This window comes from Anolis carolinensis, chromosome 3 (genome assembly GCF_035594765.1).
Source record: "Anolis carolinensis isolate JA03-04 chromosome 3, rAnoCar3.1.pri, whole genome shotgun sequence".
Classification (NCBI taxonomy): Eukaryota; Metazoa; Chordata; class Lepidosauria; order Squamata; family Dactyloidae; genus Anolis; species Anolis carolinensis.
Window position 1 is genome coordinate 200,171,837 of NC_085843.1, and position 136,758 is coordinate 200,308,594.

Consider the following 136,758-nt stretch of genomic DNA (forward strand, 5'->3'; position numbering starts at 1 on the left):
CCAGCCTTATCCCGGACTTTCCTCTCCCCGCGACTCGTGGAATGGTTTTAAGAGATCCCTAGCCCCTTTCTGTGAACTGGGGATGGGGGGATCGCTCTCTCGCGGGGGAGACATGGACCTCCAAGTACCCTCACCCTCTCTGCAGCTGCCAGGGGGTGCCCGGACGGGTGCCCTCCACGTTTCATTCATACTTTCATGATTTTATGAAGGAGAAGAACACTCTTCCCCAGACCTACCCCTGGACTTATGAAATCCTATACTTCCAAAGACTGCAACCCACATGTGCCTCTTCCCCATGCCATCTCTACGAATTCCTCCCATCACAGATGAACTCTTTTTCCTCATGTATCCATGAATTTGCATATTCTATGTACCTGGACACCCTCATGACCCACTGTTGTATGAATTTCTAATCGTTGGGCTAACTTCATGAATTGTGAAATCATGCTGCTTGAACTCCACTCCTATGACTTTCCATATTGGGTTCCCCAGATGTTGTAAACCTCATTCTTATCAAATGTTTTCAATTGTTTATATCATCCATGGTTCCCCTTTGTGCAATGTAACCCCCCCTCTATGGATTCTCCCTTTCCTCCTTGAAATCTACCTATCTGCCTATATGTATTTATACTCTTTGGGATCCCCGGAAAATATGTGTTTTTCCCAGCTGGGTTTATGTTCCAACTTTATTTTAATTTTCATTCTATCCCATATAATTGTCAAATCATGAAATCAAATGGGAAATATTATGACCCCAACGTGAACCCTAGCCCCCATGAGCCAGACTTCCCTTCCCAAAAACAAAAGGATAATCTGCCACAGTTTAATCCAATCTCATTCCGATCGCATGGACAATATAGGGCTTGAGTCACCAAATTCCTAAAGGTGACTCGCCCCCAAGGCAAACATTGTCATATCCCAGGCCAGGACGCCTCAGGAAGGCACCCCTGTGGAGCCCGTCAATGACGGCTCATCACCACCCTTCTTTACTTCCCGTCTGACACCCCAAAGACATATCTAAAATCTGTGAACGTGACAGGACCCTGGACATCCTTGATGGGTGCCATTAATTCCTTTAGAAATCGGCCGGGCCAGGATTAATCTGATATTTCCTGTCCGGTCACTTCATTGTTTTAATAGCTCCCGCCTCCTCCTCTCTGATTGGCCCGAGTGGGTACAAAAAGCGGCTCCCCATTGGGCCAGCAGAGCAAGGCGGGAAACGAAAGCCCGCCTCGTTCAACCTCCCAGCCTATCCGCGATCAGATGGGCGGGGGGAGCGGGGCGGGAAATTCAAAGGGCTGTCAGACCGAAACATTGTATAAATATGGCTTTATTTGAAACATATGTTACGCTAGTAGATTGAATGATCGCTACTAGTGTCCATTCAGCTGAATCGCTCAATAAAGACTCCTTGGCGGATTTTCCTTCACCCTTGGCGGACCTTCTTCATTTCAGGCTTCAGGTTGTATTGCGGCTTATATTCTCCTTTTGGCTTCGCCAAGGTCCGTTCCCTCAGGACCGGATCGGGTCTCTCCTTAAGGGCCCGATCCCCTAAAACGCGGTCGACAACAGTTGGACTGGATGGCCCATGAGGTCTCTTCCAACTCTATGATTCTATGACTCTATAACCACTACCACTGCATTCTTCCTTTCAAGGAAGTAAGCAGAGGTCATCTTCCGGGGCATGGGACCCTTCGCACCGAACCATTATTACAAATTGATGATGATGATGATGTCATATAGTTATATGCTACAAAATTCTTTATATTTGTCAGGGTGATTGCATTACGCTCATTCAAAAGTTATCGATATGGGTATGGATAATCCAATTATCTAGTTTAACAGAATGATTAACAGAAGTGAAATTGGGAACAACGTATTATAAATTGAGCAATATAGTTTAAAGTCTTACAGACATTTCTTTCTCTGGTTTGTTCTAGAAAAATAATTTCAGGCTGCTATTTCAAACTGATGGAAGATGAGCAAAGTTATTGAAGCTAAGTAATTTCTTGAAAAATTGTATGTCTTACCTATGAAATACTTTTTATTGGGCATTTTCCCCCTAACTTGTGGCCAAATTCTTTTTGTCAGACTCATGTTTAAGTGGAATAATAGTGTCTAGTATGACCTATTATTTTTCACTGATATTCTACATTGGCTACTTAGTTATGTATGCATAACTTATTAACACTTCCTAGTGAAATCTCCCCATCTTCACCTTAACAGCCAAAAGCCAGATTGGACAAAAGAAGCCCATTTAGCTACGAATCAGAGCACAAGAAAGATAACATTTCCAACTGCATCTCACCAATGAACAAGGCTGCTGGTTGTTAAGGTGGGCTGGGGGTGAATTTACATAGTTTTACAGTAAGACAATATAGTCAAATGGAATACAGAGAGCTGCAGATCCTTTACCACAGTACTGAATACCAGTCATCATAGTCATTGTCATTGTCATTGTCATTGTCACCGTCGTCGTCATCGTCATCTCTTCTGCTGAGCATAATAGACAAGGAATCTAAATTTTTCTTTTTGAAAAATAACTCAGATCTGAAAGCAAGAAAAAAACTGTTTATAGTGTCCATCCTGTGTACATTGTTCTTTCTTCCAGTTCACTTTAACAGCATACTGATTTATCCCCCCACCCCACCCCGCCACAGCATTGCACTGCTGATCCTGAAGCACAAACGTCTGATCTGACACAATGAGAGAGAGATAAAAGGAAAATAATAGCAGCAATTAAGCCCAATAGGGCTGAGCTTTTGAATGATATTATTGATAAAGACTGACATAATCACTCAAAGGCTCCCAGGTTCTTCAGTCCCCAGCTGCAGAGATGGGGGAATTCATCAGTTTCAGATTCCCCTATATTCATTTGGAAGGGGCAAAAACCACTGCAAGTTCATTCTGTCAGATTTGTGAAGCAGTCTACACATTTTGGTAAGTTCTTATTTAAATCAAACTAAACAAAATTCTCAGCCATCTGCACTGGCCAAATTGAATATGCACAGCTAATCCTACCATGGAGAAGACCAAATTATACATGCCTGCCATGTAGCTATCAAAGATAAGGAGTCTGTCAGAAAAAAGAGGTGGCAATCCTAATTCAACACCACAAACATGGTTGAGTACACAGGGATTCAAAGACAGACTTTCACAGGCACTCAAAGCCCTCTGCTTGGGCAAGTGAATCTGACACCGCATGGAAAATTAACAGGAGACCCAGCTGTGCCACTGAATAGTTCCAGAGTATACAACAACCTTATGATTTTGTTATGCATTTGATTTTCATCTCAAATACTGAGAGCACATCACGAACACGTCTAGTTTCTTGCAATTAATTGTTTTTTCCCCCTATAATGACAATATGTTTGCATTATATTATGGTTGTAATTTACAGTGGGGCAACTTTGTACGTTTTGAATTGCAACTGTAAATTTTAAGTTACTGTCGTAGTTATATGTCTATGACTTCCCTAACTGATAGAGAGGGATAATGACAAGTGCCTTTGCTTCAGGTTGTACCTCACTCTGCATTGTGGGTGTTCATATAATGCTGAAGTAGATGAGAGGAGATGGTGTTTTGTACTATAAAAAGAGGAAAGAAACAAAATTACTTTAAAATTGTAACTATGGTAAACTATGAATGCTCTCAGGAGAAGGCTTGGTACTATCACTATGTGCTGCTTTGAGAGCTTTGAAAATAGGATAGGATATAAATATATAAATAAATTAGTGCAACTAATTATCTTAAAATAATGTTTTGAAATGGAGAAATAAAAGTGGAATGATAGTGCCATAATACACAATGGGCAACCAGAATGTGTGATGTGATTTGCAATGCACGGGTCACAAGGCATAATGTTGCTGTATGAGCAGCTCTTCTCCCATTTCTGTCAGAAGAATATGTCTGTTGCTCAGTCTATGGCAAACAATCCACTCCATGACTGCTAGTGACCAATGCATATCTTACTAAGAGAATGCCAGCCATTTTGTATTGCAATCATGCATGTTCATTTTTGTCCATTTGTTAGATCAATTTTGTAATTCATTAATGAAAAATTATCATACAACTCATTGAATGTAAAATTCAACACTGTCCCCTTGGTGTATAATCTCAAGAGTAAGGACCTCATCATATTTATTTTTTGTAGTATCCTAGGACGTTGCCAGGACACCGCGAGGACAGAGCTCATCTTAAGATGCAGGGCTACTTCGGCAGGGCTTCTTCCTGGCTCCATCCTGGAAGCATTCTAGGATGGAGCATAGAAAACACAAGAGGCTTCCCATGTTCTCACAAGTCAAGCGATGCTTTCCCCTGTGTGATGGGGAAAGTGGCAATGCGGGGTGCGAGATGACAATTTCTCCCACTTCCCAGTGGTTTTGCCACACTGCCCAGTGAATTCCCTCACTGTTGCCTCCATTTGAGACCTCCATGTAAAATCTTTGTAAAATCATAACCTAATTTGATGTTTAATAGACTTTTCCTTGATCCCTCCTTATTATCCAACATATTCACTTATCCAACGTTCTGCCAGCCTGTTTATGTTGGATAAGTGAGACTCTACTGTATAAGTTTGATCTATAGTTTTGGAATTGCACTGCAATACCGCTATGTTATTGGTGTAATTACTAGGAAGGAACTCTAGAGTGAGCCTGGTTGGATTTTATAATCTTCAAAATGAGGCTTTCTCTTATTCCAAGAGTTTCACAGGTTTATCTTGGTGAAAACATGGGAAAAAGCCTTCTGAAGAATTGTTCTTAGCCTATGGAACTCTCAACTTAGGGAGACTTGATTGACCCCCTTCCTGTTCTCTGTTCCCTGGTAGGCAAACACCTTCCCATTGAAACAGGCTTTCAGCCTTTGGACCCATCATTACCTCTCCATTCCTCTATATTCTCATTAGCTTTCATAGTGCCAACATTCAGTAGGTGGGATTCTCTTACTTTCCCTCTCTTCTCCCTTGCTACTGGGGAGTGGACAACCCCTCTGTTGCAGCAGCTCTATTGGTTGTCAGTTTGTTTCTGGGCACAATTCAAAGTGGCCTCAGTTCCAGGTTATTTTGCTGACTGCATCTCATTGTAGAAGCCTGCCTGATCCCTGAGATCCTCAGGAGAGGCCCTCCTCTTGGTCCCACTTCCATCGCAAGCTCATTTGATGGGAATGAGAGAACGAGCCTTCTCTCTCTTAGTGGCCGCCCCATGACTCTGAAACTCCCTGCCCAGGGAAGCCAGAATGGCCCCCGTCCGGGGGTCCTTCTAATGGCAGGCTAAAACCGTTTTATTAAGCCAGGTTTTTAAAGAAAAGGGGTTTTAAGATCAGGCAATGCTGTGGTTTTGAGCTTTGAATATGTTTTATGGATTTTAACTATGAGTTTTTTAATACCATTGATGTTTAATTATGTTTGAATATTTGTAAATTTATAGATTTTAAATTGTATTGAAATGTTATTAATGTAGGTTGCCTTCAGTCTACTTGGGGAGAGAAAAAGTGGCATATAAATAAACAAAATACTAATACTAATAATAATTCCTGGGTGATTAATTTTCATTTATGTTATATCTTTGCATGGCTTTTAATTACAAAATTACATTACCAAACGTATGGTCTGGACTACTACCCTACATGAATGATGTCCATATAATGTTACAGGCATGAATGTCCATTACTTCTATCCAGAAACAAACAATACGCTGGTAATAGGTTGTTTATCTTAAGAGTTTGTATATGCCACATCACTTATCTTTATTATGTGGAAGAGAATGGCTTCAAAGGTTTAACAGAACATTTCTTTCTAATATTACTGTAATATTTGTGAGGGGCAGGGGTGATATTTTTCCTGCAATCCAATAATAATAATAATAATAATAACAACAACAACAACAATAACACCACCAACAACAACAATAACAACAGCAGCAGCAACAACAACAACAGCAACAACAACAACAACAACAACAACAATCTTATTTATATCCTGTCCCTTCTCCCCAAAAAGACATGGGGCATATTACAACAGAAGAACACAATATAGAATCAAATCACACATTAAACATTTTATTTTCCAGTCTCCCTTTTCTCTTTCTGACCTCTTCACTTATATCAACCCATATGTTTGCTTTACATGGCAATAAGGTTAGAATTTTCAATAGCACTTTTGTTAATAATCTTTAACTGTATTTATTTTGATACCCCACCTTTTTCTCAAAGCTGGCTCTCAAGGCATCTTTGAAAATTAAAAAAAAACAACTAAAACATATACATGTTTAAAATCCCAATTAATTGTTTATATAACTAAAAGCATTTGAAACATCTATTAAAAAGCCAAAATTAGATTTTCAATGCCAATTTATAATTTTCTGCAGATGCAAACAATTTTTATTAGACAATCAAGATTTCTTTGCATAATTCTTTATAATATTTGAAGTGTAGATATTTTAACCGTCTGGCGGGAGGCAGGGAGGATATGGGATGTTCATTGTACTGGGTTGCCAAATAAGAAATGCTAGGCAGCAGCTACTGTAGTAATGCTCTTTCAAACCTCTCATTCCCACTGAATTTCTCCTCTTGCATTACAGTCAGTTAACTCAGATTAGCACACATACATAATATACCCTTTCTCCCAAACTTAGTAAACTCAAAACAAACTCCCACACACAGAACAAAGTATGCCATGGCACTCCTAAGGCAACTAAATATTCCAGAATGCCTTATAGAGTGCTTGCTTTCAAAATTTCCTTTGCACTTTGTTTACTATATATTCCAATAGTGTAATATTAAACAAAAACAGTATGTCCTGTGCCAAAATGATTGATTACTACACCATGGCAAGGTCACCTCCTAGGAACAGGCTGAGTGCAGTAAGGGCTGTCTGACTCATACAGTTAACACTATATCCGCATTGTATGAATGTCACCAGCAATCCAGTGATTTATTGCTTGGAAGGCTCTGTTCAATTTTTTCTGCCTGACCAAATTGCACATTTTCTAGAAAAAGAAGCAAAAATATTTCAGCACATGGATTACCCCCAAGTCCTCATTTCTCCCACTAGGTTCAATAATTCTTTTCAAAGATGCTGATCATCAAAACCCTCAATTTTTTCCTTCTGTTTTTCCCATTGCTCATCTCTGCCAAATATTTGGAAAAAAATTAATTGTTACACTAATGAAACAGTGCAGCTGGAGAGACGCTAGAAACAGCTATGGGAAAAGTGTAAGGGTAACACTTCATTGGGGTTACTAAATTTGAATGAATTTACTCTGAATATATGAAACACAGGCCTCTTAATAATTACTGAGGAAAATGCAATTAGCATTATAGGCATAATTCTTATAAAGACCCTACTTATATGTGCCTTAAATTGTTTGAAAATATGTATTTGGTACAGTGCCCTTTAGACAGCTGTTACCTCTAGACAAAGATAAAATCAATTTAGGCTTGGGAGAGGGAACCCAATTTATTTCTTCTTTTAATCCACAAAAGATAATAAAAAAATGAGTTACACTCCCATATATTAATGAAAGTGATGATCATGAATTTGTGCAGAAGCAGGTTGCATTTATGTAGGCTTTCTTCTTACTAAATGTATTTAGGATTCCAGTATGAACGCTTGTGTTCTCTAGTATCTTGTCCTTAATTTGGACAAAGGAAATACTGAGCATCTCTTATCTGGAACCCCAAAATCTGAAATTATTCACATTTGTGCCTGAGGTTGTGATAAATTTGTTTCTGTTAGTTCAATGTTTCAGGCACCAAACAATTTAAAATATTGTATAAAAATACTTTCAGACTACAGGCAGCCCCCAAGTTACAAACAAGGTAGGTTCTGTAGGTCTGTTCTTAAACTGAATTTGTAAGTCAGAACAAATACGTTTTCAGTGTATCTTTAGCCATGTGTGTGAGCTTTGGTTAAGCCAGGGTAACATTTCTACTTATTCTAGTGAAGAGTTAACATCCCTTTGGTGTTTATTTTGCTGTCTGTGCCCCTGTTCAGAAGTTTTCACTGCACTTTCTGTCCCTGTAATCATTGGATTTTGAAAAAAAAAAAAGGCTTATTGTGAAAACAAGGGTTGATAAGAAAGCTTCAGTGGAGACACCTTTTCCCCATGATAACTCTTTCAGGAGAATTTCCCTTCCTAGGAGCAGATTTCTCTCACTTCCTGTTGTCTCACCCCTGTTTGTAACTATGAGTCATTTGTAAGTCAGATATTTATAATTCAGGGACTGTCTGTATTTGTATAAGGTATATAAGAAACAGAAATTATTTCTTTGTTCTGATCTGGGTCCCATTTCTAAGACATTGCATCATGTACTTAGATGCAGATATGGGTTTTCCAACCCCCTCCCCATTAAATACAAACCACTTTTAGTCCCAAGCATTTCAGATAAGAGATTCTCAGCCTGTAAAAGCAAGAACACTAAAACACAGTTTAAAATATGTGTCATTTTATTTCTGCATTTTTATATTCAATTTACAGTTCTGGATATAGCTAGTTGGAGTTTCCTGCCAACTGATATGGTTAAGATGACAGATAGTCATTTAACCAAAAGGATCTCTTCAAACCAGAGGCAAGGTTAATGAAGTGGAAAATGAGATTCACTTGTAGGCAAGTGTAAAGTGATATATACTTTTTGATGCAGGGATCTTGATATCAGAACAATAGAGCATTTATTGATACCAAGATAATCCCCCAGCCACCACACAAAGTCAGATCTAGATTGTATCTGTAGAACAAGAATGGGCAAACTAAGGTCCAGGGGCTGGATGCAGCCCCCTCAGCACTTACCTTAGGCCCTCCTCATTTTCCCTGTCCTTTTGGCATAAGGACATTGTAGCACTCTGGCGCACTATCAGCCATCATGTGTCTCCTCCTCCTCCCAGCATAAAGATGGTGCAAGTGGCCCCATCCATATGCCAGGATGATGACTCGAGGCAGGCATGCGGTGGCTGAGGCGGTCCAACCGCCAGGCGAGTTAAGTACCTGTGGTACCATCATCCCGGGGGCACCGCCGAGGCCCCAGGAGGATGGTGCCACCCCTTGCCTCCTCCTCCTCCTTTCTGGGCCTTCCCACAAAGGGTGGGGCTGCATGGGGGCGGGGCCATGTGGCACGGGGCGGGGCCAGGCTGTGCGGGGGGCAGGGCCAGGCCGCGTGGCGGGAAGGCCCAGCCAGGCCACAGCGGGAAGGCCCAGCCAGCCTGCGCTGCCTGGCCCCGCCTCCCACACCGCATAGCCCCGCCTCCTGTGCCACGCGGCCCTGCCTCCTGCACTGTGCGGCCCCACCTCCCGCGCCACACGGCCCCACCCCCATGCCACGGGGGGACACTAAAATTACCTTTGCCTACTACAATAAATTACCTAAGGATGGCTCTAGTGGTGGCTGAAAGCCCCCGGAGCACTTTCAGCTGCTGCCTGTCTCACCCTCCTCCTAGCATAATGCTGAGGATCAGAGTAGGAGAATGGGGGGGAGGATCAAGGGGGGAGGATTGGGGTAGTCACTGCATGTCCCACCTTCCTCTTGGCATAAAGATGGAGCAAGCAGCCCTGTCCTTATGCTGGGAGGACAACCTGAGGATGACCCCGGCTCCTGCCCTGCCCCCTCCCGGTCCTGCCCTCTCCACAGCAAGTACCTGGGCCCTTTCCCTCCTGGTCCAGCCCTCCTGGCTGGGCCCACAATGCGGCCCCAAGGCAAAAAGGTTTGCCCATTCCTGCTGTAGAAGTATGCCATATACCATTTGAAAGAGACCCATGGTTTTCTTGAAGTACATGAGGTTCTGGACCATTTCTGAGAAGGTAGTATCAGCATGGAATCTGAAGTCTCTGGGCATATCAAGCTCCCCTTGAGACTCAGTCAGATAGCTCTGAAAGAGATATTATTGATCTTCATGGTGCACCAAGAGAATTTCCATTTACTCCCAGACACCCATCTTCAGATCTGAACGCTCAATTACAAACAGACTACGAGATGGCGCACCTGGAATAGAATCATACAATGAACATATCTCAGCAGCCTGGATATCACCTACTACTGCACAGGAAGCTCCAGTGGAGAAATATGAAATAAAAATACCACCTTCAATAATTTGGAAAAAGTCCCAGCATCTTTTATAGGTAACAACCTATCAGAAAAAGTAGGGAGAAATCATGCAGGCCCTGGGGACATTCATTGAGAAATACAAGAAGCTATATTTGTGGAGCAAGTGAGCTTGTAGATTGAGGGATGGAAAATATTAATGAGAGAAGCTTTACATAGTAAGCGATAGTGTGTTACAATAGGCCAAAAAAGGGAAACAGGAAGCAGATGGCCATAAGTTAAGAAAACAGGATGCCAACTAGAAAGAGACTAGAGATAACATCATACGCTGCTTTAGAGACAGAAAAGGATTGGATATGGTTAGCAAGGAGGACATTGGTCAGCAAAGACCTTTTGAAACAAAAAAATCCAGTGTTACAAGAGGCTGCAGCTGAATTTCACCTAAGTGATGTTTTTGAGCATTCCTTTTTTCCTAATAGAAACTATGGTATCATGAATGTTATCATCACCTTATTTTCTGAAAGTTCTGTGTAATTACTTGAAAAATCTGATTGGATTGTTAGAATTGGAAGTATTTATTGCGGTATTTAACTTCTTATAAAAGAAGGCAATACTGATATACCATATTTTCCCCATAGATCTACAGACTATGAACTATTGAAGTTGGAACTGGAGGAAAATATTGATTTCCTTCGACCTCTCAAATTCAACAGTTACAAATATACAGATAAACAATGTCCGGGTAAGTAAGTCACTAACTTTAGTGTGTACTCTTCCAAAACAATTTATTTGATATTATTGCTTTCTCATTTTATATTCAATAGAATTTCCTCAAAATTTGAAAAATTATAGTTAATATGTAACTAGTTACAATTATAACACCAATCCTTAAAATAGTTTGTTCTGTCACAGATATAATTAGTTTTCAGCCTATGGAGCCCCCAGTGGTGTAATGGGTTAAACCCTTGTGCCAGCAGGACTGATGACCAAAAGGTTGGCAGTTCAAATCCGAGGAGAGCATGTGAGCTCCCTCTGTCACCTCCAGCTCCCCATGCACGGACATGAGAGAAGGCTCCCACAGGATGGTAAAACATTCAACATCTGGGCGTGCCCTGGGCAATGTCCTTGCTGACAGCCAATTCTCTTACACCAGAAGCGACTTGCAGTTTCTCAAGTCGCTCCTGACACGAAAAAATGCCCAATGTTGATAAGTGTTGTCAGGTCTACTTCAATCTATGGTAAACGCATGAATGAAGGTCTCCAAATCACCCGACATCAACAGCCCTGCTAAGATCTTGCACATGCAGTCTCGAGGCCGTAGCTTCCTTGTTTGAACCTCTCCATCTGGGATGCAGTCTTCTCTGCTACCTTATCAAGCAGTATTGTCTTTTTTAGTGTGTAATGTCTTCTCATGATATGACCAAAGTATGGCATTCTCAGTTTAATCATCTTGGTTTCTAGGCAGAATTCAGGCTTGATTTGCTCTAGAACCCATTTATTTGTCTTTTTAAGGTAAAAGGTAAAGGTTTACCCTGACGTTAAGTCCAGTCGTGACCGACTCTGGGGGTTGGTGCTCATCTCCATTTCTAAGTCTATGGACGGCATTGTCCATAGACATCTCCAAGGTCATGTGGCCGGCATGACTGCATGGAGCGCCGTTACCTTCCCGCCAGAGCTGTACCTATTGATCTACTCACATTCCTATGTTTTTGAACTGCTAGGTTGGCAGGAGCTGGAGCTAACAGCGGCCGCTCCCGCCGCTCCCGGGGTTTGAACCTGGGACCTTCTGGTCTCCAGCTCAGTGCTTTAATGCCACCGGGGCTCCATTTGTCTTTTTAGCAGTCTGTAACAGCTGTCGAACTCTTCTCCTGCACCACATTTCAAATTAGTTAATTATCTTTTTATCTAGTTACTGTCAAAAGGTAAAGGTTTTCCCTGACATTAAGTCTAGTTGTGTCTGACTCTGGGGGTTGGTGCTCATCTCCATTTCTAAGCCCAAAAGCCAGCATTGTCTATAGAAACCTCCAAGTCATATGGCTGGCATAACTGCATGGAGTGCCATTATCTTCCTGCCGGAGCGGTACCTATTGATCTACTCACATTTGCATGTTTTCAATCTGCTAGGTTGGCAGAAGCTGGGGCTAAAAGCGGGAGATCATCCCACTCTCTGGATTTGAACTGGCGACCTTTCGGTCAGCAAGTTCAACAGCTCAGTGGTTTAACCCACTGCGCCATTGGGGGCTCCATGGGCTAGTTACTGTATCTTGTATCTATCCATATATATATATATATATATATATATATATATATATATAGAGAGAGAGAGAGAGAGAGAGAGAGAGAGAGAGAGAGAGAGAGAGGTTCCTATTTAGCCAATTACTCTATCCCCTTAATCATTTCTTGTGTGTAAACTTCGGCCTGATGTTGGTATGGGATTCTCCTCATTTTTTAGCAATAGAAAACAGTCAAATGCAAGTTGACAATTTACACAATCATATAAACCTCTGGAAGTTGCTGGACTACAACACCCAACATTCCTTGCCCTTTACTGTGCTAATTAAAATAGTTGACAATTGTAGTCCAACAACATATGGAAAGCTACATTTTTTTTACCCATGATGTAAATAATGCCTACTGATTATAAGGCGGTGTGAGAGACAAGTTATCTGTTGGATGTATGAATTGTACATCAGCAAAACCCATTATATATGGTGCTCTCACATTCTGATTGGAGCCCAGGGTCCTTCCACACAAGCTTATAACCCAAAATATCAAGGCAGAAAATCCCAAAATATCTGTTTAAAACTGGGTTATATGAGTCCATACTGCCCTATATCCCGGTTCAAAGCAGAAAATGTGGGATTTTATTCAACTGTGTTGAAGGGGTCCCTGATGAGTATCCAATAAAAACATACACATGCTGTATAAGAAAGGAAACTGAATTACTTGTAAAAACTCACGTATGCCTCCCCCATAAACCACATGTTTTGCATTGAAGATTTCAAGACGTTTAATGTCAATCAGTATTGTATTGTTTTGTCTTTTAAAAAAGACAACTCTTATCAGTCCCTGTTATGACAAGCTGATTTAATTAGCAGGCATATGTCAACCAGTGTCATATTAATGTAATAAAACAGTAAACTGGACCTTGTGCTTGATGTGAAACAAAATTATTCATTGAATATTAGAGCACTAGGCCTCCTGCTGTTCTTTTACAAATGGTTGAACTACCACGAGGTTATGGAAGTTAACATGTAAATTGCAGCCGAACCTATAATTTCTGTAGCAAATCCCAGGGGACTGCCATTCCAGTCACATGTGTGCAATTTCTCTTCTCATAGCTGTGTATAATGCACTGAAAAAAATCCAAAAATGTAACACTTCATAAATGATTACCCAGTATTGATGTACTTTTCATTACTTAGATTGAAACACTGGCATTTGAGGTTAGAGGTGTCAATACTTGATCTCTTCTATTTGTAAGATCATGGGGTGATAGCGATAAAGAGAATGCTCTTATTTGAAACCATAATCTAAAAATTAGAAATATTACCAGTCTGACTGCAACCATAACTGAGTTGGATAAGGTGGTCAGTGAGGTGATCCAGCAGTCAAATCGAAGTAGTCTGCTGGAAGTTACTGAAGAGATAAATATAGTACAGATAAATCAAAATCAGAGCTTTATAGAACCAAGGGCCTATCCAAACTGCCCCTTAATCCAGGACCTGATACCAGATTATCTGTTTATCCCAGGTTATCTGGCAGTGGGGAGACTCATATATTCCAGTTTAAAGCAGATAATCTGGGATCAGATCCTGAGATAAAGGGCAGTGTGGAAAGGCCCCAAAGTAAAATCCCACAGAATAGTTACAGAGTCACAGAAGAGCAAAGATTTCCTCTGGCCAGGTGCAACCCAGCTGATTTCTACTCAGCTGCTATGATGATGATGTGTTCAATCTGATAAAGTGTGTTATCCTGTTTGATAACTGGCACCCTGCCTTATCTCATTTCTAATAAAGTGAATTATGGTTTCCAGGTCAAGTTTATGACTAACAATCAGCATTGATACTACTTGTTTTGGGGATTAATGGCTCTGAACAATTATGCCCAATGTGTGTAGTACCTTCAAATTGCCAACTGACTTGAGGATTTCCTATGATTTCTTAGGCAACATATATTCAGGCAAGGTATACTCAGGGATGGTTTGGCAGCTCCTTCCTCTGTAATATAGCCTACCGCACTTGGTATTCCTTGTCTGTCCCCCCCCCCATTCAAGTACTAACCAGGGCTCACCTTGTTTAGCTTCCAAAATCAGATAGTATCCAGTGCCTTCGGGTTTTTTAGTTTCTGCCAGTGTCCTTATGCAGAGGCGGTCCACTGGCAAGGCCAATTAGGCACTCGCCTGTGGCGCATTATTACCAAGGGTGCCGTTGAGGCGCCCCTGCGTGCACCGGGAGTCCTGGCCTGCCAATGCCGCTCCGCGCTGCACCAGGCTGAAGCAATCACTCCATGCGGTTGATTGGAAGGGTTGCACATGCACACAGGCCCATCGCCCAAAAAGCATGGTTGATGGCCCTGTGCGCATGTGCAGGCCTTTCAATCGTCCCGGCGGATGGATGGCTGGGCCTTCCGTGTCCATGTGCGCCAGCGTGTGCGCTCTCCAGGGGGCTGCTGCCGCCACCGACGCATGTATTTTTCAGCGATTTGTTGGGGGGGGGGGGTGTGCCAAAATTCTGGTCGCCTACTCCCGAAAATTACTTCGGGACGGTTCTGTCCTTATGTCATCATTTCTTACCCATGTTAGCAAAAATGGTGAAAATGCTTCCAAGAAAAGCTCAGTCTCCACCATCACCAATCTGCCATGCTCACCTGAGCATGTTCTGGATAGCCCGAGTACACAGAGAAAAAGGAAAAGGTTGAACCCAAAACACCTCCACCTCTGTCCCTTCTTCTATGGACAATGGCAGATGGATTATGTCTAGACTGGTGTTAACACAAGTGAATTAGAGCTCCCTAACTTCTCTTCTGCATTAGAAATAGCTATCTCCTTCTACAATACTTCAGGCAGCATATAAATTGGAGCAAATTGGGACTTCATATGTCAGCTACATAATTCCAACCATTTAGTCTAGGGCATAATAATTTACAGGTTTGTTTTTTTTGAACTAGTATCTAACAATCTAATTTCACAAACATAGTACATTATGAAAGAGCCAGCATGGTGAACTGGTTGGAATGTTGGACTAGGATTTTGTGATACCAGAGTTTAGATCCCTAAGAAGAAGGTAAGAGCAAACCTATTTTTGAATAAATCTTTCCAAGAAAGCCCTATGCTGAAGTCACCATAAATCAGAGTGGACTTCAAGGATCACAATAATAAGATTGTAATAATTTACATAGCACCTCCCTGGATTCAGGTCTAAAACATCCTGATTTTGTATTCATATAGTTTCACATGTCCTATTCTATTAAAAGCCCACTCTTCTGCATGGTCTTTCATGCATAGTCCAAAATGTAGTCATATGAAGGTCCTCTCTTATTTTTTAAATTGAGGCCCGTAAGTCTGGGTTTACGCACACAATCCAGTATGTTCTCATTTCTGAATATAATTGGTTCCCCTCCAGAACATGGTCAAGATGTTTTTGGGTTCATCTTTATTCTAGTGATGTTGAATAGGGGAGAAAATGTAGAGTGCCTTGAATTTGTTTCTAACTGAAGACCTCTTTACATTGGCTGATGGAATTGCCATGCATTGTGGTGAATCCAGCGACTGCCATCAGGGGTTTGTGGTGAACCTGGCACCTCATGCCCTGCATCACTTGGCTTACCCACAGGGCAATCCCACAAGGGGAAGTGTTGACCATCCAGCTTCCTTCTATTGCTCCAAGACAATACGGGAAGCCTCCCATGTTGCTGATGTGGTGGCATGCTCCACTTCACCACCCCTTTAAGCACAGATGACATACACTAGAAGTAGTAGTATGTCATGTAATGGAAACCAGCATGCTTCTGATTCTTCCCCCATCTGATGAGGTTGTTAAAGGAAACCTGTCACTGGTAGTGTGGTCTACATTTGTTCAAAGAAAGGTTGTTCTGCTTGGATAGTATGACTTGCCCAAGGTCACCTATTGGGTTTTCATGAATGAATGAGGATTTGAACCCTAGTTTCCAGAGACATAGACCAATGTTTAAACCACTACATCATATTACCTCTTAGAAGATGTTGCATTCGTGAAAAATCAACAAGAGGTAGAATGAAAAGGCAGATGTTTAATAGAGATCCAGGGTGTGGAAAGTAGAAAGGACAAAAAAGAACGAAGAACAATGAAAGCATCACAACAGCAAACAGAAGAGCAAAGGGAGGTTTTGAGACTTTGGGACTACAATTCCCAAAATCCATCAACTAGAATATATTTTTTTCAAAGGTTTAAGACTTCCAGGCAGCAATGAATCATGCTGGAAGCAGTCCTTAGCAGCAAGGTCCATAGGACAAAGACCAGAGTAAATAACTCTCATCATCATCATCTATGAGCCCTTTTGTTTAGAAAACTATACCATTTTGATTTCAGTTTTAACAGCAATGGCTTTATGCTATGAAACCCTAGTGTTTGTAGTCTGATACGGCACTATAGCTCTCTTGTTGAGAATTCTGTTTACTCATCTATAAGCTACAAACCCCAGGATCCCATAGGATGCAGACATTGTGATCAAAGTGACATCTTAGCATTAATGTCTGATGTTTTAGGTCCCTGTAATTCACAAGAGGGAACAATGCAGGTTCTCTGGTAGACAATAAGTAAATAAGGGCCCTAGTCAAGGTTAGAAATAACTGTCAATAATATCTACAAGAAGAAAAGCAAGATCCTGAAACTGCTGTTATTTACTGGTGTGAATGAGCACAATGGAAACCTACAAAAATGGAAGCTACAGGATTCATCCTGATCACATTTTGCTTCCATATCCAAGTATCCATCATGTGTCTGGCTCTAAAATTTGCTATGTGGCATCTGTTCAGAGCTTCTGATTTATTTCCCTTTGAAGAGGCTGAATTGCTCCCAGTTTAGCAATTATCTGTTCCTATGTCCCATACTTTGGCACAGTCAGAATTAGGATCCTCACTGCACATGTTTATCCCCTGCAGTATAACAATAATTTAACAATGACTAAAATAGCTTTCTCACTGGACCAGGCACCTTTGGGAGACTTTTCTACATCAATTTCCATCTACTGGCCCTGAAATGTAAAGGTTAAGTGTACATTTCGGCTGAAGACCACAAATGAATTTCAGATCTGATTGATTCTCGTCAGAGAACCCATAAATACGCATTCCAAATGGTAGATAGGTTAATAAGTCCACTCATTTCAACATCTGATATCGATAACGCGCCACTTTCCCCTGATCAGTATTGCTCATATTTCACCAGCAAAACTGGAGTGACGAGGAATCAACAATGCATCCCTAGTATCAATGATCACCCCCTTCCTTCCTCCTTCTCCCTGTGTGATTCTTCAATGGACCTTGAATCTTTCACCTCTGTCACTGCTTTTTTATCATTATCTAAGGTGATCGGTCAGCTCTGTGCCACCACCTGGCTCTTCGATCCTATGCCAAAAGTACTACGGAAAACTGTCATTCCCAAGCTCATTCCATTTATAGAGAGTCTCATTAACACATCTCTTCCCTCTGGCTATGTGCCACTACAATTTCAGATGGCTGTTGTTACCAAACAGACTGAAAATACTATGTTAAAATACCTCTGAGGATCTGAGTTAAATTCATAAAAGCTTAGTAATTCAGGGTTAAGTAAAATATCCCATTTTTCACACATTTTACCTTATCTCCAAAGCCTATCTATTCTACTTCACCCGGGAACAAAAGCACATCATATGCTCCATGCAACCTTACATCATATATAAAAGATGCTACACAGAATAGTTGGGGGGAAAACCACCAAGGTAAGGTATTCAATTAAAGGAGTCAAACAAAAGGCCCAAGAGTTTTATCAGGCCTAAGGGCCCCTCATAAGCCCCTTTTGGCACCCTAGCAACATATTCCACATCCCCCTCAAGGGCTAACAAAACGCATGGGAAGAACTTGGCTCTCAAATCCTACTACTGCATATTGCACATCAGCTTTTTCTTCAAGTTTCTGTTAAATTAACACTGCATCTGTCAATGGGTATGGTAAGAGCAGGATAGTGGGCTAAAATAAACAGGCAAGAGTAGAGAACATGTAGTTGCAATGGAAAAAATGCTCAGGTTTTACAGACATCAGGTTGATATTTAATTTATATAACACAACTTTTAATAGGTAGCTGTTCGGTGGGGATTCTTGCCCTCCTGCATTATAAATAACTGGTCAGCGAAAATAGTTGGCTTTGGTTTTTTGGTTTTGCTTTTGTTTTGCCCATTCTTTCTTCATAATCTGGATAAATCTATCTGGTTGATCTGGGGCAATTTCAGTGCAGACCCTTTAAATCTAAAAATGTTCTCTGCTTAACTTTCTTCATTCTTCCAAGTCCACATGGCATGTCATTTTCTTCACCTCTGCATTTGGCATTTGGCATCCTTTGCTTTGTAGTTGGAAACATTAATTTGTAAGTTTGATTTCCAAAACATGTATCTCTGAGGAAATCCCATTATTAAACAGTGTACTCAGAGGAAATACATATTTCCTGTAACATTTAGTTTGATGATGAATTCATGAAAAACATGTTGGCAGAGGAAAACTGGCAGCTGAGTAGATTGGAGCTGAATCATTACAAGCCAAAGAAAATTCAGAGAGGGTTTGGCACAAAATGGTACAGCCATTTCCAAAATAAGAGAATTTATTTCCAAAGTCCAATTTCTGAAGTTCCTCTTGATCTCTAAATATGACAATTAGGGCAGCTTAAGGTATTCTTAAGCAGATTTATGTATTATTGTGCTGATCTTCAATATGGTCATGCTACTTGCTATTCCAAAATGACTCAGAGCCTTAGTAAAGAATCGGTGGTTGGAAAAGTCACTCATATCCAACAGCTTTTTCTTCACTTGGAGGACTAAAACAAATTTAGGGACAGAGAATCTTGGTTAATGACACATAGTAGATGCTCCTACAAACTTGTAAAAGACTATTTAAGTGGAAAAGAGGAAACTTTTTGGTCATATTTCAAAAATGCCATTCCAAAGCATAAATCCACCAGTCAAAGTATATTGTTCCTAATAGTGCAGCAGGCTTTACCAAAGCAGAGCAGCTTAAACAATAGGCATCAAATCAAATGCTGGTGCAACACTTGGAACCATGAGCTAATGACCCTGAAGCAAGAATAATATTAAATTAGCCATACAGAGACACAGAAGTTGTTCAATGACTTCCAGCTTGTTTTCTAAATGTCATCTCAGCATACATCTCTTGCTGCAATTGAATATTGAGTGGCATCCTTCTGTCATGTCAATGTCTGCAATTGTATTTCAGGTCCTGGAAGTTTGCTTTCAAGATTATTGATCATGTAATCTTGCTCTGCGACCTGGAACATGTCTGCCAACAGTGTTTCTTTGTGTTACTCTGGTTGAAGTTGAAGAGGTAGGTTACTGCCATCAGCTCAGGGGAAAGTCACATTATATAGCTAAGTACAATGTTTTAAAAAGTCTTCAGTTTAGCCATTTGCCAACTGTGACATATTTACATACAGGGTTAAAATATGTTCCCCCTCTTGGAATAGGAAATAAAACACCAAAGCAAATGAAGAATTATTATCAAACTCATCAGAAACTATCTCCATTTTCATATAACTTTATTGCATGAGGCAGACAAACTGACATTGCAGCATGATGCCATCTGGTCTGCCAGTCTCTCCCCCCCACCCCATTTCTCCTGCCTCTAGTGATTAAAGGATGAAACTCACCAATAGCTTCCTGACACTTACCTTGATACAATAAGCGCTGATCATTGACCAAAATAAAATGTTCTGTTCTACCTTGGTATGATGGGTATCTTCCATTTCAGTGCCAGCATGTCGGCAGTGAAATGACATAGGGACTGGAATTCTCCTCCTCTCCCTATTCCCCCTTGCTATTCCCAAACTGGCCTTTTCCTCTTTTATTTTGTAGTTTACATTTATGAGGGCTATCCAGAAAGTACATTACGTTTTGGAATTAAAAATGAACTAAGTATAGGAGAAAACCTTTACCATATGCAGTTGAAAGCCACACCCAAATACCACTTCTCACGTAGTCGCCATTCAAATGTAGGCACTTACCATAGTGATGAAGGAGCTTTGTTTTTGTTTTTAAAACATTTTTATTGGGTTTTACATTCATAATTCATAATTCATAACAACACTACTTCCCTTTTTTCCAATATTTTTTCCCTCCCTACCACCCACACCCTCCCTCCTCAACTACAGTATGTTTATATTAATCTTGTAGATCCAGCCACAGGTAAAGTTTTTTTCTTTTTTTCTTTAATGTAATCATTGGCTCCTCCATTTTTCACCCAGTTGAAGTAGTCTTTCCATCTGTTTGTAATGTCCTTTTGTTTATTCATTCTTGTTACTTGGTTAGTCATAATTCCTGTAATATCTAACAACACTTGATCATACAAATAATCATTCCAATTATTTAACGTCCATTTCAATTTGTCTCTCCATCCTCTAGCAATCACAGCATGTGCTGCTCTTATTGTTACTTTCAATAACTCTTGGCACTCAGTTTTTATACTTGGATGATCCAGCACTCCCCAAAGTAACAAATCATTATTAATTTGTATTGTTATCTGTAATAAGTCCTGGATTTTCTCTTGTATCATTAGCCAAATTTTTTTTAATTCAGAACACTCCCACCACATATGTGAATAAGTGCCCTTTTCTTTATTACAATGCCAGCACTTTGAATTCTTCCCTTTTATCATATAAGACAGTTGTTCAGGAGTTCTATACCATCTTAATACCATCTTTTTTTCTAATTCATTATATTTTTCTGTTTTTATTTTATGTTCCTAATTATTTCGTCTGCTTCTTGTGTGCTTAATATTTTAACCCCATTCCATTTGTTACGTATTGCTCGGATCATAAATTCCTTATCTTCTACCATTAAATTGTATATTTTTGCCACTGTTCCTTTACTTGTTTTTTCTCTTGCATTTAGCAATTTATCTACCTTCAGTTCTTCAGTGGGCTGTGCACCCTCTTTTTTTACTTTTTCCCAGATCCCTCTTAATTTTAACCAATATTCTTTCCCCCCTTTTTCCAAAAGGTCTAGCCAGTTAATTATCCCTCCATCTTGTTTCCACATATCTTTTACCCTCCTTAATCCTTTTTCTTCTAAGGTATTTACCAACCTTTCAGGGAGTCCCATGCTCTTAATTGGGGTCTTTCCAGAAATTTTATTTGCCCATAATTTTTGCCATTTTTGCCAACATTCAAACTCAATCTTTCTTGGACCTGATAGTTTTTCTTTTATTTCTTTAATATCTCTAGTATATAGCCCATATTTTCCCCGCCCTTCATTTATTTCGTTCTCTACTTTTATCCATTTATCTTCTCCCTTTAAACTTATTTCTAGTAAAGATCTTAGTTGGAAGGCCTCATAATAGTTTTGTAGGTTTGGAAATCCCCATCCAAGTAATCTTCTTGGGGTATATTGAATCTTTTTCATTATTCTGTTTCTCTTTTTTCCATATAACCATTCTCTCAAGGTATTATCCCATTCTTTTATTTGTCTATAGTCTATTTTTATTGATAGGGTTTGGAACAGGTAAAGTAATTTGGGTATTATGCACATTTTTAGTGCTAATATTTTTCGTGGGATACTTAATTGTTTATCTCCCCAGGCTTTTAATTTTTCCTGGATTTTTTTCCATATTGCCCCATAATTGGCTGCTTTTAACTTAGTTATTTCTTTTGTAATGGTTATACCTAAATATTTTATTTTATTTCTTATTATTTTTATGTCTCCCATTTTTGTCTGCAGCTCCTTCTGCTCCTTTTTCCCCATATTGTATATCATCATTTCTGATTTGCTCATATTCACTTTCAATCCTGAATACCTTTCAAAATCTTTTAATATTATTTGTATTTCATGAATAGCTTCTGCTGGGTTTTCCATTATTAGTAAAATATCGTCCGCATAAAGATTTATCTTCACCTCTTCGTTCCTAATTTGATATCCCTTTATCCTGCCGTTGTTTCTTATTCTATCTGCTAGAGGTTCCATTGCTAATGCAAATAGGAGCGGAGACAGAGGACAACCTTGTTTTACACCTCTTTCTGTTTTGAAATATTTTGTTAAGCCTTCATTTACTCTTATTCTTGCTCTTGAATTACTATATAACTCTTTTACTATTTTAATAAATGAAATGTCAAATCCGTAATTACCCATTAGTTGTAACAGATATTTGTGGTTTAGTGAATCAAAGGCTTTATAAATGTCTAACTTTAATAGTGCAAACTTTCTTTTTTTGTTATGATTAAGGATGTTTAATACATTTCTTATAGGGTGCGCAATATTCCTGCCTTTTATAAAACCATATTGATCTTCCTTTACTATTTTGGATATAATCTCTTCTATTCTATTTACTAATATTTTCGTGAATATTTTATAATCCTGATTTAGGAGGCTAATGGGTCTGTATGAATTGGGATCTTCTGGATCTTTCCCACTTTTTCTTACTGTTATTATCTCTGATTCTCTCCATGTGTCAGGGATTTTCCCTCCCTTCATTATGTTATTAAATAGAATCTTCAATTCTGGAATTATTATTTCTTTCATTTCTTTGTAAAATTCTGCAGTGTATCCATCCCCTCCCGGAGATTTTCTATTTTTCAGTGTGTCGATAACCTGTTCTATTTCTTGATACGATATTTCTGTTCCTAGTTTCCTATTGTCTTCTCTATCTATTATTTTCTGTTTTTTTCGTCAAATTCTCCATGTATTTGTTTTTTATACAATTCCTGATAGAAGTCTACAAATGCCTCCCTTATTTCCTTGGTCGAGTTTACTTTTTTATTATATTTATTTTTTAACTGAATGACTCTTCCTTTCTCTTTCATGTTCTTCAAATAATTAGCCAATTTTTTCGTTGTATTCGTATTTTGTCTTTGGAAATTATTTTTAATAAATATATCTTTTTTCCATAAATCCAAATTATCAATTTCTTCTAACTGTTTCTTTAAATTTTCCAACTTTGCTTTCACCTGCAATTGGTATTTATTTTGTAGTAATTTTTGTGTTTCCTCTATTTCTCTAAACACCCTTTTCCTTTCTCTATCTTGCTGTTTCTTTACTGCCACTTCTTTTGCTATACAGTAACCCCTAATTACTGCTTTTGCTGTGTCCCAGACTGTTTCTGTACTTGCTGAACCCCTATTCTCTTTGAAGTAATTTTTTATTTCTTCTGATAGTTCATTCTTAAGGTTTTCTGTCTTAATTATAAAAATTTTATATCTCCAAGTTTTTATTGCCTCCGTTTCATCAGGCTCCTCTATCCTTAACTCCACTATAATAGGTGCATGATCTGAAATCCAGATCGGTTGTGTTTCCATATTTAAAATTCTAGACCTATTAGTATTTTTTATTAATATATAATCTATCCTCGAAAAAGATTTATGACTTTGTGAGAAGTATGTTGGCTTTTGGTTTATGAGATTTGCTTCAAATATGTCCTCCATTTTCCATTTTTTTTACAAGGTCTTTGTTTTTTCTAAGGTCCATATTAAAATCCCCTCCAATTATTAGCTCCCCTTGATAAATTTCTTGTACTTTCCTAAACCACTTTCTAAAATATTTCTTTTGTCCTTTATTTGGGCCATATACATTTCCTATTGTATATTTCTTGCCATTTATTTTGCATATTAGTACTATGTACCTCCCTTCCTTATCTATTATTGTTTCTAATATTTCCAGTTTCAATGAGTTTTTCATTATAATCGCTACCCCTCTAGCTTTATTCGTACCTCTCGCTTCAGCTATCACGCTCCAACCTGGAATATTTATTGTTTGTTATCTTTCTGATGCTTGTGGGTTTCCTGTAAACAAAGCACATTGCAATACGATTTCTTTGCTAGTTGTATTATTCTTGACCGCTTGAGATCTGAAGCCAACCCGTTTGTATTTAAAAAACACATTTTTAACTTGTCACCCATTATCTATGTATATTTGTGGCTCCTCATCTGCAATGTTCCCTTCCCTTATTACTGTGGTTACCCCTCCCCCCTTCTCAAATGTTATTTTAAGGAAATGAATCTTTCCTTTCATTTGAGATTTCTTGTGGCACTGCGCCCCCTGTTCCCTCTCCTATTTGTTCTTTGTTATTACTATTCCAGGCCATACAGTTACTTCACTGTTTTTGCCCATTATATGCCTGCTTTCAACCCTCTACCCGCCATACATATTAGTTTTGTTGTACATAAGCTTAAACATAATGTCCATTCAATCCTGCATCCATCTTCCACAGAGATTCTAAGGTAGAGTCCCTACTTATTATGATGTTGTAGTCCTTGTTCATTTTAATGGTCTTGTTAATCCACTAATCTTCATCTTTGTCACCTTCCTCTGACTCACTTTCTTCTCCTTTTTTCTCTGTAGAGTCTTTTGTTTCTGATGTCAGCGGAAGGCCCAATTTATCCAGCATTGAGTGAGCTTGTTCTGGTGTTCTTGCAGTATATTTTTCCTTGTCTTTGTAAACCAGAATAGCCATTGGTAACACCTAGGAAAACTTTATCCCGTGAGCAGTCAGTCTGTCTGCATACATTTTTAAAAGAGCTTTTATCTTCAGAGATTCCGGAGACAGGTCGTGTTTTGGAATTATTTTTTTCCCTTTATATGTTAAGTCTCTGTTTGCTTTAAGGAGTTTAAACACTTCATCTCGTTTACTTTCTGTGGTGAAGGCCATTATGATATCTCTTACGCCTCCCCTTTTTGCATGGTGAAAGGTTCTGTGCACTCTTTCAATTTGAGTTTGCACTATTTCCATGTTTAAACCTTGAAGCCATAATATTATTTCCACTTGTAAATTCTCTGCAGAAATTTCTTCTGGGAAACCGGACAGTCTCAAGTTTTTTCTTCTTTGTCTATCTGATAGCTCAGCCACTTTATATCTTAAAACTGCAATTTCGTTCTGGTTTTGCTGCGTTCTTTTCTCAGTCTGTTTAAGTTTTTTTTAATTAATTTATTATCTTGTTGTATGGTCTTCATTTGTTTCAGCAGCATGTCAACTTTTGGATTCAAGGTTTCCGATAGCTCTGTAATCATTTGTTGAATATTTTGTAGTTCCCGTTTGGACGCCATTTTTGGCCATCTTCCCGGTTTGATTCTTGCTTATCTTACTTAATAAAGTCTCTTTCCCCCAATTATTTTACTGTAGAGAAAGTTTGTTGGCTGCAGGGGTCTCCCACGAATAATTATCCATTAACTGACTGCTAAATTAATACTGATCTCAGGCTCTGGACTTTATTTCATTTGTATCTCTGGAGAGCCAGGAACAGAGCTGCTTCCTCTTACCCAGGCATGTGCAGAGACCGTTCCGTGATGAAGGAGCTTTGCAACTCCTTCCCCACTAAATTCTGCTACTTGTCCTCAACCAGCTGGTCACCCTTTTCCGCAGCTGCACAGCGTCGCCAAAACGCTGCATTGCCAGCCATGCCCCCATTGTTGGATACAAGTGGTTAAGGAAGCAAGCGGCAGAATTAGTGGGGGGGAGTTGCAAAGCTCCTTCATCGCTATGGTAAGTGCCTACATTTGTATGGCAACTATGTGAGATGTGGTATTTGGGTGTGGATTTCAACTGCATATGGTAAATGTTTTCTCCTATACTTTGTTCATTTTTAATTCCAAAACGTAATGTACTTTCTGGATAACCCTTGTATATTTGACTTGTTGTAGTCTTTAGGAATGGCACAATTGCACTAAAAATAAAAAATACAGAACAGCAGTAGTGCAGGAAGGTGAGGGGTTTGAGGTTATGCAGAAGGACAACCATAGGACCTCAGATTGGTGAATTTGTGGTATTGCACTAATGAAGAGAAGTGCAATATCAAGAATGCTCAACATTGCATGTATCTGCTATTAACAATAACACAACTGTAGTGGAATAACGTGTTTGTGCAATAAAGTCCCTAATCTAAATCTATGCATTTCTGCATGGTACTTCAATTAGTGGTATAGTACAACTGAAAAAGGCATCACATGTTATATATTGGTGAGACTAATGTAAATCTGAACACACATTTGCTACCCTTGAAAGTAATCCTATAGACTTCAGGAAATGTGTGTTTAAATGACTTCTACCATACTTTAAATATTATGCCTATCTCTGTCGTAAGTCTTCTTTTAATACTGATCTTTGTATTATAATAGTTGTCAAGTGCTATAATTAAAGTTGAATTTCAACTTCCATCATTCCACTCCTTTTTTTAATTTGCTCATAATTAAAAAATCCTCAGTGCTAAAATTGTCAGTGCGTGATTTCATCCCAAAGGTAATTTTTTAAAAAGTGGAACCAAATTTAGTTCAACTATTTTTCAGTTATACAGACATTAAAAACTACCCCTTTCCAGTTGGTTTCAATTGACAGTTTTGTAATATATCTAAAAGACAATTTCAGCTTAAGTTCCAATTCTGAGGGTTTTTGTACTTAATGAGTACAAAAAGGTAAAAGCCATCCAGATGTTCATCAAATCCATTTAAATGATATAACTTTCACTGATGTGCATTTAGATACTGATCTGCAGTCTAACTGAAATCAAAATCTGCCTAAGTCATTCCTCTCCCCAGGCTAGATTTACTGAAATAGTAGTAGTAATTCAAAAGTAAATCTTGAAGGTACTTGTGATTACAACAGCTAGTAACCATACATTGCTAGTAGGATGAATGCATTTCTCCAACAACTATTTGCCGAGTCCCTGAGTTATCTTCTGGTGGGAATAAGGATGCAAAATTCTCCATTCTTAAGTGAGCTGATCTCAAGAGAAAAGGACAGCATGCAAATTTCCAGTTCACCTTCCTATCTGCTACTGTGCAGCTACCAAACCATGCACAGATGCAGTAAATTAGAACACTATAGCATAGCGGTTGAAAGTCACCAGCAGTTTTTCATTCAGTTGGTGATTCCTTAGGGGTCTCATGTAATACAGTCTCTGCTGGTCCCTCTTAACCAACGCTGCCTTATGGGTGCCCCAGGTCAGATCTTCTTTCACAGTGACACCCAGGAACTTAAAACTGGCCACCTGCTCTACTTGTCTCCATTTATGACCAAGGGCTGAATTTCTGGTCTGTTCTTCCTATAATCCACTATAAGCTCCTTGGTCTTATTGATATTAAGAATCAGATTATTGTCCCTACACCATGAGAGCAGTCGATCCACTTCATCCTGACAGGCAGACTCATCCCCTTCAGAGTCAACCCCCACCATAATTGTATCATCTGCAAATTTGATAATTTTATTGCTATGGTAGAATGTGGTACAATCATATGTGTACAAAGTGAAAAGCAGAGGACTCAACACACAGCCCTGTGGCATCCCAATGTTGAAAGTGAGAGCTGATGAACTATAGTGACCTAATCTGGGAATATCCAGACAAGAAGTCCATAATCCAGGAACAGATCTGCATCTTTTATGATCAACTTTCCATTGAAGCAAGGACACTTGACCTTGTTCTTCAGCTGATCACAGTCTATTGGTTCACATCTGATACCTTTTCCTGCCCACCAACTCACAACCATAACTTTCAGGAGAGGCTTAGAAGAAACATAGGGATTTTACAGAAAAGAAATAGGACTTATTTTTGCACAAATATCCTTGTATATAAACAGTTTGAATAACATGTCATCTGTTATTATTATTGTAAAAAGCTTGTTTAACCATTATGTTACTAATTATACAATCTGCAGTATCACATATTGCTGTGTGCATTTGTTTCTCACTTATGGTGACCCTAAATTAAAGCTGTTGTGGTTCTCCTGGCACCATTTGTTCAGGGAGGGTTTCTGTTTGTGAGCCCCTGAGTTACCTTTAGGTGGGAATAAGGATGCAAACTTATCCAGTTTAAGTGGGCTCAGCTCAAAAGAGTGTTTGACATGGCCAAGGCCATCCAGGTTTCCATGGCTAACCAGGGGTTTGAACTCTGGTCTACAGGGTCATAATCCAACATTCAAATGACTACACCATACTGGTTCTGTATTAGGTAATACATTCTGTGCTCTTCTGGTTACCCTAATACAGTAGAGTCTCGCTTATCCAACGTAAACGGGCCGGCAAAACGTCGGATAAGCGAATATGTTGGATAATAAGGAGAGATTAAGGAAAAGCCTATTAAACATCAAATTAGGTTATGATCTTACAAGTTAAGCACCAAAACATCATGTTATACAACAAATTTGACAGAAAAAGTAGTTCAATACGCAGTAATGCTATGTAGTAATTGCTGTATTTACAAATTTAGCACCAAAATATTACGATATATTGAAAACATTGACTACAAAAATGTGTTGGATAATCCAGAACGTTGGATGAGTGAGTGTTGGATAAGTGAGACTCTACTGTAACAGTATACAGATTTTGGCATTTTTCATCTGTGCTATTCATCCTTATATTGTGTCATTATTAACATTTCTATTGCAAGCTGTCTTCAGAGGACTTGCCCTAAAATTAGGGACAGAAGCAACATGCATACTGAAATTACTGCTACAGCTGTTGCTAGTGATGCTGATTTGTCTTCCATGTTATCTGAAAGCCTCTTAAAGCAGTAAAAGTATGTCAGGCAGCAAGACAGCAAATGTTTCATCAATATATTTAAGGTCCACCATTTTCCATTATTATAGCAAGACAAGAAGGTGCCTGTCTACAAGAAGAGAATGAAGCAGGAAACGATAAAGGAGTCACCCTACAAAATGGAGTGAAAGGGGGAATACAGAATGGGCAGGGAGGAATTAAAAAACCATGAAAACTTCTGCCCTTTAAGTGGAAAATACTTGAGTTACAGAAGTAAGGAGAGTGGTATGATTCCGCTTAGAACATCCAACCTGCTTCAGCCCCTGGCTATAGCCTCATGGGAAGAAGGGCAAAGAAAAGCCATGTGTGCCTCTGGCAGTGCAGTGATACAGCCAATCAGAGAAAGTATTCATAAGACCAATGGCTTCAGTAGGTAAATGTAGGACATTTTAATGCCCAGGATACCTTTTATGCCACCTGACATTATTCCATCAATCTGGGTCTTTTCTTTGCTCACTTTTTAAACTATGTGTCTCCCCCATTTTATATTGTCCCACTGCTTGACTTAGTATCTGTTATATCATTAAATTTTCTTTTCTATTCTACTAATGCTATACATTCTGCCCAGGCTATAAATGGATAAAACAGCAAAAACAATATAAAATCAAGCATCAACGTCTGAGTTGAAATGGCCTCCCCCAATTTATGGGCTACACAATAGCTGAGAGGTGAGGAGAGACAGAGTGTTTTATTTTCCCCAGAAAGCATCTTAGAAAACTCTTTAATTTTTTTGGCTCCATTTATGCTGAAAAACTATATTTGTTAACTTTGGAAAAGGGAAATAATAGCAATCAAGAGAGGAGACCTGAAAAGAGTGGAAAGAGATCACTTCCTTGAACAAGATTAGAATAGTGTTAAATAGTATTTAAATTGGGGCCACATTTGGGCTAAATTCTTCAAGAAATATTGTTGGAAATAGCGTATATCAAGGAATGAGCTGGCAACCAGAGGAATTCCCTGGAATCAGTAAAATATATTCCTTTGTAATTGAAGTTTCTAAGTAGTTTGCATCAACTCAATTCATAATTATTAGAGTAGACTAGTGTGAAGGTTACCAAAGTGCAAATAACTATGTCATTGTAACAATAACATGGGCAACCATTGTTGTCTCTATACAAGAAGAATCATAATATGTACTTCAGTATGATTTACAAAGGATACTTCATGCCATAAATACATTTTCTCTGGTGATAGAACTAAATCTATAAGCACCTTCAGACAGCACAGTGACCTGTTCTGTTACAGGGAATACAACCCTGTCCAGAACAATATGAACCATTATTTCTCCATGTAAACAAGTCATCATCAATCTTGTCAGGTCTGAATTTCAGTTTATTGGTCCTATTGATCTCAGATACCAATTTAGCACTTCAAGTGCATCAGCTGAGAAGAAAAAAATTAAGTTGGGATAATATCTGTATACTTATGACATTCTACATTATCTTATTCAGAAGTTTTTTGCATTGATAAAAATATATTAAAATAAACAAGGGAAATAATGCAACCTGCCCAAAAGTTATAACATAAATGTCAAAAGACTTTTAATTCTATTGACTGGAACAGATCAGTCTCACCCAGGTGTGTCTTAAGTTGAGATTTCTCCCTGTTGCGCCCATGTTTGCTTACATTCATTCGACAAACCATGGCCATGTTCTTTCCCTTCCACAATCCCTTGGATCTCACTTAGTGAGAAAGATGGGGCATCCATTCAATACAAATAAATAACATATTTGTTTATGATTCCTCAGCAACCCATGGGCATGATGAAGACTGCGCCCATCAAATGTAGTGCAGTAGTGTTGTTGCCAACATCAGCTAGCTGCTTAAGGAGTGGTGTGGATCTGTCATCCAGCTTGCCATGCTACTTTGACAGCCAGAAGAAATGTAAAACTGGTGATGCACTAACAGAGATTTAATTTATTTCCAGGCCTGAAAGGATGTCTGATATTGAGTCTCCGCTCAAGAGGAATTAGATATAACCATCAAATACAGTGCAAGACAATTTATCCCCTTTGCCAGCCATTCAAAAGTCCCCTTCCCTCCCCTGATTGACTCAGAAGTGGCCAAACCAGGATTTGAACTTTCCTTGACTGAGGACTCTCTGTGATGTCAGAGGTGCATTGAATATCCTTTGTGATGGGAAGAACAGAGAACTATAATTGATGACTTTGAGCCTGAAACCATTTGGAAGGTCGTCCCAGGATGAAAAGGGTGAGACTTAGGAAATGGTTTGAGGCTATGCAAAGGGTCCATGACGGGAGTATATGAGTCCACAAAAGGAGCCAGTCTTTGATGCAATGGGAAGGCTTATGTAAATATAGACAGCTGAATGGAAAGCATACAGAACAATATAAATCCAATTGAGGGGCAGTTCATATCTGATATTTCTGAAACACCTGTATATTCTCCTGGAGCTTGAGCCCAACTTAAAGAAGAATCTCTCTCTGCTTGCTTTGCCTCCCTGGGGGGATTTCCTTCCTACAGGACACCAAACCAGCTTCTCAGATGTACAAACCTCAACAGTTTCACAAACATATACATGTCACCATAAGATCTTAAAGTTTTCATGGAGTACATCAGGACATATCTATTGCAGGCTAGTGTACCCCAGGACATTTATGAGTATATGTATATCTATTTCCAATAAATCATATTAATGGATCCAGACATAAGGGAAATCTCAGAGGGTTCTCTTAAAACTCACTGGATGAGGGGTTGGGGATTATACCATTGTCTCTGGTGCATTGCCTAAAATGGCTGCTTTAGGTTGAACTGTGGTGGGCCTGAGCCAATCAGAGCAAGAAAATGGATCACATGTCTTTTTGCCAAGCTAGTATATCTCTATCTATCTATCTATCTATCTATCTATCTATCTACCGTGTTTCCCGGAAAATAAGACAGTGTCTTATATTAATTTTTGCTCCCAAAGATGCACTAGGTCTTATTTTCAGGGGATGGCTTATTTTTCCATGAAAAAGAATTCACATTTATTGTTGAACCATTTATTATATACTGTACAGTAGTTGTCATCACAAACCAGCATAACCAGACGAACTGTGAATCCTATCAAGAATTTCTTGTTACTACCAATATTTCCATGTACAACACTCTATGGTACGTACATTTACCGATGCTGCCTGCTCTGGTGTTCTCTTTGGTGGGCATGCTTCCAAACAAAAACTTTGCTAGGTCTTACTTTCGGGGGAAGCCTTATATTTAGCAATTCAGCAAAACCTCTACTATGTCTTATTTTCTGGGGATGTCTTATTTTAGGGGAAACAGGGTATCTATCTATCTATTTATCTATATCAGGGTGAGCAACTCCATTTTCCTGTGGAGTCCTGATTTCTGAGAGAGAGAGAGAGAGAGAGAGAGAGAGAGAGAGAGAGATCATGTGCTAGATGGCTCCGTGTTCCATCTCAGTGCCATGGCTGCTTAGGATCGCTTGCTTTTGGACTCAATTCCCATCTTTCTCTTTGACAATTTGATTAAATTTTCTTAGTTTAATATCTTTCAGTCCTTTTTTTAACTATTTCGCTAGGGAAGTCAGGGTGGATATGCATGGAGGGAGGTTGTGAAAGGGCATTTTTGGGAATGTTTGTTTAAATATAGGAGCCTCTGGTGGTGCAGTGGGTTAAACTGCTGAGCTGCTGAACTTGCTGACCAAAAGGTCGGCGGTTCAAATCTGGGGAGTTGGGTGAGCTTCCGCAGTTATTCCCAGCTTTTGCCAACCTAGCAGTTAAAAAACATGCAAATGTGAGTAGATCAATAGGTACTGCTCTGGCAGGAAGGTAATGACGCTCCATGCTGTCATGCTGGCCACATGACCTTGGAGTCGTCTATGGACAACGCTGGCTCTTCAGCTTAGAAATGGAGATGAGCACCAACCCCCCCCCCCCCCCCCCCGAGTCAGACATGACTAGATTTAACATCAGGGGAAAACTTTTATTTTACTTTGTTTAAATATTTTTTTACCTTAGTGGGGGTGGGTGGTTTTACTTTTCATTCACCTCTTTGATCGACTAATTTATTCCGCTTCCCTCCACTGCCCTATCTTCTGCCTTGTGTGTACTCCTGCTCCAGTTCACCTGGTGTGTGTGTGTGTGCGTGCGCGCACGCGTGCACCTTCTGGCTTGTGACTTCTGTGTATGCTCCTTCTCTCAGACAAGAAGTCTGAGCCTATTCCCTCATATAAAAAAGTAATAACTAGAAATATATAATAATTTTTTTTAAAATCCTATAAATTGTGAGATGTGTGGCTCTTTCTGACAGTTGGCAGGAATGATGCCCTGCTACGGCTCCTATACTATTGCTGAGGAGAAATTCCAGGGGATACGTTTTTGGGTTTTTTTAAAAGGAAATTTTATTTCTAGAAACTTTAACAATTTCTTAAAAATCAATGAATGATCCAAATGTTCTGAAACTTTGTAGGCTTGCAGTGGTAAATGTGTCCTCTAAGTGTTGCCATTTGCATCCTGATAGCCCTAAAATGATGGAAAGGCAAGTCTCGGAAGTTCCTCCATTGCCATCAATGGACCGGATCTTCCCGGAGCAAAAATTGATCTTCTGGCTGCCGGATCGATAAACAGTGTTTTGCCCTACCAAATTTAGGAAGTTCCCAAAAAAACTGATCAGGGGCAGTGGAAAATCAATCGCCACAATGGCATAGGGTTTTCCTGAATTGCAAACCCCTATTAGAGATATAAATGAAACACAGAAATGACATTTCCAAACTTACTGTTATTGCAGGAGCTTTCTGCTGGTACCAGCTGTCAGATATTCTCTCTATCACTAACTATTCATAAGCTTTGCTAGAAGGCATACAGGAAAAATAAACATCTCTGAGACACCACAGGTGGCAAATGGCAGAAGAACCATTTGATTGTAAACTTCTTGTGGTCTTCGTGGAAGATTGACAACTTGTAATTTCCAAGTCAGTGAGTTTTAGTCAGAATTTGATAGGAGCTGCTAAAGAAGCTGATTCCTAACCTAAAAGTTTTGACTAAAAAACCAGAGCAGAGTCACTATCCAATGACATAAAGGTGGCCAGTTTTCACTGGAGTAATCTTGCATTTAGCTTCTTTTTCATTGCCGATGGAAGAACAATAGGAAAATGAGGAGGAGTAGGCCAAGCAGGGAGACATGGTTTAATGCAGTGGAGTAGCAGTTCTTGCTGGGTATTTTCATCAGGGGACCTGAGTAGGGTATGAATTAAAAAAAAAACATTTTAAGCAACATTCGTTTGCTGTTGTATTGTTTTCCTTAGCCAGTTGTTTGTGAAGAATCCACTCATTTCTTTATCCCAGAACAATCTACTATGGGAAATTCTCAGTTGCTAATCTTTACACATTCCTGATGGTTTTCCACACTTACTCTGTCAGAATTCTGTCCTCTAATGTGGTTGAAAGTTGTCAGCGTCAGGACATTATTACAGTTATAAATACCACCAAAATACTTGAGGTAGAAGCAGTCCAATCCCTACCCAATGGAAGTGAGTTGGGGTTTTATTGAACAAGGAGGAAGAACAGAAATGGGAAATGGAGTAGATCTTTTCCTAAACTACAAGAACCTTTAGTTTATAATCCAAAAAAGAAACATTTCCCGGTTCTGTTCATTTCAATAAATCCCAGCTTCCTTCCACTGGATGGAATTGGACTACTAACCAAAATATTTAACTGTTGTATTCCCTGGTGCAATAAACCCCCAACTTATTTTCACTGGGAATACAATTGCTCCCGAAACTGAAGTGCTATGCTGGAGTTTATGACAATGCCATGCTCATGCGATCAAATCTTAGTGTTATTTCTTTTGTCTCTCTCTCCCGAAAGCAAAAAATGTGGTCAGATGCTGATTGAGAATTCTGGGAGTTTTAGTCCCAAAAGGATTATTTTTACTCTGGGAGAAGGAGTCCTCAAGAAAGGATGCTTCCATGTTGTGCTATCAGTCTCTAAGTCCATATTGGCAAAGGTTCAGTCAGTGTTGGTTCCTCTCTCCTGAAGATGATAAGGGGGTTGGGACAGCTTTTATATATTATATTATTTATTTATTTACAGCATTTATATTCCGCCCTTCTTACCCCGAAGGGGACTCAGGGTGGATCATATTACACATATAAGCAAACATTCAATGCCTTTTAACATAGAACAAAGACAAGACAAACATAGGCTCCGAGCGGGCCTCGAACTCATGACCTCCTGGTCAGAGTGATTCATTGCAGTGATTCATTGCAGCTGCTCTCCAGCCTGCGCCCTGTAATTAGCACAGTACCTGCTTTTACCAAGTTTACTTCTCACAATGCCAGCTGTATTTTCCACCCTCAAACAAGGGCCGTATCCACACTGCAGAATTATAGCAGTTTGATACTGCATTAACTGCCATAGCTTAATACTATGGAATTCTGGGGACCTCCAATTTTGGGAGATATATACCATTGTCTGTAATTTTTCTGCCATAACAAACTACAAATCCCAGAATTCCATAGCAGTTAATGTGGCGTCAAACTGGCATAATTCTGCAATAGAGATACAGCCTAGAACAATAGGCATCGGGACATTCAGAAATACTGTTTAACAATACTATTGGAACGGAAGGAACCATCATCCTGTGTCAGTGAGCAGGAACCACATCCAAACCAAGATTATAATGATTTTAACCTAATTTTAACTTATGTCAGATCGCAAAGTAAGTAAGGTGAGAAATATGTCTTTTTTTCCCCTCTCCCCGCTCCTACCACCAAATGCATAGGCCTCAAGGCTGAAACATCCATATGTTGACTTTCTCCCCCCAATAATCCTTAGAGGAGGAAAAAAGACTTTTCAATCATTAAACAGTAGGAATCCCTCATCTAGAGCTAAAGGATACGTCCTATTAAGTGGGAACATAAGCCCATTTCTAATTCAGGACAGTTCTGCTATGTATTCTCTAGGACCAATAAAAGCTGCTGATTAACCAATGAACCAATGGATCTCCATGTGCTGTACAGCTGTCACATCAGCTGTTTCCTCTGCCACAATTGGGGTATAATGTTGCTGGGTTTAAGTGCAGGAGAGGGGAATTTTCTTGTGACCATACAAATAATTCATCATAGGCTGTGTTCCTCAACACTCTTATGGCTGGGGCGGGGGGGGGGGGGAGAATATCTCATAGTTATAGATCTTAAATCTGACAGAAAATGGGTTGGCACACACAGTGAAGCTTGATAAAATATTTTAAAATAAGGCAGTATCAAAAGGGGGGAGAGGAGGGAAGAAACGCAGAAAGGAATGGGAAAAGGAAGGAAACAAGGCTTTATTCCTACAAATCATTTTAGGGACTTACTTCCTATAGTTTCAAAGTTTTATTAACATAAAAGAAATGTATCAGATCTCATTAAACAGCCCAATGCGTTCATTTCATAGGAAAACGCTCTACCCAGCTTGCTTTGCCTTGCTATTTCCCGAGCTAATTTTAAAAGCCGAGACCAGCTCATCTTTTGACAAACAGTCTGAACGAAAAGACTGCAAGCTTTGCATCGTTATGTGGTACATTGTAGTTTTTATGCATGTACGCTATGTGAACAAGAGGGTTAAAAGTTAAACAGTAGCCTGAGGCAGGCACACTTGCAAGCTGAACAGGTACAAAATAGGCTTTTGTTGCTTCCAAACTATTACTGTATGTCTTTAGCAGAAACTAACATAACAAACATCTATGTGGGGAAAGAAATGTATTTCCTTAAGGTTGCAGGTATTATGAAATGGAACTGCTTTAATGGCTGAAATGCCCATATGACCTTTAATCCAAAGTCATAAATTTGTCAGTGTCTGAAAGTGGCAAGATATCATTCTTAATGAGGCTAGGAGTCCCCCCCCCCCTTTCCTTTCTTTTCAGGTCTTTGTATTTCAGGCGTCTTAGCTCCGACTAGCAAGGAGTTCTGGAAATATTTCCCAGAGTAGGACAGTAAAGAACGGGTGCGTCTTTAAATATATAAATAAGTATAGAAATAAATGAGAAAACCCTCTGACTATAGCATTGTTACTATTTGGAATAAAGTAACGAAGAAAGCTCTCAGAGCTCGGTTTATTCCGCATTCCACAAAATGATAAATAACACAAGTCATCATGTTTATGTATAATGAATTACAATCCGGCTACGTTTACCTTAGTAACATTTTACTGGGGTTGTATTTTACTCCCAACTACCAATTATGTCATCATTCTGGCATTTACCTGGACATAATGATACACAGCAAACCCATTCTTGTAACATAATTCATAGCTTAAAAGTATTTGCAGAGCCAACCAGGATTCTGTATACACATAACGAGATGGAGATTGCTATTAAATTTTACAGATTAAAGTTTAGTAAACCTTAAAGTCTTATGCTGGTTTGCATGGTATTTATTAATCCTGAAGGGAAAGATGTTGTGCTATTTAAATGTCAGTAACACGTAACCCCTGTTAAAAACAACCCCCCTTCAACCACCCAAATGCCATTATACGCATTTGTTATATAATACCACACAAGTTCCAAGGGTAAATGTATTATTAAATGCCAAAAAAGACAATACGAGTTTATTAGTTTTCATAATGCTATCACAGAACTTCAGATTTTACCACCACACTGTATTTTATTTTATTATTTTTACTGCTAAGGACAGAGACCGAGACATGTCAATTGTACTTCACATCTGTTTTATACCTCCTCAAAAGATCTCAAAGCCTTGAGAAGAAATATCTATTGTGCCATTATCTTCCATTTATTCAATTTAATTTCAGTTTGAGGAAAGAAGCATATAGATCATTTAATAAGCTTGTAAGGTCATCACATTTATATTAAAGTGACCTCTCTTAAAGCCTATTAATAACAAGTACTATGCGAAGAGAAATTTAATATGAATGGTTAAAATGCATGGAATTCAGATTTTACTGTCCAACAGCTCAATTAAACAAATTGAATTTTTAAGCAACAAAAGGGAATTGAATCAAAGTGGGATGGAGTGGGTTCTGAAATGTGGACATCTATGAGTGATGGTCCTAGGGTCTTCCAGCAAGCCGTTGCCTTCATTTGTTGCCTCAGCAGTTACAAGGGATTGGGCAGACTGCAACACAAAAGGATAAAAATGTTCACCATTGAAACACAGGTTCTGGCTCCCAATAAATCATCTGTCACTTCATCACAGCCCAGTAGATAATGAGCAATAAAGTTTTCACACTCCGAGAAGGAGGAAGCCGACACAAGTAACCCAGCAAATGCTGTTGGCTTCCTTTCCTTGCCAAAAGCACATTGTGTAATAAATTACTTCTAGGTTTCAGGGAAAGGATGACCCTGACATCAGGAACATAAGCAATTTAATGTGCTAAATAAGCCTGCTCTAATCATGTTTACCTACATAATTTAATGACCAAAGAAATACTTCCTAGGTCCAGCTAGATGCATAAGAAAAAGAGAGAGAGAGATGGTATTTTAATGCAGATAAAAATAGGAGTTAAGAGAAATGTGTCTTCCAGTATTGTTTTAATATCTGACAATTTCAAAAGTGGTCATGAAATTTAACTGGTGCTTTTATTTTATCTTAATGCATGCCATACTGACCCAAATTCAAGGAACGCCAATTGTGAGAACTTAAACTATGGATTTTCCCATTCCAAAGGTAGCTTTTACCTGCTCTTGTCACTGCAACTGAGCAAGAACTGGTTTGGTTTAGCAGCATTTGGAAAGAGAATCACCTTTTGGAGACTGGCTCAGGAAACCAAGATTTTTATTTTATTTTATTTTATTTTTTTGTGTCAGGAGCAACTTGAGTTGCTCCTGGAGTGAGAGAATTGGCCATCTGCAAGGAGGTTGCCCAGGGGACGCCCAGATGTTTTGATGTTTTTACCATCCTTGTGGGAGGCTTCTCACATGTCCCTGCATGGAGATGGAGCTGATAGAGGGAGCTCATCCATGCTCTCCCCAGGTGGGATTCGAACCTGGCAGCCTTCAGGTCAGCAACCCAACCTTCAAGTCACAAGGCTTTAACCCACTACGCCACCGGGGACTCCAGGAAACCAGGATGACTAAATCGAGTCTGTTGTGTTTTGGCTATATCACAAGAAGACACCACTCATTAGAACGTACAATAATGCTAGGTGAGGAAGAAGGCAGTAAGAAAGGAGGAAAACCACATTACAGATAAATGGAATCAATCAAGGAAAGCATGGCCCAAAGCAAGACCTGAGCAGGGCTGCTGATGACAGGGTGACTTAGAGGTCTCATTTATAGGGTCATCCTAAATTGAAGTCAATTTGACAGCAGTTATTAACAACCATCTTTTGGATGTCTAAATATGATGACACCAGATCCTTTGGTGCCATTATGGTATTTAGCTAAGCAGAATCAGCTCTGGTTAGTGCTTGAATGGGAGACTGCCAATGAATGCCAGATGTTATAGATGATATTTCAGAGGATTAAAGTGGCAAAAATACATCTGATAGTTATTTGCCTAAGAAAACCCTATGCAATTCAGGGGGTCACAATAACAACAACAACAACAACAACAACAACAACAACAACAACAACAACAGCAACAACTTTATTTTTGTATCCCACCTCCATCTCCCCAAAGGGACTCGGGGCGGCTTACATGGGGAAAAGCCCAATCAGCATAGTTAAAATGTAACACATTAAAATTCATAAACAACATCATAAAACAATAGAAAACAAACAACAACATGAGACAGTATGAAACAGTCATCAAACAACAACCAGTGACCTGAAATTGTAAACAGTTTCTGGGCTCGGGTGGGCAGGCTAGTGCAATCAGTTGTGAGGATCGGACTAGCCATACGTCGAAAGGCAACCTTAAGGCAAACACAACATCTTTTGGGATTTCAGTGGGCTATCCTATGGATGGCAGCTCTATTCCTTTTTATTCCACATAGTGGAATAAAATCTTAGGCACTTTTAAAATAATCAACCGATTTTCTTCATCAGATATCAGGAGCTTCTTCAGACAATAGGAATCTTTCTGGGCAAAGGAAATCTCCTTCTATCCAAAGAAGGTCCTTTGGATTGCAAACCTAATACAGGCAGTCCCCTGAGGTACAAACAAATGACTTATAAATGACTCAGAGTTAAGAACTAATTTTTTTAAATGTCAGGAGTGATTTGAGAAACTACAAGTCGCTTCTGGTGTGATAGAATTGGCCGTCTGCAAGGACGTTGCTCAGAGGAAGCCCAGATGTTTTGATGCTTTTACCATCCTTGTGGGAGGCTTCTCTCATGTCCCCCGCAGGGAGCTGGAGCTGATAAAGGGAGCTCATCCACACTCTCCCCGGTTGGATTGAACTGGCAACCTTCAAGTCAACAACCCAACTTTCAAGTCATTAGTCCTGCCGGCATAAAAGTTTAACTGGCTGTGCCACTGGGGGCTCCGTAGGTGAGACAACAGAAAGTGAAATAAATCTACCTCTCAGAAGGGAAATTCACCCAGCAAGAGTTATCATGGGGAAAAGGTGTCTCTATTGAAGTTTTCTCACCAATCCTTGCTTCCACAACAAGCCATTTTTTTCAAAAACTAATTCTCACAGGAACAGAAAGAGGGGTGAAATCTTCTGATCAGGGGCACAGACAGCAAAACAAACACTTCTGGAGTGTTCACCCTTCCATATACTATCCAAAACTAAAAAACATATATTGGCTGGAGGAACATTCTGGAGGTACTTGTTCTGACTTACGTACAAATTCAACTTCAGAACAAACCTACAGAACCAATCTTGTTCTTAACTTGCGGAACTGCCTGTAATGGTTTCCACAAAAAAAGGGTGAGAGTAAAATTCCACAAAAATTGTTTTTCCACAGCATGCAATGTTAACCTGCGGTAGGCACCATGCTTCTCCTCTTGAAGACCTTTGTGAGAAATCTTATACTTAAAATATAGTCTTCCCATCATGAGTCCTATTTGATGTGGGTATATTGTGAATATTTGGCATTTGTTGATGAGATGTCACAAAGACAAGTTGTTGGGGCTGAATTCAGAATTTCTTTGTGACTCTGAAGTGTCAATCCTTTTCAGTTGACAAGGAGTTTGAAGGAGGCTCAGCATTCAAATTCACATGAAAGACACTTCAACGGGGTACTGGGGAGGGCTACGTACAAAGTCTGGTTCATATGCAAAATGTAAAGCTGAATATCAGTTGAAAAGTAATGAAGTAGCTGGAAAACACATAAAACATACTCTACATTGATTGATACCATTTTGTATCAGCGTTTGATGTGACTCACAGTAAAATAGTATCAAACATCCTTGTCATATGCAAATCAACAAATTAATGCTTGCATAATAGGTCAAGGTAGAAAAATATGCAAATAAACATTTGTATGTGATCTACTTTTGCCATTAACTTAAAAACACAATTAAACACATGCAAGTTGCAACTCTTAAGTGTTACTGAGCTGAGCATTCATAGCTGAAATTATACATCTCTATTTTGCCTGGAGATCTTTATTAAAATCCCCAAATTTTTGTTGATATCTTTTACTGGCTTTTAACTCTATCATATCCATGTTTACACAAGAGTATGCCTACTTACCTTCTGGGCCTTACTCAGGAGTAGCTGTGCAATATATATATCCTTTAGAATGCCAAATAGTTAGCAGGCTGAGAACAGAATTATAAGATTCCAGATTTGTGTCACTATAAAGGAATGAAAATTTAGGTTCATTGTCTTCGGAAGTCATATTAGTATCAATTATATGGGAAATGTTTCTAAATAGTTTTAAAAGAACAACCTGGTTTTTAAAACTATTAACATTTAATAGGTCTATATTAAGGCACACATTGCATTCTTGTTCAATATTAGAAATATATTATACTTGCTGTGGTAAAGTCATAGAATACACAAGCAGAGTTTGTGTAGCAACAGCAGTAGAAAAATATTTGCAAGCCGGGCAGTCTGGCAATATTGCTTGTTAAGGCATGCTATTTGTAAGCAAATTTATATGAAAAGTATGCAATCCCTAATACTAAACTACTCTAGCCCCGGACTGAAGGGTGATTTTACAAACGTCCTGCAGCACTCAATCATTCCTTCATTTTAATGTCTTTATTTTATGATTTTGTTGATGAAATACTACTTACTCGGTGCTCAAAATTCCTTTTAGGCTGCAGGCAGTGGCTAGTTGACATGGCAAGCCATATTTTACAGCTATATATTTCAGCTTTCTCTGTCCAAGTTGGAGGACACAGTAGCCAAGATGGTTTTTCATAGTGGAAATATATTTTCATATTTATTTATTGATTTGACTAATGTATCTATTTTTCAATTCACGTGCTTATGTTTCAATCCATTAGAGTGATTCATGGTCAAATAATATGTTATTGCAAGTACAAAGAGGAGATAAAGCCATTGTACACTATCTGAAACACCAGGAAAGGAGAATAAAAGAAATCCACCGCCTGCTTAAATATTAGATTTTTTTTAATGTCCAAAGTAAAAGAAAAATATATAGGATTTGCTTAATGATAATTATAGAAGAAAATTTAAGAGAAGACTTATCAATAGCATCACAAACTAATTTTGATATTAAAAGTAACCCATCTATAGGTCTCTCTCAGCCACTAAGCATTCAAATTGCCATCAAAATCAAAGCGCTTTAATTATATACCATAGAGGCCTGCAAGGCAAGTGATAATACAGTCTAGGGCCTCTCACCTCTAAGTCGTATCTTGGAACTCTGCCCAAATTAGTGGTGTCCAAAAGTTGTCATTACAGTAACTAGTAGCTGTTTGGAATCTTGTATTAAATGGGTTTCTGGTCTTGTTCCAGTTGTGAGTGGACGAATGCCCATATAAAAAGGAACTACCATCTGCCAGCTCTCTCCATGGAGTCATAGGTCTAAAGACGAGATATCCTATAGATCCCTGGAAGGCAATTTAAAGAACCTGGCAGCAGAATTAGACAGGATCCATCAACTGGAGGGGAGCACAACTCCTCTCTCTACTTCTGGATTTCATTAGCAACTGCCATTACATATGTCTCTGCTTCTCTAGCACAATGAGTGCAACCCAGTCATAGAGGTCAATGGCACTGTTACCATTGCTTTTAGAGATTATGATTCTTAATACAGCAAATAATTACATTTTATTCTTCAGCAGACATATGCCCCATAACTATAAAGCTCTTATTGAGGAATGATCCACATGTATTATTCTGCAGTATTGACAAGCACTGTATCAGTGCACTTGTAATTGAGCTATAGTTAGGGTTCACCTCAAGATCGCTCGGAAGACCATCATAAGGGCAACACACCAGAGCTTGGAAGTAACTTGTTACACATAATTAGTTACTTGTAATCAGTTTCTTTTCCCCAAAATAATAGACAGTCCCAAAGGACACCTGCATAGTGACCAGGGTAACATCATGTCTAAGACCCCATCTATGCAGTCACATAACTGATTATCTTGAGGAATCCAGATGAAGATTCAGGCGAATCCTTTTCAACCTGGAATAAACTTGATTATCCAGGATCATTCCAGGTTTAAAAATACCTTCAAAGGCCCAGATCTTATTGAAAAAAACAGACTTTTGCAGGTATGGAGGCAGTGGGGATTGTCTCCTGGGATCTCCATTTTGGACTCAAGCAGCCAAACCATGCGGTCATCCCTCCTCCTTAAGCTCAGGCAGCCTGGGAAAGAAGGATGGCAATGCCAGACTCCCCTCCCTTCCCCCAGTTAGCCCTTAAAAGGAAAATAAAAGCTTCCATAGGAAGCACAAAGCTTGCCTTACCTTCCTGGGAATGGAAAATGCAACTGAAGAACTTTGGTGGGTAATTCCCCTGTCTCTTCTCCAAAGCTTTTTAGTTTCCCTTTCAAGCCCCAGGAAGGTAAGGCAAGCCTCTTGGCTCCTATGGAGACTTTGTTTTGTTTTTAAAAGCTAAATGGTGGGCAAGGAAGGGAGAAGAGAAATCCTCATGCCCACCCATGCCTATCGTGAATTGGCGGGGTGGGTCATCTGGCGGCCCCCCTTCAGCTAAAATGGTGGGGTTTGGGGACACTGTCTGACCTGTACAGCAAGTGAAACCAGAATTTAAAATTCTCACATGTTAGGTCTGTGAGAAAGCAGCCTTAGATCCTCATCACATTGAGCTTGGACTCCATCCTAGGACACTCCATGGTGAACCAGGACGGAGCCCACCGTAGCCTTTTACATGAGGCAGAGCTAGCTCTGGCACAGCTCCGTCCTGGAAGGATCCCATATTCTCATTGATTAGAACAGGGCAAGCATATGGAGAAAGCTGGATGGAGATGCTTTTCCCTATATAATGGGGAAAGCGGCCATGCTAGTGATGCAGGGCAATAGTTTTCCCCACTGCACAGTGGATTCACCATGCTGCCTGGTGAATCCCCCTGCTGTCACCTGCTTTTTGGACCTCAGCGTGATGTGCTTCCTAGTGTCATTTTGATGAACAATACTGAGAGAGCCAACATAGTTTGAATATTGGACTAAGACTTTGAAAGACCATGGTTCAAATATCTGCTCAGCTATAGAAATCCTCTGGATAATCTTGGGGAAGCCACACCCTCTCGACCTCACCCTCTTAGAGAAAGCCAATGGCAAGCTATCTCTGAACAGATCTTGCCAGCAAAACTACATGACAGGTTCGCATCAGGGAAGTCATACACTGAAAATTACTTCAAGGCACACAACATGGAGAGAAAATGATGGCTTCAGAATGACACTCTGTCATGACATACCCTGTTTCCCCCTAAAATAAGACATCCCCAGAAAATAAGACCTAGTAGAGGTTTTGCTGAATTGCTAAATATAAGGCCTCCCCTGAAAGTAAGACCTAGCAAAGTTTTTTGTTTGGAAGCATGCCCGCCAAACAGAACACCAGAGCATGCAGGATCAGTAAATGTACGTACCATAGATGGTTGTACATGGAAATAATGGTAGTAAAAAGAAATTCTTGATAGGATTCACAATGTGTCTGGTTATGCTGGTTTGTGATGACAACTACTGTACAGTATATAATAAATGTTCATTTTTTTTGTTCAACAATAAATGTGAATTCTTCATGGAAAAATAAGACATCCCCTGAAAATAAGACCTAGAGCATCTTTGAGAGAAAAAAATTAATATAATTTATTTATTTATTTATTTGCAACATTTATATACCGCCCTTCTCACCCCGAAGGGGACTCAGGGCGGTTTACAAGTATATATACATACAATATATTATATTATACAACTATATTGCAATATTATTAGTAATATTGCATGTAATATAAATATACAATTACAATAGTGAATTATAATTATTATTACATTGTATTACAACATAATATTATTATTAATATTAATATTATATATATTCATGTGTGCGCGTGTGTGTGCATGTGTATACACATACACACAAACACACACACACACACACACACACACACACACACACACACACATATATATATATATATATATATATATATATATATATATATATATGTATATGTATATGTATATACACACACAAACACACACACACACACAAAGCATGTTACTGGTAGGAGGGGCCTTCAGCTGGAGCAAGGAGACAAGATGGAGACTGTCTTTGCTGGCTCCCTCTTTGCTCTGGCATCAGAGCGTCCGTTGGACACTGTCTTATTTTCGGGGAAACACGGTAGCAGTAGTCCAAGAGAATAGTTTGGAAAAGCTACTTTTTAGATTGAAATTTCAAGGATTCCACTTTCTCTCTGGGGAATTCTGGAAGCTACAGTCCAAAAAGTAACTTGGAAGTTTTAATGCAAAAAGTAACTCCATTATTGGCACATAATTTCACAATATTTAGAATTCCACTACTCCAGGGAAAAGGAACAACCACTGCTGCCATGCTGACTAGAGGAAAAGGCACAACATTTATGATAATACCAGCCACCAGTTTTGGGACACCTTTTTTCACCCACTGCCTTATTTCAGAGAGGAAAACCTCTCTGAAAAGATCTTTAATGTGCTAAAATTATAAACATTCAGTTTGGTGGAATTCTGAACAACTACATTTTCATTACAATTCAAGCCTATAAATACAAAACAAAAACAACAATTGTTCCCAGCACCCTTGAGAACAGTCTGTAGGTTTCAGCCTGTAGAGGTATCATCTAAGAGCAAGTGAAGTGACAGTTTTAAAAGAACAGGTGACTGTATTACAAGCTTACTGGGAAATCACAGCACATCTGTGCTCTGCACTGGTCAGGTTGCCTCCAGAAGAACCTGAGGTCCCGTGATCATTGTACTTCAACATGTAGATAAATTAGATAGGAGTCAGAGGAGGGCAAACATGATAAAGGGCTTAGGAAAAAGATGTTATACCAAAAAGATTACAGTCAGGAGGCTGTTTAGCCTAGAGAAAAGAAGATTAAGGGAGAACATGATAACAATCTTCAAATATTTAAAAGGCTGCTTCAGAGAAGATGAAGAGGGGGTGTTCTCAACTGTCACTTGCAACAGGGCAAGTGTCAACACAGGAGTATTTCAGCCATCGGCAACTGCCTAATACAAACCTGTCTGGCAAACAGCAGCATAGAGAAGAGTCATTCTCTTCCAGGCACAGGGCTAAGAGCCCCGCTATTGCTGCTCTTGAGCAGTTGAGTGAAGAGAGCAGCAGGGTTTGCTGCTGAGAGGAAGCAAGGAAGGGAGACAGGTCACAGGCAATATATTCTATTGCCAGCAGGAAGGGGTGAATGATAGGCCAAGGAGTCTGAGGTTAATTCTGAGATATGGAAGGATGAGCAGTGAACAGCCAGTTGTAGGCAGGAATACTGTGGATTAACCTCACTAGACTAGACTCACAAAATCACAATTCAGATCCCCAAGCACATAGTGATTGTTTTAACTGGTTTGATTTGAAGTGACCAACAGCTTAAGTCATTGTTACAGTGAGTCCTTGGTATCCACTGCGTTTTGATTCCTGGACGTCCTCCCATGGATACCAAAATCCATGGATGCTCGAATTACATTATGTACAATGATGAAGTAAAATGACATCCCTTATATAAAATAACAAAATTAAGGAGGGGTGGGAGTTGTTTTTTTTTTTTTTTTACATATTTTCAAGCTGTGGGTGATTGAATCAATTGACGCAGAGTCCATGAGTGCAGGCGGCTAACTGTATTGCTCTTTATTGTATGATTTTGAAATACCTCTTACCTTGAGAGTTTCAGAATACAGCTAGCCCTTCGTATCCACGGATTCTGCATTCATCCGTGCTTTAAAAAAAATACTCCCACCCCCCACCAAAAAACAATTCAAAAAAGCAAACCTTGATTTTGCCATTCCATATAAGAAACTCCATTTTGCTATTTTTTTCATGTCAGGAGCAACTTGAGAAACCTCAAGTTGCTTCTGGTGTGAGAGAATTGGCTACCTCCAAAACTTTGCCCAGGGTATGCTGGGATGTTTGATATTTTATCATCCTTGTGAGGCTTCTCTCATGTCCCCGCATGGGAAGCTGGAGCTGACAGATGGGAGCTCACTCCGCTCCCAGGATTTAAACCACTGATATTTTGGTCAGCAGTCCTGCCGGCCCAATAGTTTAATCCATTACACCACCAAGGGCTCTCATTTTTTCTATGCCATTATACATATGGGGTTTGAGCACCCATGGGTTTTGGTGTCTCCTGGGATCCAAACTCGGTGTATAGCAAGGACTGACTGCTACAAATATTTTAATATATACATGACAAAATAATGCCAACTCCACATAGAGATGGCCCAGGATTTCTTGCTTTCTAGAGTTAAGGAAGAGATGCCACCTACCTTCCATCTGCTGAAGTCAACATTATCCACTAAACCAGAGGCATTGGGCTAATTAAAGGACCCAGGACAGGGAAACACTTGCTACCACGAAACCCAACAATCTGCTGTCTAAATGTGCTTACTTCACTTTGGAAGGATCAGTGAGGAAACCATTTCGGGCAAGAGTAACAAACTAATTTTGTGTTACTAGCCCTGCTGGCTGGGGGACTGTGGGAACTGTAGTTCAAATTGTAACTTTTCTTATCTCCAATTAGAAGTTTGAGAAATCTAGTACGATTTTTAGTTATACAAATTTGCAGCATGCTTTCTTCCTTCAGTAGTCTTGTGGTAATGCGAGTCTATGTAAACAACACCCTCTTTATACCATGTTCTGATTATCTGCACATTAGACAGCCTCAGGCAATTTGTGTAAATTAAAGTGTACCTTGGTGGGTTCCCCCCCCCCCATCCAATCTCTCCCACGCTCTGCCATATAATACACAAATGTATGCATATATATATATATATATATATAGGCATAATAAAGTTAGCACCAAATAAGGACTTAAAGAGTCACAATATTTTATACTGATTATCAGAGCAGTCATTATTGCAACTGAGCAATGAAATAAACACCTCTCCTAATTACAGGAATTGCTTGAGAATCACCAGGCACTGACAGACATCACACTTACAATAAAGTTTGGTTTACAGCACAGTGTGTGTGGTGTGGATGAAAACAGAGAATATGAATAATGGCACAATGGTACTGTGTATATTTTAATTAGCTAAAGGTAACCAAATGAGATTTGCCATTATTATATTGAGGTCAGTTCTCCACATGGCTTCAAGCACAACACATTAAGACAGGCAAGGTGATGCCAAACTGGGGGTTTAAAACTAATCAACGTAATTAAACATAAAGTAAGAGCATGTGTTAAAAGCTACACCCATTTTACCGATCACCCTATTTGCATTAGTCTTGTACTGTAAATATTAGCACCGAAGAAGTGCTAATTAAATTGTTCCCTTACAAACAGAGCAAAACAAAATCTAATCTAATTTGATGTTTTTACAATAGCTACACCAGTTCTGATTCTGCTGAAGTACAAGTCATTGTAAAGGAACAGTCCAATTTTTCTGTGCAGTTGACTTTGTTCCATTGTGCTAACACACTGAAATGAAGTATGTGGGTAAAAAAGGCAAAAGTTGACCAAAAAGCAATAAAAGCAGTATAAATAAAGACAGAAACTGTGGTGGTAAAGGGAGAAATACGTAATAACTTCCCATGATCTCATCAGATGGGGTACATTTTGGCAACATACGCCTGTTCATCTTCTTTTTTGCAACAGAGCCTGCTGGCTCCCATCCCACAATGTAGAGTTACTTCTGGTTGGGCCCTGTTGCAAAAGGGAAGGTAAATCACCATATGCCACCACCACAGCAACACGGGAGGCTTCCCGTGTTAAATAGAGATCAACTGGGGAAAGCCGTGCTAAGTATACTTCTGTCAGTGGGATGGGGTAGTGGGAAGCCAGGTGATGCGAAGCGTGGGGCAATGGGTTCCTCATGTCCCCCGCTCGGCACTGTCGGATTTGTCACTATGTATGGCGAGTCTGGTAGCCAGTATGATGAGGTCCTTGCAATGTTACTCATCATGAGATATGTCTCCTTTACTGAAAACCCAGAGCAACACAGCAATTGCCTGATACTTCAGCCAGTGCCCTGAGACCTGGCAACTCTGCTGGAGCAGCTGTATCCAAACCATACTGAATATTTGATATATGCATGTGATTAACCACAGAAAATATTGTTTTAGCTTTCACCTTCCATCTCCACCCCACCACCAGTCTTTGAGGCTTCAGCACTTTTGTTCATCTGTTTTTAGTGCTGCTTCCTCCTTTCCCCTTGCAATCTCATATAAGCCATATCCACCTTAATCTGTTTTCCCTTCATCTTACATGGTGGTGTTTCAACTGAGCCATATTGGAGTTAGAGTCAGATTTAGTATCATATAATCCTGGGTAGAAATGAGAAATCAAACCCAGGGAGCCATGAACTCCACGCCAAATCTAGTGAGATTTTCCAAGAATGTTTCATTTTATATTGACTGCAGTGAAAGAGTTAAATGAAAAGCAGAGAATCTGGAACTCCTGAATAAATGAGCTCTGTGGCTAGCCAGGGACTTAGCCTCTCTCAGTACAGTGCTGGCAAATGCTGGCATTGAAAAGGCCCCCAAATGAGTAAAAAGTCTTCCACTCCATCATGAAGAGCTGTTCTCTGGAGTGAGTACCAATGGGGACATGTTTAAAACACTTACCATATGTGGTTAAGAAAGGCCTAATTTGTCCATTCTGAAATTTTGCCTTCCTTTTGAAAAGGATAGTTAATATAAAGTAATTTGTTTTGCAGGTGAGGCTTTATTCAGAGTGGTTAATACATCACCCTTGGTTGCCTGAACAATTAGAAATTGTCACCAAAGAAAAATGTCGCAGTTCATGTAAATAACTATTTACCTAAAGGAAATGTGAATCCACAAGAGTCAGCATACTTTAATGAGGCATGACAACAGAGAGAAAAAGCTAGCAGTATGCTGCATCTGCTAAAGCTGACATCACTTATGGTAGAAATTGGCCAAAACAACTATTATTTGTTTTGTTTTTCTTGTCAGAAATAATGCAGCTTGAAATTTTCAACAGGCAACATGCGTCCAGGCCATTTGTTACTTCTAATGGCCTAATTGTTCTCCTGGCAGAAATAAAAAATTAGGGCACTTATGTCATTTACCTAAATTTCTAATTAATGCAATGCCAATAGAGAAACTGGAGCAAAAGAAGAAGAAGAAGAAGAAGTAAAAAAAGATAGTGTGTGTGTGTGTGTGTGTGTGTAGGAGGGGAGGGAGAGATTTTGTGCTAGTTTATATGTCATTTATCTTCGTTATTGTCTTTTTTTTCTTCCATCCAGGTACATTGCTTGCTTGTTTAGATGAGTCCATTTTTGTTTTGTTTTTAAGTAGAACAAATATGTTTTCATCTATTTACTTCTACTATTTTTTTTTTCATGTCAGGAGAGACTTGAGAAACTGCAAGCCGCTTCTGGTGTGAGAAAATTGGCCATCTGCAAGGACGTTGCCCAGGGAACGCCCGGATGTTTTGATGTTTTTACCATCCTTGTGGGAGGCTTCTCTCATGCCCACGCATGGAGCTAGAGCTGATAGAGGGAGCTCATCTGTGCTCTCCCCGGGTTGGATTCAAACCTGGCAACCTTCAGGTAAGCAACCCAACCTTCAAGTCACAAGGCTTTAACCCACTACGCCACCTGGGGCTCCTACTAACTGACGTCTGATGTATTGGAACAACCTAACAGGCCCTGGATTCCAGACCTGACTAAAGGTCTATAGAAGAAAGCAAAAGACATAACCATAAATTTCCAGGGGAGCATACATATTATACACATCATAGCACTTTGATACCACTAACTACCATAGCTCCGCCCTATGGAATTATCAGGTGTATAGTTTAATGAGGTGCTTAGAATTCTCTGTCAAAGAGAACTCTAATGCTGTAGATCAGAATGTGAAGTAGCATTTCCAGAAAAAAATTCCATGGACTTCACAAATGTACAAATCCCAGGATACTATAGGAAAGAAACTGGAGCAGGTAATTTACCTCCAATATGGCTCTAATCCTGGATGTAGCATAGACCCATCGTAACTACTAACTAGTATGCATTACCAGTTAAGGACAGGTGTGAACATAAATCACAGTCCATGCAAATAATAGTGTGATAAATATTCAACTCTGTAGAATAGGACAGACAAAAAGACACACCTATTTAGGCATATAGCAATGTAGAATAGCCCAAAATCACACTGCTTTTTAAACTGCATTCAAAATGTGGTAGGATATATTCAGAAGTCTATAAAAGTGGAATATAGCCAGTCTCTGGAATAGGAAAATAAAACAAACAAAGTTCAGTAGCAATAATGCTAGAGCCAAGTGGGAAATAAGAGACATTATTATTTATTACACATCAGTGACAGTTATTAACCAGTCTTTTGGAAAGAGATGATGCCTTTATTTTGGTAAAATGTATTTAACTATCAGGATAAGAACATGGCAGGAGGAGGAAGTGCACAGTTGCATCATACCATTTCTCCATGTGCTCTGACCTCATTCGAGGTCACAATATCAATGATTTCTTTATTGGATTCAAATCCTAGATTTGTATGACTATAGCTTTCATACATTGATTGTATGGTAAAGGATTGTTCTCAACTGAAAATGCTACGAGACCAACTTCTGAACGCATTGACCCTATTCATGGAATCAATGAGACATGTCATGATTAGCTATAGGGGAATGTTGAGTTGTCTTGGTAAGTGAAGGCTACAGTTTATGAACTTGGTACTTACAAATTACAAATTAAAGAACCTAGTTTACTTGGGACCTATTTGGGCCACATCTTCATCACTGCAACACAGGCATAATGGTAAACTCTACATGTTCATCTCCAATCAGTGGCAGACTGGCCAGGGTGTCAACTTGTCTAATGGCATGTTTAAGTTGGCCCCCTTAAACATTAGACTAGGGGTCCCCAAACTACAGCCCACGGGCCACATGCGGCCTATCGAAGCCATTTATCCGGCCCCCGCAGTAGCTGCTACCTCCTTGTCCACCAAGGAAGGCGCATGTGGTGCGAAGGAGAAGGAGGGGAAGCATGCACCTTTCCCTCCTCCCTCGCTCCAAACACACCTTTCCCGCTGCCGCTGTCACCGCGGAAGGTGCGTGCGGGGTGAAAGAGGAGGGAAAAGTGCATGCCTTTCCCTCGTTCCTCGCTCCTCACACACCTTTCCTGCCCCCGCTGAGGAAGGTGCGTGTGTCCCTCACCCCGCATGCACTTTTCCTTCCACTGTTGCCGAGGAAGTTCGGCCCTTCAAGGTCTGTGGAATGGTGAACTGGCCCCTTGTTGAAAATGTTTGGTTACCCCTGCATTAGACAATATGTTAAAACATTAATGGCTTTTTAGTAGCTTGAATATATAATAGATGTTAAAACATGATTACTGTATGCAACTAAAATTTTTGTTGAATTGCTATTTTAATAGTTTCATTTTCCCACGTATGTGCTTTTTAAAAAATCATGTATTTCTTATAAAAATTAAATGACAGCCTTATAGTTGTGCTATAGTCCCTTTGCCTTCCAACAAGCAATATTTTGAGACCCAGTCTGCAACTGTCTCTAATGTTTAGATCAACAACTGGTGCTGCCACCTGAGGCAAAACTTGAATTAAAAAGGAAAGTGCAAAACAAATGTTGCCCCTTTGTCTTTTGTAAAATGGGAAAATAAAGATGCCGGTCATGTGACTCCACTCAGAGTTGAGCATTTGCATGGCTCCATTAGGATTTACATTGGCATCCCAGGGGGAAAAAGCAGATTCTATCAGCACTGAAACCATGATGGTCTCTTAGCAGTTGTTGTTGTTGTTGTTGTTGTTGTTGTTGTTGTTGTTGTTGTTGTTGTTGTTGCTGTGTGCCTTCAACTTACATCTGACTGTGGTGACCCCAAGGTGAAGCTATTGTGGGGTTCTCTTTGCAAGGTCTTTTTCACAAAGGACTTGCTATACCTTCTTCTGAAACTAAGAGAGTGTGGCTTTCCAAAAGCTACCCAACAGGTTTCCATGGCTAAGCAGGGATTCAAACCGTGGTTTCCAGAGTCATAATCCAATGCTCAACACAAGGCTGGCTCTGTATTAGCAGCTCTGCCATAGAGAAACATAAGTCATAATGCTAACCCTCCCACTGGTGTTACATCAGAGACATACCCAAACTGATATTTAGGAGTTGCATTATTTGACAACTAATTTTGTCTAATAACTGTAAAACTGATATTTCTCCTGGCATCCTTGCTATTTCTGTGATAAGGACGTAAAACATATCCATCCATTAATTCATTCCTTTACTGTATTTATATGCCACTTTTCCCCCTGTGTGAGACCCAAGGCAACTGGCAAACAATAAAATAAAATATTTATTTATTTATTTTTATTTCCAGCATTTACACCCCGCCATTCTCACCCATGGGGACTCAGGGCGGCTTACAACAGTTGGCAACATTTAATGCCAAGAACATAATAATAAAACAAAAACAGTACATATCATCAATTAAAACTATAAAAATACATCATTAAAATACATTATAACATTTAAAACATGTAATTTAGATCCATTTGTCTAAAAACCTCATGCTTCAGCCTTCAATCAGACCATGTCGACGTTATCATATTACTCATTAAAAGCTTGTGCACACATAACTTACAAGTTAGTAAATAAGTTACAGGTTAGTAATTAAATTATTATTATTATTATTATTATTATTATTATTATTATTATTATTATTTCTTTGACGGGCATATTTGAACTTGTAGGTGAGAAGGATCTCTGAAAACAGATTGATTCCAACAGTTTGATTTATTTATTGGGCAGCTTTATAGTAACTGTGTCTACTAGCACAATAACAACAACAACAACAACAACAACAACAACATAAAGAGTTTCACATGAATCGATACTTGCAATATCTGAAAGTATAATGCAAAGGGTAATTCCTATATTCTTATCCCAAATTCACATTTGTTTTGCATTATGAATGCCACAGAGAATTACTGCATACAGATTCAGCTAACAATCAGCCTTGAAGCTGATAATTCTCTGAAACATTTTAAAATACCTGTCTAATATCTGTCTTTCTTACAGAGAAGTTATTGAAGAAACTGTTGGTGACCTATACTATAAAGATACTTCAAAGTGGATCTTTGACTTGATTCAGCAAGTTAATCTGAACTACAGTAATGCCATTATAATACAGGTATCCAGTGATGCATGAAAACTGAAATTTCAAGGGGATTTTAAAAAGACTTAGTTATTCGGAACTAGAGTCTGCCCATGTCACCAATGGGATATTAAAGCAAACTCTTCTGGGAATGGTAAGTTGTAAGCAGATACTGATAATAGAAAAGTAAAAGCAATAAGAACAGATTTGGTTCATGCCAGGGTCCCATAAACTCCCTAATGAATAAAAAATGGTAGCGATCGTACTATTTTTCTATATAAAGTAGCTAAAATATGGATGTAAAAAATTGTAATAAAATATAAATAAGATTTGAAGGTTTAGTTTTTGTCAGAATTAATATTATGATGTTAAAAGCATGAGTATTGTAAATATTTTATATCTGATTAATTTAAGTTTCTAGCGGAAAGCGGGAAAAAAACCCCTCTATTCAGTTCTATATCATGACTTATCCTTAGCCCGATGCAAATGTCCAGCCAAACTGACACAACCACAAACTATGTGGCAGAAGGCATAGGGTGGTGTGATCAAGCCCTACAGGCAATGTCTTCCTGTGCATCACACTGCTTCCTCAACTCTGAGTTTTGATGTACCACCATGTCCCTTCTACTCTCAACTCATCATGGTGTCAATTCACAACCTACATAAGCCAAAATACTCTTAGGGCATATCTACATTGGTCATTTAGATTGGTGTAGATGTGGATCAGGACTGTTGAGGCTACATGCCACACAGGGCTGATCTGGGATATCCCAGGGTAAAACTCCCAAGACATGACACCCAACTTTTTCTGGTGCTTGCTCTGATGGTAGGCATAGTGACGATGAATGCTAGGAAAGGACAGGGGACAATCAAGGAGGCTTACAAAACTGAAATCTTCTGTGCATGGGTTAAACCCCCATAAGTATGGTCATAGAATCATAGAATCATAGAATAGTAGAGTTGGAAGAGACCCCATGGGCCATCCAGTCCAACACCCTGCCAAGTAGCAGGAATTTGCGTTCAAAGCACCCCTGACAGATGGCCATCCAGCCTCTGCTTAAAAGCCTCCAAAGAAGGAGCTTCCACTACAGAGTTGGTCAATGAATACAGAATTGTTGATGATGGAATGCTATCTCCAGGAAGACTGACCTTTGTCTATTTTTATGTCATTTTGGTCTCAAGCATTTCAATCATTTGTACATACTTATACTTCTTGGTGTTTGTTTCAGTTCTGCTGACTGTTTTATACTATTCTTAGGCTGTTGCACTGTTGTTGTATTGTTATATTGTTTTGCATTATTATTGCCACATGAAGGTTTATTTTTATTACCTGCATCCTTTTTTTAGACATCATTCATCAGTATATTCTATGTAATATATAGAAGTGTAGAACTGATGAGAAGAGGAAATAACATTTAACCCATTTGCTGAATCTTGCCAGTTTGTTGTGGCACATTTTCAAATAGAATTAGCCACTGATCCAAATGGATTAAATGAAGGGGGATGTTTCTCCCGATGTTCAGGGACAATGTGATGAAATTGTTCTGAGCAAATGTAGAGACTGATAAATAAAATGGCACTAAACCAACAACAATGGCTTTGTAAATATAATGGAGTGTTGTAGGCTACACCCCCCCCCCCAACAGACACACACACACACACTGAGAGAAACTATGGGGCCAATGCTTCTCTAAGGTGACTTTTGGTTATTTGTTCCAGCTCTGTGCCTTATTTCATTCACAGTCCCTTGAAGCATAAGCTCCCTGTTACCTAGCACTTCCGCACTGGAAGAACAGAAGGCGAGCCATATCATACTGTGGGGGGACTGCCTCTCCCTACCAGGGAACAGTTTGTAGCAAACAGTCTGAGATATGAAAATGTATTTAATGCCATTAATAATTTAAGAAGTGAGAGCATGTGCTCTTGGAGAGTTAAATGCTTGTCAGAGTGATAGATGCACGCTTCACCACCAATACATTTCGTATGAAGAGCAGAGGGATTTTGCAAACTTGTGTTGACCTTGGGTTGCGGTATATAGGAGGCAGATTGCAAAGGCAGGCCTGCTTATGGTGGGAGAGTGCGTCAGCCCTCAATTTACAGCCCTTTCCCCAATTAAAGGACTGTAAAAACATTAAAATTAATGCAGTCTTAACTCTAGAGCAGGCTCTACTTTCTTAATTAGTGCATAATTATTCCGTTTTTGATATCCTGGAAAATTATCACATGGAAATTATTTTTGGCACTGTAACAATAGCAAAAATCTTCCCCTCCTCCCCTCCCCCAACTCTATTAACATGTGGAAGTAATTAACACTTTATTACAGTGAAAATACTATTACTGCTAATGTTTAATGACTTTTGCCATTGCATCATAAGCAGGAAATTTAGAACACTGTAGAGCAATCATCTGCTATAAATATATTGCAAAGATTATGAACCAGCTTTGGATGATTCACGCTAACAGCATTTAAGATGAGGACCTGACATATAGTCACTTTCCAAAATGTCAGTTTGCAGAAAATATAATTGTTGGACCTAGTTCATCCCATGAAGAAATTGTTCTCCCATATAATATTTGGGAAGTCGGACCCACAAGCAGGGTGTATGAAAACTGGTTAAGCTCCTACATAAGGAATCATAGTATTGTTTTCTCATGATCATTTTTCTTAAGAATTACTACCAAAATGAAAGTTTTGGAGGAAGAAAAATAGGTTGTTAAGAAAACTATAACTATGTCTCAAATACAGAAGTGGTAAATTTTATGGGATTTATAGATTTCTGTATTTTTGTTACTCAGAGCAAATGTCTAGAGTAGATTTCCTATAAACGTCTGGAAAAATTATGCACCAGCTTTAGATGATTCACACCAACAGCAATTAAGATGCTGAGTCTACATAAGTGTCGAAAAGGTCAGTGCTCAGGAAATAGCATTTCATGTAAACTAGTGTGACAGAGCCAAATGTGCTGAAGACAAAAGGGGGAGGAGGGAAGGAAGAAGGCAGGCTTCTTGCTTAGCAGAAGTCTTCTGCTTGCCTGTGATAAATGTGCAATAGTTAACCGGAATATCAATGTTTACCAAAATGTCCAACTATCAAAATGTAAATAGAAAAAAGTATAGTTAATACGGAGCTATTCGCTCTGAAATGTCTTTATGGAAATGTTCAGGCTAACAGCAAAAAGGAATGAACTACAAAGCTCTGTACCAAATAAATCTAGAAGGAAATAGAAAACAGGATTGACCCAACTCAACCTCTATATGTAGCTGCATCACGTTTAATTTTTTTGCCTATGCACCTATTGTGAATTTGGCAGCCTGCGATGTAATGATGATAAGCATTAATCACAGCAGTCAATGAAACTCTTTTACATTTTGTTGGATGTGTTAAAATTTAATGTTATGTATATGGTTTTTTCAGTGCAGGATTTGGTGTGTGTGTGGAGGGGGGGAGTCCTGCCTTCTTCATTGTTTGATACTACGTATTACGTTTCAACTGTATTTGTTCACACCAGTACATTTGTTCATTCTTATTGTGGATTTATTTAAACATCAATACACTGAGAATTTGCAAGGAAAATATGGAGAATACATTGCTTCTTTGACCTGTTGCTGCTTCATGCATTTTATTGAAAGTGGGGCCTATTATCCAATCCTATTGTATTTGGCTACAACTACCAGCAAGCCATAGGGGGGAAATGATATTTGATAATCTTGGCAAACACTTGGAATCCTTCTGATAAATTGTACAAAATAATCATAGATTATTAGTTTCATTTAATATATAGTAAAATCTTGGAAAGAGAGCATAGATATATTCAGTCAAAGCCAAATACAGTTAACAATTTCAGACATCATATGTAAGGTTGGCCCCACAAAGGAAATCAAGAGAAAGTATATCCTTACAAGAAACCTCTCTAAACAATATTCAGTTTCCTTTCCTGGGTTGCCAGGTGTCTCTTATTAGAAGGCATGCCTCTTATTGGAAAGCTAGAAAGCTAGAAAGTTTGTCCCTTATAAGGGTGTCAAGTGTTTCTTATTATGAGGGATTCTCCTTAAAAGTCTTTTATATAGACTGAATAAGATATGCAAAAACTTCATAGAGACAGAAATGTGTGGATAAAGCAATTTATGAATAGTTTTACTAGTTTTACAAAGAAATGCATTACTAGATTAATTGAACACACATGTTATTAACTATTTCCGGATTGTTAACCCAGCATTATTTCACTCCAATGTAATAAAAAAAAGTAAATACAGTCAGCCCACCGCTTTTGCAGGTTTCACTTTCATAGATTTGCTTATGAATTGAATATTTAGTGCCACCTCTACTGCCACCGTACATAGGGATTACAAGGCTGGTGAGACTGAGAGGTACCAAAAATGTGCAATGAGGCTTGTACATCCCTGCCAAAAATATAAACATGGGAAAAATGTAAACATGTTTTTTTAAAAGAAAAAAACATTCCTCCACCCATCCAGCAGCAATACTGGGAAACAGGGAAACAAAGAGGAAAGTTTAGAATATTTATTGCTGCCTTTCACAGACCTTCTTCCTTCAGGCTGGGAAAACAGAGGGAAATGCTGCTAGGCTTTCCTCTGTTTTTCTGTTTATTTTGAAAAATAAGAAAAAGTATGCTGGCATTCAGTTTTATCTTAAAATATTTGTTTTGCCTGTCTTTTAAAAAAATCCTCATCAAGCTTTTATATTGCTTCTTTGGAAACTTCATTGAATCATAGAACTAGAAACTGATTCATGAGCCACTGAATGAAACCTCTCACTCAATGAAGGATCTCCAGGTAAAGCAAGGATTCCCAAACTTTTGAAACAGAGGGTCAGTTCACAGTACCTCAGAATGTTGGGGGACCAGACTATATATTTGTATATTAAATAGAACCAGTTCCCATGCACACTACACATACCTTATTTGTAGTGCAAAAAATTACAATATTTAAAATAAAGACCAATTTTAACCAACATAATTTTACCAATGAGCCTCTGGTGGCTCAGTGTATTAAAGCGCTGAACTGCTGAACTTGCACACCAAAAGGTCCCAGGTTCAAATCCAGGGAGCGGAGTGAGCGCCCGCTGTTAGCTCCAGCTTCTGCCAACCTAGCAGTTCGAAAACATGCAAATGTGAATAGATCAATAGTATTGCTCCAGCGGGAAGGTAACGGCGTTCCATGCAGTCATGCCGGCCACATGACCTTGGAGGTGTCTATGGACAACGCTGGCTCTTTGGCTTAGAAATGGAGATGAGCACCAATCCGCAGAGTTGGACACAACTGGACTTAACGTCAGGGGAAACCTTTACCTTTACTAATCTTACCAATATTTCAATGGGAAGTGTGGACCTGTTTTTAGCTTATGAGATCGTCAAGTTAATTAGGATTGTTGTTGTTGTGTGCCTTTAAGTCATTTCAGACTTAGCGCAACACTAATCCTAAAGTTTAGGATAGGGGCCAGATAAATGACTTTGGGGACTCCATATCATCCATAGCAAGTAGCTGTCCACTCCAGCCTCTTTTTGAAGATGTTCAGAGAAGGAGACATCACTGCTTCTCTAGGATATTAGCTCCATTGTCAAACTGCTCTTACAGTCAAGATATTATTTCTAATGCTCAATTAAAATCTATGCTCCTGTAAATGAAAACCATTGGGCCTTTGGTAGGATAACAAATCTGCCCCTTCCTCCAGGCCAATTACTTTAAAAGTATAATCGTGGCACCCTTCAGTCTTCTTTTCACTGCTGGCTCATGTTCTACTTCATCAGTAATCCCAAGATCATTTTTGCATGTACTACTGTTGAGCCATACAGTCTTGATCCCATATCTGTGCATTTACTTTTTGTGGCTTATAAGTATAATTTTGCATTTGTCTTTATTGAATTACATTTTATTAATTCCTGCCCCAAATATCTTCTTTATCAAGATCCTTTTAAATTCTGTTTTTATCGATCAACGTGTTAGCACACCTCCCAGATTTGTATCACTTGCAAACTTGGTGAGGATTTTCTTCAGTCCTTCCTTCATCATGTAAGTTATTGACAGAAATGTTGAAGAGTTGCATTATGTTCCTGTCTTTCTATCTTTCACTGTTAGACAGGCATGTAGCCAGTGGGGGGGGGGGGGGGGCTTGAGGGGCTTCAGCCCCCCCCCCTGAAATTTTCAGGGTGGTCCGCGAGAAGGCCTTACATTTATAATTTAAACTATTATGTTTATTCATATCATGATCTGATCACCATGCTCAATATATCCCATATGCATGGGGGTATTGGGATAACAATACAAAAGGTTTGCTAGAGTAGACCCTCTCCCGCTCAGACTCAGCCCCCCCCCCAAACCAAAATCCCAGCCCCTCCCGAAACAAAATCCTGGCTATGGGCCTGCTGTTAGATGTGGCAAGAACTATATGTGACCCTGAATCATTCACCTTCCTTCCAAGGTCTTCATAATCTGATATGATCTAGTATTTACATGGAGTTATTGGTGCTTCATGAATAAGAGGAAAGAGATACAGATGTGTGTGTTCTTGATGAACTTCAGCAAGGTTGTCTGCAACAGCCCAAATGCACACACCAGGGAATTGAACGACAAACTTTCCAATTCATCTTGTCACACCATCACACAGGTCCCTCTATAGTCTTTTTAGCAATGACTCCCCTATCACTAACATTTTCTTTTTACTGCAGTTGCTGGTTATGTCGACTCCTTCCTGAGCTTGCAGTGTTTCTTGCAGTGTTGCTGGTCTCCTATTTCACCAGTGTTTTCTTCAGGATTGCTTAGCTGGAGTAGTTCCAAATTCCTTGTATATGGTCTGTTCAATTAACCCAGTAAGGAAAAAAGGAAGGAAGAGGTGGAATGTAGGCCCTCATAGTAGCTTCAGGCAAAAGCAAACTGCTGTCACTTCTCTTAGCTTGTGTATTCTTCCTCCTCTTTCATTGATAACATTTTCCATCTAGAACACAAGTTGGTGTTGTTTAGCCACACAAGTCCTACTTTTAATCTGCGTAATGTTAGAGAGTATGGTGCAAGTATACTGAATACATATCACACTTTCCAACAGGTGTGTGTCCTACCATGTCAGTTGCATTTACATAGACTAGATCTGTCTTCAACTTAAGTGCATCAATTTATTTCTCATTACACAGATTAACATTATTAGGGGTTCCTACTCACCCCACATCTTGAAAAGAAGAAGCTGGTTGAATAATTCAAGAATGGCTAACAATTGCCAGTTCACAATAAACTTTAAAAATGGAAGCAAAGAAAAAAAAACCATGATGGGGGGAAACAACTGCTAAAGACCTAAGGGGCTTTTATAAAGCAGGCAATTGTTATGATTCCTTTTAATTAAACACAAATGAATTAATTGATATAAAGTACTGCTAGGCAATTATTTTGCTGACATTTAGTCTCTTTTGAGACATACTTGTTTACCCCATCTATCAACTCTAAGAGTCTATCACCCATTCCCATGTTAGCTATTTTAACCATATATTTAAAGAGTTAAAGCCAAGTTTGTTCCATCAGAAAGTTTTATATTAATTTATTATTTGTGTTAATGGTACGCATATTAGACCCAATAGTATTTACATTTTTTAATCCATCTCCTGTCCCTAGGCCATCATTGTACATGAGATATTGCATCTTAATGAATTTTTCTGGTTAAAGATATTTAAATAATTGAATAACTAAATAAGTAATGAAATGCTGATTTTCATCTCTCTATATGCAAGTTTACTGGCTGAGTTGTGCATTCTGATTTTCCAGTGACTTATTTGAGTTTATTTTCAAGATTATGCAAGAAAATACCAAATAAAAGTTGGTACAAAAGAATGTTCTGGAGTAATAAAATGGCTTCCAATAGACCAAAATGGTAAGGTAAAAATGGAGGGGCTTCTTTCAAAACATTATGGTCCTCCTGACCATCCACCATTTCCTTTAATTTAAAGATTTTCTTGAGCTATCAAGCACAGTGTAAACTAATATGAGCACAAAGCTTTAAAACAAAACAAAAAACAAGCAGCTATAATGTTACAGCACATGAAATCAATATATCTACAGAATGATACAGACTGTTCTTTCTTCTACATCAGATATCTGATCCTGCTAGGTACACAGCAGCTCCTAGACACATGAAGCTCTTATTGTAACTTCTTCATATCTTTAAAAGGTGCTAAGAGCACTCAGCACACTTAACAGAAAATAAGCACAGAGTACTTGAGAAGGAACATGTTGCATGTTTGGAGGAAATATAACACATGCAAAGTATTTTTTAAAAAAATGATTACACAAGAAATACTAAGGCCTTGCTCATCCAGCTGCCTTAGAAAAACAGCTAGAATCCTAGTCATTGTATTCAGGCTTCCTCAACTTCCAGGAAGTCACAGAAACTGAAGCTGGATATTTCGTCCGCACAAGGTTCTGGGATATCCTGAATGCTTTTACAGTTAGCTTAGGATGTCTCCACATTGTGCATAGTTCTTTGGTTCCATTTTAACTGCCATGGATTTATGGAATATGTCATCTGGTGACCCTGTTGAATGAACCAGTTTGACACCACGTTAACTGCTGTAGTTGTATGCTATAGGATCATAGGACTTGTAATTTTACATCTTTAGGCTTCTCTTCCAAAAGGTGTGCTAGGTCTCACCAAACTACAATTCTTATGATTGGGTTGCTGTCACTTTTCAGGGCTGTATGGCCATGTTCCAGAAGCATTCTTTCCAGATGTTTCACCCACATCTATGGCAGGCATCCTCAGAGGTTGTGAGATTTGTTGGAAACTAGGCAAGTGGGGTTTATATATCTGTGGAATGTCAAGAGTGGGAGAAAGAACTCTCTTCAAAGCTTGGCTGCCCTGATTGTTTCTTGGCTGGAATTCCTCTGTTTTTGAATGTTGTTTTTATTTACTATCCTGATTTTTAAAAAAATTAAATTCTGGTAGCCAGATTTTGTCCATTTTCATGGTTACCTCCTTTCAGTTGAAATTGTCCACATGCTTGTCAATTTCAGTGGCTTCTCTGTGTACTCTGACATGGTAGTTGTCGGAGTGTTCTAGCATTTCTGTGTTCTCAAATAATATACCATGTAGCTGTGGACAAGTCCACATAGGGACCACCAAACGCAGCGCCCAAACATGAATCAAGGAACATGAAAGGCACTGCAGACTAATTCAACCAGAGAAGTCAGCCATAAAAGAACACTTGATGAACCAATCTGGACACAGCATATTATTTGAGAACACAGAAATGCTAGATGACTCTAACACTACCATGTCCAACTACACAGAGAAGCCATTGAAATTCACAAGCATGTGGACAATTTCAACTGAAAGGAGGTAACCATGAAAATGGACAAAATCTGGCTGCCAGTATTTAAAAAACTCTAAAAGCAGGACAGTAAATAAAGAACAATATTCAAAAACAGGGGAAATCCAGACAAGAAACAACCAGGGTGAGCCAATCCCCTCCCAACAAAGGATTTCCCTGGGGAAGGAAGCAGTCAATCTTTGAAGCTGCAAGACTATTCAATGCTAATCAAGGTGATCAATTGCAACATTCACACTTACCTCCAATAGACAAGAGTTCTTTTTTCCACCCTGGACATTCCACAGATCTATAAATCCCACTTGCCTAGTTTCCAACAAACCCCACAACCTCCAAGGATACCTGCCATAGATGTGGGTGAAATGTCAGGAGAGAATGCTTCTGAAACATGTCCATACAGCCTGGAAAACTGGCAGCAACCCAGTGATTCCGGCCATGAAAGCCTTCGACAATACATTCCCATGATTCCATAGCACTGGGCCATGACAGTTAAAGTGGTGTTAGAGTGCATTGATTCTGCAGTGTAGACACACCCTTTGAATTCTCTACTATACTCCCTTGAACTACAGCATTAGAGCTCTTTGGTAAAGAATTCTGAATATCTCACAAGACTATGTGTGTATGAGCAACATTCAAAGTGTATGGGGAAAGGGTGATACCAAGAGCACAAACATATTTCCGCTTTCAAACCTTACTTTCAGTAGCTGCTTATTAGGAAAAAACATCTCAAACATTTAGAGTAGGAAATGCTGAGAAAGCAAAAGCAGACGGTATCATTTGAAATACCAGATAATAAAAGAAACTCTGATAAGATTAATCCTGGGCAAATGAGAATCTTTGTCGTTCAAAACCTTTTTTGTGCAGAAAATTCACACAAAAATATTTTCTGTGCAGAAAAAAAAATCCTGATCAAGAAAACAACATTTTCTTGACAACAATATTTTTGGTATGGAAAATGATGTTAACAAGAAATATTAACTCTCGTGAAGAAAATCCTGTATTGTGTGCAGAAAAGGCTGTAGTTATGGACATAAAGATGAGAACTGGATGATCAATGATTTTGGATTAAAAAATCCAAATAATTTCTCAACCATTCCTGGAATTAATTGGGGAAACACAAACAGAATTTAAATTTTGCTTTACTTCATCTCATCTGAAATGTACATCAATATGTTGTTGTTGCTGTTGCTGCACTATTTGCTGCTGTTGCTATCATCATTGTGTACCTTTCTGTCATTTCAGATTTATGGCAACCCTAAGGCAAACCTATCATGAAGTTTTCTTAGAAAGATTTGTTTGGAAGGGAGTGCCCTTGCCTTTCACATAGGCTCAGAAAGTGCGGCTTGCCCACAGTCACTCAGTCAGCTTCAGGTGGGGATTTGAATCTCAGTCTTCCAGAGTCCAAGATGAACATTCTAACCACTCCATCATGCTAGCTTTATATGACAATGCCTTCAGTCCACAAATTCAGCTTCCTGTCATAAGCAGAGAACTCAAGAGATGCAAATGTATGTGTGAATCATCCTCCCCACATGCATGTTTGAACAAGCCCGTAGGGTGCTAAGGGGAAAAAATTCCGTTATGATTAGAAATTAGGTAGATGATAATAACAATTATATTACTCAAAGGCAACGCTATAAATGGTTTTTCATCTCAGTGTATACCCATCTTGTGTATTCTGCTCTACAAGGTCTATAGGTTACATTAAAAAGAGAGACAGCCCGGAGTTTAATGAAAATGTGGGAGGGGAAAAAAATACAGGAAAATGAAGCTGTGATTGGGAAGGAATCGGTTTGAATGATGAGTGACATAATTTCTGAGTGCTTGATCATCTGGGGTTTGAGCACAGACATACGATATCCTCCCTCATGCTTGTTACTATCACTCCTGAGAATGAGAACGGCCCATCAATCAATCACACGACACTTGTATTGTACCTTTTATTCCATGTATTTCAAGGCTTCACAATACAATAAAATTTATAGCTCGTATAATTAAGAATATGCCAGATTAAACAAATGAGACTGAAGCTGGGTTTTTTGAAATCTATATCAGAGCACCATCTAATGTAGAAAAGGAATGTAAATTTCTAAGTGGAACAACAGCTAAAAGCTGAGGAAATAAAGAGTTTTAGAAAAACAGGCTCTACTAAAAGTCCCCACTATTTCTGGCCTCCAGGTATTATTCAATACGCAGGGCCAAAGAAGGTCATTTGGATTAATTGAGTGCAAAGGTTAGTTGGAAATGTGTGAGGCATGAATGTTTTGGAATAGTTTTTTTGTATAAATTAATTCTTCTTTACAATCTACATTTAGAATGGACAAGATTAAAAAGAGGCAGCACAGAAAGATTGATATCTGCAGCATCATTGTTATATGTTTTTTTCTGAATCTTATTGGAAATAAAGTTTTTTCCTCCCTAAATTTAAGGGTATATAATTTTTTGTGGGTCAAGAAGGAAAAATGTCTGGGAATGCCAAAACTGCCTAAAAAGGAAAAGCAAGAAAAGAGCCTGAAGGACAAGTTATCTTCACTTTGAAGGTCAATTATTCTGCAAAACCTCCGACTAATTTGGTAGTGACAGTCTTAAGTGATCCTCTGCAGTCCCATTTTATCTTCCTCTAAAATGCCCCAGTTTCTTTCTCCTCCTTCCACTTTCTCTCTTTGTCTTCAACTTACTTCAGTGGCTACAAAACTGTGTTCAAAGTGTAGAAGTAGTTTTGACTCAGAACCCATCTTCACAGACACCTACATCCAGGATAAGATTCTACTGAGGTGTTTCTGCATCTCCATTCTCGAACCATGGCAGGAGCAGGTGCAGAGTCCTGTCTAAGCAGATTGAATCTATTTTGGCCCTGCTGGACATGCACATTTCCTTTTTGCATCCATGTTCTCTCTGTACTTTATGCAGATGCCTTTGTTGGCATTAGCAAAGGCACCTGGCGATGACCAGGGGTTCTCCAGAGTGTGACTGCCACTATGATTACAAATGACACAAAAGATAAATGCCATCTCCTTCACCCCATGCCATGGATACAGGAAAAACAGGATGGTAGCACTGCCCTATATTAACAGCAGGTCCAATTCTGAATTAGAACCTGTCCAGCTGTGTTCACACTAACCATGACGTGCGAAGCTGCTATGGAGTATCAATGTGGGGTAAAATTAGGTTAACTAGTTTTACCTTGCATTAGAGACTCGAAGTTCCAAGACATCATCTGGATGTCCAAGAGTGACTTCTGGCCTGTTTTGAGCATTGCACCATGTGTAGATGGGTCCTAAGTTAACTCAACAGAGTGGAGAATAGAAGACAGGGCAGAATTATATCCTCAGTAGACTCAGACAAAATCAGACTTCTACAATCTTGCTTCACTTGTTTTTTTTCTTTGTTTTAAATAATTTCTTTCTTGATTGCAATCTAATGTTGCTAATGTTTTATTCTCTGAAAGGTTAAAGGATATCTTTCTACTTGTATGGTGGAGCAGGTGATTTTTTCCCCCTAGAAATTCTTTCAAGGGCTGGTCTGGAAGATCTGCAATCATCTAGAAGTTTATGAAAATGGTTGAATTTTTGCACATGGTGTGGAAATACTTAGCAACCAGGACTGGTCCAAAACTACAAATGGTACCTCTCTGAAAAGTCAAGAAAGGTGTCTTATTTATTAGCACCTGCACCAGAAAATATCTCAGGCACATTCCTTCTCTTGCTGGTAGTGTAAATATAAGAAAAGTTAACAATCTAAAAATTCCCTGCCCTTTTGTGACACCTCAAATCTGCTATCTGTGGGAGGTATCTCACTCTGGGCGGTTCCACACATACATTAAACCTACTTCAGAGTGGGTTTAAGAAACCCATTCCAAAAGGGGTTTAAATCCACACAGGAAAGGGGAAAAAATGGTTTTTAGCTACCCCATTAGCTATCCACATGCTATCCCAAATATTTCCAGGATAACATGTGGCCATCCAAAAAAAAAACCCCTCTCAAACCCCCTCAAAAATAAAAGGGAACTAACTGGGAGCCATTTCACTTATTTTCCTGCCTGAAGGAACATACCAATGATACCCCAAAACATAGGGGGTGCCAGGAGCGATTTGCTCCCACCCACCCCCTTTTTGGGGCATAATTGGTATATTCCTTCAGGCACGAGGATAAACGAAATGGCTCCTGGTGAGTTCTGTTTTTGTTTTTGGGGGGTTTGGAGGGGTGGGTGCCCTCACAGTTTTCCAGGCTGATTTAGCCCAAAAAAACATGAGACTGCTGTCTGGACTGTCCCCTCAAAAGTCCAGAACTTTTAAGGGAGCAGTCCAGACAGTGGAAAAAGTGGATTTGATCCTCGCCTTTCAGGAAGATGCCCATTGAACCCACTATCAAACTAATTCGCTACAAAGCAGGGTTTTCCTGCTTTGTGGCAAATACAATCGCTTTTCTGTGGGAAGTCATCTGGACACCCTATTTCAAGAAGCAGGAACTCTCGCTTCTAAGGTGTTGTTTGGATGCGCTCTCTGTCTCTAGGCCTTCTTTGTAGTGAAAATTCCTTCCACTCATGTAGTGATATTTTTAGATTGAAACCTGAACAGGGTGGCATAAAAGTCCAAATATCATGAAAGGTACAGTTTGTCTACAGCCATTTGCAAGTGGCCAGTATCAGTTGGCTGCTGGGAAAGAAGGTCCAGTTCTTCATTCCAAACAGTTTCTTCCAGGATAATTTACCAGGATTGAAAACTACCATTGTCTTTTTCAAGGAGCGATAGACATTAAATGCTTTCAATCACATAGCACCACCTTTCCTTTTAGACTGGGAGACAGGATTACCCTATATACCAGTGGTTCCCAACCTTTGGGCCTCCAGGTGTTTTGGACTTCAGCTCCCACAGTTCCTAACAGCTGGCAAACTGGCTGGGATTTCTGGCAGTTGAAGTCCAAAACACCTAGAGGCCCAAAGGTTGAGAACCACTGCTATATATCCATGTATATGTCTATAGAAATGTTAGTCAAAAAATCAACCCAAAAAACCTGGATTGACTTAGCCATGGCCATTGTGACTACTGTACCTTAAATCTTATCAAGAAAAGAATCATTTCCTTTTCTGAGTCAAGTGACAAAAAGCAAGACCTAAGTCCATCCCAGGTGAACCTAAAAGAAACATCAACCCCCTCTACTCCCTCCGTTATGGCATCACTTCTGACTTTTTGGAATGCCTGAGTGGAGAAAGGATGGCATTGACTAGGGGTGGCTGGCCCCATGATATGACATTGGTGCTTTCCCCTCTCTGCGGAATGAATCTTGACTTATCCACAGGTTATATCAAAATCCATAACTTTTCCCCAAAACCTGACCTCAATTTATACATAGAATTGACTTTTAAAGCTTTAAGATGTGCTTCTTCCTTTGCCCAGGTGAACTGCGGGGGCCTTACTTAGAAGCTCTGGAAATCCCAGTAACCAAAGGCACTTCAAGTTGAACAATCAAACAAAATTTTATTTTCACAAAGTCCTTGGCAGACGTGGCACACGTAATTAAGGTTGCAAATATAAACAGTCAACTTATAAAACCTTGAAGATGTTCCTTTCTTGCTTTTCCCCTTTAGTTGCTGGGTTAACTTCCATCAAAGGCGAAGAGATCCTGAGATCCTCTTTACCCTAGCCCTGAGCTGCTATCAAAAAGGTCTATAACTATCTAAGCTCAAAGCTAGTTTTTGAGGCGAAGTTGGTAGGGCTTCTTCCAGTGGCAAAGAAATCCAGAGATGTTCTTTGCCCCAGTGCTAAGCTACTAGAAAGAACAGGTCTTTCCCCTATCTATGCTTGGCACTGGTTTTAAAGGCAGGTCAGTACTTACAATGGCCTTGTCTGAGCTGGCCTGGCTTGGCCACTCAAGCACATCTAAGTTATTTTTTCTTCTGTCTAGAAGGCAGAAGAGGCTTCTCAAAATGGAGCCTTCTTTCCCCAGGAAAAGGGACGGTCTCCAGAACAAAAAGATAAATTTGCAGGCTGCCAGCAGCAAAGCTTTGCAAACAGGCTACAAACTCTGCTAATGGCTAAACTATCAGGTTGCTGCAGAATCTGCAACAGCCCTAGAAGAAATGCAAAGAGGTGCTATTCCTGCAACTATGAAAAAATGCAAACCAAGCCTCTGGGGGATGGAGCAGGTAGCTAGGAAAGCAAAAATGTGGAGATGCTGGTGGAAGGCTCAGTAGTCAAGCTGGAGCCCAGCAGTGCCCAGCAGCTCCCTCATGTTTGCAAATGGAGCTAGTATTTTCAAATCAGTGACATCCCAAAACCATGTCAAACCATGAGACTAGGACCAAAACTAGGACAGAACTTAGATTGAGTTAGTTTTGGTGACTATAATGGCTGCAGCAGATTCTTTTCTTGATCCAGACTAGGTTTGTTAGAATCTCCAGGACTATGTGTAGATATTCCACCTCAAGTTGTGTGCCTGGACAAGGAAGGATGAACAGAATAATAGTGCCTGCATTTTTAAGTATAGGAACAGCCTACAATCTTCTAAAAACTTTAGGCCTCTAAACTTCAACCAAGTACATCATCCTCAACATTAGATGACCTTGCATGTCAAATTATGGAATTAATGTTAGGCCTCATGAAATAGCTTTGCTATTCTATTAAAATTCTCCCTGTATCTCTCAGAGGATGATATATTTTCAAAAAAAGGTACATTACTAAATTCACCTACTTGGATCAGTATGTTTCTTATTACACACTTACAGTTTAACACAAGCCATCATTGTACATAGTGGCAATGCCATAGCAGCTTTGGGACTGATTTATTCATGCTGCCTTAGAAAACATGATACTGCTATTGGCTGGATTTCTACTTTGCCTTTGCTAAACTTCAGCTATGAGTATTATCTAATAATGGAAGGAGAGCATTGTGTTCTGATTTAATGTTCTTCTTTGGTGTGCTATGTTTCTTTTTCTATTTAAAAAAACAATTAGTAATCAACACAAAAGTATTTAGCAGGTCCATTTCTGATCTGCCTTGTAAATGGCAGAGGGGTGGCAGACGGTGAATTGACTATGAGTCTCCTACTATATCCTGGCTGACCTGCCCCATGTCCCTCTTGCTTGGCTGCTCTTGAGCTAGTTGGCTACAGCTTTCATGCCGTCCCAAGGGTAGGCTTCATGTAGAAAGAAATCCACCTTTATTTAACTGTTTCACTTTTGTTTCTCGACCAAGGAAGTGGCAGAATGCACATGCTGTGCATCCTCATGTACTTGTTAGGGCTCATTGAAAACCTACTGCTGCACAAAGGCTGCAAGAGGTGACCACCTCAGCAGACAGGCCAGCAGGCATTGTGAATATAAGTGGTAGTGACTCCAATGAAGATCTCTGGGGTCGTTTAAGTATAACTGAATGATCAAAAGGGGCAAGTGTGCACTGCTGCTCTGCAGTGACTATTGCATAGTGCGACTAAGTACAAACCAGCCTTGGCAAGAACAGGCTGCTCTTTGTCATGCTTTCAAAACAGGTGGGAATGCCTGGAGAGGGAAAGAGGACCTTGCCAAAAAAGAAACTTTCAGATGCTTGCTCTGTGTTATAGAAATCTATGCAGTTGACCCAACAAGTCATTGATGATGAAAATACAGTATTCCCTCATATATCGCAGGGGTTGCGTTCCAGGACCTCCTGCAATAAGTGAAAATCCATGAAGTATGGATACTATATTTATTTTAATTCCAACAGTCGATTCAGAATTCTGCCAAAATTCGGTGAAAATCAGCAATACAAACTGCTGAAACAAAATGCTGGAAGGCCAAATCAAAACCATGAAAATCTGGGAAAAGTTTATTAGGTTTGTTGATATTTTGTATTTTTCCATAGTTGTAGCAGCAGCATCTCTCGCAGCCATATTTGCTGCATTACATGGTCTGCCTCAGTTAATCACAGGCTGGTTTTCCTCTCCATTGTCCTGGATTTCAAGTCCCAGATTTCTTTATATTTTGCACTGCAAGTTGTCTCCTCCTCTCAGTAGAAGAGAGAAATTTCAAAAAATTCCTAAAAATCAGTGGGTGACTAGATTTTTCTGAAATTTTGTAGCTGTGATGCCTTAACTCGTGTTCTTTCGCTGTGGGCAAATTAAAAAAAAATACCTCATGTGTTGTTTTTTTAAATGTTACTTTTAATAATAATAATAATAATAATAATACTTTATTTATACCCTGCCACCATCTCCCCACGGGGACTCGGGGCAGCTTACATGAGGCAAAAGCCTGAACAACATAATTGAACAAAATAAACCACAACATAAACACAATTCACAGTATAAAAAGATAAAAACAGTAATACAATGTAAAACGAGGATATTATAACAGTTAATAATATCAGTCAACCACCAAGCACAGTTCTATCATCTACATAGGTGGAGAAACTGAAGCAGCAATGCAAGAATAAAATGATGAATTGAAGTGAATAGATGATAAGGACATAATAAAAAATTTCCAAAAAATCAGTGGATGAAGAAAACATTATGAAACGTGACATACTTAACAGCTGTAAATGTATCCTATAACTGTGCCAAGTTTCATCTTGATAGTCATAAAATGACAGAGAAATGAGCCTTTAAATTGTTCTTATTGGCGCCAATGGACCAAATTTTACCAAAACTAAAACGAAACTCAGGGTTCCTAATTATGAATCTGAAAGGCCCCCCTCCCAATCTCCCAGAATCTTCCCAAAAAAACGGAATGGGGGCATCCAAAATTCTAAATGATTATAGAATGGATTGCTGCCATTTTGCACACCCCTTTATGGCTGGCGTTGCACTTTAAAATGTACATACTCTAACTTACAAACAAGTTCAACTTAAAAACAAAACTACAGAACTTATCTTGTTTGTAACTTGGGGACTGACTGTATTCTCATTGGCTGTTTTCACAGATTTATAGCTGGTACTTTGTTTTCTGAGCCTCTGGGTGTTTCAACCATATGGTGTCCCTATCCTATCACAGAGGACCTTTGCATTTACCTTTCTCTGAATCTGAGAAAATATGACCTATCCATGGTTAGCCAGTGGATTTCCAATTCTTAAGTAATTAGAAATGCATACACTATTGGACCTATGAAAGTAGCAGCAAACATGACTGAATGATTGCCAAATATGACTAATTGGCTGAGGCATTTAAAAGCCAAAGATTTACAGTAATTGATTTATAAAACAGTAATCACAGGGTAAAATATACATCATTCCATGAGCATAAGCACAAACAGAAAGTATTCACTTCCTTCAGAAAAAAAGAAGTTTAAACCAACTATGGCACACACTGAAATGAAGCATAAATGCTTCATTTAGGCCACACAGGATGAGAATTCTGTGCCAACTCATATGTTTGGTCTGAACATGGAAGTACCACAGTTCATTCAATAGTTGTGCAGACTTGATATACCTGTTATCATTAAATATTAGGGTTGTGCTTTCAGAGTAAACCTTGTCCCGTTTCATGTCCTGGCTTTCGGTGGGGTCTTCAATCCATTTTTGGCGAGCCTCCTGAAATTGGGAGGACAGATATCTGTTTTGGTCTGGGGTGCTGAAAGATCTGTTTTCTATCAGCCCATTATGGTGCCGGGGGGGAGGGGATTCCCAAGCTCCCCTTTTGGTAATTTTAGGCATTTAAGGTGTTTTACTCTAGAGGAGACCAGAGAGGTGCTCAGCTACAGGAAGGCATGCACTTTAAAGAGGCTTCTTACCTGTTTCTACTTTTTACTCTAGAGGAGAGATGCTTGGCTGCAGGTAAGATGCATGTTTTTCTAATTTTCTTACAAAGGGGAGGAGAGGTGCTTGACCAGGCATGTGTGCACGCTTCCTGCATGCCACATATGCACTCTCCAAGGCAAGAAGGCAAATGCCATGTGCTCATGAAAAGCCGGCAGGGAGTTGGAATCGGTGCCTGCTTGCTTTTGTGTTGAGCTGATTTTCATACAGGGAGGGGGCTTCCCATGTTGTGCTCCCAAAGGTAACGAAAGGAATGAAAGAACGGATGAAATGGGAGAAATGAATTCCATGCACAACTCCATTAAATATGAACATAAGTGGTTCTATGAACGTTTAATTTAAATCAAACTGCTTACAAAGAAACATAATTTTGTGTCTCCATTGGGTTTGATCCATCCATTGAAACAGGTGGGAAGCATTTCATTCCATGTTTTACTCTTATTCCCACACCAATTACCCTTGTCTTTTTTTTTCCTAGAGAAAGGATTAGGTCACTTGCATTTGTCAAAACCTACCCCTAGCTAGTGAAGCATGCTAAAACCTTTTAGTCCTTTACTTCAAAACATAGGTAAAGGTAAAGATTTTCCCCTGACAATAAGTCCAGTCGTGACCGACTCTGGGGGTTGGTGCTCATCTCCATTTCTAAGCCGAAGAGCCGACGTTGTCCGTAGACACCACCAAGGTCATGTGGCCAGCATGACTGCATGGAGCGCCGTTACCTTCCCGCTGGAGCGGTACCTATTAATCTACTCACATTTGCATGTTTTTGAATTGCTAGGTTGGCAGGAGCTGAGGCTAACAGCGGGCGCTCATTCCGCTCCCGGGATTTGAACCTGGCACCTTTTGGTCTGCAAGTTCAGCTGCTCAGCGCTTTAACGCACTGTGCCACCAGGGGCGATAGGTATATAGGACGATATATAAGAATAAGTTCCTTTGAACACATTAGGACTCATACTCATATAAGCCTTTTATCCATGGATTTGATATCTATAATTTTACTTATCCATGCTCCAAAAAATATTCCCCATCCCTTGAAATTGTTTGTGATCCTCTCCAGGTCCTCCAGTGTGATTCCAGTGCTTCCAGTCCAAGTATGGTCAAATATAGAGTTCCCTATTATCCATAGTTTCAAGTATTCAAGGATGGTCTTGAAAAATATCCCCCACATATTTGGGGGCTCTACTGCATAGGATTATGGTGGTTAAAATGTCATCATGGTTTTTTTTTTTAATTTCCACCCCTTTTCCCAGGCTACCAGACTTAAGTTGAGGAAAGGAAAGTTATTGTTTTTAGCTACATGGACAGTCACCTTATGATATGCAACCAGTTAATGTTACAACATGAAAAAAAACAGTTTTGATCAAAATCTTCTACTTTTATCACTGAGTTCCTTCCTTTGGTGATATCATTTACTGAAAATGTCATAGTATATTCAGTGTAATAGCTTTACTGAGCTTTCTATTGAATATATTCTTTCGAATTCCAAATCCCATCCCCCAGACATTTGAGGAAGATGTAAGCAGATTTGAATCTATAATCGCTAGCTATGGAAGCAAACAGGAAGAATGTGGAGAATTACTTCCCTGGGATATAATTTATTCCAAGCTGTTTCACAGCAGTTTTTGAAACTGCACTCATCAGGATTTGTAATAACACACTTATTGTATCTGATGTGAGGAATCCATCCTTTGTAATGCTTCTTGACATAATTGCAGCTTTTGACACATTCAATCGCAAGATCCTTCTAAATCATCTTGAAAAATACGATGGTCTTTCAGGTTCGGTTATTCAACAGTTCAAATCTTATTATAACCATTGACAACAGTTTGTTAATATAATTTCTTTCCATTTCTCCTCTTACATTGTCATCTGGAGTCATCTGTTACAATGTCATCCAAAGTCCCACTGGGAATGGCTCCCACTTTCATGTTCTTCTTCTTTATCTACCTGCTACTGTTAGAAGCTACAAAACCCTATCTTTAAAGATATGAGTTTTCTTATCATACTTTTGCTGCCATGAGGCACTTTAATTTTCTATTCCTTGTGCCGATGTATGGGATCAATATAGTAATGCTTTATCATTGGGCTATGTAGATTTAACAAACATTTACTTTTACATCTTCTTCTGTCCCCTTCATGCATTTTCACATCAACTGATGCATTTGCTGCATATATATCATATATTTCAGAGCAAACCTACATAGATTTAAACAGTTCCATGCAATTTAAAATGTCCAGTGGAGGCAAGCACAAGGCAGAAGAAAGTGAAATCCTCCCCAGGTTTCACATGCCTTCTATTGGTTATTATTTGAGTTAATTACAATAAACCGTGAAAGTTTATTTACAGATTTTGCATCCACGGATTTGACTATACAAAAGTATTCCAAAAAACAAACCTTGATTTTGGCATTTTATGTAAGAAACACTATTTTACTACACCATTTTATATAATGAGACTTGAGCATCCATAGATTTGCATATCCATTGGGGGTCCTAGAAATAGATTCCCATGGATACAAAGTGCCCACTGTATTATTTAGATTTGTACATTGTCTTTCCACCCCATATCACCAAGACATATTTCCTATCTAGTTTCAACTTAAAGTAATAAGAAATTTTAAATGTTTCATTTGGTTGTGCCTCATAAGCAAGAGGAACAGAACTATGCATCTTCAATAAAGGTAGTCTCACACATCTGCTAGGTAGGAATACACAAAAGTCCTGGTAGATCAGATTGAATGCCTACATAGGGCACTTCCAGACAGCACTAAATCTTGGGTTTTAAACAGGGGCAAAAAAATCCCAGGACTTCAGAAGAGGTCCACATACAGACCTGTTAGGCCTGGGATTTCTGCCTCCATTGTCCAGACTTGCTGTTTGTTCCGAGATTTAGAGGCTCCCAAAATGACCACCATGGGACTTCTGCCGAAAACCTCAGTGGCTTTTTTTTTAAAGCCCCAAGATGCTGATATACTGCTATGCGGATGTCTGCAAAAGTTCCATTTTTTGTCCTGGCCAGAAGAACTGTTCCCTCCAGACGTTTCATGAAGTACCTGCCACACACACTACCCTAATGGGGTAGGACCACTATTGCCCAAGTCAGCACTGCACAATGGAACAGGAACACACACTTTCAAGCCAAGAACAGAACTTTGTCATTATTGACACTTTTTAGAGCCTGGCTGCTTGGCCATCTGTCCAGACAGATTTAGTTGTGTACTTGTGGTATGGAACACGTATTTTTAAACCCCCAGGAATGTTTCATGATGATGAGTCCTTTAATCAAAAATGGGTGGCAATTCTCAATAAATCCTCGCAGGATTTGATGCTCTTACTTATTGCATGCTCCAATGATGAAATTGCCAATGTAAGAACCCAATCTCAGGATATATTGGAGAGACTCAATTCTGAGGACCAGTTTAAAACTGATTTGGACACCCTCACATGTAAACTTAAAGAATTTTCCCAACAACTTAGATCTTTCAAACTTAAAAAGTTTGAGAGAGATTAAAATGATTACAACAATAACAGAGTTTACCAGTGGCTATACTCTAAACGCCAATATTCTAAAAAACAAGTAAGGTTTAGTGAGTATACTTCTGAAGAAGACACAGAATCTATGTCAGACAGTTCAGGACGTAGCATGGCCTCTACTAGGAGTGATAACATTCGGGTACCCAGACGTACGGGGCGTACTAGAAATAGACCCAATCGTTTTTTTCAAGAGGCTCCAAATGCCAAACGGAAGACCTAGTCGTGAATTTATCTAAAAGAGTTCTAACCCCTCAAGAGAGGGATGTTGTCAACAGAGGTCTATCATTTGTCCCTAAACCTAAGTATAATCCATTTAGGATGCGAATAGAATTAGCTAGGTTTTTTCGCACCATTAGATTAAGACATCATTTTGGAACCAAAATAAACCCTATTACCTCCTCTTTCAAACCACGGAGTAATTTTTTTTCCTACGACTGACCATATTGGCCTCAGAGTTTTTGAGAAGACAGTATCTGAAGAATTATGTTGTACATTTATAAAGCACAAAAGATCATACAGTACAAATTTTTCCAGTAGGGAATGGCACATCCTTCACAATTTAGCTAATGACAAAGACCTGGTTTGGGAGCCAGCTGATAAAGGTGGAGCCATAGTATTAATGAACTGCACTGATTATATGGATGAGATCCATAGACAATTATCTGTAAGAGAACATTATCTCAATATAGAACGGGACCCTACACACCATATCCAGTCAATTATAAGAACGGTGACATTGGAAGGGCTGGCACTTGGATATATATCAGAGGATGTATATAAATTTCTACATACACTATGGCCCAGAATCCCTGTACTATATACTCTACCCAAAATACATAAAAACATCAGACCGGTACCTGGCCGTCCTATTGTATCCGGATCGGGCTCAGTCTTAGAACCACTAGCTAAATTTGTGGACCACTATTTACAACCTTTTGTGAAACAGACTTCTTCCTATGTTAGAAATACAAAACATTTTATTAACATTATTGAATCCTTGGTGATCCCAACAGATGCAGTCCTGATGTCTGTAGATGTAATATCACTGTATACCAATATTCCGTTAGAGGAGGCACGATATATATGTGAATCAACCTTGAACAGGAGGCCTAATCACCACCCTCCCACCTTTTTTTTGTTGGATCTTCTTGATATTATTCTTGAAAAAAATTACTTTAAATTTGATGAAAAATACGATTTCCAAATACAAGGTGTAGCCATGGGCAGTCCTGTCGCGCCAGCGATAGCCAATTTATTCATGGATAATTTGGAGAATGAAACTATCTTGAATCACACAAAGAACCCTGTAGCGGACGGCATTATCAAATATTGTAGATTTATTGATGATATCTTTATCATTGTTAATTCACATCAGGAGGCAGTAACATTATTATCCTGGATCAATACAATTCACCTCAAAATTAAATTTACAGGAAACATCAGTTCTACATCCTTGATTTTTCTAGATGTCGTGGTTACAAAGGAAAATGATCGATTGAAAGTGAGTAACCACCGTAAAACCACTGATAGAAACTCTTTGTTACATTACAACAGTTACCATCAGTGGGCATTAAAAAATAATTTACCCTTTACACAGATGCTCAGGATTAAACGCAACTCCTCAACCCTACAGGACTTCAATCAGGAAATGGAAGAGACAAAAAGCAGGTTCAGAAATCGAGGATACCCAGAGTCCATAATACAATCAGCCTACTCGAAAGTTGCCAGTATTCCTAGATCTAAACTCCTAGAGGACAAAACTAGACCAGGAGTAGACAGATTGATATGGCCACTCACACTTACAAGTTTGTCCAATCTAGCCATCAAAACTGTTAAAAAATACTGAAACTTGATAAGAGACATCCCGGGATGTGATAGACCCCCGTTGGTAGCATATAAAAGAACAAGGAATATTGGGGATATATTGGTACATTCAAACATAACCAATAAGCCCCGGACTGTAAAATCTAATCTGGTGGGCAATTATCGCTGCCACCATTGTTCAGTATGCAGCCAATTGATAGAGACCAAAATCTTGACACACCAACATCTATCATTCGAATTTAAATTTCCCCATTTTGCCACCTGTACAACCAAAGGGGTTATTTACATGATAATTTGTGATTGTAATTTATCATATGTGGGGCAGACTCGTCGAGAAGTTAAGAGCAGAATTATAGAGCACAGGAGTAAAATACGAAATCATGCCAGAGAATCCATACTGTATAAACATTTCTATGATCTACAGCATAGCCCTGAATCATTCAAATACCACATACTAGAAGTAGTATCACAATCCAAACATATGGACTTCAATAAGAAACTTTTACAAAGGGAAACATATTGGATTTTCAGATTACGGACAGAACATCCACAGGGCTTAAATGAACAAAATTCATACAGTTGTTATATATAGAACCTTATCATACTATAAATCCCTAAATGAATACACCCAATACAATAAGGGTACTCATAGCACCATCTGGTGGTAATTTCTTCTATATCTTTAAATAAACCTCTCTGTTTCTTTAACATCTTCCCCTTTAAATTGAGGCAACCCCTTGATGCTTTTCATACTCGCAATTAGAACCCAACACACAGCAGAGTATCCCGTGAGTATATACTGTTTTGGAAATATACAATTTGTTTAAAAACAATTTTTTGGATGTATGTAACTCTTTAATGCTTATGGCCACTCCTTGTTCCTTTGACCTAGATTCCACTGTAAAAAACATGTATCTCTAAGGAGAACAAGTGTTAAATTTGGAACTGTGTAAGTATATTGCAATGTTTTTTTTTATAGTTGTTATTCAGTAGGACCACTATTGCCCAAGTCAGCACTGCACAATGGAACAGGAACACACACTTTCAAGCCAAGAACAGAACTTTGTCATTATTGACACTTTTTAGAGCCTGGCTGCTTGGCCATCTGTCCAGACAGATTTAGTTGTGTACTTCTGGTATGGAACAATAGGGTTCTGTTCCTGGGTTATACATGGCTGTTTCTATTAGTCAGCTCCATGACCTTGGCTCTCAGTACATTCATCTCCAGCACATCCATGTCCCAACAGCCAGTAGTAGGTTTTTGCCATTTATTAAACTGTACCCATGTTGTCAGCATACACCCAATGAGGAACCAACATGTATAACCCGACAACATCATCCTGTTGTTCCCTGCCACAAGTACACTATGAAACCTGTCTGCACAGATGGCCATATAACAAGGTCTGACAAATTACAGTAATCGATGACATTGTGTTTTTGGTTTGAAAGTGTCTATTCCCTTTTCATTGTGTACTCCTTAATGTGAAAGTACTTGTTGCACCCCAAGAACTTCATTTTTCTGCCACAAACTTCATTAAATAGGTGAATGACAAAGTTCTTCCCAGGACAATGTTTTTTCCTTCTACTCAAGTGTCACCTTCTTTTTTAGGAGTCAACCAATCAGGAGCAAGCATCTAAAACCCAGGAACGAATTCAGATAAAAAATCCTGTGATTTTCGACTGCAGAGACATACAGACATATGAAGATCCAGGTATTCGGCTAAAAACCTCAATATTCCCACATCTGGAAATCTGGTGTTTTTTGCCTTTTGTAGCAGTTGCTTCCGGGTTTACAGGGAACGGCATCTGGCTACCCTTCTGTTTGCTGCAGGAGCTCCTGGGATAAAGGCACTGTCTGGATGGGCCCTTAGTCTTTCATTCTTCTCCTCAATATGACTAATCAGATATAGAATATGAGGGCAGAGCAGTTTGGAAACTAGTGTTTAGAAGGCACAGCTGCCTCTGATCCTAAAAGAAGCAGATACTGTCAAAAATATTAAATACTAGCTTAGGAACCTGGCAATCCCTGGGTTATTTGAAAAAGGCATTGTTTGTTTTTTAATGTTAGGTATTCTCAGTTTGGTGTGGGTGAACTACAATTCTCAGAATTATGGGCCAATTCTCCCTAAACCCTGCCAGTATTCAAAGTTGATCATTTTGGGTCTGTGCATCAAGTATGGTTCAGAGCTGTCGCTGGCTGGTCATCGTCTGGGTTCAGTGCTCTCTGGATGGGGGCGAACTATTACAACTCCGAGATTCCCTGGGCAATCTTCCCGAAACATCTGTCAGTATTCACAGTAGGTCATGTTGGGTCTGTGTGCTAAGTTTGGCCCAGATCCATCATTGGCTGGGTTCAGTGCTCTCTGGATGCATGTGAAGAACAGGTTGCTTACCTGTAACCATGTTTCTTCAAGTGGTACTCTGTGAATTCACACTAGTGGAGATATCTGTGCCTGCACAGGTTCCAATGGAAACTGTTCGAAGCTGAATCTTTCAAATTTTGGCGGTAACCCCGCCCCCCTTCTCACAGGGCATAAAAGGCAGCCCATAGCGCATGCTCCCCGGTTCCTATGCCGCAAAGGTGATGAGGAAGGGAGAGGTTTGCTTAGAGGGGAGGATGGGCAGGATTGTGTGAATTCAAAGAGTACCACTCGAAGAAACATGGTTACAGGTAAGCAACCTGTTCTTTTTCTTTGTGTACTCTATGAAGATAAGGCCGGCAGAAGTGAGGAGGAGGCTGGTCGAGGGTCTTTTGAAGCAGACACTTGAGCAGCTCTAGCAAGACGAGCCATTTGTCTGAGGCCGAGCTTCCGGAACTGACACCCTGACCACCATCTGGGTAGAGTGGTGGGGTAAATCCTGGAGTTCACCTTCAGACAACTGGCGGGTCAGAGATTGAGACACAGTTCTATGAGGTTGCACTGGTTGGCTCGGTCAAGAGCTTCTAGACAAGGTGACCGAGGAGGAAGGAACATCCTTCTTGGAGGAGGTTGAGGAAGAGTACCGCTGCGTCAACCTCTTTTTTTGATGGAGGTTGTTTTGAAGGAGCCCGCATAGATTTGCCTGGCGTTGGTGGAATTGGGAAGGAAGCTGCAGAATCCGATTGAGCATGGCGTGTTTTCTCATGGGCCTTCTTAAAGGCGATCTTCATCGCCAACATCGAAGGAGGGGACACGACGTGTGAATGGATAATTTAAAATACGCACTGACCCAGGCCCAATCAAGTACCAGTGCCATCAGGAGGTTCTACCACTCCAGGGGCAACCAATATATTCCCCCAGCCCTGCAAGTCTTCCAAGCAAAGGTGAGAGCACCAATACTCTATGGAGCCCCTATTTGGCTAACCCCAAATAACAGTGCCATTAGATCATTTCATACAAAATTTCTGCACAAACTATTTGGCATACCAAACTGTGTTCTGTACGCAGCTCTATGTTTAGAATCTGGCCAATGCTCTATAGAGGCCACCATTTGGTTAACAATCATAAAACGTTTGGTTACATATCCACTTCCATAGCTCCAGTAACTCATTGACCCAACTCATCTTGAGCGAACTCTATCACTCAAAATGGTGTACAACAGTCCTAGCAAAGATCAAGAAACTGGGCTATGATAGTGATTACTTAAATATGCTAACTTTCACTGAGACTTTTACCCTCATTAAAGAGAGGCTGCTAGCAATGGACCACCAACAACTGCCGAGCTTGGCCAATAAATCTTGTTTGCCAACAAACATGGCAATACCATTCACTCAGGGAAATCCTGCCTACTATATTACAGCGCTCACTAACCCCATATACAGGAGAGCCTATATGCTGGCCAGAATCAACATTATGCCATCCCCACTTCATAGAGAAAGGCTCAATGGATTACCGTGTCACGACCCAGGCTACAGAGCACCAATAACCATACGCAGAGGCCAGATTCTATCTAATATCTTTATTAAGGAAATATATAAGATTAATAAAAATAAATGTAAAAGTTAGTTCAGAAGCAGACCTTTCAGGAAAGGTCAAAATTAGTCCAAAAAAGCAATGTCCAATATGAAATATTATGTTCCAAAGTTGTAATCCAATAACCGAAATACTCACTTTGCCAGGCAAAGTGAGGGGAGATGACAAGGTCCTTTAGTCCATAAACTTGAGCAAGGCTAGGAAATAACTTGATACTTGAAGCAAGGCTTAAAACGTGGAACAAGGTAACAAGGAACAAGAACAAGGTCCGTGGAATAACTTGGTAAAATCCGTGATACAAGGCAAGGTATAGTCCTGGAAAACAAGCAAGGTCCGTAGGTAAACAAAGGCTGGAAAGCAGGGCAAGGCTTGAGCAGGAACGAGGCTTGAAACGGAGCGCGCTGTCCAGACACAACTCGCTCCGGAGGCTGACGAATTGACTCCGCGAAGTTACTACGCGGGTAAAACACCTATATAGAGTCTAACTTTCTCGCCGAAGCAGTTCTCTGGGAACCAGAAACGAAAGCTAAACTCTGGGACCAGATGTTTGACTCCCTAAAGATTCTCACGGAAAGCAGTCTTAATTGGCTACATTCTTAGCTGCAATTCTAGCACTCCTGCGCGAAGCTGCTTCCAAACCCCTCTGTTGTTTACAAAACTCACGGCGCAAGAACACGGGAGATGTGGGCTCTGGGTTTGTTTGACATACTTCTGGGACACAACTTTCTTGCAGGTGCAAGGTTCCCAGATCTGCCTGGGAAAGATCTGGCTGAGAAGATTCCAGTTCTGACTGGGAAGGTAAAAAACCCAAGTTTTCTTCTTCATCAGGGATTACAATGTCCTGAGCAGGACTACAAGGCCCATGGGTCATCACACTATCCCCCTCCTCAAGGCCCCTCCCAAACTGGGGCCCTCTCCCCGAGGCGCGAGGTCGCGGCTTGGCGGGATAGGTCTGATGAAAGCGACGGGTTAGATCAGGAGCATGGACTGTGGAGGCGTCTTCCCAAGAGCGTTCCTCAGGGCCAAAACCCACCCAGTCAATGAGATATTGTAGGCGGCGGCGGTGAAAGCGAGAATCCAAAATGTCCTCAACCTCGAACTCCTCCTCCCCATTCATCAAAACAGGAGGGGGGGCCGGTTGGTCTGTATCAGGTCGCACACCATCCGCCGGAAGGAGCAGGGAACGGTGAAACACTGGGTGGATGCGCATTGAACGCGGAAGTTGGAGTTTGAAAGTCACGGGGTTTAATTGCGCCACCACTGGATAGGGGCCAATGAAACGGGCATCTAACTTCCGGCAAGGGCGGTGGGAGGGCAGAAAGCGAGTGGACAGAAAAACCCGATCTCCTACCTTGATTTCGGGGCCCGGCTGGCGATGTTTGTCAGCGTGGCGTTTATAGTCCTCCTTGGCTTGGTCTAGTTGCTGGAGCAAAAGTTGTTGTACCGCTGTGAGTTCCTGCAGCCAATCCTCTGCTGCGGGAACTTCTGAAGTTTCAATGACAGGGGGAAAGAAACGTGGATGGAAGCCGTAGTTTGCAAAGAACGGCGTTTCTTTTGTAGAAGCTTGAACTCCATTGTTATAGGCAAACTCTGACAGTGGTAACAGAGAAGCCCAATTGTCCTGTTGGTAGTTTACATAACAGCGAAGATACTGCTCCAAAGTGGCATTGGTGCGCTCCGTTTGCCCATCTGTTTGGGGATGATGAGCTGAAGATAAGCGAGAGTCTATGCCCAATAGTTTTTGTAGTGCCTTCCAAAAACGAGAGGTGAATTGAGATCCACGGTCTGTGACTAAACTCTTGGGCAATCCATGTAGTCTGAAAACATGTTGAAGGAATAGATCTGCAGTCTCTTTGGCCGTGGGAAGACCTTCACAGGGAATGAAATGGGCTAACTTGGTGAAAAGGTCCACCACCACTAGGATCGTGGTGAATCCACAGGAAGGTGGTAGGTCAGTGATGAAATCCGCAGAAATTATTTCCCATGGCCGAGATGGGGTAGGAAGGGGATGCAGAAGCCCTGAGGGCTTCTCCCTTCTTATCTTGGAGCGCTGGCATACTGGGCAGGTGTTGACATATTTTTCCACATCTTTGCGGATCTTGGGCCACCAAAAATCCCTTAGGATCAGATGCATGGTTTTAAATAGTCCGAAATGCCCTGCTGGTTTGCAGTCATGACACAGACGAAGCGCTTTCTCCCTGCCCGGTCCGGGTGGGATATAAACATGATTTCTATAGCATAGCAGTCCATCTTTAAGCGAAAAGGGAAAATGCAGACCTTGGCAGACCTGCGCCCAGGCATCTGCTTGCTGACTAGCCCTGATTTCTTGAGCACAGATGGGTCCTGGAGTAGAGGAAGTTGAACCAATGGGAGTGGATTTGGTGTTCCCCACTGTGAGCGTGGCAAAGTTCTCGGGTTGTAGTAATTGGGATTCAAAGGTCTCCTTGCGTCCTGCAGCGTATTCCGGTTTACGTGACAGGGCGTCTGCTTGCTTGGTTTGGGCTGGGGTCACATAATGAATCTGGAAGTTAAAACGTTCAAAGAACAAAGCCCAACGTTGCTGCCTCTGATTTAGTTTGCGGGCAGTTCTTAGATGTTCTAGATTTCGATGATCAGTGTGGACTTCAATGGGAAATTTGGCCCCTTCTAGCCAATGTCTCCAAGTTTCAAAGGCTGCCTTTATGGCCAGTAGTTCCTTTTCCCAAATGGTGTAATTTCTCTCTGGTGTGGTTAGTTGACGGGAGTAAAAGGCACAGGGATGAAGGTGGTCTCCCACCGGTTGTAAGAGTACAGCCCCAATTGCCACATCAGAGGCGTCCGCTTGCACAACAAAAGGGGTTCCAGGATCTGGGTGCTGTAGAATTGGCTGGGACGTGAATAATTTCTTTAGTTGCTGGAACCCTTTCTCTGCTTGATCAGTCCAGCGGAAGGGCTGTTTTCCACGGATGCAGCTAGTGATTGGGTCAGACCAGCGGGCAAAATCTGGAATGAACTTGCGGTAATAGTTCGCGAACCCCAAGAAACGCTGCACCTCTTTCTTGTTAGTTGGCGCCCGCCATTCCAATACTGCTGAAACCTTGGCTGGATCCATGGAGAGCCCTAGAGGCGAGATACGGTAACCAAGGAAATGTACCTCTTGTAGATCAAAAGCGCATTTTTCCAACTTGGCATAAAGTCCATGATCCCGCAATCGTTGTAACACCATTTTGACGTGGTTCTCATGTTCTGATTGTGATCTAGAAAACACCAAAAAATCGTCCAGGTAGATTATCAAGAACCTATCTAGATAGTCCTGAAAAATGTCATTGACAAAATGCTGGAACGTTGCGGGAGCTCCGCATAATCCAAAATTCATAACTCGGGACTCGAATAATCCGAATTTGGTCTGGAAGGCGGTCTTCCACTCGTCCCCTTCTCTGATGCGAACTAAGTTGTAAGCCCCCCGAAGATCCAGCTTGGTGTAAACCTTGGCTCCTCGAAGCCGATCCAGTAGATCCGAGATTAAGGGTAGGGGATAGCTGTTCCGCTTGGTGATATTGTTCAATGCTCTGTAGTCCACCACCAAGCGTAGTTCCCCTGACTTCTTCTTCACAAACATCACTGGGGAGGCGGCTGGGGATTGAGAGGGTCTAATGAATCCCTTACGAAGGTTTGTCTCTATGAATTCCCTGAGAGCTTCTTGCTCTGGTTCAGTCAGGGAGTATAGGTGCCCTCGCGGGATCGGGGCCCCCTCCACCAGGTCAATGGCACAGTCATAAGGTCTATGTGGGGGTAATTTCTCGGCTTCCTTTTCATTGAATACATCCCAATACTCGGAGTACTTCTTGGGCAGGGTGATGATGGGCTCGGTGTCTGTGGCATGGCAGACCTTGGCTACAAGGCAATGGTTTTGGCAGTACTGTGAAGCAAACTGCAGTTCTCTGTTGGACCAGGAGATGCTTGGGTCGTGGAGAGTCAGCCATGGAATTCCCAAAATCACAGGGAAATGGGGAACCTCGGTAACAAAGAAGGAAATCTCTTCCATATGTTCCCTTATCCACATCCTGGTGGGTTCCGACCACTGACTTACGGGGCCCGTCTTGAGGGGGCGGCCGTCTATGGCTTGCACCACACGGGCATTCTTGAAATCATGATATTGTAATCCCAGAGAGTCGGCATACTCTCTATCAATGAAATTGTTGGTGGCTCCGGAGTCTATCATGGCGTGGATCATGACGGGTCCCCTTTTTGCTGACCATAAGGTGACCACGAGAAGGAACAGGACCCCGGTTGGCGGCTCTTGAACGGGTTTTTTGACCGGGTTGGCGAGCCTCTCTACGCCCGGTCGTTGGCTTCCCCCGCCGGCTGTGTGCCAGCCGGCTCAGACGCCTTCGTCTCCGTGGAGGACGCCGCCGCAAGACGGGCGGCGGGCTTCCCTTTGGCTGGGCACTCTCTGGCGAAGTGGCCCCCGTTCCCGCAGTACCAACAGAGGTTTAAGCGTTGACGACGGGCCTTCTCGGCGGCATCTAATCTGGGACGCACGTTGCCCAACTGCATCGGCACCTCCTCGCTTCCTCTGGGGTATGGGGTTGGCGGTGGGGGTCTCCACACTGGACGTGGCTGAACGCTGGCGGGAGCGGGGGGTTTTGCCCCAGCTCTACCGCTCTGGCCTCGAACCCACTGTTTCCTGTTGGCAATCATGACTTCAGCCCGTAAACATTGATCAATGAGTGCTTCGAGGGTCTGGGGAGGATCCACCTTGGAGATTTCCTCCAGCATTTCGATGTTGAGACCCTCCCGGAATTGTCCTCTGAGGGCTACATCGTTCCAGCCGGTGTTGTGGGCCAGCACTCGGAACTCGGCTATGTACTGAGACATAGGTCTGTCTCCTTGGAAGAGGCGACGGAGTTTGTGACCGGCTGCCTCCAAATTGTCCTCGATTCCCCAAGTCTCTTTAAGGTGGTCCAAGAAGCGTTGCGCGGATCTTAGGTGTGGAGAGGCTTGGTCGAACAGTGCCGTCGCCCAGTTGGCCGCTGGCCCGTCTAGAAGACTGTAAACCCATGCCACCTTGATGTCTTCTTGGGGAAATTCGGCAGCACGGGCCTCTAGATAAGCTTGGCATTGGCGACGGAAAACATGAACCTTAGAAGCTTCTCCAGTAAACTTGGTTGGCAACGCCATGGCCGGTAGACGGATTCCGCGTTCCTTCAAACCTTTTATTTCTCCATCCTGGGCATTGAGCTTATCACGGATTCGATCCACCTCATCCTTGTCGATGGTGTAGGTAATCGGCTGGCCGCTCGGCCCAGGTACGGTTCCGGTAGACATTCTGGCCGAGGTTAATTGGTGCTTAGGGTGGCGGAGTCAAACTGTCACGACCCAGGCTACAGAGCACCAATAACCATACGCAGAGGCCAGATTCTATCTAATATCTTTATTAAGGAAATATATAAGATTAATAAAAATAAATGTAAAAGTTAGTTCAGAAGCAGACCTTTCAGGAAAGGTCAAAATTAGTCCAAAAAAGCAATGTCCAATATGAAATATTATGTTCCAAAGTTGTAATCCAATAACCGAAATACTCACTTTGCCAGGCAAAGTGAGGGGAGATGACAAGGTCCTTTAGTCCATAAACTTGAGCAAGGCTAGGAAATAACTTGATACTTGAAGCAAGGCTTAAAACGTGGAACAAGGTAACAAGGAACAAGAACAAGGTCCGTGGAATAACTTGGTAAAATCCGTGATACAAGGCAAGGTATAGTCCTGGAAAACAAGCAAGGTCCGTAGGTAAACAAAGGCTGGAAAGCAGGGCAAGGCTTGAGCAGGAACGAGGCTTGAAACGGAGCGCGCTGTCCAGACACAACTCGCTCCGGAGGCTGACGAATTGACTCCGCGAAGTTACTACGCGGGTAAAACACCTATATAGAGTCTAACTTTCTCGCCGAAGCAGTTCTCTGGGAACCAGAAACGAAAGCTAAACTCTGGGACCAGATGTTTGACTCCCTAAAGATTCTCACGGAAAGCAGTCTTAATTGGCTACATTCTTAGCTGCAATTCTAGCACTCCTGCGCGAAGCTGCTTCCAAACCCCTCTGTTGTTTACAAAACTCACGGCGCAAGAACACGGGAGATGTGGGCTCTGGGTTTGTTTGACATACTTCTGGGACACAACTTTCTTGCAGGTGCAAGGTTCCCAGATCTGCCTGGGAAAGATCTGGCTGAGAAGATTCCAGTTCTGACTGGGAAGGTAAAAAACCCAAGTTTTCTTCTTCATCAGGGATTACAATGTCCTGAGCAGGACTACAAGGCCCATGGGTCATCACATACCGAGTGACAAGAGGCTCTGTCTCTGCAGCTCAGGACAGCTGGACTCTATCTCACATATTCTTCTCCACCGCCCACTCTACCAGGAACTAAGATCAAACTTGCTACTGCAAACTATAGATTTTATGAAACACCAATCAGAGCCAGACAAAGTAATCATGCTTTTAAATTCCCAAAATTTTAACTGCTGCCTCACTGTGGCAAGGTTTCTAAACAAAGTCTGCAAATTGAATGTGTGACAAACGGGAAGTTTTTCTATTGTTTTTCTATTGTATAATATACTCTGCATTTTACACTGTCTTGATATACATATATGACAATAAAGACTTATTGGAAATTAATTAAAGCTAGCATGTATTTATTTGTGTTATAGAAACCTTGTTCTTGTAAATAGTACAATGATATTATTTTACTACAAAGAAAAGCCTACTTTGGAAGATATAACATTGGTCTGTGTGTTTTTGTTCCTCTCTCTCTTCCCAGGGAGCCCCACATTTGGCACACTTCTGTGCTCAGCACAGTCTTGGCCAGTCAGGCCAAGCAGCGTGATTCATTTTGATGATCATCTAACTGGTCAAGTCCACCAGTCAAGTATATTTATCCAATTATTACAGGGACATAAAGTGGGATACATACAGAAAAACAAACACTACAGGGATGTTAAGCCTTCCCTATGATATCCAAAGCTGAAATATATATGTTTTTGCCTGGGGTTACACTTAAGAATATACCTGTTCCAACTTACAAACAAATTTAAGTCAAGAATAAACCTACAGAACCTATCTTTGTAACTTGGGAATTGCCTGTACTGTTGTTCCTTGGGCTGAAGGAGATCATTCTGCGCACGCAAATGATACTGAACAAAATAAGCCATATTGACACCCCCCAAATATGGCTATTATCCCTAAATAGTACATTTAAAATTATGCCAAGAGTTTTTCACATTTTAATTAAATAAATAAATCAAGCTATGGAATAATAGGTATGATTTTTAAAAAACAAGACTGGCCTCTGAGTTTACCCACCAAAGTACCTGGGACTGTAACAGAAATGACTCAAGTGGGTCCTTCTAGGTTATTCAATAAGGGTCTAGTCAAACTCCATCTGTGAACATTTGGTCAATTCTTTTATGGAAAAAAAAAGATATTTCTCAAAGTTCATATTAATTTTTATGCACATCTGTGCTCTCACCTAATCCCTACCCACATGCCACTTCAATTAAAATTAAAAGAACACGTCAAATCTTGGAGAAATTTTTAATTGCCAGAGAGGATGGAGGATGTAAAGAGGCCTTTTCACTACAAAAGAAATCTCTCTCTTATTATTTATTTCATTTCAAGTGTAAAATACTCTGCCTGATTAGGTTGAGAGCAGTTGCCATTTTCCTATTGGATGCTGAATAATAAGCTTTGCTTTGGTTGATGTTTCCACACAAATATAAATTCAAGGCAGCAACAGAGAAATGATCAGACACAAGAGCAGATTTTTTTTTTTACTTATTTCACGTATGCTTTAGGAGCAACAAGTAAAGGACTATTTTAAATGATTTAATGTAATCCGAGACTAAATGCAATCAAGTTCTTTATTTTAAACAATTACAGTGGCTTTCAAACTGCAGCATGCCTTGAATTTACATTTTAATCACAGCCTATTAATAAGAAGAGAGTAGTAGAAGAAGATGATGACAATTGCAAATGTCAACTGGTTTAATCATACTTAATATGAAAAGACGGCTATAACTTTAAGAATACAGCTTAGCTGACTTTGGAGCTTAGGTTTTTATTTTTCTGCTTTATAGCATGCTTCAAAACTACTTGGACAAATACAAAACAAGAATTACAGTGTACCATAAGTTATTTTAATATCTTGTAGTGGTGTATACATCCAGTGTAATCCCAAGGCTATTATTAAGTTTCCATGTTTGTGTGAAAATGTCAAGTTGTTTCGAGTGACTACACACTCTAAATTATATATAACTGTAACTTTATAGCTAATAGGCACTAAAATTACTTTAAAACAGAAATGTAAAGTTATATTTTCATCCTTTTTGGCACATAATAAAGCTTATTTATGAGATACATTTTCTGAAGTATTAAAAGATATAATGTTTACAAAAACATTAAAAATACTGATACTTGATAGTTAGCCATGAAATGCAACAATCAAGATGAAGCTTTCTGTCTAGATTTGATAGACTTTTTTCAGGATGAAAGGATTGAGGAAAAAAAACCTTATTCATTGTACCTTAATATGATTTGTTAAAAAAATATTATAAAAAAAGATTTTTGTCCCAAATTTCATGGGTTTTTTAAATATTGCAGGTGGAGTTTTTTCACCTGACTTTGGTTCCAAGTAACTTCACATATTATAAAATAATAATAATAATAATAATAATAATAATAATAATAATAATAATAATTTATTTCTAGACCGCCATCTGTCCCCATGAGGACTCAAGGTGGATTACACACATATAAACATTCAGTGCCATCATTCAATCACACAACATCAAAAGACAAAATGAACAGTAAAAAACTTAATACCAAACATTACAAATTGAGATAATAAAAATACAAATAATTAAATAAAGCATAATTGCACTAAAATGTAATTACACAAAAAACATAGATAGTAGACAATTTAACAGCTAAAATGTAAATAGTGACTGACATTAATTGTAGGTTAAACTAGATTGTGGCAACTAAAAAGTGCTAATTAAATTATGTTAGTCCTCCTCCTCTCCGTACATTTTCAGAAGTTTCCTGAAGGTGAGGAGCCATTTTTATTTCTTTTGGAAGGGAGTTCCAGATGTGGGGTGTGGAGAAGGCCCTCTCTCTCATTCCCACCAGTCGTACTTGTGATGGATGCTAACAGGTAACATTACTTAAGTTACATGTTTGTATCCATATACTACTGAAGTTACCTGGTACTAATTATCCTATTTACTTTTCCATTTTGAAGTATAGTGTTCTATTTAAGTGTATTTAAGCCTATTTAATAGCTAACTTATGAGGACCCATCTGATAGAATGAGACATGAGTATGCATACATAACAAACTATACTAGAACCTAGATAATTAGCTTTCTGGACTACATTTACCATAGTTTACTATTCAAAATGACTGGGCATATGGCAGTGATACTGTAGGAGTTGTAGTCTTAAAACTTAATTTTTCTAACCTCCGATCGGTACCTACTCGAAATTCCAGAGAACTAGATTTATGAAATGAAATATTATTATTGGCATTGAATACCTGTATGAACACTTGCTATTTTTCATGCAGCCATTTTTCAAAGCCTAAAATAAAAATGTTTAACATGCAAATGATCACTGGTTTATCATGCCAAGTACTTAGTAAATAAGAGCACGTTAACAAAGAGAGCAATCTAATTGTCTGGAAATTGCATATATAATCAATTTTATCAGTTCATCAGAAGGAAACTGCCTGCATGCTCTTACAAAGCTTTGTATAATACTGAGATTTCATCCAACCCATTAAAGGAGCCAATTTCTACTCCCTCTATTAAAGAATTTGGGAGAGAAGTACAACCCCCCCCCCATAAAATACAGAATTCTCTGACCCTCTGCCAACAGCTTAAAACCAATGTCCTACTAGCAGATTTCTACCTGTACAATGTAACTTAATTGTTTTCCCTTCAACAGCCTTCTGTGCTTGCTCTGGAAACTTTTATGAATAGTATTTCAGTGTGCACATCAGAGGAATAACCAAACTATACTCATGGTTCCCATGTCAGTAGACTAGTGAATCCACGAGCCTACTGTCCAAACTTTAACCACGCCATTCTAGGTATTACACCTATGTTTCTGTCTGTTCAACATACTGAATTAAAAAAAAAACTCAAGAGTAGTTTCACTGCCTACCAACAAGATATCCACTAAACCTCTCAGTGGAATGACATATAGCTGTATATGCTTCTATTCAAGCACAATCTGCAATTAAACCATTCCCTTCTATTCTCACCACCACACACACATCGAGGTTTTCCCACTTTTGTTTTGAAAGAGTTACCACTTCATCACACCGGACTTTTTTAGTGTACTAGGTTCAGTGACAGATGGGCATGCTGCCCATCACACAATGTTGCTGGACATCCGGTGAAGGCCCCGTCCAAAACTGTAGTGGAAGCTTCACAGAAAGTTTCCCTCCAAACACGGGAGCCTGCCCATGTTCTTCTGGCTCCAATAAAGCCAACACGGATCTGTGCTGCTTCGACAATGCTTCCCCCATGTGATGGAGGAAGCGTCACCATGACGAAGTGGAGTGTGGGGCGACAGAGTTGCCTTTCATCCCTGCTGTTTCACTGGCGAAATGGCAATGGGCGGGGGGGGGGGGGGGTGAGCCCACCATGTGATAACATCATTGTATCACTTTGCCCAGGACAAGGGATAATTTTGGATGGCCCAAGTTTGGGAACCACAACTCTAAAACCATGAAATTCATATGAAATCCAACAGCAAATACAATCTGAAGTCAGGCACCAGCGGATCAGTCATAACACAATTTCAAGAAATAAGTTAGCAGGCACTCAGGAATATTACTATTTGCTTTATTGCCCAGAACCAAGGTTCAATTGTTAAGCCCACCTATAGCTTAGCTACTAATATCTGTCATTCTCCACATGTAAGAAAGTCCTACTTTTGATGAGTCCTTCTTTGCAACTGAGGGCGCTTCCAGATAATACTTAAACCCTTGCCAAAGTGGGTTTTTTTTTGAGTACCCACAAGCCTCTCAAAATCTCAAAAGTAAAAAAAAACAAAACCTGGCTACCATTAATTCTCTCCTCGCACCAGGAGGACATGAGGAACTGACATGCCAGGAGACAGGGGGAAGGGGGGCAGGAGGAAAATCCCTCCTTGATCCCCCTGGCATGAAGAGGAACCTAATGGCTTCCAGGTAAGTTTTTGTTTACTTTTAATGGGTACACTAGGGGTTTGTGGGGAGGGTATAGCTGCCCTTTCAGTTTTTTGGGCTCGTGGAGCCTAAAAAACCAAGAGGGCCTGGGGATCGCATGATGGGGTCTCCAGGCCCCATCCACACAGGGATCCTTTAGATCCGGATCTTTTCAGGTGTTTAATTAATTCTGAACAAAGCAGGGAAACCCTGCTTTGTTCTGAATTAATTCAGTTTTACCAGAGGTGTCGCTTGGATGTTGCTGGTAAAACCGCAACAGATCCTGCATTAAGAGTCTGTCTGAATACTTTCAACCAAGAATGTCACTTCAGCTGTCATTATTCTCATACAATGGGAGTAAGTTCATCACTCTCTCTGGACTTCAGAGCTGAGTGGCCTCTATCTAGAGGAAGCCACAGGTAACCTTGAGAGTCCCACATCAGCAAAGGCAGTAAACTCATGTTCAGGCTCTAAAAGGAGCTCAGTAAACAAAGAAAAGGCCCCCCCAATGGCACAGCATGTTAAAGTGTTGAGCTGCTGAACTTATGGACCTAAAGGTCACAAGTTCAAATCTGGGGAGCAGAATGAGTGCCCGCTGTTAGCCACAGCTTCTGCCAACCTAGCAGTTCGAAAACATGCAAATGTGAGTAGATCAGTAGGTACTGCTTTGGCTGGAAGGTAACAGTGCTCCATGCAGTCATGTCAGCCACATGACCTTGGAGGTGTCTATGGACAACGCCGGCTCTTCAGCTTAGAAATGGAGATGAGCAGCAATCCCCAGAGTCGGACACAACTGGACTTAACGTCAGGGGAAACCTTTACCTTTACAGAAGAAATTCTGGCAAGATCATGTTGAATATTTGCTTGTGCTATACCTATCCATTCATATTATATTGAAAGTCATGAGTAAGTAAGGAAATGTGTCCACTCTCCGCCTGCATCACCTCTTAAACTCTTTTTAGTTATTCTAGGTCAGGGTGGCCACATACGATCAACTTTAGTCATTGAGATTTCTGGTTTCATCTCCATATTTTCACATCTTATAACTAGATGACACCATTTTCCATCACAATTTTTCACAGGCAACTCTAAATAATAATAATAATAATAATAATAATAATAATAATAATAATAATAATAATAATGTAAAAAAGAAATAATAAATTCTAACATGTACAACTCAACCAAGCCCTGCAGTGCACAGTATCACACCAACTTCATGCTAATTTCACTTCTGACAATGCAGTTACACATGCCACAATTACGTAATCACAAACCACACCCATTAAAACTCATATTATCAGCATTTGATTGTATGAATACTGATTCTCAGTTTTACTGTCATTACTGTCATCCTTACTAATCCAAAATTTCTTTAATCCCTGACCCAAAACAAAAGTTAAAATTAGGATTTAAAATTCTTACATATATTACTCATTATGAGCATTAAACATATGATTTAATCCAACAGAATCTCAGTTTATACTCAATAAATAATCATAAAGCTTTTTTAAAAAAAGCATTTTAAATTAATTATAATATAAAAATTAGTTTAGACAGCATATTTCCACAAGCCACACATTATATGTCAATGAGCCTCATGAGGCTGATAGGCCACAGTTTGGTCAATCCTGTTCTAGGTTTGAATGTAAATCCATAAAAACTAAAGACATCTGGTTTCTGTAACTAAAAATGTTATTGAGAAAATCTGTATAGCATTCAAATTTGTGTTCCTCATTTGGTCCTAGATACAGTGAACTGGATTGCTTTGGCTACTGTCTTTCAACTTTGGCAGTTGCTTCTTGAGCTATCTGACATGGGAAATGAGATTTTTTTTCCTCATTGCATCAGGGACAAGTACCACATTTTTGTCCATTGGCTACATCTGTTTCTTTCTTTCCTGGAAACTATCAGAAACCTGCAGCACTGTGTTAAACCAAATATTTGCAAATATATAACATTTAGAACAAATATTTCCAAACTTATCACATAGCAATGTACTTAAGCATCACAGTTACTTCCTTCAGCTTGTCATTCTAAAAAAAAGTTGGTATCTACATACTAACTTCCAATCATGATAGCACATAGCAGTCCACAGAAAAAGCATTTCAAAAATGTTTCAGTCACAACAACCAAGGAAGAGTCATATGAACACAGGACATGGAGGCCGAGAAGCATTTTCTCCCTGCTTCTTGGCACTGCCAGAATGCTGCCAGCACAGACTCCATCAAATCACTCAGGGCTACTCCTGGCCAGGCTCCATTGGCTCCATGCTGGCAATGTGCTGGCAGTGCAGAAGAATGGAGCCCCGACTCTGTATAGAAGAAGCCAGGGAGGATGCGAGAAGAAACCAGGGACAACTGGAAAACATCATAGGAAGGGATCCCACAACCAACACTAGTAAGGGCATGAAGTGCTATGCTGACCCATGACTCCCCCTTGCTGTTTCTCACTGTCCCCTGACTTCTTGGCCTGCTAGTGATGAGGTCCATATTCTAAAAATGTAATTTTTCCTAAGATCTGACAAAACATCTAAGAAAATGGCAATGAACAACAAATATGATCTGGATTCACATCTAGGCCCCATCTACAATTTGAACTGGAACCAATATTTTGCACGCTGGTTCCAATCTGCATTGGCCAGGGCAAGACTGCCCAGAGATTTATTTTTTGCCCATCTTGGTAGAGTAAGAAATGGCTTCCAGAATAATCAGGGGAGCACAAAGTCTCTCAGCTGTGACAGATAAAAGGAGGTGTATCTGTACCCATGCAAAATTTATTGGAGGGTTTCTGGTGAAATAAATTGCAGAAGGGTAACTGAGCTTAATTCTTTGTGATCAACCCAACTTAACACCTAAACAATTATCTGTATTTTCATTCATTTCCCAAGGGGTAAACCAACACTGAACATTCTAATGATTATGTGGATTAGAATTAACTCTTCAACGGAAGGTCCGCTGCTTTCTGATTAGTTGTTGCTCTACTCTGCTATGGAATATTATGCTAAAGCATGAACAAAAGCAAATTACCCTGCAGCAAGAACTCAAAGCTCCTACTATTACAATGGTAATTTGACACGATGGATAGAAATTTATTAATACTAGTAATTTTCCTTCCCTCCTTCAGAGTTAAGTAATTTCTAAACATTTATATTGTCCTTGATGCTTTGGATTTTTGTGTGTTTCAGGAGGAGAGGTGCTCTGGCACATTCAATATATTTAATTTTCTCTCATACAAATGTTGGTTAAAATCTATTGCAGAATCTTATTGGTAATCACAGCCAGTGTTGATCTATGGAATTATGACATAAATCCCATGTCTGAATGGATCTACTCTAACCTGGAATGCTTTTCCCTCTCCGCTCGCCCAGTTCCCATAGTGTGCAGGTACTCTGGCTGATGTCAGCCAGAACTCTGAAAAGCAAGGTAGGTGTGTTGTTGGTGACATGTATGGTGTCTACCTTGAAGGCAGTTGACGAAATTCCCCTCTGGATGTCATGCAAGGCCAATCTGACACCTAGGACACTAGGATCAGCTCCTCATTAGCAGTCAGTATAGGAGAGCCCAATGATTCCACTTTAATTGCTGTGACGACACTCATGGAGACTTGGGGGATGCAGTTTAGAATTCTTAGCAAGATAGCTCTAGTGCATCACCAAACCATAAGCCCCAGGATCCCATAAGATGCAGCTGAGTCAAATAAAGTAAAACGCTTTGCTGTAATTGTAGTGTGAAAAGTTCTCTAGTTAGGAATGCTTAGGTAAAGAGAATTCTAGTTGGTCCATTCTAAATTGGTATGAGAAAATGTCCATAGTTAGTATGGACAGATAATCGGCAAGTGCAGTGTTCTCTGATACATAAAGGGGTTCTTCCATGGATTGGTCAATGTAAAAAGCGTTTTAATTTTTGTATACTTTTTATCATGTTTTTATCATGTTTTATCATGTTTTAATTGTTTTGTTTTATAGTATATTTGTTGCTGGCCCTCGTGGCAGAATGTAAGCCCTCGGGGAGAAGGGCGGGGTATAAATGCATGTAATAAATAAATAATAAATAAAAAGAAAAAGTCATTTCCCAAAGGCAGAATGTTTGAAAACCATGCTTTAGCAGATCAGTCACAGTGGTTAATCGCTTAAAATCTGCAGGTCTACTTATCAATTCATAGAAAAAGTTTGAAGGTCATCTATTCTCTTCTGTCTTCCCTTAACACTTAGCGAGCATACTTTCACCTTGTCCTTCTTTCTTCCATTTCCTCAAATTTATGTGGTTTTTTTTTCCTTTAGAAACTTTAATTATTGCTTCTGCCATCTGGGCACATTGGAGATATAGAAACCACTGAACACACGTTAGTCAGAAAGACACACACACACCAACTGCTGCTATGGAAATTCAAGTTGAAGCATTTAGGTAGTTTTGTCACCTTATTTGTTAGAAATGCCAAATGCAGAACTACTGTTTCAGTGGTTTTCTACAAACATAGAATTTAGTCACATCTGACTAGCATTTCACCTCTCTAATCCAAATTAACCTAAGTCATGTAATTATTAAGATTTATATGAACAGGGAAAAGACATAGGTTCAAATCTCTTGGAAATGCTACCATTCCTAATCATCATTGTTCTTCCCATTTGTCAAACCGAAATACCCACAAAGAATTCAATATCCTCCCATCTCCATTAGCAACCAAATTGCCAAGATAAAACTATGGAATTTTTCCAAAGGCCATGAAAAGTTCTGAAATGATAAAGGTTCTTTCAAATTAAGGGCCCTTCCACACAGCCAGATAACCTAGAATATCAAGGCAGAAAATCCCACAATATCTGCTTTGAACTGGTTTATTTGAGTCCACATTGCCATATATCTCACTTCAAAGCAGATAATGTGGTATTTTATTCAGTTGTGTGGAAGGGGCCTCAAATATAAGCATTTGTAAATTATACCCCAGAATGATGTAATGGTTTGAGTGTGGAGACTAGGGCCCCAACTATGGGGACTAGGGCCCCTTATACACTGCCTTATAAAATCCAGATTATGTTCTTTGAACTGGATTATATGGCAGTGTAGACTCATATAATCCAGTTCAAAGCAGATAATTTAGATCATCTGCTTTGGTGATTGGGTTTATATGGCCATGTAGAAGGGGTGTAAGTTTCTAATTCATACTCAACTGTAGAAACTCACCGGGTGTCATTGGGCATGTTACAGTTTCTCATCCTCACTCTGAAAAACAACTTATCAAGAATAGGTTATAATGACAGGGTCTCTTTAGGGTCACCATAGCTCAAAAAGTGACTTGAAAGCACACAGCAACCATTTGTACGTTTTAGATATTCAAAAAAGCTAACTGGATTCTCCATCTCCATGTGGTCTTTTTTTCAAAATACCATATATACTCATGTATAAACTGACTTCATGTATATGTCAAGGGCAGGTCTGGGGGCCACAATTATGAATTTTGAAATTAACCATGGATAAATTCAGAGTTATTCCATGGTTAGGCGGAATGACCAGTGTTGCTTGAAAGCGCCAGCTGCCTCCAAAAAATCAGAAGCAGTGCTATAGTGGTGAGAATACATGGGTTGGTGCTTTTTTAAAATTCTCCCAGAATGAATTAAGCTTTCATCTTTGACCACTCTATTCAGAAAATATGGTTCCTTTTTTATAAGTTAATTTCCAGTACTTAACTTTGACTCATGGATAAATTGATACAAAGTTTTGTGTTGATTTTTGACTAATATTTCTAGACCTATAAAAGAGTAAATACAACATGTGTGAATCAGAGAGAAAATGGGGCAAAGAAAGAGAGGGACGGGGTAGGTATATGTATATGTGTGGATACGTAGTTGTGTGCATGTGAGTTACAGGGATGAAAAAATGAAAATGTTTTTTGAAGGTGGTTAGAGAACATGTTTCTCAAGTGTCTGTAAATCCTGAAAAGAAAAGTCTTTTGAACTTGGGGCTTTGTACAAAATCTGTGGGTGGCTTTCTCGCACAGAAAACAGCATTTTCATTATTGCTGCATAAAATGTTGTTTTTAAATGTAATTTTAATAGATTAAGTCCTGAGCTGTGAACACAGGCTTTAAAGACTTTCTCAGAACAGGATGAAAATGGTTCAGATGTTGCTTGGATAACAAAATCAGGAAAGAATTGCCACCTTGGTGGGTTATTAGAGGGTTACTCCACACACCCTTGGTAAGATTTCCAGCTGGACCCAATAAATAGAACACTGACAGTTCTACCCATAGTCCTGAATCTCCTAAAGTAATCCTTACTGTGGCTATTGCAATTTTCAGCAAGCTTATATAATTTGTAATAAAACATCTGACTCTCCTAAATTCTTTCTTCCTCTTTGTTGCTGTGATTTATCTCACATTGACCTTCTGGCTACACAATGATAAAAAATAAAGGTGTTTTCTTTCTTCTATGTAGGAAATGTGATTCATTCATTGTCTTTAATAGACCTTCAGGCCACCTGATATTGGTAGAATGCTTGGCAGCTCTAAGAAGAAACTACAACTAAACAAATACAGATAGATAGACTGGAATGTCTTATAAATCAGTTGAAGATATTCTGCCACTGCTTTATATAAGACATTAGTAGGGTCTGGTTTGAAATATCATGTGCAATTCTGGTCACTATTTTATCAGAAAGACGTTCTTGGAATTGAAAGGGTACTGTGGAGGGCAACCAAAATGATTCAGAATTTAGGGAATAAGAACTAGGAAGACAGATGAGCCAAATTTGGTCTATATGGGTGAAAGGTGTGGTCCTAATGGGCAATGCTGAGTGCTTCTATTAAGAAACTGTGCTCTTGAAAGTCTGTAACTCAACAGGACTGATTTCTTATAGCGGTAATAACTATATGTACTGAGAAGAAATTAGTTCACATTATCAGTGCTCCCAGCTCTGTAAAGCAAAAGAACAATAAAAATCGCTTCAGCTTTATTAATCTGGTTTGGACCAAGAATGACATCATCAGCATCATCATCATCATCATCATCATCATCATTATTATTATTATTATATTTTCTACAAAATATTCAGCATATATGTTTCAGTTGTAGGCATTTTTGAATACAAAGTGAAATAGAATATTCTGTGTTTGACATATCCATGCTAAAATAAAGCCTAGCATTATTATTGATAAATTGAGGGAGTGCTGCATGAACTTTGCTATGGATGGAAGATGAATGTGGGCATTGTTGAAATACACTCCAATTTTATTAAGCTCTGATAGAGCCATATTAAAGAGTACAACTATGAGGAAGATGAGAGTATTGCTTGTCATAGGCTGTTCCTAATTTTCTAGCATTGCTGAAAGTAAGACATGGAAAAGCATTCACATGATCTTTTTATTTGCTGGATTTGCATTCCCTTGGCATCTGTGTTTGCCCTTTTTCTTTGTATGCCTAAATGATCTTTAAATGCTCAAATGAGCTTTTACTTTATTGCAATACTGGAAATTTGGGGATGAAAGGATAAATTCACTGAGGGGTGGGATTATTCTTATGGAAGAAGGAAGTAACCCTTTCCCTCTCCTACTGCACTTCTGAATATGGCTGGATCAGAGCTTTAGAAAGTCAGAGGATATTATGGTTTGGTCTCCAAACGTAACTTTCTCTGGGAATGTCAGTAGTTGAATGAAGTAAAGTTCTAAATTAATCTCCTCAAGCAGAACCTAGATGAAAAATCTCACGGAAACCATATCCAGATAATACCAATAATAATGTGATTAATCATGGGGAGAAAATTTAATCCTGAGGCAAATAGAGAAAACTAGATAAGCATCAGATGCTGTGGAGAACATGGCCCATCATGGTTCAGCATGGCAAATAGTTAGGGTTGTGTCCTTGTTGTGTGACTTAAATGGCATTTCTGACCTCAGGCAACCCTAGAGCAAACCTATTACAGGGGTTTCTTGGCAAGATTTGTTCAGAAGAGGTTTGCCATTGCCATTCTCTTGGGCTGAGAGAGTGTGACTTGCCCAAGGACATCAAATAGGTTTTCATGGCCAATTGGGATTCAAAGCCTGGTCTCCAGTGTTGTTATCCAACGTTCAAACCACTACAATTCTTAAACTGCGCTCCTCCAGGTGTTTGGGACTTCAGCTCCCAAAAATCCCAGCCATTTAACCAGCTGTTAGGAATTGTGGGACCTGAAGTACAAAACATCTGGAGGAGCACAGTTTGAGAAACTCTGCACTACACCATGCTGTTGTATAATTTACAAATACTCATATTTAATTTTTGTAAAATCTTAGTATTTCAGAACTTTGCCTGCAGCTGGCATAAAACATGAATAGCTGAACTTCCATATTTTTCTGCACGTGAATATCCATAGTCTTTTAGTCATTCATAAAATTTTATGAGACATCCATATAACAGTTTACTCTTTAAAGACAAAATAATATTTAGATGGCACTGTCAACTGTTATCATCTTGCTAGTATTGACTGACAATTGCATCTCTAAAAAGGTAAAAGTCTATAGTAGAATTTGTACACAGGGCATGAAATTAGCTTGTTTTGAAGTAGGAATTTGATTCAGGCATTTACCTTCCAAATGGCATTGCTTGTTTTCTGCATCTTGAATCCCTATCAGTTGTACTCAAAGACCACTTTTTTTTATTCAAATATGAAGATAACATACAAAATATTGGTTGCAATCATAACAAAAAATGCATTTAACATGCATTCTACTCACACCTTGTCCTTGTAGAGTACAGTTATTTGTCTCTGTCCTCTAAGGAAGAACATGTTATGATGAGCAAAATCTGGTGTAATAAAGAAGGATGATGTACAAACCCCACAGAAAGAATACCTCTTTATTCCCTAAATGAAATGTATTTGGATGTGTTAAATATCTTATTTTATACATTTCAAGTAAACCATCACAAGGGGGGAAATGTGGGGATATACACTTTTCTATCCACCAAACTGCACATAGTACAAATACAGTAAAACCTTTTCTTATGAATTATTGATAAAGGATTAAAACTGTTAAAAGCATATTTTTGCAGTCACCAAGGGCATTTGGGCTAATAGTCTTCCCATCTGATAAACATTGTGCATCCTTGAATCAAAATTTCAGATTGAATTCAAAAAACACCCATCAGCTAAGTGCTGGGATCTTTGCATTATGACAGGATAGCACAATAGCTTCTGAAAATGGATTTGATGTTTGGTTTACAGTAGGTCCCTCTGTAATGCATGCACAGTTCATCTTGGAACCAACTTATTAGAAAGATAACACATGGGTGGACATTCACAGTGGGTATGCAGTTGGGGAAGGCATTGCCTATGACTGAAACAAATGCTGAAATATTTTGTCGATATCATCCCAAACAAATATAATGAATATTATAGGTTGAGATGTTTGGCAAGTATGGCTGATCACAGATGGTGCCTTCATCTTTTTTTTAAAAAACTCCTTTATTATCATCCTTCGAGAGGGTAGTGATCTTTTCCAGCTCAGTCTGAGGGGCTGTTGGAAAATGTAGTTCCTAGATTCAATCATCTCTTTATACTCTAGCTCTCCTATCCAAATCACTCAAAACACTACTTCCATCACTGTGTCATCTTTTGAAGAAAAATACAGGTTAGGTGTATAGTTCTAATTCATTTCATTCAGATGCCCACACTCCACAAAGAGCATTTTCCTCATTCTGTCGTTCATAAAGCCATTGTAGCGTCAGAATGCACTGAAGGCATGATCCATAAAATTATATATGGACTGCAGTGCGAGTGTCCAAATGCAAGAGTTCCTGTCTTCTCAGTAACAATATAGAAGAGGGGCATATGAGCAGGTGTATTTAGACATTTGTTACCTTTGATGCAGTGTCCTTTCCTGCACAGTTGTCCTCTTTGGAAACTCAGCCCAATAAATCTTATGTTCTGATGGTAATCTGAAGCTTTCTTCCACTGGTTCTACTTCTAGAAGCACTGCACTGGACAGAGTTATGTTGCTCCACACACACAGCCAAGAAGCTTATGGTATCTTGAAAGTGAGCAGATGAATCTCAGTTCTCAAGGTTCTATCCTGATTGTAATGGCATTGCATGAATCCTGATTATCAAATTGACATTCTCCCCAGAATTGATAAAGTCTTATTTCAAGGTCACATTAGCACCTAACCACTAGTGGAATAGAACTTTCTACACCTAGTCCTTTTCTCCACCTGAAAAACAGAATTTCCCAGTTTTTAGAACAGATTTTGAATTGGACAGGGCTGGCATAAAGAGGAAGAATTTTCTCTCAGTCATGCTCATACAAGGTATTATCTTGATGATACCACCCTATTAGACACTGGTTACTGCTATTGTTTGCCAAGTCATTTTGTACTATCCTGACATCAAGGCAACCATTGTGCAAGGTTTTCTTGACAAGATTAAGTTCAAGATTACCTAGTGACTTTCCATCATTCAGTGAAAATTCAAACCAAAGGGTGCATTCACGCTGTAGAATTAATGCAGTTTGATGCCACTTCGTCATTGCTCAATGCAATAGAATCCTTGGATGTGTACCGGTAGTTTGATGAGGCACGAACATTATTTGGCAAAAAAATGCTAAAAACTTTGTAAAACTACACCTCCCATGATGCCACAACATTCAACCATGGCAGTTATGGTGGTATTAAACTGCATTACTTCTACAGTGGGAGCCCCGATGGCGAAGTGTGTTAAAGCGCTGAGCTGCTGTACTTGCATGTTCAAATCCCGGGATCGAAGTGAACGCCACTGTTGCTCCAGCTTCTGCCAACCTAGCAGTTCGAAAACATGCCAATGTGAGTAGATCAATAGGTACCGCTCCGGCGGGAAGGTAAAGGCGCTCCATGCAGTCATGCCGGCCACATGACCTTGGAGGTGTCTATGGACAACACTGGCTCTTCAGCTTAGAAATGGAGATGAGCACCAACCTCCAGAGTCAGACATGACTGGACTTAATATCAGGGGAAACCTTTACCTTTTACTTCTACAGTGTAGATGCATTCCTTGTCTCCCAGAATCCTAGTCCAACATCCAAATCATTACATTCCACTGGATGATCATAACAATAAGACAGGACTAAAATTAACTTACCACTGTAATAACCCATTTCTCCATGTGTTAAAACAATACAGCCTGCAAATAAATCATCACAATCTTTTTTTCTTCCAAAGCTACCTGACTAAATGAAGAAAAGTGAACCCACCCCCAGGGATTCCTTCTTGTGTGAGATGCAGATAGCCTGCAGCTAAACATGCAAGGAGGACAAGTGCAGAACTTGAAAATACTCATCTATAAAAGCTACCATCCAAAAGACAGAGAGAAGTATGTTTTTAGCAGACGAAAACTGCCTCCTTCATAGTCCTTCTGACTATAAGGATGATCTTGCAATTCTTATGTTAGCACATCCAAAAGTGCTACATCAGTACTATACTGTAATGCTTTAATACATACATATGGAAATGGGATAACCTTAAATATTGACATTTCAAATACTGCCCCAAAGTGATGCACTTACATTGTGGCATATTATTTTTTATCACAGTTTCAACTATCCATAAGACATAAAGTGGCAGTGTTGTCATTACTGCTGTTTTGTTATGGTGTTTTTAAAAAATAAAAATAAAACAAAAACCTCTGTCACCAGCATAAGCATCAGTTGCTATTCCCACTTGCATTGCCTAAGCATTTTCTTAACAAGGAAAATTATATAAAAACTAAAACCTAAAAAACAAAAACAAAATAAAACCCTGACACAAAATGTAGGCAGAATTTCTTTTTCAATGAAAAACTAATAAAGCTCTTAAGTCTGGATATGTAAAAAAAATTGCCCTTTTCACAGCTGATAAAATACAAATTAATCCTTAGAGGATTTCATATGTGCCTATTTATTACTTTCAAGTAGGAAAGCACTGCCTCAATTAATACATCCTGTTCTACCGTATGTGTTGTTCTCCTTTTTCCCATCCTCTCCATGCACAGATGTGCCAGTCTAAACATTCCTATATTGGGTTGTCAAAGTGAAAATGGGAGAGGGCTCCTATGATATTAATGACTACGGACCTTCCGCCCAGCTGTATAAAGTCCACATTGAATTGGATTATATGGCAGTGTGGACTCAGATATTGTGGATTATCTCCCTTGATATTCTGGGTTATATGGCTGTGTGAAAGGGCCCTTCTTGAAGAGGGAATATCAACAAATGTTGCTTGTCATGAAATCAGGTTGCAAGCAACACCAGGTGAAATTGTACAAATACACAACTATTGTGTAGGAACCATCTCCAGTTTTCACTCAGGCAACCCTACATGACAGTGACCCGTAGGAACTGATTATTGTAGAGCTGTCTATAGGGAACAAGGGAATGCAAAAAGTCATTTTCCAGGTCACATCAAGTTCTTAAAGCAGCTGGTGCAAACCTTTCTTGATTACATGCTACAGAAGAAACATAAGAACAGAAATAAGAAAACAAAGCTAATTATAAGATCTTATTAAGCTATAACACGCAGCAATTGGCAGAGAATGGTATGTAATCAACTCAAAAACTGCCCTACAGACAACACACAACTCTGGTATAAAACCAACTGCCTTGGCTGATAGTCCTCTTCCAGTCTGAATTCAAGATGCTGGTAATGAAATCCAAAACCCTAAATGAAATCTTCCTCCTTGAAAGAACACCTCTTGCTATTTATTAGGGTTGTGCAAAAAATTGAACACAAGTTGTAAGTCATAAGTGATTAGGTAAATCCGTACTTATGACCTGATTTATGAAGACAGCACCACCACCCGCCCCCATTAATTTAAAAACCCATTAATGAAGTTTTTGTAAGAAGTTTGTTACTCTTCGTAAGTCACAATTTGTTGTGGAACCTCACTTAGAATCAGAATTATGAAGTTGGAAGACTCCATTTGAGCCATCAGGTCCAATCCTCTGTTCAGTACAAGATCTCCAGCTATAGAATCCCCAGGAGGTAGCTGTCCAGTCTTATTTGAAGACAGCAAGAGAAGGAAAGCTCACCACCTCTTTAGGCAATTAATTCCATTGCTGAACCACTTTTACTATCAGGACGTTCCTTCTAATAATCAATTGAAATCTACTTTTCTGCAGCATCAAACCATTAGATCTAGTCTTACCCTCTGGGGCAGCAGAGAACAACTCTGTACTCTCCGCTTTCTGACAGCATTTGAGGTATTTAAAGTGTGATTATGTCATCCCTTAGACTTCTCTTCACCAGGATAAGCATGCCCAGTTGCTTTAGATCCCATTTCCAAAGAAAGACAGAGGGAAATGTAAATAAATAAATAAAATTATATATTCATTTTAATTTGTATCTGAAGGGTTGTTCATGGGAAGGGAGAAATTTTCCCATCAACATTTCACATCAATTGCATGAGACAGGCAAAATAGCATTGCAACTGCATAGTCACCTTTAGTGACAGTTTCTAATGCGTTATGCTATGTGCATCCCACTTTTGGTCTGCCTCCCCTCTGTCATACTTCTATCCCTAAATATTAATGGGTAAAATCCATCAGTAGCTCCCAGTCGTACAACATTCCTGTCACCTATCTTGCTGAAGGAACAGCCTTCCACTTCTATGCCAACATGCGGGCAGTAGTGACATCCTTCTCTCTCTATCTCTTTCTTCTCCCTCACTAGCCGTTTTCCTTTTATTTTATATTTTCATTTGCCTTTTCCATTTTTTGTTTTAAAATGCTGTAATAGCACAATTGCGCTGAAATAATTAATATTTTAAAATATTAAGGAACAGCAGTAGTGCTAGAAAGCAGGGGTTCCGAAGCTGTGCGGGAACACAAATAGGATCACAAATTGGAGAATGGGTGGAATTGTGCTAATGAAGAGAGATACAATTCCTAGAGTGCTCAATGCGCTATGCACATGTTATCAATGATAATGCAATTGCTGTGGAATATCAGGTTCGTGCAATAAAGTCCCTAGAAAGCTAAGCAATTAGCATCCAGGTACCCTAGCCACAGTTTTCCTCAGTAAACATTTGTCCTGTATTTCTATGTAAAATTAGTAATTATTTCTACATTTGCATCCATACATGTTCTTGTGTACCTCCTTTTGTCATTCTTTTTGTGGAGAGAGAGTGTAAAACACAAATGACCACTTCAGTCTTAGGAGAAGCACACCATCTTTATATCACATATAATAGTATATATTGTATATATCTATGATCACATATTGCATGATACACAATCATAATTTCAGAAAAAATGGGGTGCTTCTCTAATCAGAATTAGTATGTAGAAACCACAAACATTAATCAATGTATTAATCAACCAAAATGCATGATTCATTTACTAGGATTACTTTAATGAAATAATAGCTCTATTTTAATAGCTTTCCTCACAGAAATATGAGGAGTTTAAAAATATTTTTAGAAACTTTATCTTCTTTGGAAAATAATTGGTTTATGTAATCTCCATCAGATTCTTTCCCCAATTTACTCAACTCCTATTTCGTATATATGTACTGTATTTATTTTAAACATTACGTCATTAGGTTCTGATATTTTCTCAAGTGTTAGCTAAATGGGCTTCAGATTACTTGTGTGGCAAGGGGAGATGCCTCTATCTTGTTTATCTTCTTAGAAATACAAGGGATTCTTTGCAGATATGCTAGCCTCCTTGAGTTTGATCCTTGTCATTGTTGTCCGCCAATCCATGTATATTCTGTTTTCCTTTGCTTAGCATATAATGTAGTTATCTAGCTCAGATTATAATTTTTTCAAGCCAGCTAACTTTGAAGAATGGATAAAACTGGTTGCTGTCATTACATTTTTAGCCAAAAATAGGCTAATACACTGATCTGATTAATCCATACAGAAAAATATATAAATGTATACACAGGTTAGCATATTCAGATGAACACATGTATTTTGAAATTAACCATTTTCCATCCTTCATGTACATGTATATATGTAATGTATCAATCAAATTTAGAGAAAAAAAGAAATCAGTTTTTAATCATTAAATATATAAAAACATACAAAATTACCATAAACCTTGTTGTTTAGGCAGACTATAACAAGTAACAAGTAAGTCTTAAAAGAAACTCCTTTTATTTCAGGGCTGGAATGCCTATTTGATATTCTACCTTTGTTTCTTCCTCAGCAGTGCCTAGACCATTTCCTGTAATGCCTGTGGTTTATTTACAATTGGGGCTGCCCATATTTACTTAGGGTAAAAGAACTCCTCGGCAGGAGTTACGGATAGCAACACTCCTGCACTCAGGGTATTAAGCTTCCTCGTCTTTCCCATTTCAGCCCATGGAGCTCTTTTGACAGACAGCATGAAAAAAAATCTGCATAAGGAAAAGTAACTGACAGCTGGGGTCAAACTCTCTCTGTTTAATGACACTGCCAGTTACACATTTTGAATTGTTTAAATATGAGTCTACAGCTTCAACAATCATCATCTCGCTGGTTCCACGTTTCATACCCAACAGCCAGGAAACTGACACGTAATTACACACTTACTGATGGTATCGCCGGTGCCGATAATTAAAACTGCCACGGGAGGATTGCTATTGCTAGTCTACAGCTGGGATGTTGTCAAGAGGTAGAAACTCCAGCAGCTTTTAACACTATCTTCTTACAGGTGGACTACGGGCGCTGGTGCCGTAGTAATAGAAGGGGCCTCAGCACATCATTCGCAATGTCTCACACAAATGAAGAAAATCTATTAACAATCCAATAAGTGAAATACAAACACAATGACCTAAGGGTTAAACTGTCTGGGTGGACTTAGAACTTGGGATTTATTATGTATTGTTCTTTTTTCCCCTCTCCACCTCCTCTCTTTCTATAAGTATTTACAGGAAAGGCAGCCATGCAAAAGAGCCTTAGCTGAGAGATATTAAAGATTCATTCCTGATTAAGAGTCCCACTTGGACATGTTTTTAAAAAGTGACATGCAAGAAAATAGTGTCATTAAAAGCACTGAAAAACAACAAAAGACAGAATAGAAGCAATGAATTAGTTTTTCATTAAAAAGACCAATTTCATTCCATATATGTGATCATTTCATGCATATGGTCAGTCACATGATTTGGAGAAGATACTTGTCAATGCTGTGTTCAGTTATTTGTGTACAGATGAAACTTTGGAACTGTGTATAATGCACTGTGTATTCATAACCCTGTGACTAAAAGACTACAGTCCAGACAATGTTTGCATGTGTTGCCTATGTTTATGTTGTAACAATACACTGAATGTGCATCTACACTGTAGGATTAAGGTGGTTTAACACCGCTTTAGCTGACATGGCTCAGTGCTATGGAATCATTTCATTTGTAGTTTTACAAGGTCTTTTGTCTTTACAGCGAATGAGTCCTGGTACCCCACCAAACCCCACTTCTCTGGATCCCCTAGCATTGAGTCATGGCAGCTAAAGTAGTATCAAACTTATTTATTTAGTTAAAACATTTATATTCCACCCTTCTAACCCCAAGGGGACTCAGGACGGAGCACAACATATATACGGCAAACATTCAATGCTGGAACATAAAATAAACTATAAATATACATAAACACTAAAATCATTGATTCCACAATGTAGATGCACCCTGAGATCCTATTGGGTAACCATACCAGAACAGGTGATAAAAATACAGCATCAGATGGTGGGAAAATGGCATGGGTGGGTGACAGCAAAGGAAGCCAGACCAAGATGACTTTGGTGTTGACAAGATGGAAAGGTATACATGCAAATAAAGATTAATACTTATAAGATAATTATTACACACTAAAATCTATTGCAATGAAGATAGTGGTGCTAATGGTGATTTCTTTCACTAAAGTACCACATATAATTTTTCCTAATCCATTTAACCCCTAAGGAACCACTACCCTTTGCAGAGGATTGTGTGACATTCTCAAGAGGAGTTATTGCACTCTTGCATAGTACTAAGGGCCCATCTACACAGAACCTAAAACACGGAAGGTATGGGGTTAAAAGGGGGTGGCTACATGACCTTAGTGGTAAATCTGTGCTGATTTACTGCAACAGATGAAAAACACGAGTTAAAAGCATCCTCTTTTAATCCCGATTCCAGCCAGAAAATACACACATTTGCATCACTGTATATCTCTGCACTCACGAAAACATGTGATTTTCTTCCCTTCCCTGTGTGGAGACTGCTCTAACACATGTCCTAACACAAGTCCAAAACAGCTGATCAGCTGACTGGATTGTAAAATGAACACACAACTGATTTAAAGGAAGCACAAATTGAGAGCAATTAGAACTCTCAGAAAATATTTATTTTGAACTTTATAATATTAAACAGAGCTTTAATAAACAATTAGTGGAAGAGAGAAACCCAGCAGAAAATTTTAAAAAATTCTCTCCATTATGTGCTGAACTTTATATGCGCACATGTGAATCTGGTTATATTTATATTAAGATAGTCACATGTGCACATATACAATCCAGCGCATAATGGAGTAATTTTTTTAAAAAAACTTCCACCGGATGTTCCCCATTCGTTCTCCATCTTGTTCTGACACAGAGAAACCCTTTGAGGACAGTGGGGGACCCAATCCTGTAACTAATAGGTCTGTATCAGGTCCCGGGATTTTTTAACCCTCATTTAAAACCCAGATTTTAAACCATGTTTAAAAATAAACACTGTAGACTCCAACAAGTTGGAGATTTCTTAATGTTTTTCCCATTCTAAAAGGTTAAAAAAGACTTATTAGCACAAACAGCTTTTATTTAAAATATGTTGTTTAGAAAATATTGTGCCTACATTACTGGTACTCATAGTTTTACCTACCCGCATCTCCTTAGGAATTTTCTACATTCTCCAGATTTTGCTTCTCCCAGAAGTTACCATACAGTTCTGTTGGAAAACCAGTAAATGCCTAGAGAAGATAACTCTCTAAGAATTTTCTACGTCTTCCAGAGTGACTCCATGGTAACTCCTGCAAAAGTTATTTATTGCAATAGAGTTCACTATTATCCAGAGCTTTCTATTTCCCTGGTAAGTTCAGAAATGGATCTCTCATAGATATAGGATCAGACTATGGTTCATCCAAAGGTTGATCCACAGTTTTCTGTTTCCCTAGTAAGTTCAGAAATTGTTGTCTCACAGATATGGGGTCAGGCTATGGTTCATCTGAAGGTTTCATTGGAATTATATATTTAAAATCATCATGAGGATATATGATGGAATTAATTTTAAGACATAAAATCTTTAATGACAATAATATTGAAACAATAACATTAAGAAACTGATGTAAAAAACACCCATGTCATAATGGAGAACACATAAATGGAAAACAGAAAGAATAAAGAGAGTTAAATTGCCATTTTGTGAAAATACAGAAGAAAACAAACCTCTGAACTTCACAATATCCATGTTCATGTTGAATGTGCAAGCCTTTTTAATTATTAAGAAGCAAAGATTTTACCGTATAATATTCTAGCCAACTCCTTAACACATCATTTTAAATTCTAAAACAGCATGCTCCTAAAATTCAGTGTTAAGCTTTTATTGATTTTTGACATTGTACTTTATTGACATTGTATTTTATTACGGAAGTTTGTTTTCATTGTGTTCTGCTTGGCATACACAGCTTTAAATTATGAACAGTATGGAGGGAATAATGAGAGATGTGTTCCCTCCTTTCCTCCTTTCTCTCTCTTCTGGAAAACTGCAATTTGGGAGCATTCAACAAGATTGCCAATAGTTCAGACTATGCAACATGACATATTTCTTCAGGCACATATGAGAACTTAGGACAGAAGGACTTCATTATCATAACATTTGATGCTAATCTCATCCTCATCTCCACCATGCCTTCATTAGACAGTTTAGAAAAGATTCAGGATTAAATTTATAGGTACTGTTCCATTATCTGGGTGGAGGCCACTAGCGGTGCTAGGGAGGGGAGTTGAAGGAGGAAAACTACCTCCCATGTTTCACTGGTTATTCCCCCTCTCCACTTCCCTTTTCATAAATGAGGGTTGTTCCCACAATGAGGACATGGGTCAGGGAAATAAAAGGAAAACAGGAAATATTTTTACTCCTTCAACCCACCCCCATAAAATGGACTATTCTTCTCTCTCTCTAGTGCCCTCTAGTGGCCTCCGCTTGAATAGTGAAACAGTAGCAATTAATAGATAATACGTTTCTCTGTAGCTCTTAGCCAGCTTTCATATTCAGAGACAGAACAACATCGCTGACTATTATGTCCTATTTCTAAATTTGAGGAGACTCATACTGGCCAATGATGTATAGCCAACCACCAATATATACAGCAAAAACTGGAACATGTACAAAAGCAGAACATACATTAACTGATGTTAGGGTAGGGGAGAACATGACACCAGTTCCATATATTGATAGACAATCCCCTTTAAGAGCCTAAATACTCTAAAGGCATTAGGTCCTGCCTGCTTTTTGATGTTAAGAAGACCAACCCTAGTTAGTAATCAGATAGGAGACCACCAATGAATAACAGGTGCATTAAGATATATTTCAAAGGAAGAGACAAGCAAAAATAACTATTTCTTGCCTAGGAAAACCCTATGAAATTCATGGGTTCACTATAAATCAACATTGCTTTTTGATAGCTGTGATATAAATCGGAGTATATGCATAGATCTCTGCATATTAGCCCCCGTCAAAAAATTTCCTCCCACATATTTGAACAACAAAATTTGGCTACTAATTTTGATACACTGAATAGAAAGGTTGCACAAGGGAATCTTTACACATTGGATCCATCTTTCCTGCTCAACATGTGAAGCTAAAAAAGATGGGAATATTGGGCATGGGACGGATGTTTCTTGATTGTATTGCTGAACACATTCTGAAGAGTTTACAGACAACTTGAATTCTAGTCTTTTGTCTTTATGTGTTAGGGTTTTTTAAAAAAAAAAAAACAGTGCAAGATTATTTAATATGATGACATCTACATGTATGCTTCGTTATTATCTGCATCCTGTTATCAGGATCTAAAATAATTTCAAGTTACATTTATGTCTGATGTTGTCTGTATATCTATGCTAGGTTAGAAGGCATGAGGACTCAATGCTGATTTATGAGTTGGGATTTCATACTGTTCTGAGCCATATATCATATTGGCAACCACAGTGCAAGGACATCTTCCCCTTACTCTAGTACAAATCCTGTTTTATAGTACAGAGCTCATATTATTATGTTCTTACTAATAGGCAGGATACCAATATTTTAAAAATGGGGAAGAAATCGTTGTTCTATCAGAAGAGAGAGGCAATGGTGTCCATCATCTGCACTAGAAAGGAAATTGCAGGTGATGCATCATGGTATACCAGATAGATCATCTTTCCATAGAGAGTTGCTTTTAACTGGTTACATTGCATCATACCAGATAACCAGAATTCCAAGCAACCCTATTTTGTGTCATGCTTTGTTAAAATAATGATGGGATTACTGTCACCATATGTAGAATATTACTTCTTCTTCTTTTTCCAGAACAGCTTTAATCCAGTTTAACACTTCTTCAGTATTGGCTGGTGAACTCCATGTCAACTGAACAGTGAGGCCCCTTTTACATTGACATATAAAATCCAGATTATCTGCTTTGATAATCTGGGTTATATGGCAATGTAGAAGGGACCTGATGTTAGGAGCTGATTTCTGCTGTTCAAGAGATCACCATAAATCTTCTCTATGACATGGTTGGCAGAGGTCAGTAGAAAGATTTGAGAGCAGCTGAATGGACTAACCTTTCTCATGGGAAAAGACTGATAAGAGCATGGGAGGCGGGGAGAGAGATTGGAAGAAAAGCAGAGGTGTTGGCAAAATCACCATTAGCTATTTTTTTCTTGAGCTATAGAGATCAGGGTAATAAAACCAATTTCAAATGACTTTTGTGAGTGGTCTACATTGCTAACTAAATCATGCAGGTAGTGACATAAAATCGTGAATCCTTTATTTTGCTGCTTGTCTTGAACACTGAAGTGAGAACAGGAGATCAGAGACAAAGGAACTCCAGGACAGTGAGGAACTGGGTAATTCCCCTCCCTCCAGCACAGCCATGTTGAAAGAGATAGAAGAGAAGCTGATTTATCCATTTGGGGGCCCAGGGGCAGTCACAGCCACGGATTTATCATGGGACCCAGCAAAATCCAAGAGATGCCAGGAGTGCCTGTAAGGAAGATGCAAAAGCTCCAAGGCTCCCAAAAGGAAGATGATGGAGGTGAACGTGTCAGCAGCGGAGAACATATTTCAGCATATCTCCTTCCAGATAGGGGAAGGGACAGAGCCAAGAACCCCAGTGTCCCTCCATGGTGCATCAGGGCCCTTTTTGAGAGGAGCAACCCAGGAGGCAGTGTCAGAGGAGTACCTGGGGAGTGGAGGTCCTCACAGGGGAGGGGAGGGGGAGGAGGTATCCTGGGGATTACCGGCCAGGGGCTCTGGTGAATCAGTTGGCCAGGGACCAAGGATAGGAGAAGTGAAGGTCAAATTCAAAAGCGATCCACAGGAAGTCTCCTACTTTATCACCAATATGGAGAACTATATGTATGATCATGGGCATTTGTTTCCTTGGAAGCAGTCAGAGTAAGAACAGTGTCTCAAAGACAGGACAGCATATTCCCTAGCTGAATCAGTTGTGAACATTTTCAGAAGCCTTGAGGGCTCAGTTCCAGGATCCCCTGGAAAGACTAAAACCTAAGGCCCATCTTAAGCAACTGAGCCAAGGAGCACACTTGGTGTCAGAGTATGCTCTGGATTGTAAGTCTCTGGCTGAGAAAGTGCCGGAGTGGTCAGAAGCCATGAATCTGGAGTATTTTAAAGATGCCTTGCAGCCTGAACTATTGGATTGGTGCCTGCATAGTGCTGATCCAGATGGTTTAGTGGCATGCATCGTGTTAGCAGAGAAGGCCAAGTGTGCCAAGTAGCATCTAAAAGGAAGAGTAAGAGCTCCTGTGGTTGGAGCAAATCAACTGCCAGCCCACCCAGAGAGGGAGAAAGAGAAAGGTAAAAAAAACCCTTACACCCTGAATTAAGGCAAAGCCAAAGCCAACGTAGCAAAGAAGACTGTGTGGGGGGAAGGAGATTTTGACCCAGAGAGGGAGGGAGACGAATGAGAGGAGTAGCAGGAAAACTGAAGCAATCTCCTATAAACCACACTCTGCGGAAGATCATAAACCAGCCAGGCAAGTAACTGTTGGTAAGTGCTGATTGTGAAATGATGTTGTTGCATGTTGAACTGAGGAGTGGAAGAGAGGGACAGACAATTAATTTAGCGGCAATGCTGGAGTGTGGGTGTACACAGTGTCTCATATCTCCAGAGATGGCAAAACTGGTGGGGCTAGTTGACTGACGCAGTTAGAAAGACCTATCAGTTTTACTCAACTGGATGGGACTCAAGCAAGAGGAACCCCTGTGGAATACAAAACAGAGTTTGTAAAGCTATTTTTAGCATAGTTTCTGTAATATTTAGACTAAAACATGGATCAAATTCACAGACATGAGAGACATTAGCCACCAGTTGGCTATCTGTAAAACATGGCATCCAGATTAGTTACCGGTGGATCATAGTACATCTATATTAAAATTGGTTGTCATTTAGGGCAAGGCACAAAGCGTTCATTGTTATTTTTGAAGCCCTACATACATAGGACTAGATTATCTACAGGGTTGCCTTCTCTTATATAATGCACCCCATAGGTCTCCATGTGGACATTTCCTTCAGCTAGCCAGGACTAATCAGGTAATGTTCACCCAAGTACTGGGGTACCTGACATGGTCAATGAGATCTATCAGGCAAAAAGAAGATGGACAGGGCATATAGCATGAACAAAAGACAAGATACCAAGAGACCACAAGAGGCCCTTGGGCAGACCTCATACTCCATGGGACAAACCAATGGTTAAGCTATTTGGCCAGAAATGGGGGGGGGGAGGGGAAGCATAGGATCGTATATTCTGGCAAATTGTAGATTTGCGTGAAGCCCAAAGGAAAACCTCTTCCAGCAAGCCTATCCAGATGTTTTTTAAATATTAGTTTTTAAATTATGAATTATTTTAATGTGTATGTTTTTAAAACTGATATTATGCTCTTGTAAATGATTGTGGGTGTTCATGTTTTAACTGTGTTTTGTGTCCATGCATTTCTGTATTTTAATATGTTCTTCCTCGTTTCAATCCATAGGAAGGAATAGGTAAGAAGTTATTGTAGGTTGTTGTCATCGTCGTCATTATCATAATTATTCTGCATCAGTTGACAAGTTTCAAATGTGCAGGTAATAATCATAAAGCATGTGTTGCTTAAATACAAGGTGCTAGTTTTTCCTCACTGGTTCAGCATGCTGACCATGAAACTACAATCATAGAGTATCTTGAACCTGCACAATGCAAGCAGGTGCTAATTAAGCATATTTGCCCTCTTGTGCCAAAGCATCTCAATTGCCATTGGCATCCCTTCTTCTACTCTGGCATGGCCTAGATTTAATTGGAAATTGGTGTCCATGGAGTTATACCCATGACAAAACACATGGTGACTATACTGGCTTTAAAAATCAATCTTAATTCAGCCATTAGTTAAACTTTGACTTCGGAAGATGACAAACTTCTGTGGTAAAACAATGTGCTACATCAACCCTTTCATCTTTGGACAACGATATTGTGCATGTCACATAAACTTCTGGCATTCAAAAAGGAAAGATGCATAGCCAAGATGGGTCTGGAAGCTAATTTGACTGGAAATGCAGCATTATGTTTAAGCAAGCACAACCACCACTGCTGACATGTTCACAACCTTTCATAAATTTCCTTCCCTTGGTACAGCTTCCAGCATGTTAATGTAGGCATAGAGGCCCTCTCAGGCTTCTTCTTTTGGTAGACAAAATATGGGTTTCCATTTTAGATGTGAAGACATCTCAGATGGGCAATATTTAGAGCTTGAAATACTGTTAGAAATACAATTCCTGTGTGAAAATACAAACACTAATCTAAATTAGACTATTCTGAAATTTCTTTCTGCAAGTTACAAGGGCAATAAACAATATACCTTACTTTATAAAATTTTAGTCTGCTGGTCACACACACAGTCACACACAATATGTTGAGCACTGCTTGGTTATTGTAGTCTGAGGAGGAATGAAGTGTTCCATTGAAAATGACAATTATGCTGCAGAAGTATTCAGTACATTTGTCCCAGGCATTGAAAAGGTTCCTTTATTTTTACTCCATCCTCCCAGACAGGGCCATAGCCAGAAAAAAAAAATCGGGGGGGGGGGGGTTGAAAAATTTGGGGGGGGAGGTTTAACCCCTTGCACACACCCCTCCCCGCTACAAACCTGTCAATATCTGCTTGAGATAGTGCCTGGAGGGACTCTTAATGTTTTGTGTCTCATAGACTTAGCATGGGGATTTGGTTAACCAGTTAAAATTCATGAGTAAACCAGGTTTTTTTTTATAACCTGAAAAATTTCGGGGGGGGGGGTTGAACCCCTAAAACCGCCCCCTCGCTACAGGCCTGCTCCCAGAATCTCTGAGACAGCATGCTCACTGGCCATTGGCAGAAGAACGTGGAAGCCTTAAAACAAACAAGTAATTTTTACAAGCTCTGACTTATCCCACAATATACCGTATAAGGAACAGCTAGATAGGCACTCCAAAATGACTTCAGTATGCACAGTGCTGATGTAGCTTGAAGCTTAATGAGGCCACAGTATTTTTCACGGTGGCTCATCAGGTGTCTCTAGGAGTCTACAAGCAGGTTATGTAGGCAGTAGACCTATCCACCTGTTGTTCCCCATAACTGGTATTAATAGGCATGCTGTGCATGTATAGTTATTATATATATGATCAATTTCCACTTATAATTCTATTCCCTAACAACTACATCACACGTGTCCTTGCAAAAGTCTTAGGATGCTTGCAGCACAGTAGAACCACGGAGCCCCATGCCACCCATCACATGACGCGCACTCATTTCCAGTGGGGCTCTGTCTATCAACTGTGGTGCAAGTGTCCTACGATGCTTCACTCAGAACATGGGAGGATTCCTGTGTTCCATAGGGAACAACTGGGCCAGCACAGGGGGATGCCACAACGCTTTCCTACATGTGATGGGGAAGGGTCACTGCGAGTGAGTTAGGGAGCCAGGCACCGGGACTGCCCCACAGATTCACTACGGAGGCTGGTGAATTGCCCTGCTGCCCCTCATTAATGTGATGAGATCCCTAAGAATATGTCTAACCCCCTTTTCAATCCTTATTTGCTGACCGTGAATTCCATAGTTTAACTATGCACAGTGTAATTGTATCCTTTAATTATGCAATGGGTCCTCATATTGTGAGAGAGTGAGAAAAACATTTCCTTCTTATAAAGCTGGAAACATTGGATGGAATTCAGCCAGTAAGTTAAAGTTGTGTAAATCTGCTTTATGATATCACAGTACTAGTAGTTACTGCATATGTGAGAATCCTTTTCTGATCACACAGTGACCCAAAGCTCATCCCTACAAAAACATCATTTTCTAAAATGCACAGCTCCCCACATAACCCAGCTATTTCTGGGTATTGGCGGGTGAGGGGAATCAGTGACAAATCCAGATGTTTTCCTTCAGTTACATGTGCTGCAATAGGTTTAGGAGACCCTGGGATGTATTACCACTTCTCCAGCAACTTACAAAATGGCTGTTTTGGAGGAAGGGCTACATAACTTACAAAGTAGACCAGGGGAGGTATCATGTGGAGACATATCTACATGGGATACACACATCTGCTGATGTAGGATCATGACCATCACTTCTTTGCGTAAGGATTCTGTGACTTTCCCATTTTCTCCACGGTTTGAATATTTTGTTACATCTCTATCAAATCTCCCCTTACTCATCTTTCTTTAAAACTAAACAGCCACATGGCTGGGGTACCACCCCAGTCATGACCTTTCATGAAGGCAATGAGGGCTTCCCATAAGGAAGTTAAACATAAGATAATGTATTGACTATATTTTTAACTTTTCTCCCTTTTCCACCACCCTTTTTGACATCATTTACTTTTTGTTTCATTTCGTAGATTTACATTAAAGGCAATTATAAACAGAAAAAATATACCACCATTGTGGAAAATATACAACTTTGCATCGAAGGGATGAGGATGTTCTTCTTGCCGGTCTACAGTTCTGGAGATTAAATTTCAGAGTGAGATTTATTTTATGCTATTGTCCCCTTATTCACCAGGGGGTTGTGCAATGCAAGTAATCTGATCAGAATAATGCATAGGGACATATTTCAGAAAACCAATAATTGTGGTAACGTCGAGCTGTGGAAAGTGCCAGACTTAAGTCCAAAATGACTCTCTCCATCCTTTCCACAATTCCTTAATCATGGCATCATAACACACTGCACTGTTGTCCATTAAAGCCACAGGCTTGAAGCAATCAATGCTGGCCATTCGAAGATTTATTGTAATTTCAGTTCTACAGCACTTTTGCAGGGTAAAAAACAAAATTATATTTTATTGTTCTGCCATATTATATTTTACAGCTTTTATAAAATGGATCTACAAAAAACGAGAGAATAAAAAAAGACTGAAAGCTTCCCCCCCCCACCCCCCCACAATCCTCTTTTTTCACAAAGTTAAGATGTTGTTAAAGCAAACAACTGAAATCTCGGAAACACTGCATTTAAATTCCATTTCTTTCTTTTAACCTCTACACATGCCTACACTCACACAAAAAGGAGAAATCTTTCATAAACAAGTCCCAAACAAAATCATTGCCTATTTTACTTTCTTGAAACCCTAGTGGAATAAACATACCTCGTAACAAGATCCTTCTGACCAATTTTTTATTCTGTTCATATTTGAAATGATTTTATTACCGACGCTCACTTTGCTTGGCTTACATTATCACAATCATTGCATCCTGGGATTAAAAACCATTTACTGCCCAAACTCTTAAAGAAAGTCCCCATGCAGCGGCATAATGAACATTGTTTCTTTTTCTTGTTGCTGGGTTTATTGGTATGCCAAAGAGGTAGTGAAGCTCAGTCCTCATTCGAAAAGCAAAGAGGTGACCCACTTAGTTAGCATGGCAGCACAAAGGTGCCGGCGATATAACCACACCACCTATAAATAGCAGCCATCCTATTTTACCTGAAAAAGGCCACAAATTAGGCACATCTCCAGAGAAATATTCATTTCTTTTCCTTCCTATAAAACCATCTATTGGTATCCAAATTAATCTAGAACAAGCATATTACACCCTCCGAAAAAATAAATAGGTAAGGCAATACAGTCAGCTGCTCAGAAGCCTTATCACAGAGGAAATCCACAGGCATCAGTATACCTCTCTAGAGATCTATTTCAGACGCTGTGCTGTGCTGACTAGGGAATATGAAGCTTCAGGCTCTAATTCATTAGAACACCCCTGTAGTGCTTACCTTAAGCACATGATTAAGACCCTCTGCAAACGAAAGAATGTTACATCTTCCGGAGTGGTTTACTACACCACGTAGTGAGTCAAAACATACTGGACTAAGTTGGACAAGCCAAGAGTTTGATCCACCAGAACCTGTCAACTAGCAATATAGTAGCTAGTAATACATCACATGTTAGGCTAGGATGAAGATTAACATAGAAGAAAATGTACAGAATAAGTTTGTAGTTTGTAGATTGCAGTTTTGGATTTGCAGGTTTCTGGTGTTATGTGCTTCCAAATCAGCTTTGATTTATGGTATCCCTCTTACAAGCTTTTCTTGCTAATATATAGTCAGAGGATGTTTACTGTGTAGTTCATCTTAGGCTGAGTTTGTGACTTGACAAGTTTATTCAGATCCTCTGAAGATGCCAGCCACAGATGCAGGTGAAACGTCAGGAGAAAATGTTGCTTGAACACAGCGATACAGCTCAGAAACCACACAACATTCCAGTGATTCCAGCCATGAAAGCCTTTGACAACACATTTATCCATTAGGTTTCCATGACTGACATTCGAATCCTGGTCTGCTAGAATGTACCTGAGCTGTAGAATGAATGCAATTTGACCCCACTTTTACTGCCATAGTTCAATGCAATTGAATGCTGGGACATGTAGTTTAGTGAGGCATTCTTTGGCAGGAAGGCTAAAGACCTCTAACCTCATCATAAATGGCAGGTGAAGTGTCCTGTTTCACTTGGCATCGGTGCAAAAGGAGACGGGCAGCAGGGCAAATCTGTTGCCCTACTTGAGGCTCCCTCTCGGTGACGGGTTTCCCCATTACATGGGGGAAGTGTCACCCAAGAACTAAACCAGCTCAACAAGGGGAAGCCTCCTGGATTGTGAGCAAAACCTTTGGTGATGATTTCATCCTGTTAGGGATAGAACCTCAGCCAATGCTGTGTGATGGCTGGTATGGGGCTCCATCCTGAAGCCAGGGTAAAAGCGTCCTAGGTAAGTTAGTACCTTATTAGGTACCTTGTTAGGTAAGTATGATGAGGTCACTAGTAAAAGTCCAACTCCCATAGTTTCAAAGAGTTGAAAATCGTCATCATCATCTTCATCAAATTCATCACTTAACATTTATGATACATAAAAGTTTGCAAATACAGGTTAAAATGTAAGACCAAGAAAACTGTGACCAATGAACTATAATAACTACTACTATCAATGACAAACTCAGAACTCAAAAGAAATCACAAAAGGTCTCCCACAGATTATTGAACCTAAAACAGTTTTAAAAGCTAAAACATTCCAGAATGTTCTACTGCCATGGTATCAGTCACATTAACATCTTATACAAAGCACACTGTGTAAGAATATAGAAAATTTGTTGTAAAGTATACCACTTCTACAAAAAGGGGTAAAAGCTTAAAAGAATAGAAGTCTTCATGTAGAATTTATACTGGAAGGGGTGGGAGAACTCTGACTCTCTTTTTCTGTGTAAATTTATCAATTTAACTTACACTTAAATGGAAAATCACTATACAGAGAACCATAAAAATGTATTTTGCTATCAATTGAATGGTTTACTCTCCTAGCAAGCTTGGGGAAAGCATCGTTTTGCTCAATGGCAAGCCAGAGTGAACTGCATTACGAAGTATGCCATATATACCTTTAAGTTTGGCATACAGTGGTTTTCTTCTCGTGTGCTTGCCTCAGCTTAAATCAAATGAGTGATGACCAAACATGTATAAAGATATAGAGAAAAGGGAGGAAGAAAGTAAATAACAGAAATAAGCAGAAGAGACAAGAAAAGTTGGGTGGGGAGAAGAGATGAAAAAAAAGAGAGAGGCAAGAAAGAGAAGAGACAGAACTGGTGATGGCAAATCAATGCTAATCAACAGTAACGTAAGTGTGATCAGGGCTCATGACTTTTAACTGGTTAACCAAATCCCCATGAGTGTCCACTGAAGTTTATCAAAGCTGTCTGATTTCTAAATTATTTTTGGATTATGGAACTACTCTTCATGATTTGCTAAAGAAAAGTTTCAACCTGCCCCCCAATTTTTTTTCTGGCTATGGCCCTGACTGTGATATATATACAAAATACCTTGTTGTTATGTGCCTTCAAGTCATTATCAACTTATGGCAACCCTAAGGTGAACCTATCACAGGATTTTCTAGGGATGAGAGTATATGACCGGGCTGTGGCACAGGCTGGAAAGCAAGCCAGCTGCAACAAATCAACAAATCACTCTGACCAAGAGGCCATGAGTTCGAGGCCAGCCCGGTGCCTGTGTCTTGTCTCTGTCTCTGTTCTATGTCAAGGCATTGAATGTTTGTCTTTATGTGTGCAATGTGATCCGCCCTGAGGCCCCTTTGGGGTGAGAAGGCGGAATATAAATGCTGTAAATAAATAAATAATAAATATGACTTCTCATGTTACCAATGGGTTTTCATGACTGAGTGGGGATTCAAACCCTGCTCTCCAAAGATGTAGTCCAACATTCAAACCACTAGGCTATGATGGCTCTCATACAAATCTACATTGTCACATGATTATGAAAATCTATTAGGCAGATTTCATCTATGAAGGGCAATAGAGGCCACTCGCTTCCATGTCAGTTGGAGTGGTGAACGCACTCTAGCTTCCAGACTGAGTATTAAAAAAAGCTGTCCACAATGCTCATCGCTGTCCACAAAATAGGTTCAGCACAATGGTTAATCCTTTTCAACTTCTGTTAAAAAAATTCCATGAGTTCTCTGGATATCAAATGCAATCCTTGGTTTGTACATTGTGGTTATATTGTAGGATTTTAATTGCTTACATAGTATTGTGAAAGTTAAAATCCATGCATAGGGCAGTTGTTTTATAAATAGTAAAAAGAAAGCAGACATGGGCACAGATTGTGATGAGCAAAGGCACAAAAGAATGGAACAGTAATTCCCAACTGCTATCTTGCCCTCATGCATGATGTCCAACAGATGTGCTTCCATCTTGGTGCGTTTTAGTCCCTACATGAAGCTAATATGCTCCTGGTATCAGTTGATAATGTCATCATCTGTTCTGTAAAGAACATAGCCTACATGTCAACACCTAATTCTGAAAGCAAGGATCTGACTCTGAATACTGGTATTTTAAGTAACAGGCCATCATATTTCATAAGATGATCTCTACACTGTCTTCTCCAAGAAAATGTGATCAATGCAGACATGACCTCATCATACAATGATTTTTTAGCATTCCATGGGGCTCTGTTGCTCAATTGGGGCATCAGCATGGTAGGACATTGTGCCACCAACACAGGACCCTCCCTGTATTCCATTTGGAACAACGGGGCTACCATAGAATCATAGAATCATAGAATCGTAGAGTTGGAAGAGACCTCACAGGCCATCCAGTCCAACCCCCTACAAAAAGCAGGAAAATCTCATTCAAAGCATCCCCGAAAGGTGGCCATCCAGCCTCTGCTTAAAAGCCTCCAAAGAAGGAGCCTCCACCACAGTCCGAGGGAGAGAGTTCCATTGCCAAACAGCTCTCACATTGAGGAAGTTTATTCCTGATGTTCAGGTGGAATCTCCTTTCATGTAGTTTGAAGCCATTGTTCCACTTCCTAGTATGAAGACAAGCCACGCGGCAATGTTTTCCCTCATATGATGTCATTGCTGGACAGCTCGGGTGCCAGGATCACCCCTCTGCCCCACCAATTTGCCACAGAGACTGGCAAATCACCATGGGGGGGCCACATCAATGTGACGAAGTTCTAAATCCTATACCCAATAATCTGTTGTCTGGAAATTCAAGTATATGAAATGAGCAGGAAGACCAATTACTTTTTATTATCAGTGGGTACATCTAAACTGCCTCACCAAACTTCAAATCCCAGGATTCCATAACATTGAACCATGGCAGTTAAAGTGGTATCAAACTGTATTGATTCAATAGTATAGATGCATCTTGAAACGGAGCTCCAAATGTTTCTCTCTTACATATACATACCATCTTATGCATACAATATTGTGTGATGGACTTATTCTATGACCTAACCCACATGGATTTGAAGAGATATAATCCCAAACATTAGAAAAACTGTTTCAAGCCAATCTGAGTCAAAGACAAATGGATATTATACAAGGGAACAAACAAATGTAATAGGAACTTGACTTTTTATATATATCATTGCAAATTATGGAAAACGGTTTGATCTAAATGCCAGTGTTTGGCTAAAAAGTGTATTTCAAATTCATTAAATCTGACATTTGTGTAAATTTTAAATGTAAAAAATATATGTCTCGATTTCAGGTGTCTTCCTTTAAAAAAACACACACACACACACTTGGGTCCACATAAAAATGTTGTTAAACTAAACTTTGCTGGATAGAAACCTTGTGTAAACCAGGCATAAAATCTGAGTGGATTTTTACTGCTGAATTATCACCCTGTAGAAATAAAGATTCACATCTGGAAAATGTTCAGTCTTTGGGGATAATCCTGCTCTTATTTATGTCAGTGAAAATTAACCCAACGAAATCAGGATTCTATACCATGTGTCTGATTAGCAACTCATTCAGATGTAGTAGCATCTTTCATACTCAGCTCCAGCATTGTTCCTGACTATTTAAAGCTTTTGTGATAGGTCCTTCCAAGTCATTGCTAAAATAAGGAAGGAAGGGTGTCACAATGTGTACGCATAAGGCATAATCTTTATCTTTGGTGATCTGAGACTTCATGGGAACAATTTCTCTTGCTTGTTGCTTATCTGCAGTTAAGACATTTTCTATAAGCTATTTGCCTTTAGGAGAGAAAGAAAGAGACTTTATGACAGCAAAAGCCTTTAGGACAAATCCAGTGTTCTCTGATGATTTTGTTGTTTTAGTTTTGGCAGTTTATGTGTGTATATTTTTAGCTTATTTAACCTGGAGTTTCAGGCAGAGAATAAGTAATTTATCGCATGGAATCAAGCGAAATGGCATTGCAGCCAAAGGTATCGCGCTACCTCCTCCCTATGATTATCCCATTTTTAGCTACTAATGGGGAAAACCCATTAAAATTTACTATTTCTATAATGTTTCCATCACCAACTACTTCTGTGCCAGCACGCTGGCAGTAAACGGATGTCAGGGATTGGATTCTCCTCTTCTCTGCTTTCACCGCCACTATTCCAAAACTCTTTGTTTTCCATTTATTTTATATTTTATATATTTTATATGCCTTTAAAACTTGAATTGTGAAATTTCTCTAAAATAAATATTAAAAAATAGTATTGCAGGGAGGCAGGATTATGAGTTTGGAGAACTGTGACCGTGGGACTATGAATTTGCGAATCGATGCAATTGAAGAAATGTGTGATATTAAAGGTGCTCAACCCCATATTGATTGACTATCCATGATAGCCAGGCATGTAGCCGGTGGGGGGGGGGGCTTGAGGGGCTTCACCCCCCCCCCCCAAATTCTCAGGGTGGTCCATGAGAAGGCCTTACATTTATTATTTAAACTGTTATGTTTATTCATATCATGATCTGATCACCATGCTCAATATAACCCATATGCATGGGGGTATTGGGATAATGATACAAAAGGTTTGCTAGGGTAGATCCTCTCTCACTCAGATTCAGCCCCCCGAACCAAAATACCAGCCGCCACCCCCCCACCCCCACCCCTCACCCCGGAATCAAAATCCTGGCTACGGGCCTGAATAGCATAACTGTAGTGGAGTTGTGGGTTTGTACAATAAAAACCTAAGAAAAGTGAGCCATGTTTTCAACATATATGAAATTTGCTAATGGTGTACATTTTACTCTGCAGCCTAATTATTAGTCCCAGAAAGAGTACATCCAATTAATATTGATAAAATAATGCTGAATGATAAATCAACACATATGGAAATCCTTTTGATTTAATATTGGAACTAGAAATTGGATTTGGATCTCAGTTAGCCATGGCCAACAGTATAGGGGACACATGTTAATTGTCTTCTTCTAGAATATTTAAAAATTGATCTGAGCTATTTGTAGGATTTTGTTTTAATTGCCCTGAGCTCATATATTCTCACCCCTTTCCTAATTAGTTGATGAGCATGAAAGGATCTTGAAAACGAACATGCACATGATCCTAGTTATATGGTCAATTGGGGAGTAACATAGAGCACTCCTTTAACACGTGGTGTTCCCCAATGAGTGCACTGGATGCCCAATTTGTGAATGAATGGGCCCATCTTGAAGTGGAATAAAAATTATATCACAATACTGCTAATTGGAATGTAATTCCTGTTAGCAGAGAACTTACTATGTGTCATATTTAGACAACCTTTCTAATACTTCGGGGAGATTTTATCAATAATAAGCAGCACCAAATAACAACAGTGGCTGACCACAGTGATAGCCAACATGTGAAGAGAGAAAAGGCTTCTGCCGATTATTCTAATTCAGCAAACTTGCAGTGTTAGCAAAACACTCCATTTAGCATTGTTCATATTTGGAAAGAAGCTTGTTACCTCAAGTTCCTTAAAACATCCCCCAGGAAAACTGTAGAAATAGCTGCTTTTGTTGGTTATAGTACATCAAGATCCAGAAATCGCTACTAATTGTAAGGTTTGTAATTATTTCTGGTTTTCATTTTAATAATAACTCTTCATGATTCTGTTGACCGGAGGGAAATTTTAATCCCAAATGTGTCCAATTGTCAAAATTGCCATTATCCTGCAGAAAAAGAGAGGCATTTAGGAAGAGGTAAAGTTTACTTATTGGAAATTAGAAATGAATATTTATTGTCAGATCTTCGCCTGAGATTAAAACCTTTTATTTAACACCGGTGGAAAGTGTAAATTATTCAAATGTTTACATATGAAGGGCTTCTGTACTCTAATGATTCCATTTCCTACAGTGTATTAGTGGCTAGATAATGAAAAGCTTCATCAGAATGGAATGTTAAACAAACAACTTCAACTTCTCACAGCAGACTGAAAAGATTGGGTGACTCAGTCAATTAGAGCCAGCAAACGCTTCTAATGAAGCAAGTAGCAAAACTCTTTACTGAAGCCAGTGAAAGAAGAATTTGGTCTTTGGATGATCATGCCTTCGTTTTCCTAATATGTGATGTACTAATGTTATCACTTGCCTGACTCCTTCTTTGAGGGAAGCATGAGAAATGAGCAAGACTGCAAAATTTATTAATTTTTTGACCTAAAAGGGATCCCTAGTTGATGGACACAAATGGAAAACTGAATAAGACAATCTTGTGAAACACTCCTGGATCCACAAACACCTCAGAAGCTATTTCAGATTAATTTCGACCTCAGCTATTTGAAACAAAAAGATATTGTTCACTCAGGATTGGACTCTATGGACCTCATCACAAGAAGCTTCGGCTCCATCCTAGGACATTTCCAGTCTTGACTCTTTTCTGAAAGCATCCTAGAGTCTTGAGAACATGGGTGGCTATGTTCTTATTAGGTTAGCCAGGTGGGGGGAATGGCGATGCTTTCCCCATGTGATGGGGAAGGTGAAGATTCGATGATTCGAGCAATATGGGATACAAGACAATGTTTTCCCTTGCTGCTTGCCAGATTTGGCCCACTGCCCCATGGATCCCCCTGCTATTCCCCAGTTTGAGGACCTCAATGTGATGAGATCCTATGTATGAAATTTCTCTGGTGAACTACAGGAAGGAAGGGAGGGAGGGAGGGAGGGAGGGAGGGAGGGAGGGAGGGAGGGAAGTATATGTCTTGCAAAATTACCTGTGCAATTGGGCAAGCAATTTTGCAAGCCACCCTTCTTAAAGCAGTTTTATTTTGCCAGGCTTCAAGTGAACAAATACCAGACTGGAGCCAACTGGCATTCTTTTCAGATGACAATCATAACTAATATGATTTCCTTTCTGCACAATGCTACATTTTTACTCCTGAAATCAATGTGCTGCTATGGCAATTTAAACTGGCATAGCTACATCAATGTTTGCATGGTTTTTTAAAGGTTTTAAATTGTATATTGTATTGTTTTTAGTGTTGTTAGGTGCTTTGAATCTCTTTTTAGAGAGAAAATGCAGGATATAAATAACAACAACAGCTGACAGAACTGGAAATTAACCTTTATATTCAAGGATTCATAAAGCCTTGTAGGTCACAATATTTGTTGGGAAGAGTTGCTGTCTTTTTCTAAAAATGTACCTATGGATAGTTTTGCTATATATTTCTGATTCTCCGTGTTAATGAAATCTGGATATTTATGTATAATAAGCCACCTTGTTATAAATACATGAGATAAAATCGTAGAATCACAGAGCTGGAAGAGACCACAATAGTCATCCAGTCAAACTCCCACCATGCAATCTTTCTAAGTGTCATTTGTTTGCCATAATATTTTGTGAGAAATTCATCACTGTTTGGATTACTTTAGATGTAATCCAAACAGTGATTAATTTCTCTTTGTAGTGCTGTATTGGCAAATTAATATATGGCAGGTTTTTTTCAAAATAATAATATGAATAATAGTAAATTGATTGGATACAATCACTCATAAAATCTGTAGATGGTACATTTTAAAAGAGATAACTCTCCTTGTTTATCCCCAGAGAAGAAGTGATTCTCTTAAAATCTATGCATATATGTATGTATAGTGTATAATTAAACACTAAGCTAAACATCATCATATTGACTTTAAACTATTTTTCTTGCTTCAGATATACGTTATGATCCTTATGGATAGAATACTTGAAATTATAAATAATAGTGAACCCAATAGTTTAACTATACTTCAGCTGGAAGCATGCCATAAAACCACACTGGATGACTCAGACTGGCTCTATACCGCCAAATAGTGCTGTTTCAAAATCTAGTTTAACTGCATTGAATCAGATTATATGAGTCTACACTGCCATATAGCCAAGCTGATTGCAGTTAACTGCATTCTGAAACATCATTATATGGTAGTGTAGATCCAGCCTCAGAGAGGACAATTTCTGGGGAAACATTTTTTTTTTGGCATATGGGCAAGTAAAACCAGGACATCACATCTGTGGATAAGAAGGTCATACTGTAGTTTTAAATGATCTGATGAATCTGTTAGACTTGTCTAATCAACTGGCAACCTTAGAAATAAGTGTTTTGCCAAGATTAGCTCCATCATCCTTTTTGAGTACACCTCATATATTTACATACTGTAAAAACTAGCATGTTGTCTGGACAAGATCAGCTCAAATTGAGGAAACCAGAGGATTCCAGAATGTGCATGGAGATGCAATTGTATCCCATTTGCCAAAAACTATTGAGTCAGATGATTTCAAAGGCACCTATGGCAAGAACAGGCAGAATTCTAAATGTTCCTTTCCAGTTTCCAACTTCACAAATTTGAGGGATTGCTTCATTTGCTCCTCCTCTAACATTGCCACTGAAATACTAATACCAAAGTTTCCACTGCAGCTACAAACATTCTAAAGATTCTACTGGAAAATATGGGGAATGCCATCTATGCACCATGTTTTCCAACAGAATTGCTGGGATATTTTCAGCAGGAGCAGAAATCTCAATGGTAACAAGGATCTGGAGGCAGGGCTGTAGCCAAAGGGGGGGGTAGGGGTTTAATCCCCCCCAAAAATGTTTCAGGTTGTTTTTAAACCTGGTTTACTCATGAATTTTTACTGATTAACCAAATTCCTATGAGTGTCTACTGAAGTTTATCTGTCTTGAGTGTCCACTGAAGTATATCGATGGAGCCCGATTTCTAAATTATTTTGTGTTTTGGAATTACCCTTCATGATTCAATAATAAAAAGAATTATTATTATTTTGCTATGACCTGCCTGGAGGGGTACATAAATGGCTGGGGAGGGGGTCCATACAATCATCTGTTGCCCACCCTGATCTAAATAAAACATTTTAAACATCTAAGAGAAGCATGAAATAATTTGCACGAATACCTACAAAGTAACTAACATCTTGCTGAATGCTTGTACAATATATAGTTTAAAAATATTTGGAAATTAGCCATTCACACACATACACACACTCTTATGAACATGTTAGGAAAAAAAGGATGTATATTAATCTCCATATACAACAGAGAAAGATATTTGCTAGTATTTGTAGCACATTTTGGACATTTGATTACTTACCTTTAATACCCAGGAAGCAGTAGATGGAAATATTTATAATTAATGCTAACTAAATTGACATTTTATTTCTTTTATTAATTTTTAAATGTAGAGAAGTGTTAATAAACATGAAGCTGTATTTCTTTGGCAAGCTTTTTGCAATGCGCATAAATATATTCTCTTTTAGCAAATCTCCCAGGGTGTTTTGTGTGTGATGGTATTTTTTGTTTGCTTGTTTGTTTGGGGGGAAAAAACCTTGTGAATGCCATGGCAGAACTCTAAAAATATGTTTCTGCTTCTGCTTTCCTTTCAAAGCCAAAATGTACTTATTATGCCAAAAGTAAAAATCCAAAATCTTTTTATAGAGAGGCTGATCTGTGGTTTGTATTCATTTGTTGTTTATTTTAATGGGTTAGCTTTAAATTTGCTTTTAATTTTAGTTAAATGTTTTTGGCAGCATTGAAGCGATGATCCTACGCTATCAACATCGCTGGACTGACCATGTTTTCTGAATGCCTGATCACCGTCGCCCAAAGAGTTACTATACTCCCAACTCAAGAACAGAAAACAGAATGTTGGTGGACAGGAAAAGAGATTTAAAGATGGGCTTAAAGCTAACCTTAAAAACTGTGGCATAGAGATCAAGAACTGGGAAGCCCTGGCCCTTGAGTGCTGTAGCTGGAGGTTAACTATGACCAGTGCTGTGGAATTTGAAGATTCACGAATGGATTGTGAAAGGGAGAAACATGCCAAGAGGAAGGCATGTCAAGCCAACCCTGATCAGGATCACCTTCTGCCTGGAACCTGATGTCCCCACTGTAGAACATGTGAGTCAATAGGGCTCCACAGTCACCTACATATCCACTGCTAGGACACTACACCTGGAAGACAATCATACTAGGACAATGAGGGATTACCTAAGTAAGTAAATAAGTATGCCAGTTCAGCCCAAGTTGACCCACAGAGCCTGCTGGCTCTCATCTCACGACACATGTGTACTTCCGGTGGGGCTCCAATGGTCATCTTGAGTGGAGCCAGTATATGCTGCCATGGTGGCAACACTGGAGGTTTCCCGTGTTGTGCAGCAAACAATGGGGGAAGCTGCGAAGTCGATGCTTCCTCCTATGGGATCAGCTTCCTGTCAAGCTGGGCAATGTGGGGCATGGGGTGGTGGCTTCTTCACACACCCTGATGGTGGTCATTGGATTCGCCATGAAGCATGGCGATTCTGACAACCCGTGTGACAAGGTCATTAGTGGTGTGAAATGTTTAACTTTTCAACACCACCTTGAATTGCATAACTGGGAAAAAGAAATATAAACAAATAAACAAATACTGTTCTTATTTTTAGTTTTACTAAACTTGTAATATCTATTTGCTTAAGATAAAACTTTCACAATCCCAAAGGTATGCCATTGCCTTTAGCTTTTCTAGTGATATTACATCTTGAAGTTTTTGCTGTGTATATATGAGGAGCAGATGAAAAGCCTTGAGCCTATCTGTTAAAGAGCAACTGTGGGATCACCAAAGTATTTTCTGGGGAAGAGCAACTATACTTCCCACAAAATTTCATCCAAGTATGAGGTGCTGCTCTCTGACAACAAGGAAATGACTGGAAAAATGGGGACTCCAAGTGTGAGAACCATGTTGCGGGTCACATTGTCGTTTGCTATCTGCTTTTAAAGGGATTCCTGGTGAAACAGATTCAAGAAGACATAAAGAAAACATTGGGAAAGTCTGCCTCACATTACACAACAGTGAAAAGGTGGGTGACAGAATTCAGAAGGGTACAGGAATTGCTCACAAATGTGCCTCATTCTGGCCAGCAACAACAGATGGGAATGTGGCATGTGTGCACAACATGATCATGAAGGACCATCGAGTGATGCTGCAATTAATAGCAAAAGAGCCGGGAATTTCCCATGAACACGTTCATGCCACTATCCATGAGAAATTTTACACAAATAAGGTTTCAGCAAGGCCGATGCCCCAAAACCTGACCCCAGAACAGAAGCAACAACAGGCTATGGTTTCTTCTCCTTGTTTGAAACATTTTGGTCTCAACAGAAATGACTTCCTGAGTCAAGTCCTTATGGAAGATGAAACCTGTGTGCACCTAGAGATGAAGAAGCAATTGAAACAATGGAAACATCAGACATCTCCACTCCCAAGGAAATTCTGAGTGCAGCCATTTATTTATTTATTTATTTATTTATTTATTTGCAGTATTTATATTCCTCCCTTCTCACCCTGAAGGGGACTCAGGGCGGATCACAATGTATACATACAAGGCAAACATTCAATGCCATATGAACGTAGAGGCAGAGACAGGCACAGAGGCTTCCAGCTTCCTGAGGGTATGCTCGATTCTGGCCACAGGGGGAGCAGCTACTTCATCATCCACTGTGATGCTGACTTCCTCATTCCAATGGTGTCGTAAATTAGTTAAATTAGCCTCCCCACATATAAGTGGTACCTAAATTTCCTACTTGATAGATGCAACTATCTTTCATGTTGCTTAGGTCAACAATGAGCAGGGCTATGTTTTATTTTAATGGTCAGGTGCTCACTCCTCCATGGGTTGGCCTCAAACTCATGACTTCTTGGTCATAGTGATTTATTCCAGCTGGCTACTAACCAGCCTGTGCCACAGCCCTGCCCATTGGCAGGAAAAGTCATGGCATCCATTTTCTGGGACATGGACAGCATCGTGCTCATCAATTTCCTGCAGAAAGGCCAAAAATTCAATGCTCACTATTACTTGTAAAAAGACATGGGCTGGAAAACTGGAGCAAGGCACCATTTTCCACCAGGACAATGAGCAGTGCTCATAATTTCCTTTATATGTAATTCCATGGGATGGTATTAGCTGCCAGATGGTTAGAATGTGCACAGAAATATTGTTTTCTGTGCATAAAATACTGTTTCCGAAACAGAGAAATGTTGAATTAGGGACAAAGAAACCTCTTCCAAACAAACCCATATATGAATTTTGTGCAGAATAACCTCTAAAATGCAGTTTATGCGGAAGAACTACTGAACTTTCTTGCAGTTGGAAAAAAAGTAAAATTATTCATTGCTTCCTTCAAGAATGAAATTAGTAAAGAATTCCATCCCTAGTTGGGGGTAAATGGGTAGAAAGCATTGCTAGAGATAATGTTACTGAGCATTTAAGTGCATTATTATGCTGAAGGAAAATGGGGTGATCTGGTTCTGTTTTAAAAGCATTATATAAAGACCACATGGACAGACTATCTACCAAGTATAGCAGTTGTCATGGAGTAAGAACAAATAGGTAATTTTTATGGATGGGTAAGTTGCTAAAACTCACAAGGAAGAGAATGGGAACACATGGAGAGTTCTCACAATGGAAAGATATAACACATTAGGTCTGCAATGGGTCTGTATTGGAACTGATGCCTTTTAATGTGGTCATACATGCTCTGAAGTTAAGTATTGGTGACAAGGAAGCCACATTTTCTGAGGAAACAATTATTTACAAAACAGTGAAAGTGAAGTGCTCCCAAAGGCTCTTTCCAGATAGGCGAATGGGCACCGAAATGGCAAAGTTGGTTCAATGTATGAAACTATAAAGTGATGCACATAAGGCTAAGAAAAAAACCCCTCATGTCACATATATAATGATGGGGTCTGAAAGCTGGGCAATAGCTGATCAGGAAAAAATCTTGAGGTCATGGCTCAATAAAAATGTCAACCCAGAGTTCAGAAGTTATGGAAAGAGTGAATTCCATTTTAGGGATCATTAGAAAAGGGATTGAAAATAAAACTGCCAATATCATAATGCATTTACAGTGTTCCCTCACTAATTCGCGGTTCACTTTTCGCGGATTCACTGTTTTGCGTTTTTTCAATAAACTCTAAAAGAATATTATAAATAATAAAAAATTTACAATTTACAGACTAAGGAAGGGAGGAAGGAGAAGCTGAAGCGAGAGAAAAGGAGCCCAAGCGGCAACGGGAGGAGGAGGTGATTTATCAACACACGATTGGTTGAAAATAGTGTATAACTACTAAAATAATGTATAAATATTAAAATAAATATAGTGTCCCTACTTCGTAGATTTACACTTATTGCAGGGGGTCCTGTAACGTAACCCCTGCAATAAGTGAGGGAACACTGTATAGACATCTGTGGTGCAGCAATACCAGAAATACTATTCTGACCAGCACATTTCATAAACGATATTGTAAATCTTAAAAGGATGTAGAAATGGGCCACCAAAATAATGACAGGGCCGAGAACAACTCTGTTAAAGAGAAAGGTTATAATGTTGGGGAGCTGTTTAGGCGAAAAGTTTAAAAAACCTGATAGAAGGGTATTCAATTGTGCATGGGTGTACAAAGTGAATGCAGAGTTTTTCTTCCATCATAACATGTTAATAGAGTGGGCACCATAGGGTAGATAAGGGTGGTTCATGTTGGTTGACAAGAAAAGAAGTGGTAGACAAAATTAGATTTGGGGTGCTATTCGCGTAGCAATAGTATTGAACATTGTGGAATTTAAGAAAAGACACAGAAGCAGTATGAAAAAAAATAACATCACGTCAAAAATGCTGATAATAGGAAATGCAACAGAGACTTTCAACTTGGGATTAGAAAACAAACAATCACATTTTGTAAAGCAGCTGCATTAGCTCCTGTGACATTTCTGGACATTTGTTGTTGTTGTTTATTCATTCTGTCGCTTCCGACTGTTTGTGACCTCATGGACCAGTCCCTGTCAGCCATTGCCACCTCCAGCTCTTTCAAAGTCAAGCCAATCACTTCAAGGATACCATCTATCCATCTTGTCCTTGGTCGGCCTCTCTTCCTTTTTCCTTCCATTTTCCCCAGCATCATTGTCTTCTCCAAGCTTTTTCCTCCAATACCATAGTTCAAAATCATCTATTTTCCTTCGCTTAGACTTCCTTATGGTCCAGCTCTTGCATCCATAGGTTACTACAAGGGATACCATGGCTTTAACTATGCTGGTCTTTATTGCCAGTGTGATGTCTCTACTTTTCACTATTTTATCGAGGTTGGTCATTGCTCTCCTCCCAAGAAGTAAACGTCTTCTGATTTTCTGGCTTCAGTTTACATCTGCAGAAAGCTTTGTACCTAGAAATACAAAGTCTGTCACTGCCTCCATGTTTTCTCCCTCTATTTGCCAGTTATCAATCAGTCTGGTTGCCATAATCTTGGTTTTCTGGCCATAGTGTTTCATAAATTTAAGACAACAATCATCTTGAGATTTTGGTACTGGGGGGGGGGGTTACATTATAAGTGGCAAAGGAAGCCTTCTCTGTGTTCAGATTGTTTTCAAAGGTGGATACAACAGGAGTCTCCCTTGGCCAAAGTA

General features: G+C 39.5%; 1 long non-coding RNA gene across 1 annotated transcript; it reads right to left on the reverse strand.

The window, feature by feature from the left end:
• Nucleotides 1–36,061: 36,061 nt before the first annotated feature.
• On the reverse strand, nt 36,062–120,983 carry LOC134297724 (uncharacterized). Its single transcript, XR_010004584.1, has 3 exons — nt 120,713–120,983; nt 41,329–41,432; nt 36,062–37,856 (listed from the first exon to the last, which is right to left on the reverse strand). It is a non-coding gene; the product is annotated as an uncharacterized LOC134297724 (long non-coding RNA).
• Nucleotides 120,984–136,758: the final 15,775 nt, after the last annotated feature.